At 39.5% G+C, this 137,049-nt stretch overlaps 4 protein-coding genes across 17 annotated transcripts; 2 read left to right on the top strand and 2 right to left on the bottom strand.

The window, feature by feature from the left end:
• Positions 1 to 18,965: 18,965 nt before the first annotated feature.
• Positions 18,966 to 25,570, top strand: ATP4B (ATPase H+/K+ transporting subunit beta; the record flags this gene model as incomplete). The annotated part of the gene is made up of 7 exons (XM_084226825.1): positions 18,966 to 19,077; positions 20,495 to 20,623; positions 21,797 to 21,910; positions 22,720 to 22,919; positions 24,581 to 24,637; positions 25,143 to 25,238; positions 25,412 to 25,570. 7 exons carry the CDS (start codon positions 18,966 to 18,968, stop codon positions 25,568 to 25,570), a joined length of 867 nt encoding a protein of 288 aa, XP_084082951.1.
• A 9,413-nt stretch (positions 25,571 to 34,983) lies between these two features.
• TFDP1 (transcription factor Dp-1) lies at positions 34,984 to 72,814 on the bottom strand. Of its 5 annotated transcripts, none has more exons than XM_084226775.1 (12): positions 72,726 to 72,814; positions 71,202 to 71,283; positions 58,492 to 58,558; positions 48,057 to 48,163; positions 45,273 to 45,394; positions 43,692 to 43,857; positions 43,352 to 43,498; positions 41,280 to 41,348; positions 39,822 to 39,973; positions 39,101 to 39,267; positions 38,457 to 38,538; positions 34,984 to 36,232 (listed from the first exon to the last, which is right to left on the bottom strand). In XM_084226775.1, exons 2-12 carry the CDS (start codon positions 71,211 to 71,213, stop codon positions 36,085 to 36,087), a joined length of 1,239 nt encoding a protein of 412 aa, XP_084082901.1. In that variant the 5' UTR covers positions 71,214 to 71,283; positions 72,726 to 72,814; the 3' UTR covers positions 34,984 to 36,084. The 5 variants fall into 5 exon arrangements, with proteins under 5 accessions (XP_084082901.1, XP_084082898.1, XP_084082902.1 ...); XM_084226772.1 differs by lacking the exon at positions 72,726 to 72,814 and adding an exon at positions 72,068 to 72,207; XM_084226776.1 differs by lacking the exon at positions 72,726 to 72,814 and adding an exon at positions 72,068 to 72,207 and having other exon boundaries at positions 43,352 to 43,495.
• Positions 72,815 to 77,777: 4,963 nt separating this feature from the next.
• TMCO3 (transmembrane and coiled-coil domains 3) lies at positions 77,778 to 110,915 on the bottom strand. Of its 3 annotated transcripts, XM_084201115.1 has the most exons (13): positions 110,779 to 110,915; positions 107,642 to 108,184; positions 102,982 to 103,161; positions 101,147 to 101,338; positions 100,548 to 100,676; positions 97,593 to 97,685; positions 96,243 to 96,429; positions 95,185 to 95,302; positions 94,396 to 94,591; positions 88,154 to 88,304; positions 81,792 to 81,871; positions 81,152 to 81,301; positions 77,778 to 79,513 (listed from the first exon to the last, which is right to left on the bottom strand). In XM_084201115.1, the coding sequence occupies exons 2-13, from the start codon at positions 108,086 to 108,088 to the stop codon at positions 79,400 to 79,402; spliced, it is 2,037 nt and encodes a 678-aa protein (XP_084057241.1). In that variant the 5' UTR covers positions 108,089 to 108,184; positions 110,779 to 110,915; the 3' UTR covers positions 77,778 to 79,399. The 3 variants fall into 3 exon arrangements, 2 of the variants coding, with proteins under 2 accessions (XP_084057241.1, XP_084057242.1); XR_014615971.1 differs by lacking the exons at positions 77,778 to 79,513; positions 88,154 to 88,304 and having other exon boundaries at positions 81,163 to 81,301; XM_084201116.1 differs by lacking the exons at positions 77,778 to 79,513; positions 81,152 to 81,301; positions 81,792 to 81,871; positions 88,154 to 88,304 and adding an exon at positions 93,579 to 93,848.
• Positions 110,916 to 111,107: 192 nt separating this feature from the next.
• DCUN1D2 (defective in cullin neddylation 1 domain containing 2) lies at positions 111,108 to 136,423 on the top strand. Of its 8 annotated transcripts, none has more exons than XM_084201118.1 (7): positions 111,108 to 111,245; positions 113,274 to 113,845; positions 116,913 to 117,081; positions 119,555 to 119,685; positions 130,641 to 130,723; positions 131,958 to 132,054; positions 132,712 to 136,423. In XM_084201118.1, exons 2-7 carry the CDS (start codon positions 113,671 to 113,673, stop codon positions 132,789 to 132,791), a joined length of 735 nt encoding a protein of 244 aa, XP_084057244.1. In that variant the 5' UTR covers positions 111,108 to 111,245; positions 113,274 to 113,670; the 3' UTR covers positions 132,792 to 136,423. The 8 variants fall into 8 exon arrangements, with proteins under 8 accessions (XP_084057244.1, XP_084057243.1, XP_084057248.1 ...); XM_084201117.1 differs by having other exon boundaries at positions 111,172 to 111,245; positions 113,629 to 113,845; XM_084201122.1 differs by having other exon boundaries at positions 111,182 to 111,245; positions 113,449 to 113,845.
• The last annotated feature ends 626 nt before the right edge of the window (positions 136,424 to 137,049 follow it).

Genomic DNA, 137,049 nt, shown 5'->3' with positions numbered 1-137,049 from the left:
GTTGGGCTGCCCAAGATAGAAAGGGGACTAAACCTAATTTAAAATATGTCTTTCTGCATTTGAATAGCCAGATCTCAAACATACTGTGTTTGGCCTTCATTTTAAATAATACTTACGCAAAGGTCCAAATTAGATGCGATCACAGCTGTCAATATATACCAGCTTATTTCAAATGTAACAGGTTCTTAGTGCTTTGTCCTTTCATAAAACTTTCAAATGGGCCTTCATTTCACTGTCAAATTTAGATTTAGGTTCTTTCAAGTGAAAGGCATTCTTCTCTCAGCACAACTCCTTTAGAACAACCAAGTTTACTGATTCACTTGGCTCTTGTCCCTGGAGGGCTTCCTGATCATAGGTTGAAGATGCACATTTCCAATGTCACTTTTTAGTGATTCAAGAGCATATATGTCCTAAACCAAGTCTGCTTTTATTTTTCATTTCCTTTGCATCCAAATTCCTGCTAAGTGTGATGGCATGCATCAGGGGAGTGGCATAAGTTCCAAGGGCTCTCTATTCTGACAGTACACTAAGGATAATTCAAGATTTTAATTCTGGCCCTCTCTCTATACTAGAGCTTTTATACATGATGTCAGTATTTGGCACACTTCAGATTAGCAAAATGAAATGAGATAAGCCTAAAGCTTTGGAAAACAGGACTTCACACAGGTCAGAACAAAACAGGGGAGGTATTGATGGTGTTCAGGGTCAGACTGAACACAGGTCTCCTGAATGCACTCAGACACATCTGAAACACCAACAGACGTCACTCATAAACTGTGCCATTACTGTGAAAGTTATTTAATATCAGCACATGGGAAAACCTCTCTGCAAGCTGCAGGCAATTATTTCCTCAATCTTATACTTACCTTCTTATGAGAAGATATCTGAGGGCGACAGGACAATGGTTTGTGCTCACCTTTAACAGCAGGCACACACTGATCCAGGTCCTCAGTAACCTTTGGCTGTGGTGAGATACAGAAATACAACAGCTTCTCTCTCCTGGAGGCCTTCAGAACATGTCTCTGGCACAAGCATCTCTGGGCAGAAACTCAGCCCCATTTTCATTCATTTGTAGTACAAGAGAGGAGAAATATTAGAGTATGTCCAGAGGAGGGTGACCAAGAGTGGTGAAAGGCCCTGAGTGCCAGACTCAGGAGGAGTGGCTGAGGTCACTTGGTTTGTTCAGCTGGGAGAAGACAAGGCTGAGGGGTGACCTTGTCACAGTCCAAAACTTCTTTAAGGGCATCAGCAGAGGAGGAGGTGCTGATCTCCTCTTTCTGCTGCTCAACTATAGGACACAAGGAGATGGAATGAAGCTGTTGGGAAGTTCAGATTAAGAGAAGGTTTTTCTTTGTGAGGGTGGTCAGGCCCTGGAACAGGCTCCCCAGCACAGCAGTTAGAACAATGCCCATCAGAGGCCAAGCAACATCTGGGTGATGCACTTAGTCACATGGCGTGGTTTTAGGTAGTCCTGCAAGGAGCAGGGAGCTGCAGTTAGTGATCCTTATGGGTCCCTTCCAGCTTGAGATGTTTCTATGTTACATCTGAAACAGTGACTGCAAAATCCAACCTGCAAAGATAAATTCCTTCTGCTCCTTTGGCCATTTTAAGTTGGTCTTGAATACTCAGTATGAAATGCCAAAGTCTTTTAGGGTGAGGAGAATCAGCTTAAGGATTGGAACTGAAACTACACTGGGGGGTATAAACCACTCTACATGGTCCCTCCTCGGCGTGCTCGACATTTGAAAAGCCATGGGGGAAGGTCTAACTCCATATACTCTGCACAAAAGTCCCTGAACTGCCTCTCTGTCAGAGGTCTGAATTAAATTTGGGCAGAATTTGAAACATCTTCAGCTCATGGGGAAACATCAGGTTTTCTACAGTTTGAACTAGAGTTTAAATTGTATGTGTGCATCAGATTCCTCACTTGTATCATGCATGTATTTGTTATCTAAGATAAACACAAGGCCTTTCCAGCTCACTCAATGGAAAAAAAAACATTTAATTTGAAAAATTACATTCAAGAAATATGAACTATAGGAATAAAACAAAAGATGAGACCAAGGTTCCTGCTATAATGCAAACAGCTTTTGGAAGAAGTCAAATAAAAATATAAAACATTTGGATTTATTTATGTAGTTCTTTCTGAACATAAGCATTCAATACTTTTAATTACTACAGAATCCTTATAAATCTAGAGGACTTCCATACATTTTAACAAAACTGTCTTCATCAGTCTGGAAGATTATGACTACCTGTTGGCAGCAATTCTTATTCTAACCCAGCCTTCAGAGAATTTAATTATGAGCAAATTCTTTATGTGCATGCATTTGGGTGTTCAGCTCTGCCTTGGACATCTGTGTCTTCCTTTTTATCACCCTTTCAATTATAGTGGACATAAATAAAAGCGTGAAGCATTTAACATGAAAAATTTTCCTTCCTAGAATATTTTGTTACATTTTTTACTTCTTACTTAGACTTTTTTATCTTTTTTATCTTTTATCAGTTTTTATCTAGAAGCTGCTCGTTGATTTATAAGACACAATTTTCTTATTCTATTAAAAATGTTCTACTACACCACATCCTGAATTTCCCCTACCAAGCAAGGATGCCAGGTTTTTGATCCAAATATTACCTTTTCATCTATTTATATATGACAGCTCTTTGTGGAAATTTCTTTTCACATTGAATTACATAGAATTCATACATTCACATAGAATTAATCTGCTGTTTATTTGCTGTACATGCAGCACCCAATATGTACTGATTCCTTGTGTGAGGAGAAAAGGACCAGGGTCTGCTTTAGAAAGCCTAAACCTGAGGAGAAACACAAATAGAAAGAAAGGAAATGGGACATGAAAATCTTAACTTGCTGCTGCTCACTCAAGAGGTTTAAATTTTGATTTTTTCATTTGGAAATGTGGCTGAAGCAGTCATGCTGCCTGTGAGTGCATTTTGGGAGATGTTTCACTAAAAATTTTTGAACCCTGGCCAAAGAGGGATGCCCAGACTTCAGCTCAGAGCACATGACACAAGTGGATGAACACCCTCTGAGATATTTAGGGTGCTCCTATGTGAGGGCAGGAACAGACATGAGGGACCAAGTGTCAAAAGGGACAAGAGGCCAAGACAAGACCTTGGCAGGGAAGGAGAATGCTAGAGGAATGATTTAGGAAGAGGAGGGTAGGAGACCGGTGATAAATTCTCTGCTGTTTTAACTCCTCAAATAGCAACTGTGCTTTCAGCAAGACATAAATTGACCCCAAACTTACAGTGATTTTGCAAGTAAAAGATAACTTTTTAATTAATTGCACAGTGAATGAGAGAGAAATAAGCACTTCTTTCTATAATGATGATGTGTATTTGGTAGTGCTCTCATGCTATCTAAATAAAGGAAAGGCAGAGTGTTGTGGTGCTCTGGCAGTGCTACTGGAATTGGATTATCTCCCTTCCTCCACTGGGCATCACAGAACAGTCACTCTTAATTGTACCTTGCATCTGATTATTAGCTGATCAGGATCATGCTCCACCACTTCCCTTATCTGCTTTTCATCTTCTGCATTGCTTCTCTGCAATTGCAACTGACCTGCCTCAAGGCCCCAAATTATTTCCTATTTTCTTTGAGTGCAACAGATTGTTTGGGGGATTTTGGTGGCCCCACTCATCACAGTGCTGCTCAGCTCTTTCCTGAAACTGCCTTTGTTGCAATCCAGCACTGGCCAAGAGCAGAAGCAGTTCCTACAGGCACTGGTGGATGAGGTTTCTGAACTACCTTCATGTGGTGGCAGTCTTCAAATAGCTGGGCAAGCCCAACAGCAAAGTTACTGTGAGCTACAGAACGGGAATCATTGCCCTGCCTGTCCTCAACAGGGCAAATACAAAAATATGGTGGTGGCTGCCAGCCCACAGATGCTAGGTGAAGCAATGATTTTGAATCGTGGTCCAGAGGCTCTGGCACAGTGTAAGCAGTGCATGCCACAGGTTATGAAATGCATTCTTAAGAAATGCTTCATATATGCAGTTATTGTCTTCTGAAAACCCTCCACACAGCCAGACAGGAATCGCCTTAACATCATTGAAATAAATACTTTTCTCTTTTAAAATCCTAGGAGACAGACGGCTCTTCTTGCCAGAAAAATCATTAGGCCATCACTTGGAGTCTGGAGCAGAATAAAGGAATAAATGAAAGAGATAATAAATCCCTCTATTCATATTACAGATCATGAAAGGGGAAAAACTGGCAAGCATCTGCCATGTAAGAAACTGCTCTGGAAGCTGGGAAACAAGCAAGAAAGACTGGAGCAAGACTTCTCCAGAGGAGCAAAAATACCTCAGATCCCTAAGTACTACAAGTATGCTACACAAATAGATAGCAAATACTCAGTGGAAATAAAATTAATATTGCTGATTAGATCAATAAATACCCTGTGGCAGCCAGCTTTGAGTTGCAGTGCTGAGTACAGCAAGGCCAGAAATTTCAGACAGAGAAACTGAATACCAAGTCTGCATTGCTGCTATCAATTACTTTGCTTTCATTTATAAATAATGCTGGCTTGCTTAGGTTGCCAGTTAGGAGCTTTAAGACTATCTGGGGTGATATCTCATGCCTTTAAAAAACCTGAGTTTAATACATTATATGCTCTAAAGGGCATCACTGAAGAAAGAGGCTCCAAGGCCTCAAAGCAAGAATCAGCTGCATGGAAAAAATTAGTCTTCATCCTGTATCAGAAGAAACCTGAGATCTTCTGCCCTTTTTCCTGGGTGAAAACAGAGATACCTACTTCCCAGAATGTCAGCCACTGAGAAGTTGAGCTCACCTGCAGAAATGCTCTGGTCTTTTGTGTTGGAACCCAGGAAATTCGTCTGGCTGCCCTGGAGGACTCCAACCCCTGCCCAGGGGGCTCAGAGACCTTGGGACAGAGCCCAAGACCCCTGTGCCTTTGATTTAGCCCTTGGAAAAAACAATTACCAAATTTATATGAAGAATTAAAAGTCAAAAGAGTTTAAGTAGAATAATAGTTAGTTTGTCACGGGGTGAAAAATAGATTTTTTGGGGGTTTTTAGAATGGGGGCTCGGGGTCCCAAGATGGAGGAATTTGGGCGTGCCCTGTCCTCCTTCTTTCTTCTTCCTAGCCCCCATCTTCTGGGTGATGTTGGCATTTTTAGATTAGTTTAGAGTAGAAGCTCACTGTCTAACATAGGTGATAGGTATTGGAATGCTATTGTAAATATTGTACATGTAGATTTTAGTATAAAAAGATAACACCGCCCAGAGGCAGCCAGAGTGTGTCTGTATGTCCTGCTGAGCAGACCTTAGCAGGCCAGGAGGGAGAATTTTATAGATAAGAAACAATAAACAACCTTGAGACCAAGAACTGAAGAGCTCTGACTCCTTCTTTGAACACTGGGCTGGGAAAAGAGACTTCCTAATGTATCTCAGGGTCACTCTGGCCAGCAGAGATTCCAAGCGGTTTGGACCCTGGTTGCAGACTCACACTGACAGAACTGAGAAAGCAAACTGTCCTGGTTTAGGGCAAATTTGGGAGAAAACCTCCAAAAGGGGGCCCCTCCAGAAAGCAAACCCCCAGCCGGTTTGGGAAGGATTCCTTGGAGAGAATTGGAAAGAACCTGTTTATTTAACAGGCACAGCACCCCAGCACACAGAATGAGCAATACCAGATGACAGCACTCTTTCACCGCTCTGAGAAAGATGACAAATTCAGAAAGTCTCTCTGGGGGTGGTCACTCTCAGTCCCTCTGGTGCTGGGGCAGCTGCTGCAGCCACAGGGTGAAAACTCTCCGTGTGTTCCAGGTCCCAGTCCAGAGCAGGTTCAAGTAGGTCCAAAAAGGAAAGGAGAAACAGTCCAGGAAGAAATCTGGACTGTTTAGCTAAACTAACTAATGAGCAGGGGCAAAAAGCAAGGGCAAGCAGAAGCAAAGCAGAAGCAAGAGCAAAGCCAAAAGCCAGGCAAAAAGCAGAAGCAGCACTATGCACTGTCCTGTCTGTGTGTCCTGCCAGCCGTGGGGGAGCGGCTGATAAGAAACCAAAACAAAACATTCACTTTTCAGAGCCAGTCTTAGCGCAATGGGGATACAAGCATCATAACATCACCCTAGGACACAAACCCATGCATTCTAAGAGGAGACATCCCCCTGAGAGGAGCCCTCAGGGGTAGGACTGTATGGGACACCAGCCCCTACACAGGCACACCCACACTATGCAGGGATCCAGGGCTGCTGGGCTTGGGTTAGGTGAGGTAAATAACGTAGAGGGATTTACATGTGCAGCTACAAATGAAACTCCTCCATGCAGCTGATTTGCCTGTTGAAACCTGGGAGAGATTTGGCCCCTTTGAAATTGAGGTCCCACTAAATAATATGCCTACCATTCTTTTGCACTCCAAAACTGACATCAGAGACACCAAAGACACAGGTTTTTTAAGTCTCTATGTTATGAATAATTTTTTGGCCCTTTACTTTTGCAGGTTATTAGCTGGTATTCAGATAACATATTTGTTCACAAAACATCTGAAGGTCTAGCCTAGTGTGATAACTGTCTTCAATGCAGGGGTGTTCTTCCACTCCTTTAAGTGGAAGCTGCCTGGGAAGGCTCTGTTTTTAACCAGAGGTTTCTTAAACTAGTTTATTTTTCTCCTTTTTGGTCTCTCTGGGGGATTTTTATCCTTGATTCTCCTGAAGCTGGAACTTATGCAGTTGTGCTGCCTATCAATCCCCTGTAAGAGCACTTGAAGCCAGTGGCCAAACATAATCAGACTTTGCAGAAGGCTGGCAATCTCAAGGATAACTTATCTGGGGGGAAAGCAACTGGACAATAAAGGGAGAGGGAGTAAATGCATTCACTGCAGAAGGGTTTCAAGGAGAGGTCAATCACACTGGGAAGCACCAGAGATGTTATACAGGGAGAGAAACACGGGAAACAGCCACTGCTGACTCTGCTCATCATGGAGCAGCTTGTCTGAAGAGTGTTAGCTCCAAAAACCCAGATGGACCATTCACACAGACAGCATCAAGTCTGCACGTAGATGAACTTCCTGTCCAGCCTTCCAGTCAGTTCACAAACAGATGGGTGTCCTGGAGCAGTTCAGTCCAACTAAGTTTTCTTTTATCTACAAAATCAGTTTTGATCTTCTGTGAACAACTTTAATAGACAGCGTTCAGAAGGCAGCCCTGGCACTGATCCCTACAAGAATCAATTGCTGAGATCTTACAACCAAGCACTTCCAGAAAAGAGATAGCTAGTAAAAAGTAAGTCAGTTTCCTTCCACTCTTGTTATGGATTGTGTTTCTCAGTTTATCCCACTATACAGAAGAGGATGGCTTTTGTTCTCTACACAGTCCATATAGTATATGTTGAGGAAAAGTGGAGACATAATGGGTGTTTTCCTGAATGGAAAGCAAATATGCTGATTTGTGACACAATATTTTATCAATGTCCTGAAAAATTGTAACTCATCTAGAGAAATTATGGAGGTATAGGAAGGGAGAGGTGAAGTTTCCCATCAGAGCCCAGCAAAGTGACACACAGCAGCTGGTAATACGTCCCAGGCATGTTAGTGCAGCTTGCAGGGGGCTCTCCTCCCAGCAGGAGAGAAGGCTTTACCCTCCCTTATAATGAAAGGACATCTGATAGCCCAGATTGCTCTGCTAGGCAATGTATCATTTATTTATTGGGATTTAATGGGATTGAATATCTGTCTGCCCCTCCTGGATGCATCCTGCTTTCTGCTCTGTACACGTCCAATAGGCACCAGTAATATTCCATTGAACAGACACATTGATTTTAGGGGCAGATGTTTCTAAAACTGGATACTCTGTGCTTCTCCCTACATCCAGAAAGCTACAGCAAAACTGGAAAAGATGTGAAGATGCTCCTGATGCACCAGTGCATCATCAGTGAGGATAATCAAAGGTAATGAAAGGCCTCTGAACCAGAAACCAATAAATCCAGGAGGGCTCTTCTGTTTGAAGAGAAGAGGAGAGGGGGTGGCTTGAGGGAGATCAATAAGAGCACGAATGGCAGTAAGAAAGCCAGCAGGGAACAGTTGCCAGCTGTCTCTTTTAATCCAAGCAGCTTAGGGCAGCAAGTGATCCTGTCAGGCAGGAGCTTCAAAGGAAGAAAAAATACCTATACACACAATATGCGGATCATTTGTGGGCTGCCTTGGCAGAGACCTTTTGTTTGTAGGCTCCAAGGTCACCTGGGCTCAGAAGGACACAGACCAGTTGAAAAGAGGGTTGTCACCACTGGTTCAGATGATGGGTGTCCATCTGGCTGCTTATCCCTTGGAGTCATTTGGGTCCACACCTTATGCCCAGACATTGCTGCCTCTCACCCCCAGCCCAGCCTGCAGGGGCTGCTTGAGCTTAGGGACTGAGCAACCAGCTCCATGGCTTCCAACCCCATGGCACACAGTGGGGCTTGATGAGGCCAGAGGGGTCCCCTCTGTTTCTTATTGGAAAGGTGGTCTCAGGATGCAGAGCAGTTCCCTGCCTGGGGGGTGTTGGAGCAAGAATCCCCACAAGGTTCAGCCGCTTGAGCTAGGGAAAAATCCACAGTGCTCTTATGAGATTTCCTGCAAACCATTGGTACAAAAAACCCCTAAAGGTAATTTGTATGCAAAGTATGTGTGCTGGGGAGACTGTCCCTTCATCCCAGCCTCCAAGCCCCGCTCCTGGCACCCAAAGGATATATGATCATGTTCAGCTCATTTGGCACTCCATGAGTGCTCTGGTGATACCTTATATGCCCTGCTCAGGTTGCTCCTCAAATAGTGGATTGGCATTATTTACTGATTGTATTGGTTTGGTTTGGCAACAGGAAAGTCTGTTCAGGATCAACCCTGAGAGCCAAAAGGGAGGGATGCTGAGAGGCTGTGCTTTCAGTACTGTCCCTGGAGAGCTCCTTGGCTCCATATGGCTTCACACTGCTGTTGCAGGCTAGAGAAAGCCACCCTGGTTACCCCTATTCCTTGCTGCACAACACACACCAAGAAACTCTACCCAGTCTTTGACAGTGAGCTCATAGCTTACAGTTTCAGAAGCTATCTACAGCTGAATGGAAAAACTGTGGATAAAGTTCCCAAGGAGGGCATAAGCACATAAAATGTTGATACTCAGTACTTCACACCTAGCTCCAGAGAAATTAAATTTCCCTAGCTTTAAGACAGTAAAGTCCCCTAAGTAGCAGTAAAAGCAGCTTCACTGTAACAAAAGGACAGTACAGTTTTTAATAACAATACAGATTTTTTTTCTATTAATCATGTCCTTTCTACACAGTGGCCAATAATTAAGAGTCACACACACCAGTATCAAAAATCTGGATTTCTTCTCCCTGCTCTGTGCTGAGATCACCTGTACAGGCAGGCCCTCACCTCCAGAATCAGGTCTGATTTTGCTGGTGGGTCCTCCCACAGCAGCTATTACTCCCATGTTGAAAAAAATTACCTGACAGGTTTCTCCAACTGCTGTTCTTCACCCTGAACCTTCTCACTAATGCTGTTGGTCTGGAAGTACAGTACCAGGCAACAGATGTGACGGTAGTTTACAACCTGCTATTTAATCCAGTCTCACTGTCTAGGAGGAAGGTATCCTATATATATATATACACATATATATGTACACTATATACAGCTATATTCACCAAGTTACCCCTTTTGGTCAGTGCAATTGCACATGTGCATCCCTAAAGCACACAGCTTGAAAGACAGCTTCTAGCAGCTGCCACACATGCTCAGCTCTCAGTCTCTATTGTGCAGGTATGGGGGGGATCAATATCAATGCTGTTCAGGATACTGAGTGAGAGTGAATATTGATTGTCCTGTCTGGCTGAAATGACATCGATTTATAAATGTATTTGCTGAAATGTTTAGGAAGGTCCAGACACATTGCATGCATTCCTTGTGGACATAAACAGAGAAGTGATGTCAGCCTAAATCCATAATCCCCCTCCCATACCTCCGGCAATACAGAATCCAAACAGCTAGACCTTTGGCATTTCAATGGAATGACACCACACAGGAATCAGCAGTGGGTGTGTATGTACACACACAGCTACCCTGTTTCTGTCCAGTATGTCCAGGGGGTGCAGCAGCTCTGGATGAGTGTTGGCATCTATAAGTGAGTCCTGCAGTGCACTGTTGGGGATATAAATAGATACCCAACTAGGAACATTCTGGATACTTCAAAAATTATTTTAGATTACTTTCTAAATAAGACAAAGTTTCAGTGAGCCCACATTTTTCAGGCACTTAGACAAGAAACACTTTCCATCATAAGCCTAGCAAGCATTTTCTCACTTGCTGAGCCCAGGCACATCCTCTGTGCAGGGCTTTTGGGTGGCAGCTTATGGGCAACGCTGCCCACTGAGCACAGGTGATGCACTTTGCCCTGTGGTCTGGGCTCTGACTGCCCCTGGAAGAGTTAATACGACTGAGATGGAAATCCCCAAAACCAGCAACCAACAGCACCGTGTGATGTGAAGATGGTTGCTGTGTCCAGGAACAAGGCCAGCTGCCCCTATCAGAACCACCCCAGTGGCAGCCGCACAAGGCACAGCTGGAGGCAGGCAAAGACCTGTGGGATATGTGGTGGGAGAGAACACTGGAAGAGCAGCAGGGTCACTGAGCAGCTGTAAAAGCAGCAGGGAGAGGCAAGGAAGTAGAAGATGAAATGCAGGAGAGAAACAGAGTAACAGAAAGAGAAGTGAAGAGAAAGCATGAGCAACCTCACCAGTCAGCCAAACTGCACTTTTTGCTATCCTCAAGGTGCACTGAAAACTTTCCTTCCTCTTTCAAAACTCATCAGCTTCATCCAGGTCTGTGCTGGAGCTTAGGGTCCATGAGGATATGTGTGAAATCAGAAATAACCCACATTTCCCCAGTTTTTGGCCACAAAGGTGTAACGTGACCATTGCGATCAGGGTGCCTCTTGCTGCAAGGGGGCCCTGGGGAAGTGTCCCTGTGGCTCTGGACTGAAGAACAGGCATGTGAGGAAATGCTGCAGCCCCCAGCAGTGCCCCTACAGCTCCAGTCAGGGCTGCAGGCCAGGTTGCTGCCCCAAAGGTCAGGGCAACATGCTTTCCATCTACTCAGCAGTGGCCAGATACTGCCTCCCTCAGTCCAGCAGCAGAAACACCTCTGTGTAAATAATCCAAGGTTAGGACAAGTGGCAATTATGTGCGTTGAGGTAAATGGAGTCACTGGGACATAAGAGGGCTTGGAAACAGTCTCAGGTGCAGTAGTTCTGGGAGACTAGAGGGGAGCAGCAAAATGCTGTGGAGTTTCAGACCCCACCATGCACTGCAGGAGCAGCTGACAGCCTTTGCACCCACCCAGCTGCATCCCGTGCACAGCCTTGGAGCCCAGCAGGCAAGCACAGTGCTATGTGTCCCCAAGAGTACCATGGCCTCAGGTCAGGTCCTGTGACCTCTTTCTGAAAGTCTCCATATCATGTCACCCATCCTCAGAACCACCTGCTAATGATTCATATATTGATAACTGCATTTTGCAATACTGGCATTTACATGACTTTAATGAGTCAAAAAGTAGCTGTTTACAGGGGCACAGAAATCAAAGGTCCCCCTGTACCCCTCTGCTTAAGAGGGTGCTGTGTCCTGGGGCCATGGGAAGGAATAGCCTGCTCAGCTCTGTTGGCCTGGTGCACTGAATGATGCTATTGTTGTCACAGCTGAAGAAGGGAGCTTGGAATTGAACTTTAGAACATTATGAAAATCTGGCCAGGGGGAAAGTAACATTAGATAAAATCTGCTTCTGGACATGTCTGTTTTAGGGCTGGAAAAAGCCTTTCTGGAATTATCAAACACAATCCTGTCCAAAATAAGTTTTTGATGAGTGTCATGAATGCCCACTGTGTCTGTGTCATCTCCCCATCCCCCATAAACCTGCCATTCTCTGTGTGCCTCTGGTTGATTGCAGTTTGCATAAACTACTTAAAAAGATAAATTAGGCTCCTTTGTTTAAAAGATGCCAATGAACAATTCTGCGATCTCTCTTTCTGAGAGCTGTCATTATGCAGATGTCTCTCACTTCACTGAATTCCTTCAGCAAGAGGAGTCCTACCCAGCAGGAGTGGAGGATGAGTGGTGGGGGGAGTGGGATCTTTACTGAACTCTGTGTCATGAGTCTCAAACAGGGTCTTTGAAGTCACTGGGGCAAATTGAAGGCTGGATCAGTTGTTTTTTCTCTTCAGTTGAGGGTTTCAGGTTCAAGTTTGGCTTTCTGGCAGTGCTGTACGTGTCAGATCAGAAGCAGGTTCACTGTTTTGTGAGGTAGTTGGTGATCTTTGCCATGCACCCTGCCAAATCCACCATTCTTAATACTTATTTCTAGGAAGTAATAAGTCTAGCTACACATTCACAGCAACTTATAAATGCAATGAATACATCTTTGAGCCAGTATTATAGCTTAGGAACAAAACAAGTTCTTTATAACAACTGGAACATATTTTGAGATCCAGGCCTGGCATTCACAAGTATCTCCACAATTTCTGCTTATAGCAGTAGTAAATTCTAAATAGTGGTGTTTCATAAGGGTGCCTTGGGTTCATAAGCATCATCATCCATTATGGATGCTGATCCCAGGCATTCAGACAATATAAAGATGTACTGATACTGAAATTCTAATGCATAATCATATTCTGAAATGTTCCAATCCCAGCAGGATGACAGCTAAACCCAAAAGTGCTGTAAATGCTCCTAACCTGTTTTAGTGAAACACTCAGTTTTATAGTAATTTTTCTATAATTTCTATAATATCTATATAACTGTTCTAATTTCTGGACTTCCTTTGAAATGTTAATTCATTTCACACAGCATTTGAATTAATAGTATCTCCATTTAAACTGTTCACCTTGTCTCTCTGAAGACCCATTTTTTAAAGTCCCGTAGCTAAGTAGCCAAAATAGAACTATTTCATCTTTAACCATGTACCTTTTTAATGCCAGGTTACTGTAGATAAGATTTTCTCAGAAGAAAGGGTAGCTTAGGCTGCTGGTTTAATGGCTGTACAAACAGGTACAACACAGAGATAAATTGATACTAAAATCTGCTTGTTCTCAGCCCTTGTCCTCAAATTTCTCTCACTTCCTTTTCTCTTGAGGATCTTAGCACTTACAATCACTCTATCAGGAGAAGTCTCCATCATCTTTTCCCACTTACCAACATTTACTGAAACCAGAGAAATATTTCTGCACCTGGATGAAGACTGAATGGATTATTTTTGCTGTTCCCTGAATGATTTAGGCACCATTTTAAAATGGCCCTTAGCATTAAAAATGCCCCTGTTCTGGAGAAGTGCAAAGTGAGATTGGCCATGGTCTCTAGAGCTGTGCAGCGATGTGCAGGTCACCACAGATGACCCTGGGGCTGATCCCCCTGCACTCCATCCTCCTGGGCAGCCCCCAAGGGATGCTGTGGTGGCTGCCCATGCCAGCACCCCACTGCTGCTACTGCTGCTTGTAGGGGTGCAGGACAGCACCACACAGCCCCAGTGCCACCCCTGCTGTAGTGAGAGGCAGTGAGAGTTGAGTCTCTGGGGAAAAAGAAGAATTTGGGGTCCTTTGTAGCATAGCACCATTCCATATGCTTTTTGATAGCTCAGAATACTTTGTTCAGCCAAGTATTCTTTTATGCAGTGACAGGAGCCTCATCAATAAAAACAGCATTGGTTTGTTGTAACAAAGCCAGGAGGACAGCTGAGCAGCTCCAGAGGGACAAGGACTGTAAAAGGATGTGTGCATGCTAAAGTGAGCTCATTAACAGCTGAACAGCCACTGTGATGGTACTGGAAGGTAATTCTATACTTTCTAGCCCTTGTTTCCTGATTTCAGCCTGGAAAAAACAAAAGAATATATATCTATGCATTAAAAAAAAAATCTGTTAAATATTTATATACTTGATAACTTGATTGTTATCTGTAGTGGAAATAAGGCCTGTGGGGATTTATCTCTTAACAAATATGGTATTAATCAGCCTAACATCAATGGAGGAATCAGCCATGTATATTTGAGGAAAATTTTTGATGAAGAGGGACATCTGTAAAAGCAGATTTTCCCAGTGGCATTTTAACACCCACAGCTTGAGACAATGCTTTCCACTGGTATTGATTTCCCACCTGGCTGGAGCTGACATTTCTCTGCTCAGTCTGATGCACAGTTGAGGTGCAAAGCAAGGCTCTGCAAACCTGCTGTGTGCAGGCAAACCCTGACGGCTCCAGGCTTCCCTGCCTGAGCTGGGCTCCCTGTGGTGCTGGGCAGGGCAGGAGCTTGCAGTGCCTGCTGGGGACCAGGCTCTGAATATGTGACCAAAAAACAGTTATCTTCTCACCAGGATCTGGAAAGGCTCCACCATGGTCAGGCAGCGTCCACTTTGGCTGACACCAGGTTACATCCTCTAAATAAAACTTAATAGTGCTGTGTCAAAAAAAAAAAAAAAAAAAAAAAAAAAAAAAAAAAAATCCATACATAATTTTGAGTGGCTCATGCTGAGACATGATGCTACCAAGCTGACAAAGCAGTATTTTTCTCTTTAGGCCAGATCCCAAAGCAAACTTAAGCCAGCGGGCACATTGCCGTGGATTTTAGAGGATTTGAGGTTGGTGAGGACACATCTTGAGCACCATTCAATTTTGGACACCTTCTTACCCTCAAGCCACACACCAGCTGGGAGGAGTTCAAAAGAAAATGTCAGTAACAGAGTTTAAGGTAACTGGCTTAGGAAGTAGGACTGAAGAGTTATTAAATTATTAATAGCTTGGCTAAGCAGTATCTCAACAGTCTTTGAAGGAGGGAGGCATAAAGGAAGGAGGAAAAGAGGGGAGGGGAGCCATCTCTCACAAGGTGACAGTGCCACAACAGCCATGGTGAGGTCAGGCTGGGAGAAGTCCAGGTGTGAAGGCTGAGCCAGCTGATGGATGTCTCTGGAAGTCCCTGCCTCTGGCTGTCCCTGCCACCCAAAACACCCCTGGACCCTAAGAAGCAGTGGATGGGAGAATGCAAAATCAAGGAAAAAGTGCAGAGGCTGAAAATATGTGTAGAGTTTTTATGTGTTATTCTTTCCTGTAACAGCTGGATTTGGAGTAATAATGATTAGACTCTTAAAATTTCGTATATGTTATCAATAAATTCTTGGTGAGCATCCCTTTTGTCCACAAACAAGATTTTGAGTGTAATAAGAGCTAGGGTGCAGCTTTGCAGATGGGCATTCAGCTGGGCACATGGCTTATTTTCTTGCAACACTGAAGAGTTCTGAAAGAGTTCTGAAACTCTGTGGCCTGTGATAGCCTGTGCAGACAAAGATACCCCTTCAGTGGATTCCCAGGAGGCAGAGGGTGAGCAGAGCCAGACTCATGGTGGGGTCTGCAGCCCTTGACAAACAAGAGCAGGACAAAAAAGCAGAGACCAGCCAAGCCCTGAAGAGAGGCTGCATGGCCTTTTCCACTGCCTGATCATGCTGTGCTATCATAAACCCAGCACAGCACTCTTGCAAATACCCCTCCTTGCTCTTACTGCTTTCTCTGAGGCTGAAAAGGGTGGGAGCATCAGTTCAGATCAGCTCCAAGATGTTTTCCCAGTTTTGCTTCCCTGAATTGCTCAGGCTGCAGATCAGATGTCTTTATTTCAGACACAAAATAATTGTGTTCCCTAGCTTGAAAAAATGCCAGTGTGTTTTCTTCTGTCAAACTGCAAAATACAGGAGAGAAGCAAATGAGAGGGATTATTAGTGAGACACAATGCAGCAAAGGAAAAAAACATAACACACACAAAAAAAAATCACACCTCAAACTCTATCTGAACCTAGATAGAAAGCCGGATGCAAAGAACATTCCTTCACTGTGCCACGCCGTCTGAGGGACTGGGATTCTCTTACATGCTAAATTTTTTATTTCAGAAAACTTTCAGGAGAAATTTTTGCCCTCTCCATGAGAAAGGCAGAGAAAGCCCGATTGGTCCAGCCACCCTCTGACTTTTTAATACAGAAGACAGACATGGGCCAAAGGTAAAGGCATAAATCTCATTTCTGCCATGGAAGGAAGATGAACTTCCAAGGCCAGCCTAGTGCACAACCCCCAGGTACATGAGCCCACGGATCCTCCCCACAGCTTGCTGTACCAGGATGGACTCTCCTCCCAGCTGAGGCAGTCTGTGCCGCACACTGGGGAGTCACCAAGGCCTCAGGGGATGCACAGCTCCTTCAGGAGACGGGCTGAACTCACGGTGCTTGGAGAGGCAGCGCCATGGATCCCCCCAGGCCAAGCCCACCACAGCGCCGGCAGGGAGGCTCCAGGCCTGTCCCTCCTGCTGCTCCCCCCACCTCCTGCACAGCCCCCACAAGAGGGAGGAGCCCCGAGGTGCCCTATCATGAGTAAACAAAGTCAATGTTTTGTTAACATTGACACCGAGTTCCCAGTCAGCGCTGGGTGAACTTAGAGCAGTTCAAGCGGTGTGGCATGTAAGGAGCCTGGGCTAAGGCCAGGCCTGGAGTGCCAGGGAGTGCTGGCACAAGGTCTGCTCAGGACAACATCTCCAAGGGATAACATCTCAGCCTGGGTCCAACCCTTTAGGCACAGTGCTGCAAAAGTGGCCTTCAAGCTTATTACTCATGTACAACAACAGAAAGAGGAAGGGGCTTCGCCTCCCTGCTCGTACGTGTCCCTCAGCTACCCCGGTCACAGCAGGGTGACCCTTGCAAACACGTTCTCCAGTGGTTTCTCTTGGAGCCTCTTGGTCTCCCTGAGCCCAGGCCTTGTCTTGCTGGTGCCTTGGTCAGCCAGAGAGAAAAAGTGCCATGGATCCTGCCAGCCTTGCCCACCACCGTGCGGGGCTGTGCAGGAGGGGAGGCCGGGCCAAGTCTCACCTGCAGCCATGTGCCACTCTGGGCTCCCGAGCAACCTTCCCTGTCTCCTGTGTGACCTTCCCTCTCTGCTGTCCTTCCCTTGGGTGGCCAGCCCAAGGTCAGTGGTGCAGGCATTAAAAACCAGCCAAGGAAAGCAAACATGAGTTCCTCTTCGAGCAGTTCAGGGTACATTAAACACAACAAAAGGCTCTGGGTCAAGGGATTGGCACTGCAATGGGACCGGGGCTGGCTGCCGTGGCCACAAAGCCAGGGCCTTGTGGCAGGGGTGGACACTGACGGACAGGCCTGCAGGGGCAGGTGAGGAAAGGGGGCACTGCATGAATCCTAAAGGGCTGTAAAGCAAGAATGAGCTTAGACCAGCCCTCCTGTGCGGCCATGAAGAGTTGCCCACTGGTCAGTAACAAGTGTCCTGACAAATTACTGCAGTGTCCAGGGGCCCTTCAATGTACAGGGCCCATGGAATAGCAATTGCTCCATCCTGCCTTGATGAACCACTTCAGGCAGGCAGAGTTCATTTTCACTCATGCACAAACTTTCCAGGAGAATCCCAGATTTGTCACAGCTGCACATGGACGCTGCCCATGGCTCAGTCATGCCAAGCATCTGGCAATTCACCAAGTTCCAAGTCAGCTTGTTTGTAAGGTGGTGGAAAATCCCCAGGTTCCCTAAGGGAAACTTCTACACTCAAAACTCTTGCACTTATGAAGGTTCTGCTCTTGATGGCCCTTTTCTCTTCATGGCCTTTGTTGCTGCAAGACAGAGGAGGGACAGGGGACAAGTCCATGAAGGAGACATGGCTTGGGAGCAGGCTGTCCACATACACAGCATGCAGCACACATGCCCAGTGTGCTGAGCCCCTCATTCTGCCACTTAGATCTCACTAAAGACATAATTAATATTTTTGCATGCATTCCCTGGTCTGTCCAGGTCTTGGAAGAGGGGAGGACAGCCCGTCAGGGGGTTTTGTGATATGAAACAGGGGAGACCTATTGCATGCTCAGGGACAAGGGGAAATGGCCCTAAGCTGAAGGAGAGCAGGTGCAGATGATCAGATGCTGGGAAGAAATTATTTGCTGTGAAGGTGGTGAGACAATGACACTGATTGCCCAGACAAGCTGTGGGTGCCCCATCCTTGGAAGTGTTCAAGGCCAGGTTGAATGGATGTCTGAGCAAGCTGGTCTAGTGGAAAGTGTCCCTGTCCGTGGCAGGGGGGTTGGAAGTAGGTAATCTTTATGGTCCCTTCCCACCCAAACCATCCTGTGATTCTGTGACTCTGGCTTGACTGAGCTGGGCTGTGTCCCAGTGTCAGTACAGGCCCCTCAAGGATGCCATTCCATACTGGTTGCAGCTGGATGTCCACGGGCTGAGTGCTGCACTGTGGTTCCAGCTGCCATCCAGTCGCCTTCTATCCCCCGGCTGCTGTGTCACCAGCTCTGCTGATGTCAAACTGGGTGATGTGGAATTGGAAAGCCTCCATGTTGGCCGACCAGTCCACTTGTCTCACAGATTGGTGGATGTGGTGCATCCTTAGTAAATCCCAATCATCTCCTTGTCTGCTTGCAAAGAGCTCCCAAAAGGAGTTGCATATTTAACAAGTAATTACTTATTTTCTAACCATCCACCCTGCAATATCCTATGTCCCAACACATTGTTGTAAGAGAACTGTATCTAGTACTTGCAAGTTACTCAGGAAAAAAAGAAAAAAAACAAACCAAGAGAGAAACAAGTTCTCCATTGCTTTATCTGTTCTGATAACAGCTATCACACAGGGTCTATCGCAAACCCTGCGGGCAATTGGCAAAATGCGTAACTCTGCTGACCTGCTAAGGCACTCAAGAGAAAGGAGAAGGGCATTTGATAGGAACAAACTTTCCCTTGCCAGCGCTATCAACACCCTTTATAAAGGTTGATAGTGGGGAGCAGGGGCTTTCATTGGTACAGGAAGCAATCTCGGTCACCTTCAGTGGAAAAGAAGGTATAAAACCCAAAGTCTTTTTCTTAGTCGACTGTCTGGGCACTGCTTGAATTTCTTAGTTTCCACGAAGGACCCATTTTTGGGAACTTTTCTGAGAAAATGGCAACTTTAAATGAGAAGAAGACCTGCAGCGAACGCATGGCAGATTTCCGTCGTTTTGTCTGGAATCCAGAAACAAAGCTCTTCATGGGAAGGTCCTTAATTAACTGGGGTATGTTTGCATGTGCAAGATTCTTCTCTTCCTCCTGGTATGCTTAAAAACTGGGGTGAGGGGATGTCATCCTAATGAGTGGGACACAATGTAAATGTGCTGAAGCCAGCAGTTCTCATATGTGCTTCTAAGCCACTTTTTGGGCAGCTCTGTGAGCTGGATCAAGTAGATCAAAACATTGATCCATGTAGTTCCTGAAAATATATGACTTCAAAGTGGTTTTGCACCAAATACTTCAAAAGGAGAAAAATTAACACATTAACAGGAAACTTAATAGTAGCTAGGGGTGATGGTTACAGGGCGGTTTTGACATTTTTAATGAAAAGGGTGTTCAGGTACATGGAGAAATTTGCTTAATTGTTGAGTTTGTCCAATTCTTTGGAAACAAGTTTTGTTTTGCTGAAATTCCTTTCTGAGTTATTGTCTGCTTAGTAGATCTTGTTTCTTATCACTGCATGCTAGCATTTATTTAATACCAACGTGTATTTCATACCAGCATGTATTTTAGACTAGGAAGTGTTTTAGCTGAGCCTCCCCTCCCACAGCCAAACCTGTGTCTACAATGCTGATCTGTATTATGATCTACACTCCGGGAAGGGTGGCCAGGACCATTGTAAGGAAGATCCACACTCTTTCCACAGACTGTAGGAGCAGCTGCAAGTTTCCAGATGATTTTTTCCTGCCTGTATGGAAGTTTATTGGCTACTCCTAAAACCCGAATTTGACAGATGATGCAACTGGAATGTGAGCCTTTCCAGTTGGTTGAGAAGAAGGTGCTACAAAGCACCTATGATTACAAGTAGAAGTTTCTAATAGCACCCCTCCAAAACAACCACTGGCTGCTTGTACAGCACCAGCCATGTGTAAGACATTTTATGCACACACAGACAGAAACACAACATTAACCTTCTATCATCTCACAGCAGAATAAAGTAGCAAGATGGCACATTTTGCTGTTGGTGATTTCAGCTGCATAAGGCAGTGAAATGATACAGGTGTAAAACCAGCATGCCTGAAGTGTTGTCATCTGTCACCCAAATAACACAAGGAGCAACTTGGGTTTGTTGAAGAAACACCTCACCATCTGTGTTGCTTAGTCCATAAGTAATAAGTAGATAAATGATCTTAATATGTGAAATTACTTCAAGATGCCACATGACCTTTAAGCTTTAAATAATCTGAGCTCAGCACCAACTCCTTCAAAAATCCTTGTAGAACTATACAATTTTTTTCTAGAAGAATATTTTTTGAGTGTAGAGAAAATACACCAAAGCACCTATTCCTTTACAGGAAGAACTTCTCTGGAGACAAGGGTGGAAAACAGACAGCAGCTGCTGCTAGGCTCATCCTGGCTGCAGAGAGAGCACTGCATGGCCTTGCTCAAAATTTGAAATTCTGCCCTTATTCTCTTCCACAGTGTGGATCAGCCTCTACTACGTGGCTTTCTACGTGGTGATGTCGGGGCTGTTTGCACTCTCCATTTATTGCTTAATGAGGACCATTAATCCCTACGAGCCGGATTACCAAGACCAGCTGAAATCCCCAGGTACTGCCAGCATCCCAAGGCAGCTGCACAGGGCTGGGCTGGGCTGACAGGCACTGGCAGAACCCAGGGCTGAGGGGAGGCCAACATGGAATACATCAGGTCAAGTCTGCCCAGACAATCCCTGCAAAGTTTAACCTCTGCCTGAAAACACTTTCAGGCTTTAAAAGAAAATCTGGCACATTCATTGACATATAGATACATGGATATACTTCTACATCCATATATTTATGAATATATAATATGAAAAATGAATATATATATATATATATATATATATTCATTTATTTCATCTTGCTATTGGGACGATCAGTGCCTGCCTGTAGCAGGTCACCTCCTTTCCCCAAGGGCAGGGGTCAGTCCCTGGGGAAGTCCTAGGTTCTCCTCCAAACTCCCAAGAACCACAGAGGGCTTTGGGGTGCCCAGCAAGATGCAGAGGTGATGGGGTGAGCAGCCTGGGGTGGGTATTTCCACACTTGCCACCACCACAGAAAGTCCCTGGGAGAGCAGGAATACTTTTCCAGCAAGATGTGCTGTGCCAGTAGTCAAGAAAGTAAAAATAAAAGGAAGATGTTGGATTAGGAATTCAGATTTGTGGGTCATGAAACGAGATAGGGGAGATGATCAGAGACTATCAGTGCACACTGCTAAAACTTCACACCCCAATGGCTTGTTTCCACAATGGGAGGGGAAAAAAATAGCCCTAAAAACTATTCTGTCAGATGCTTTGAGTTTTGAAGTTTCCACTCCCGTGTTTAGCAAGTTTGGTGTTTGCTGGGAAAATAATTCCTGTGACATATTATGCGTGACTTTTTCAAAAGCTGTTTCTCATGCTGCTGTAGGATCTGTTTCTTTAACCCAATGTGGCTGTTATGGCTAACAAGTCCTGGGGAAATGCTGGAATTTTACAAGCTGTTCTTCTAACAGCATGGATATATGTGAAAAGAAAATAATTCAGCAGCAGCAGCACAGGCTTTAGGATTTTGGTTGAACAACTCGCAGCTGAGGTGATTTCTGAACATGGTTAAACCCTCCCCAGAAAGGCTGGGGGACCTTATACACTTAAAATGAGTCTTGATGCAGCATAATTGCTGCTGTCAATTAAAATAAACAAATCTGTGCCTGGCACCTCTCCACCTCTCCTCTGCTTTGTCTTCCCCTTTCCTCCTTGTGAAGGTGTAACCTTACGGCCGGATGTTTACGGGGACAGAGGACTACGAATTTATTACAACGTATCGGACAACAAAACCTGGGAAGGTTTAGTGACAACTCTTCACACTTTTCTGTCAGGTAAAAATGAAGTTTTTGCACAATACTGAAAGAAAGCTGCTGCCTTATCTCCAATACTAGGTCAGAGTACCTTAAGTCAGTATTTCCATTTTACATTTGTCCTTCTCAAATCACAGATTCTGAGTGGAAAGTGCATCTTCTGAAAGGGATAAGCAAATCACCTCATGAATATATAAATCAAATGTATGTACACATCTGTTAAAATCCAGGCTCTGCTTTAGGGCTTTTACTTCATTTAATCCTAAACAGCCTTAATAAAATAGACCAATAGGAAGTCTGAAAGAAGAGGGAGGACAAAAGGTCTTTAAAATTAGTCTCATCTAAATTAATCTAATTAATTTGTCTATGACTACAAACATCAAAGTGCCATAATCTATCTCATAAAGCATGGTGTCTTCAGGGAATACAGTCAAAGTAGGTTATGTGCTCTATTTAACTGTTCATGTCTTAGCATGTTTATATTCCTATTGAGCCTTAATATTGTAATTCTTCATGTTTCTCACACACATATTGAGAAAAATTATATTTGAAATTGACTTTATGTGGCACTATCAACACAAGCTGCCAGATTTAACTCAATTTGATCTCTTTTATTTTGCTTTGCTTGGATATTCAAAAACAAAAACCAACACAATAAAACTGAACCATACCCCTAAACAGTTTAAACTTTCCTTGTTCCATCTACTCCCAGCCTCACTTGAAGTACAGTCTCCCACGACAGAATCTCCAGCCTGATGTTGTGATGTATAATTTGCATATGAAAAGCTTCAGAGGGGATTTTCTTTTTCTTTCTTCCTTCACACATCTAGCATATACACCAGCTGCTCAGCATCTGAACATCAACTGCACCAATAATACCTACTTCATCCAGGACACCTTTGATGGCCCAAATAAAACAAAACTTTCCTGCAAATTCACTTCAGACATGCTTCAAAACTGCTCCGGCATCACAGATCCAACTTTTGGATATCCAGAAGGAAAACCCTGTTTTATTATAAAAATGAACAGGGTAAGTACAAGGTCAAGGTGCTGAGCAGAAAAAAATTAAGAGTAGCTTGAGCCCCACCTGGGGAGCTGCTGTGTCTCTGCTGCCATGGGTTCTAAACTCTGCTTTCTACTGGGAACCAAAAATCACACACTGTTCCCTGACAGATCACTAGAGTTACCAGGGAAATCCTCTGACTTTTTCACCATTCCTACAAAAGTAAAATAGCATTGTGGTCTCTGAACTGAGCTTAGATTAGGTAAAGTTTAATTTAGTTTAGTTTAGTTGGTGCCTCTGCAGGGCTCTCATCCCACAAACTAGCTCAGAAGAGTTTCCTCCTGCAATACCTCAGCCCTGTGCCTTCAGCTGAGGCACCAGGATGTGACAGTAACTGATGTGGTTTCAGAGAGGTGATATCTTATTTCTCCAGGCGGCAAAAAAAATCTTCAGAAGAACCTATAAAACCAAAATTCAAACCTGGTGGATATTTTTCTCAGGGCAAACCACCAACACATTTTTTGGAGAGGAATAAAGGGAATTTTCAATGCTTTAATTTTTTTCAGGATGTAGACAAAGGCATAAGCACTTTATATTTCTTTTTGGATAAAATTCTGAGCCTTCTCATTCAGTTTTGGTAGAAACTGAAGAGTTCAAGTGCCCCTCCAGTTTCTGATAGACAAAACCACTGTATTTTTTGTTTGGTTTGCACCTTAGGCATTTCCAAAAATCTGTGCAAGTCCTAACTGAGAGGGAAGCTGTGCCCCTGACTATGGCTGGTGAAACAAGCACTTTCCAGAAGACGGGGTGCCATCCCCAGCAGGGAAAAGATGTGGACAGTGAGCAGGGGGCTTCCCCTCCTTTCACTTTTGCCTCTATGGGATGCAACCCCACTAGTTTTGTAGCATCAAACCAGCCCAAGGGCTTTTCTGCCAAAGCAAAGGTTTTCTAAGACAGATAAGATCAAAAGCATGGATATCCAGCTCTTCCTTAACTGACACACAATTACTGCTTTAAGAGACCCCTGGCTGCAAGGGCAGGTGGTATGGATGGGTAATGAGCTGGACCCAGAGGAGGTGCAGTGCTACTTGCTCTGGCCAGGCCAGATTTTATCAGCATGCTCATCCCAGGTAATGCCAAGTCCTGCTGCCTAAATATCCAGCCACAAGTTTCTCACCCATCTAAATTAGATTATTTGTTGGAGAGATGTCACAGACATGTTTTATGAAAAAGCCTTTCCTTAGGATTTTTCCTTAGGAGAAGCTGAGAGGCCTCAGGAACAAAATGTAAGCAATGATTATCTGCTGCTGTGGAATGCAACAGGTGGATCTGTGGTTGGTCTCATGTGGTTGTTTCTAATTAATGGCCAATCACAGTCCACCTGTCTCAGTCCAAGCTTTTGTTATTCATTCCTTTTCTATTCTTTAGTATAGTTTTAACATAATACATATAATAAAATAATAAATCAGCCTTCTGAACATAGAGTCAACTTTCTCGTCTCTTCCCTCATCCTGAGACCCCTGCGATCACCGTCACAGATGGTGACCCCGAGTGAGGAAAGAACCACCACAGGGAGTCTTACACAGGAACGTATTAAACATCAATTGATGCTCAGCTCTCAAATAATTGATTGCCCAGTTTTATCTCAAAACAATTTCCAAGATGACCAAATGTGCTTTCTTTTTCAGATTATCAAGTTTTACCCCGGCAATGGCACTGCACCAAGGGTGAACTGCTCATATGTGGTAAGGCTACGAGGGCTGGGTCTCACACTGCATTTCAAGCACTGCAGCTTTGAGAGCAAGCAAGTGCAGCAGTGACCAGAAAAAAAACCCTTGCAGCTCTGAAAATCAGATCTCAAATACTTGGAATATTCTCAGTTCTGTGCCAGTTCTTGCACCAGCTGACATTCAAGTTCGCTTTATTTTAAATCCCCTGAAAATCTGCATTTTCGGGCTGCAGAGAACATTTGCTGTTTGCTCTCAGCTCCCCTAGTGACGGTCGCACCTCAGCGCAGTCCCTCAGGCTCCCAGCAGCTCCACCTCACTGAATTCCCACCTGCTATCAGAGGACACTTGCCTGCTTTTTTTGGCAATAGTAACAGCGGGAGATTCCCACTTTTATTCGAAAAATAAGACTGGTGTTGCTAACAGCCCGCCGAACTTGAGCTTTAACACACACTTAGCAGCCCTGAAAGACTTGCCAATGATTCCCTCAGCACAGGGCTCCCTCCTCTCTCCTTTCACACAGGGTGAGGAGGAGTCTCGCCCGCTGGACGTGGACTACTACCCTGTGAATGGCACCTTCAACCTGCACTACTTCCCCTACTACGGGAAAAAGTCCCAGGTGGGTGCTTCTGCATTTACCTTTTCTTTCTCTTTATGTCAGGCGAAACATCTCTGCAATCCTATGAGAACTGGAGAGGCTATTTTCAAACTGGTGGTGTAAAATATTTTCAAACTGGTGGTGTAAAATTTAAGTATTTTCTTTTTTTTTTTTTTTTTAATTTCTCCTCCTAGCCCAGCTACAGCAATCCCTTGGTAGCTGTGAAATTTCTCAACATTACAAGGAATGTAGAATTTAAAATAGTGTGCAAAATCATTGGAGCTGGAATTACCTTCAACGTTCATGATCCGTACGAAGGCAAAGTGGAATTTAAACTGAAAATAGAAGACTGAGCAGCAACAGAGACACTTCTGGAAAATGTATGAACAGTAAACTTAACTATTATCACACTCATTGATATTTATTTTCTCGCTATGGTTCACATATAAATTGCAGTTCAAGGAGACATTTTATACTGCAAGATGGCCTATAGAGCTAAAAATCAAGATCCTCCTCTCAGTGTGTAAAGATGAAGATTATCTCAATGTACATAGCTTAATATTTCATGGCTACAGGATTCTGCTGCCTGCATGCAAATAATTGTACAAAATAAGTTTCCCCCAAAGGGTGCAGCTGTGCCTTTAAAGAATATAAGTATAGACTCAACCAACCATTTTCAATCACTTTTCAAACCATAATAAAAAATTGATGTACCATACTAAATCTTGGTTATTGAGAAATTAGATAGCTTGAAAAGGAAATCAATACTTGGAAATACTAGGAAGTAATTAAAATTTCAATCTCTCTTGCATAGGATGTATAAAAAAGTATTAAATTTATCTGTTTCCCAATGCATTGGCTTTTTTCACTGGTCAGCTGAGCCAGAATTTTTTAGTTGACAAATCAAAGACTGCAAAAGAAGTGAACTTGAAATCTGTCCTCTAGCCCACAGATTTCACTGTACCACTTACCTCTATGTATATAACCTAATAAAAATGACTGGTAAGACAGTAACATCAAGCTACATCGAGGAAACTGTTCATTTAACTAGAGGCTGTAATTTGTGGGGGTTTTGTTTGTTTGGTGTTTTGTTGTTGTTTAGTGTTTGTTGTTTTTGTAATGGTTTGTTTTATCCAGTAGAACAGCCCCGTGTTGTAATGATAAATTTTGGGTTACCTGGAGTAATCTGGAAGATGCTGAAATAACACTAAATCTTTAAATGAATCTAAACTTTGAGAAGTCTGACTGTATCACATATAATACAGAGAGACAGCATTGTTGTGTCTGTATAGTAGGTTTATGTTACCTGAAGTCCAGGATGCTCCAGCCAGAAAATAAACACTGCACATACACACCAGAAAAAAAAAACAAAACCAAAAAACCAACCAAAACCTTCAAGAGCAGAAATCATTTTACACTTGCACTGCCTGAACATTTCAGAAAATAAGAAGATGTAACAGGTCACCTCCTGTACCACAGCACCATTCAGCCAGCTTGTAGACAGAATCCAGTTGGAGGGGAATATTTCATCTCCAAAGCCACAAATTATATTTGATCCTTTCTTAGAAAAATTCTGCATTTCAAAAACAGTAAGAAAATGCTTCCTCATATAAAAACTTTTTTCCCCTCGCCTTTCCTGTTTCAATTTTTACAGTGTAGCTTTGCCTTTCTTCTAAGAGACAATAAAAATAAATTTTATATCCTTTCTGGAACACAGGTCCCCCCCCATGCATCTTTCCAAAATGACATGGAAAACAATAAAATACTTTTGATAACAAAATAGTAAGTCATGTTCAAGATTGGTTAAATGTTGTCTACAAACAGAACATTTACATATTTCCAAGAAAACCAAGAACTCTTCCCTTGATGCTCTAACAAGGGCATACTCTCTGCTTGGCTGTTTTTAGTATCTACAGCTGGCACCGAGCTGGTGAATGAAGTGGCACAAGCTCACAGTCCAGTCAGCCCTACAACCACAGCACAGGAATGTGCTGAACAAATTCCCTATGGATTGTGTGCCTGCAAAGTTACAGCTTCAGAACAAGAGTCTAGACCAGCTTCACAGGAAGTCCTGTGATGGGATAAATAGAGAAAGGAAGTGTTCTTGTGTTGACCAAATGATGATGCATTCTGACATCAAAAAAAGATCCACCAAATCTGGTTCTCTAAGTACAAAGATTGCCATGCTGAAGTTAAACGTTTCTTGAACTTCCAGCAATCTGAGATTATTCCCTTTCTTTACTGAAATTGGAAATAATAACAAAGAGCAAGGCTTGTGGCTAGTGTAGCTGAAGTAGAAAAGTGTAGTTAATATTAGCCTGCCCAAACCCCAAATGCAAGCACACTTTGACAGCAGAATGCCCATCATGCAAATATTTTGTAATACTAATTACTGCAGGCACAGCCCAACACTATGTACAAGCATGTCATCTAGTGGGCACAGCTGCACTTTAGGCACACAAATGACAGAAGTTAGGAGATACAGACCAAAATAAGCACAAGGGAAGGAAAACAGGCAGGGCACGCTGCCCAAGGCACAAGAAGCATGACTGGCAAAAGCTAAACAAGCTAAAAAGCAGCTGAATCCAGGGGAAGGAGGCTAAGAAGCAGGAAACACCAGCAATGAGAGGGAAGAAATTAAGAGAGAAAATTAAGAGATGAAATTCATTTCCTCTCTCTAAGAGCCCTCCAACCTCACCACCTTCACCCAGAGACAGAGAGAACCTCGGCCACCAGTGCCAGCTGTACAGCAGCAGCTGCAAGTTACAGTGCAGTCACAGTTAATTTAGTGTTAGAGACTGAGAAGCATTACAGACTAACAGTTGTATATACACAGCAATAATTATTGCTATACAGGAGCTAACATCAGCACAAAGTGTGTTAAGGAATTAATTTAAAAGCTTTGCTTTCAAATTTGAAACAAGGCACTTTTTATCAGTCTTTTGAGCACTTTCACTGCAAGAGTCCAATTCATTGAGAGAGAGATACAGATGCATTCAAAAACATATATAAATCTATACATTTGTAGATCTAGGTGTATGCAGATATACACACAGATTATACAAAAATTCAGCTGCAAGAGTAGTATTTGATTAGACCAAACAATATAAACGGGGAAAAAACCTCATCAGGCTACATGGGAAACTGAAGGAGCAGATTTAAGAATGAATTGCAAGCAAATGCAAATTCCTGAGTTTAGTTAGATGCAGATCAACTAGGGTGGGGATGGGTGGTTAGTCCATGCCTCGGGAGCAGTGGAGGGGCCAGGAAGGCAGAGACCACACAGTGACTCTCAGTGCTGTTTTTTTCCAACCAGCAACAGCAAGGTTAGCCAGGAGAAAAGGCATGAAGAAGGCAAAATAGGCCATGAAACCAATACATTAACACCATGAATTTTTATATCCAATAAGTTTTAGTTTCCAGACTTATCTACTAAAGGTGTTAAATAAAACTCTCCAAAATCAGGGTGAACAGAAACACAGCAGTTGCTTTGAGATGCACTTTCCACACCTCCTTCTTATAAATATTCATGGCAGTAGTAAATTATTGAAGTGTAAAATCCTAATGTCTGTTATTAAAATAATAAGTGGAGAAAAACACTGAATACAAGCACCTTGATGCTTAAAGGACTTAGTGCTATGGCTATGAAACTACAGCATCTTCAAAGCCTCCTCTACCTTTCAGAACTAGGTATTAATAATTGAGTCTTTGCTTAATGGTCTCATATGATGTCATTGCTTTTGCACTTGGGAATTCCTCCTCCCATTTCACAGAGCTGTTTTTAATCTCTTACCTGTAATAAAAGCCAAGCAGAAACTGATTCTGCAACAAATAAAGCTGTCTAACCATGTGCTACTTTCAGTAATTGGATGTAAAATAACAGCTACATCAATAATGCTTGCAGGAAGTATTTTCTGCTGTGCACCTAAACTCCCTCCACAAGCTTCATTTCTTTCAGGCACAAAAGCTCAAGCTACAACAAGAATATTTTGTTTAAAGTAAAATACATATGTGCATGAAGGAAAAGGTGCCCTTTTCTTCAATTTGATTAGAAAGACTCTTCTCAAGGGAGAGGAAGACTTTTCACTTTTCTTCAAGTGTTTTTTTACTAGAGCAATAACAATGGATGCACCAAACATCTCATTATTTTAAATAAGAGCATAAATTGGGCTGAAAATTCTTTTTTTAGGATCCTGCTACACCTCTGAGAAAGAAATGAATTTTGGAGAAACACCTGGCATAACACCATTCATTAATGTGTATATTTATGCATAGCCCTACTATTAGCAGTGTGCGAATGTCATCATTCCAATAAGAACACATTCCAGCAGTTTATTACTATCACCAACTAGCTAACTCACTTTAATTACTCAGATTTCAAGTTCCAGTTCTTAAATATCCCCCAGATATTTAGGAGCCTGTTGAAATGGTATCTTTTGTGTGACCTGACACAAATCCACCAATTTCTGCATTTCCCCCCTTTTCATTAAACAAGCCAAAATAAGACTTCCTTAAATCTCATGGTAATAGATCTTTAGGAATCAAATAACTGGGGGAAGGGCTTTTGTCCTGAGTATTTCCTGATTTTTCCAACATCCTTTTGAAATGATGATGCTAACAAGTATGCAGCTGCTCACTGCTGGTCTCACTGAATGCATCTGGATGTAACACCATTTTCCAATCCCTTATTAGTTTTATTATATTAGTTTTACCAACACATCCAAATTCAGATTAGCTAGTTCCTTACCGAACAGTGTAGGACACATATTGAGTTATAACCTACCTTGATGCCTTGGATAATTTTTAGGATCATACATTTCCAGCATAGTCTTTCCTCCTTTAAGTGTACCTTGAATTCTTTCTTCAGAAGATGTGGAGTTTAACCACAACATTCCTGGACATGACCTGCTTGCCAAACAATTCACATTAATCTCTCCTCTTCATTGTTTACTTCTTTTCTAACCAAAAATACTTCTGAGTATTTTTAATTTTTCTTCCGGGTTATTGAAGAAATTGTTAAACAGGAGTAAATCTTACTTGCTACAGCTGTTCAGTCAGTGATAATGCACAAAAATATTTCAGCAATACATAGTTCATAACCCCTTAACATACAATCTGGAGATATTGTAAAATGTATTTAAAATCAGAATGCAATGAAATTTAAAAGGTTTAAATATGCTGAAACATAGCCATTGTTTCCTTAATCAGCTAAACATTTGCAGTCTCCTCCCATATTCATTTGATATGACCTATTCTGTACTTTGTCATTAACAATCTTCCATGCTTCTAATTTTATTCTAGCTTTTTCTTTCAACAGTTTTCCTAATAAAAGTTTCAGGGCTGTTCTCAAGCTGTCTAGACCACACACATTTGGACAGGACTTCCTCACATCTTTGACACTTTTTACTTTTTCGCACCTCAAAAACTGGCACTCTAGCATTATTTCAGTTGTAAGAACTATTCCAAGGTTCATTAAAAATCAGCATCAGAAGTTGCCCAACTTTAATTACTGGAGCTGCCTGTTTTAAGAGTATGTGTTTAATGTTCTGCTTTATTTTTAATAAATTCTCTCAAGTTTACATGAATAACGAACAGGAATCTGCCTGAAGTCTGCAACCTTGCTGTCTTTTTAACATGCTACAATGCAGATGCACTGACCAGGTAGGGCTGATGAAACTGCACTATTTATAGAAATGTACCATGATATGTACACAGCAACCTGATAAAAGGAAATAAAAATATTCAGCCTAAGTTTGGCTTTCAACATGTTGAAAACATCCAAAAATTAAACAAAAGGTCACAGCAGAACAAAGAAAAGCATTTGTAATGGTATTACACAGGTGACTTTCAATTAACACCAGCCTCTCTTCTTCATTCTCTTGCACATCAGGACATTCTGCCTTTACCACAGCTAAGCTGTGCATCAATAATCATCACCATTTTCTCCAGTTGTTGTTTCACAAAGTGCTGACGTTCACTGAATGTGAGGACAGCAGGTCCCAGCTGAGTGAGAGGCTGATGGTGCCAGGTGAGAACCATCATCACGCCAGACAGGAATTTCCAGTGTCACCGAATGCCAGAAGTCAGAAACACCCATGCACTGCTGCTCGTTGCCCTTCCTCATTGTGCTCTCAGCATCAGTCTTAGAAACCTCATCTTGAAGTCATCTTCGCTTTTACCTGCACATTTACCACCTTTTCCATCAGTTTGGTACCTTTTGACAGCTTCTGAAGATGAGCTGAGCTTCCATTCATTTTCTGACGAGTCTGGCAAGACAGATGACCCTGTTCCCAACACTGACATTTTCTAACATGTCTTTTCTTTTCTTTCCCTCTCTGTTATGGGACCCATTAGGTAATTGAAGCTGGAAGGCATCTCAGGTTGTCCCCTGTCCAATCTCTGTTCAAAGCATGCTCAGCCATGAGGTCAGACTCTACACTGCTTAGGGCTTTTCTCCTGTCTGGTTTTGAAAACCCTAAGGATCGAGCCAGCCCAGCCTCTCTGGGCAGCCTGTTCCACAGCTTGACCATCCCAAGTTGCTCCTCATATTCAGCTGGAAACTCTCCCATTCCAGCTCATATGTGCTGTCTGTCCATCCTGTCCTCACACACCCCTGTGCACTGGCTCCACCTTTGCAAAAACCTTCCTGTAGCACTGCAAGGCTGCCATTAGGTCTCCCGAGGCTGCCTCTTCTCCAGGCTGAACAAGATGCTCTCTCTCCCTCATCCTCTCCTCATGCAGAAGCTGCTCCAGCCCACTGAACATTTTGGTAACCCACCAGAATCCATGAAAGCTCAAGGGCAAACCAAAGGTCAGGAAAAACCCTGGAAAAACCTTACATCCTAAAGTTAGAAAGTAACAACAGGAAAAGGCTGCTCTCAATGTGCTGGCTCATCTTTGCTTTTCCTGGTAAATGAATGACAATTAAGGCTTCAACAATAAAGTGTGTGTAACAGCAGCCTCATGTGTCTGGAAGGAGACAGGGCTGAGAAATGGTGACAAGCTGTTAACTCTATGTAGTCGTAAAGACAAATGGCCTACTACACTTCTCATAAGCAGCCAAGAGAAAGGAAATCCCTACAGTAAACAATTATCTATCTGGGAAAAACTGGATATGCTGCCCTTTGTACTGGTGATCATTCCAGTAGTGTTACATCATGCTGGTTGGTTTTGGTTTTTTGGTGTTTTTTTTAACTTTTGCCCTTTCTACCATTAAAGCAGCATCCAATTTTCAGATTTCTCATTTATATGAAGATTTTACAACCTATGTATTCACTGATTAAGAAATGAGGAGATTTGTGACAGTACATCCTTTCATTAAATATTCATCCTTTAATTCAAATAAATAAATGGACATCTGTCAAGGGTCAGTACTCTATCAGCTACATTTACTTTTTCTTTCTCTGCAACAGCTGTCACCTTTCATTGAAAGAAGGTTCAAGTAAAAAACCAAAACCCATCAGTTTCTGAAGTTGTAACTGCTTCTCTTTGGGTAAGACAAATTCCTATGGGAAAAGCAAAGCAGATTATTTGTGAAACAGTTCAAGAAATCCTTAACTTGTTACACATGCCAAAACAGACAGTCTTCCACAGCACAGGAACACTTCAGAAAGCACAAAAGTTGCACACTCCTCCCAGGACTTATCTGCAGGACCATTTCAGAGGCATAAATACACACTTTGCAACTCTTCCTCTTTTCTTCTTCACATCACAAAAAAGTGCTGGCTAAGTAAAGGAATTAAAAGCACATTCCTTTCCTGCCACGTTTTACCCCAAACTGAGCCCTTATAACAATTCTCATTCCCTTTACCATCATTTAATCTTTATTAAACCAAACTCTAGTTTTTATCTCCTTACAGTACTTTCTCCCAGAGATTTCCTCAACAATTTCCTGTCACAATTTCCTGTTATGTTCTGTTCCTGCTCTTAATCGTCATTTTCCATCTGTACATGTACACTTTTTTCAGAGATTAGAACCATACAGTTAAAGTTATCTTTTACTTTGCAGTTCCTTTCATGCTATGCCTGACATTATTAAATACTTATACTCTCTACCTTTCTTTTTCTAAAATAAGTTTCTTCTACTACTCCTTTTTGTAGTCTTTGACTAGTCTTCTTTTGTTTTCTCATTCTTTCCAACTTACGCCTTCTTCTCTTATTATGTTCCTCTGCAAAGACTCTGCTATAATCTGTTCTTTATTTACTCTTCCCTGCACGTACTTCTCCACATTTCCTTTCCTCATCTCAATCTGGCCCTTCACCATTGGTCTCTTTTGTCTTTCTTTTTTATTCCTCTTTCACCTGAACACTGTAACCAAGTGACTACTCCAAATCAAGCAACTATTTTAAAAGTCTATAGACTTTCTCTCGTTATTGATTGTTGCCTTTACTAGAAAGCTCTCCCAAAACAAAAGCTATACAGAATTGTAGAATTGTTTAGAAGAAAATCTTTAAGATCATCAAGTTCAACCAGAAATATAATAAAAAATAATTTCCCCAAATGCACCCCAATTATTAAATTATCAAATTCCATTTCAGATTCATCACCAAGCAAAAGAAATAAAAGAGAAAAGTAACATCTTAAAGATGTATGTTTTGTCACATTTTCACTCCCAGCGTGACCTTATCTGAGGACTATTCCACCAATAAGAACCAAAAGAAAACTTCAGATTCTTTCAGCCTTCTTTCCTTAACATCCCTCTACTCACTCTTTGCTGATAAATCTTGGATCATACACTAGAGAATGCAAGGGAAAACTGAAATAATTGAAGTTCCTCTGCAAACTGAACTGCCTTTCAACATCGAAGACAATTTGAATCGACTGTATCATCCACAACACGAACCCTGTGTTTAGCATTAGCACTGCAGAGAATTGCCTCTTCACTGAGAAGCAAAACATCCAATTAGCCTCCTCTCCCCCAAATTTTTCCCCAGTCCCACAAAGTAATTTGTTTCATTCACTCATGTTACAAGGTCTGATACAATTTGAACACCTTCAGCGTGTATCAGCTGTTCTGTGTTAATAACACATATCCCACACAGATTTGTCTATGCATAATCTCTTCAAGGAAAAAAAAAAAAAAAAGATGTAACGCACTCCACATTTACCACAGGCTCTAAGTGCATCCAGGAGCCCCTACCACAGTCAGCACAGTTATTAATACTTTGCAGGGACTCTGGACTTTGTGGAAGTATTAAATCCTGACTGTGACAGCAGCCTGCAGTGACTGAGCCAGCTCAGTACGCTCTTGCAGGTGAGAGCAGAGGATGTGATCTGACAAAACGGTTTAAAAAGGAAGTAAATGAAAAGTAGATTAAAACCCTAAAACATAGGAATATATGACAGAAAGTTAGGACTGTGAATATGGGATGAAAAGTTAGGACATTAGGCATGGGATTTTAAACAGAAGCTAGATGGGAGTACTAAGATCAACCTGTCATGCTGAGGAGCCACACAGATGAAATAAGGAGGTGTGAAAGAAGAGAATATACTGGGTAAGTCATTGCCTTTTGCATCGTGAGTTATCATGAGCTCTAAGGGCAAATTACTAAATCAAAGCAAAAACTCTGGGCCCTCTGTAGCACAGATGCAGCATCCCGAGACAGCTAATTCTAGGTCTTGTGACGAGAAGTGAAATGTTCTAAAATAATCCTAGAATTAGAAAAACCACAGAGCTTGTTAAAAATGCCCATGCGCGTTTTATTAATAAAAACTAACAGTGCCAAGGTTAAACAAGTCAAACAATTATAGTCTCTTTATATTTCATAAAATATTACAGAAAAGTTTATTTGTGTTTCAATAAAAAGACTACTGTCTTAGAATAGGCAGCTGACAGTATTTGTGCAGTTAATTGTTTGTGAATAAATTTAAAAAGACTACCACCTGCCCTGAAATTCCTTTTATAAAAATGAACTATTAAAAATGATTGACAAATTTTGAGTTAAAAAACTTAAAACATTCTCTATATTTAATTTCAACTTTATAATAGATTACAGGAAGATGCTTATGAAACAAATACAAACATTTGTTTCAGTACATGTCTTTATATGATAGACTTATAAGTATGTAAACAACTATATAATAAAAAGTTTCCAAAGACTGCCTGTAAGAAATCAGGCAAATTTTACCATAAGCAATAAATCATTCCAAACCTTCAAGACATTTTATATAGCTGCACCAACTGGCAGTAAACATTTGCCAAAAACTTTGTAATTCTTATGTCCCAACATACAGTGAAAAGTATATAAACTTGATGGAATCATAATGTTAGATATAATTTAAGGGAAAATAAGTTCACAACAACATTCCTGGAATTTAACATGTAAAAAAGTAGGACGTATCTTTCTTGTTTGGTTCTTTGGACACTGCATGATTAACAAATAAACACTACTACATTAGCTCACTATCCCTCAAAAAGTGGCATAATCAAAATACACTCCAAATAAATTGCCATTCAGTGTATTCATTTTCCACAGAAGGACAGCATTTTATTTCTCAATGATGTGTCTACATTTTCTTTAGCAAACTTTGAAAGAACATTTGGGGCAAAATTCTTTTTCCTTCAAGTAAAAAAGAAATCCCAAACAAAAAACAACCAACAAACCAAAAACCCCTAAAACAAGAGTAAATAAAGGCTCTGCATTAACACACTGGTATCAAAAACACACATCCACACCACATTTAAAAATATCCTACATAAAACAATCCTTGTTTGCTTATCAGAGGTGCAATTTCTAAACTCAGAACTGCTTACCAATATTCTCCTTGGGGGATGGGGCAAAGTAATTTGAGACACTTCTCCCTAGAACAATTCATTCCTGAAGCCTGCTGAATTTTAACAAAAAAATAGTCTACAAGCAAAGGGCATCAGTCGTCATCATCATTTTCATTAAAATCATCATCATCATCATCGTCATCCCCAACATAAGAAACTGGTGTTTCAACTCTGGAGCCACTATACTGAGATCCATTGGAACTTGTAGCCAACATTCCATCTCCACCATTGGAAAAGTCACTGGGGGGAAAAAAAAAAAAAAATCCAGTTGCCATTGCTTCATAATTTCTCCCACATCTAGTCCGTTCCTTTAATGAATCTGCCACTGCCACTTTATGAACTGTTTTTAGTGTATGTCCAAGCTGTGTCCAAAAAGATGAACCAGTCTCAAGTAATTTTGAAGTGGTTCTTATTAGGTTTCTTCCTTTAGTTTTTAATATAAAGATTAAATTTTCTCACAGGCACTTTATAAATATGTTTTTCAGTTTTCTTCTAAAGTACGTTTAATGTTAAGGCTACAAAGCTAAGCTCTTCAGTATTTTTGTGTAGCACCGAACGCTCGCAAGTGAATCATGTCTTTCAGAGTCACTCATCTTGATTCAAAGACCTGGAAAATTGAGGAATTAATAGCTCTTCCTTAACTCCTTGATACTTCATAGAAAACTGTCATTTACTCTCTTTTTAATTTGAAACTGTTTTCTTCTCATTATGCATTATTTTGCTTTAATAGAGCCAGAAAATTCCTGCCTCCATTATGAATTGCTACTCTGCCAATATATTTAATTGTTGACTTTCTAAATAGTTTAGTAAACTATTAAACTTAGCCACAAATTCATGACAAAATGGAGTTTTTTTTAATTTGCAAAAAATATCTCCCTTATAAGTATCAAAGGAATAAAGTATCTCTCTTGAAAGACACTCATCATTTAAAAACTGCTTTCAAAAATATGTTTGCTAGTATTTTTTAAATTACTGATTTTTTGCTACTGATTTTTTTAATTAGCTGATGAGGGTAATGCATACATTCAATCATGCATGCTTGTTGCTGTATGGAGCCAATTCAATGGTCTATCATCACACAGAATGAAACTGCCAGGGTACACCCTATACGCTCACAGGAAAAAATATATCCAGTAAGACACTTTCAAGCATTTCTGCTGTTTTGCACACTTACTCAGCAGCAAGATACTAAGATATCTGTCAGATGACCTACAACAGGTCTGCATAATTATCTGCAAAAGCAGTTTCAAAAGCAAAGAAAACAAAACAAAACAAAGAGATTATTCTTGTGCTTTTGCAAACTACAAACTACTTTTGAAAGTACAAACCCAAAATCCATTCTCCTCTCTTTTAGATAAAAACAACTATATTTCATAACCCGAGTATCCTAGTAAGTAAGGCAAAGAAACTGGGATGAAGGTATTGGTAGCAGCATCTTCAGACTTCTGCAAACTTTCTTTAGAGACCTTTTTAAATAAATGCACAGCCTTTATTTGCCTTGGCAGCACAGCTTGTCTTGCCATGAATGTTCATTGCTATTGCCATGAATATTCATATATATCCTATAATTAAATATAATTTGACACTGCCCTTTTCCAAACTCCTAAGGAATGGAAATGTTAGAAGTTCTTGTACTCTCACCAAGATAATGAACCCCAGTCAGCCTCTGGTTCTCTATTGGTCTCTGGCTAACAGTGGCCTATTCAAATTTCAAAGTCTTAAAAACACATGGTGCTCTTTTTCACTACCCTATGCTCATTACCACAGAAGGAAACTTACTGAAAACAGAGATTTTTAGGTACTGTTCAGCATCTCTAAAGATATTTTGGCAGAATTCTCACTCAAGCTTCAGTTCCCTTGCACAAAACATGCAGAACTTAATTCAAGCATTTGTTACGAATGTCAAGCGTTTCAATGATCATAGAATCAATTAGGTTAGAAAAGACCTCAGAGATCACAGAATCCAACTGCTGAATATTTTATTAATTTTACAACCTTATGGAGCTCACAGAAGGACATATTTTTGACTAATACAGTAATAAGAAACTAGTGAGTAGCAAAGTTGGTTTATCAGGCTACCAGCTTCTGTGACTGCTGTTTAAAACCCAAAGGTCAAAATCTTTTTTTAAAGTTAGACACTAAATGATCAAGAAGTAATCTTTCCAATACTTATCATTAGAGAAGTATCTCTTTTCTTGTCACAAACTCTAAACTAGAAAAACCCAAACAAACAAACAAACAACACATTCAAGAATAACACCACTCTGACACCTTTCCATTATACAGGAAAGGATTTCCTTAATGACACTGCTAAAAACCACCACAGAAGTGATGTCTGAGAATAAATTTAAAACACATATCCACAGCACATTTAATCAAAACAGAACTTGTTTCATGAAGCATTTAATATCCAATTTCTTTGATGACCACAGATTTTAAAAACTAACTGAAAATTTCATCTCACCTGGCTGAAAATCTTGTGCCGTTTGACGCAGAACCTGATGAAGATGTGACATATACACTGCTGATTGATCCCTGAGCCATTTCTGTAAAACAAACAACATGCTTTTCAGGAATCCTTCCAAACACACCCATCTAATTCAGTGGAAATGCTTCATTAAAGTCCAGAAAAGGAGTCTTGCAGCCCAAACAACAAAACATATTTATGTACTATATCCAAAACAGCATAATTAAAAAAAAAGATTAGTGTAAGAAACAATAAAATTTCAAAATACATTTTAAAAACCCATTTGTTTTGAGGTGAGCAAGACAGATGATTTTAGTATTCATCATATGCTTGCACTTTACTACCTTTTGCCTTTGCAAGTGAATCAAGGATAAATACTGTTCTCTTAAAAGAATTACACACTGCAAAGATCTACTTGTATGGCTTGATGCAAAATGTTTTGCAAAGAGCAACATTCCACCCTTTATGAATCACTATGTTATTTGCTCCCTAAGATACACTAAAAAGCAGACAAATTTCAGAACTTGACAGAAATCTTAAACACAAATCAGTGGAAATTATCTGATCTAAGGTATTTTCATGTGTTTTCTTAGATCCTATATTAAGGAGGAAAAAAATCAACTCTTTTTGGAGTAACTAACCTGTCACATATGGTTCCAGAGCTTTAGGAACCAAACTCCTTGCAATTTTTAGGTCCTCTGCTGAACAGCTTCCAGATTCTAGCCCACAAGCCATTCCCATTCGTTTTAGTACTTCTATATCATCATGAATTTCAAAAGTATTGTCAAAATTAAATAGATATTCAAACCTGGAGAGGAAAAAATGTCTCAATTAACTTCAACAACTTTAACTACCTTTCCATTTTCAGGCATTGCAGCATTTCAAAAGCTTTACACACAGTGTTAAGTGTGCTAGTGACCCATCACATTAAGCAATTGAATTTTTCAAGATTTATGTATTTGCTCATGACTGTTTACATTCAGTTTTTATTTAGCTGATGAAAAACACAGCTTTTTGAAGCAAAAGTGGAGAACAGCAGTCCTGAAAGCAAAATCCATTTTCAATTCCACTGGCTGCACTCCATGGTGTTAAAGGAAAACACTGTGTGGTTGAGTATGGCATAAAATGTCAAGAGAGATGCCTAGTATCACTAGATAGCAAGTCTTAAACAAGTTATTAAATGTGAATCAATTAGTCTGTTTATTAAAAGAGTATATAAAACAGCTGTCTGAAGTGCATGTTCTCAATATACAAAAGGCACAAGTAAAGTAAGTTTGTATTTAATCTTTAACAAATCTACATGAACATTTATACGAACTCAGAGCTCTACCAAAGGCCAAATGGCAAACTCTGTTAGCTTACTTGTCATTTGAAATACTGCAGTCGATCACTGTCTTCTTGCTGGTGTTCACAATGATAAAAGGCAAATGGATGACAGAATTGGAAGGGGGAGGTCGGTTTGCCTGCTGCTCTGCGTGACGGTTTCGCTGGACGAGGTTCTTAAAGGCAATTTGCTAGAAAAAGCAACAGTGATATCAAAGCATGAATGAAGCTTTTAGGATCACGTTAACAAAACTCCTAAGGATTCCAGCAATGGTTGCAGCAAGTAGATGCAGAAAAGGACAAAGTGTTTAGCATATTTCTGCATGTTAAGGTGCAAGAAGAGTCACAGATCACAGTCTTGCCTTTTTTAGGCAATGCAGTACAACTATACCGAGGGGAAAAAAAAAGCATATTCTACTAACTACACCAGCACAGCTCCTTGGCAGAATGGAGAGAGAACAATGACTGGAAAAATAAACTTTCCCAGAGCATCCTATCTCCTCTCCATTTACGCCTCCCTACTAGCTGCTCACTCTGAAAAATGTTAATACTGAAATTAATTATATGCAAAAAAAGTTAATGTTTGGGATTTGAATATCTGGCATTGGGTTTCTAAATTACCCATTTAAGATTAGTGACTTTAGCATCTTACCAAAATTGCTTTTTACAATGGAATGTTCCTATTTTTAAAACTAGCAATTTGAATAATTAAAAACCATAAAACTCAAGTTATAAATCATACAGTAAGCTACTGAACAAAGAAAAATATTCTTCTGGTCACAAAATCAAATTAAATAAACGATAATTAAGACCAAAATCCAAAGCCAACACAGAGACTGATTAACAATCAGGCAGCTGTCCCACAGCTGTCTGTACTTTCATTCTGCATCCCTGAGATTCTCATTCCTACTGTGCAGGCAACACAGCTACTCAGGAATACATTTCTGTGGACCAGCAGCACAGTGAATTGGGGAATACACTATTGCTTCCCCAAGTGTAGTAAGGGAAATCTGGGAAGGAGTTCAGCCACTGTTTCACAGTGGTCCAGCCACTTCCACACCAGTGGCAGCAAGTCTCCAGCAAGGCACAATGCAGAGCACTATGACAGACAACTTCTACAGTCACATAATTTTATCTACGGATGCTATCACAGAAGAAAATTCTAGATGCCTGTATCCAGTTTGGTTCCTGAACTGAAGTGGAAAATTCAGAGGGTATGGTATGAAATACTTCTCCCATCAACATAAACCTTGTTTAAACATACTTGAAACTCCAAATGAATTCATCATAACTGATGGAAGGTTGATGGCATCCCCAATAGCAATGGCCAACAGCACGGTCCCAGCTAAACTATAATGTTAAATAAAGCTGCATACACCTTATCCTGAAATTCACCTCTAGTCTTCCCAGAAGTTCCCATCCCTCAGACTGGGATAAAACAAGAGGAATACAAATATAAGTTACCTTGCCCTATAGACAAGAGTACCTTGACTGTACCTGTAGAATGAGTTCTTGTAGCTGAGACTGTTTCTGCTTTATTCTTTCAATTCTTCTCTGTTTCTCCACCTTAAGATACATAGAAAAGACTGGTCAGTTTGTTGTTTTTAAGTAGCATTTTATGCCAACATTTTCTCCCTTTAAAATCATTTCAATACCAGAGCAGTGGAGGCAGGAAATATAGCAATCAATCATTAAGGTTCTACACATAATCTAGAGGCTTAACTATCATGACAAATTAGTACTACCTATGGAAAGTAACAAAAAGCAGAATTAGAACCCTGAGGAATAAAATAAAACAACCTATGAAGAAGATAAAAACATCTTTGCAAACAGAAGTTATGCCTCAAAGGGTTACTGGAATTCTCTCAAAGAGACAAAGACAGACAAGAACAATCTATTTGACATAAAGTTTATTGATATTGGAGGAACTGGAGAAGATCATCAAAGATGGTTAAAGACATGAAGCTGCTATGGAGCCCAGGGTTAAGACCTCACAGTATTTAATATGTACTAAATAATAACAAAAGAGGTAAGAGACTAAAAGCTAGGAAATACAGAGCTTTCTTAGTGGAAGAAGCTCCCCAGCAGATTCCCATGGGGATTAAACTGACAGACTGTTACTCTAACAACAGACAATCAGATTAAGGTGACAAGGTGACAGAATCTGCTGGCAATGCTGGGTTATCTGGCATAGTAAAAAGAGAGTTTGTCATAAAGCAAACTCAAAGTGTCTTATAGCATTTTGTGATTACATCACCTAAATTATTTCTGGTAAATATTGTGTGATATGTGTGAGAAAACAATCTAATCCATGCATACTTTAGAAATAAAATGACATTCAGTAGAGATCTAAAATTGCAGAGTCTGCAAAATCCATCAGCTCACTATATTGTGACAGCCAAAAATTTGAATTATTAGGCAAGAAACAGAGTACCAAACAGGAATTATCAGTACATTACTCTATGAAGCAGAATGTTTACGTCTTGAATTCTGATGTTCTGATGGTTCTATTTCAAGACAAGCATATGAAAGAACAATCAGGATCACCAGTGATACAAAAGAGGAGAATAATGAATAAATTAGGATTGCACTGAAAGGAGAATGAAATAATGGGGGAGAACATGAGAGATCCCAATGAAACAATGAACAGGATAGAGAAAGTGAATAAGGAATAACTAGGTCATCATCACTTCCAATTTAAAAAAATATTCAACAGATATCAACATATCAAGATGTTCAAAACCAAACAAAAGGTACTTCATAAGAAGCTTCTCATGCACCTGAAACTCACTGCCACAAAATTAATTTAAAAAATTAAATGAAAAATCAATTATCAGTATCGAACAAAAATTAGAATTATCCCTTTGTAGATAATTTGTTCCACTTTCCCCCTAACTTTGGCACCTTCTCACTGATTTTTTTTTTGTCCTGCTGAAGGAGTTTAGACTTATTGAGAATAAATACAATGTCTCATTCCATTCAGATGAAGTGAATTTACTTCAGTAAACCTCAGTAACTTCATTATTCTGCAAATCTCAGGACAGTAAAAAATCCTGTCAGAACTTATGAATCTCTTTCAGTATAAAGCATTTCACTTCCTCCCCATGACATGCAATAAGAAAGTCTGACATACTCATTTAAAAGAATTGTCACAAAAAGGTAAGACCTGCAGCAATGGAGAGGTCTATATGTACTGACGTACATGCAACATCTATCATCACAGATCTACTGTCTGTTTGGCATCTGGAGAAAAATCTTCCCAACTCCTGAATACCACTGTTGCAATGTTGGAAACACACATTACTTTTTTACTACCTTTCACTCAGAACCACTTCACATGTACTTTTAAAAGCTGTATTTTTGACATAGAAGAATTAAACAAAGACTCATTTGAACAATCTGGAAGCTGAAGAGTGGGTGATCAGTATATAAAAAATAAAATAAAAAGAGTCCAAAGAGGATGATGTAGCTACCTCAGAAGATCATAGGCACACACTGTGTCAGAACATATTAAAGCTGTAAACAGCTACTCGAACACAAAGCCATTGTGAAGCTCCAAATGCATATACCTCCAAATTCTGACATTCCTGAGCCGAGTTAGTAGGTAGACCAATCCACTTGATTTCCTTTTTCTCCTTAGAGATAATGTTCATGGCCATAAGGACATTTAAGGCATCATAGACACGTCGTCTAATATTCTTCTGGTCATAAGCCTGCTGTAGACATAGTGCGTTAATCAAAAATATACATGTGTCAAAAACATTTGAAAATAAACATATTACAGCAAACGGGTAAAACTCAGTTAATATCTGAACTGTTTCATTTATCAGTAGGAAAAACAGAAAAATCTCAAGAGAAATTTCTCTTCCCCCATTCAGTTCACATGTAATTGACTTCCCATATACTTACTGATTCATTTGGTGAAATGTGATTATCAGTGGTAGTGAATTCTGCAACCAACTCGTCTGCCACCTCATTGTATGAGGTGGTTCCTTTTCTCTGTACCTTCTCACAAACCTTCATAGAGAAATGACGTAAACCCTTGCCATTCTTCTCGCCTTTTTTGTTCCGCTTCCTAAATATACGTATAATATATATTTTAAGAAGATTTAAACTTTGGAATATTTGATGTCTCTTTTTCAAATACAGGCACACTGCTGTCAAAAACCCAAGCCTTCCCTTTTCTTCCGTTTCTTATCCCTTATCAACCTTCTCTCCTACATTTTTCCCCCTACATTTTACAATATTTATAAACAATTCCAGTATCTTGATGCTGAAACACAATATAAATTTATTCCTTTGCCAACTTTTCTAGCTTCAGTAGAATCACAAAATCATAGAATAGTTTGGGTTGGAAGCAATCTTTAAAGGTCATCTAGTCCAACCCCCCTGCACTGAGCCAGGGTATCTTCAACTCAGTGAGGCTGCCCAAAGCTCTATCCAACCTGGCCTGAATTCTTTCCAGTAGCAGACAATAAATTAACAACAGGGATATTACTTGAAGAAGTCAATAATGAAAACCTTCCAAACTTCAGGACAAGAAGAGATAAGGGGATAAATACTAAAACATGAAAACTGAATCAGAGGAGAGAATTTTTTTTTGTCCTTTTAAAAAATTTTTATTTTTAAGTAGCACACAGATTGAGCATTTTCTATGTAATGTGATACTGATACTGACTGAACAGACAAAGTCTGGTATTGGTTGAACTCACTAAACATTACACTATTACTATAACACAGATTTGAAGTTATACAGTATATGAAATTGCTATTAGAACTTTAAAGTTACAAGATACAAGCAGGATAACAAAGTTTTCTGCTTTTCGAAGTTTTTAAATAAAAATTTCCTTGTAACCAGAGGAAAAATACAAGTATCAACAAAATTTGTTTCAGCAAGGGGAAGTCTCAATTCTTACATCTCATTTCACTGTATAATTCCAAAGTAGAAATCTATTTATGTGTAACAGGCCACCAATAATAAATTTAGTCTTAAAGCAACTACATTTAACAAAATGCCCTTAAAAACAAGCTTGCATGAAAAAAACACACCAAAAGAATGCATTCCTTGTATTTAATACTTTTTCTCAAAAAGGACTACATTCTTATTTCAAATTACACTCTGGGATATCCTTGTTCAATCAGAAATACACCGTATTTTTCTAAAAATACACCAGCATAAGAGAAATCAGAGAATCACATCAGACAAATTCCTGTGTCTTTTTGGACGTAAATTCTCTAAATGTAAGTAATGTCAGAATATCTACCAGAGCTTACAGAAGATATTCTGCATTCTTTTACAAGAAATGAAGAGGCACTCACGGTGTGACTTACTCCCTATTTTAGTACAACAGACTTCAGTGATGAAGTGCTCTTGATGAAAAGGAAAAGACTTTGGCACACTGCTAGCCTGAGGAGTACATACACTATAACAACACTTAAAACAAAAGTTCCAGCACTTTATTAATCCTTTCTAGCTTTCATTTTGCTCACCCAGCAGACCAAGGTGAAGAATCTCCAGTCTGGTTCTGTGATGCAAAATGTGTGTTAGGTGTGTGTGGACTTCCTACCAGGATGGTATTTTGCGCTGAAGGTCTCTGAGGTGTACCGATAACCTACAGTGAAGATAAAATCATTTGGAAAATGGTAAGAATTCCAAGACATTTTAAGTGACACAACTGAAATGATCCAAACTCTAGCACTTTACATATTTCTCTTAGATGCATCTAATTTATACACACTAGTATAAAAACCTTCAGACTACAGTTAATATAGTTAGAGCACACCCTAAGTTATGAGCATTTATATTTTAATCTCCTTCAATCAGGTTTTCATGCTTGCTGGATCTCTTGACACTGTTCAACACTAACTTAGATGAGATCAAACACACACACAGACACTCTCTCTCCCTCCAAGGAAAACAGAGGGGAAAAAATGAGAGAAAAAAACCCCCTACTCTACCAAATTATGTATAAGGATGCTGCAGTAAATTACAGTTAAAATATGAATGTAAAAAAATCTGAAAATCAGTAAAACCAGAGAGAAAATGCAGAGCTTTTGCAAGAACCCTCTCTCCTGATGTAAGCCTCTATCACTAGAGTCAAAACTACTATGTTAGAGGTGAGAAAGAATAAGGGTGAACTTTCCTCCTCACTGCAGTGACATCAAATTAGGCAAACCCATTCCACTGCAAACATGTTGAGAGCACACACTTGGCTAAGCAGTCTTCCAGCCTCCATGTGAACTGTCCTGAAGACGTGGTAGTTTGACCATAAGTAGTAATACATACATTAGCACAAAGAACTGTGCCCTCCTACCTCTGAAACCAGCTAAACAAAACACCCACTTTTGCAGGTGATGATTCTATCTCTGAATTGTTTAAAATGCAACTTTTTAGAAAATATGGATTTAGGGGAAAAAATGATATTCTATAGATTACTCTTTTGTAGAAAGATATACTACTTTTTTGGGGTACATTTACCTCCCAGTGGAAACAGCTGGTTGCATCCCTGACATCATGTAAATGAAACAAAACATCCAAGAACCCTAAACCCATAACCACCCACAAGCTTGACATACATTCCTGCAGCTACATTCTATCTGAGCAGCAAAACTCAATTTTTCTTCCTCCGGCCAACTTCAACAGTTTAGTCTCAACCAGAGTAAAAAACAAAAACTGAAAATGAAACATTTCATGTGTGAAAGTTACAGAGATCATGCCAAAGGCATCCTAGTGACTGCAGGATGTCCGTGATTTCAGCTGTCTGGAAAGACAAACGGCTGTATTTTTTCCCAAATATTCTCTTTATATTATGCCACCTCTCTGAGCAGTTAAGGTATTAATTTGTTACATCCATTTCTGACAGCTAGAATATCTTAGGTACTCCTTTCCAGGAGCATTGTACCATACAGAAATGTTTCTGTCTCTTATGAAAAGCCAAATAATCTTCTCTACTGCTTTTGATAAACAAAACTTATGATTGTAGGAAATGGCATGAGGGTGAGGAACAGGACACATGTGGACCTGCACACTTTATCCCCATAAAAAAAGTACTATCTGTTCTGATACCAACTGGTCTGGCTCACCAAATGTCTCCAAAGAGTGTGAAAACCACCCATGTGCTATTCAAGTAACTAGACTGTATGGGGATGTGAAGAAAGCTGTAAGCTGGTTTCTACTCCCTAGAAAGCATTGGCAGAAGACTGCAAGAGATGATTTAACACCTTGCTTGCAGAGAGTCCTGCTGTCCAATTCCCTGCCTAATTCCACAAGCAGCCCCACCACTGTACCTCTAGAATTTGTATCACTCTGCAATAAGATGAAAGCCAAGCCAGAACAGGGGCAGGGTTGAGGAGGAGAAGATTTACAGCTGGAGAAAAAACAAACTGGCAGCAGCAAACCCTGAACCTCTACTCCACTCAGGACAGTCCCAAAATATTCAACTCTACAAAGGAAGAAATGAAGTATGTACAAATTCACAGGTTCATTTCTAGAGTGGGACAGAGAAGTCTGATTAACACCTACTCTACATTCAAAATCTACTACACTGCTTTCATATGAAGAAGAACCCCAAATATAAGAAACTCTAGTTCAGGTGTTTACATGTTACAGTTGCTTTCCAGAAGATTGAGACCAATTCTAGTCAGATCACTGAATTATAATTTTGATTACTGAAAGAATTACTATAATCTATGTATTATCTACTGCATTATAAGATTCCTTAAAACATCTAATTTCATACATCTCACACAAAGCTCAAAATAAGTATTTCAGCAAAAGAATATTTAAATTAAGCACTAAAATATAGTTATGCTTTCAATTTTATTCCACCTAGCTCACATCTCTGTAAAAATGTGGTTATGGACTTTATTTACATTTCTCTATACCAGATTTCAGAGCAGAATCTGAAAGAGACACTGATTTTAAATGGCAAGACTAACAAAATATAAAGCCACCTGAACAGCGAGGTAACTTCATGTTGATTTGAGAGTCACCTTTGAACTTCTTTACAAAATACATATTTTTTTAACCTAAGTCTACTAAAATTAGAAACAAACTTAGATTATCTGCCCATGATGAGCAATACAGACTACCAGGCTATTTCAGATTTGCTGTATGTGAAACAATAGGACAAGCAATAAAAACAAATAAATAACCAAACAAACAAAATACACAAACAAAACCCCAAAACAAACAAAAAACCCCAAGAACCCAAAAAACCCCACATCCCACAAACAAAGAAACAAACCAAAAAAACCCCCACAAAGTCTCCTTACCACTTGTTGTGCAATGTTGACATTAGACTGTCCAAATGTTTTTGGCAGGAGCTGTTTTCCAATTGTATTTACTGTAGAAGGATGAACAGCCAATAGAGAAACAACCCCTAAAACAAATACAAGAAGAGAGCTTCAGGTCAGCACACTATTATTTTAGCAAATACTCTCATCTATACTACCAATGCATATGAATGGAAACTAGCCCTGAAACACGTGGTCTCAATATAAAGGCAGCATTTACACATTTGAAGCATAAAAAGAAATTAAAATTCACAGTATGTTCTCTCAAACTTTCTTCTAAGAAATTTTACAGGTCACTGCTTTAATATGAGTATGTTTTAATTCCTTGTATTCCAATTTTTCTCTTAAAGCAGAGTAATAGAGGCAACCAGCATTTAACAAAAAGCATAATCCTCTCTTCTTCTACTCTTACGCTTTGTGGCTATTGAAATAATTTTCAGTATCACCTGACAAACATGCCCAATGCCATAGCATATGGCATTGCCTTCTGAGATATGCTGATCTACAGCAGATAAAATTTGGCTGGAAGAGGCCTTTCCAAGAGAATATTCTCAATTTTCCTCTAAGTGTCCCCTCCCAACTGAAGGCAGGGAATTAAGAATCCATTATTTCAGAAAAATACATGCAATCTCCATTATTTCCATCCCAAGAATCCATTATTTCAGAAAAATACATGCAACTCAGCAGACCAACCCTGGGGGAAAGGTTGTTCTCTCTCTCCCTATTCATAACCTATATATAATCAGCACTGGTAGGTAAAGCAAGTCCTAAGCCATGTAAAAGATAAATCAACTGCAAAAAAAACAACCCAGGTATCCACTAGCAGTTTGATGTTCCATGATATAGCTGAGAGGAAAGAACCCCAAACCCACCTATTTAAAACAAACAAAAAACTCCACAACCAACAAAACAGAGCAAAAAGAAGCCACAAAGACTGACTACAGTAAGAAAATGATGAACAAACCAGTCTTAAAATACTAGAGACTTTTTTTTGCCAAATCAATTGTCAGGTTTGGCAGTTGTTTCTCTCAGGTGACTTTTAAAGAGGCCAATGGGGTCAGAAGGACTTGGTAAAATTCTCATTCCTCTCTCTTCTTCCCATTGTCCAATACAGAAGCAGTAAATAAGCATTTTTACAAGGGTTGTATCAGGAGGGCTGTAACTGGCCCTTGATGCCTATCATCCCTTTTTACACATTCAGGAAGTCTACACGAAGTTGAGGACAATTCAAATCTTCTTTAAGCCCTTGCTTTCCAGAAGGCTTAGATTTCCCAGCTGCTATTACTACACCATGTCAAAGTGATACTTCATGTAAGAATTTACTCTCAGTGATCAATCTATTCCCAAACTGGATGCAGCAGGATGCCCTTCTTCCACTGCTAACCAGCTTCCCAGGGCTCTTTCAGAAAGTCATCAGCTACCCACTTTGTACTCTAAGTCTGTTACACCTTCCTGTCCCTCCAAGTACACTCATCACTATCATGACCGGAATTGTGCTTGTTCTTCCTCTCTGTGGAATACAATAAATCAATATAAACTACCCTGGCTAGTAATGCCTGAGTAGCTTCTTCTCAACTTCCTGGAGGTTTTTTTTTAAACTTCTCCTCACTGCTTTAAAAAATTCAGTGCAATCTGAAGACTGTATTTCCGGTATAAAAAACTGCTTTCCAAGGTTAAGACACCTCATCTGCTTGATCATCTTAGAATCACAGAATATTCTGAGTTGGAAGGGACTCACAAGGATCATCAATTCCAATTCTTGAGTGAATGGCCAATACAGGAATCAAACCCCATCCCTGGCATTATGAGCACCATTCTTTAACCAACCCTCCCTTACCTCTCATGGTCATTGTTGCCCATGTTTTCTAGTTCTCCTGCCCTTTCTTTTGCAGATGACAGGTATCCATCCACCACCAAGTGATGCAGGATGCTGTTTATAGCTCGTTTACTATTTTATTCCCTGCTCCTTTCCAAGTAATTCTCAAAATTCACCACCAAACACTGATACCACATTTTCATTAATATAACCTACGATGAGTTCAAGACCTTTCTTCAGAGTTAATAGCTCACTTGAGACACTCATTGTACCAAGTTAAGTTTTCACCAATTATTAACCAATGGGAGGACCATCCCATTCTATCATACCTTAGCTTAACAGGCTGATTAAGGACATTGATAATAATTTTTTTTATTATTATTTTAATAAATCCAAGGGCATAATTCTGATTAGATAATCCTTATCCACATGGTTGTTGACTCTTTCAAAGCATGACTTTGAAAAGAAGTAACTGCAGACCCTGCCTTTTCCCCTCCCTCTAGAGAAGCCCTGTTGAAGGCCACTATCACATCTGTCCACACATGTATTGCTTCTCTGTTAGGTGCTCAACCGGACTGCCACAGAAGTCTGACTTACTCATCTGCCATTACTTGAGCCCTTCACAAATCAGTGCAGGCTATGCTGCCCTCCTTCCTTCTGGTACTGAATCAGTTATACACTACTGAGTTACAGGGACAGAAGCACCATTGCTAGCTCCTTTCAGAATTCAAAGGTAGACAGCTTTCTACAATAAGTGCTACCATTCACATGATGAGTTTTTTCCTATGACAACTTCCAAATATTACTTCAGCAGGACAACTTCATAAAGAGCCTCTAATCTTCAGATTCACTCAAGAGACTTAATTATTCTGGTATGTTTAAAAATAAAATAATTCTTTATCTTATCATGTTGTTCATTTAAAAAATGTTACGCAGTCAACGAAGACAAAAATGTTGTGCCAATGTAAGTTGACACAAGAGCAGAGGCTGGGGTCAGTGTTTAGGAAGCAGATGCTCAGGGAAGCATCAGGGGCCTGGGCAGACAATCAGCTGTGCGTGACCCAGAGGTGCTCCCCTATGCTAACAAAAACTTAAACATATCCTGGGCTGCATTTGGAAGCATACAGCAATAAGTGATTATTCCTTTTCTTTCAGCACTCCTTACATTGTCCCTGGGTAACTCTGTTCAGTTTTGGGGCCCAAGCTGCAAGAGAGGCACTGGCAAACAGGAGAGAGTGCAGCAGGAAGAGACCAGTGTGCCCCAGGTACTGGACTATGTCCTGCACAAGGAGAAGCTCAGGGAGCTTGGTGCATTCAGCTTCTGGAAGAGGGCAAAGTGGAGCAAGGAGTATTATATGCAGAAATCACCACCTTCAACTATTAAAGGGAAGTTTAGAGATGACAGAGGACACAACAAAAGGAAAAGAGGGAACAGTCACAAGTTGTTGTATGGCAAATTATAGCCAGGGAAATTGCCAACGGCAGTGCACAGCAACAGGCTGCATAGGAGATTCCTTGGTAACACACAGCAAAATTCAAGAACTGAAGGCTCTGTGCATCAAAGCTAATCCTGCTTTGAAGGTAAGGTTTATTAGATGGTTTCCAGCCTTCTGTTATTAATAATTTTATTTTCTGAACAGAAATAGCTACCTTGCAACTAAAACATCATCCATGGGAAGGAAAGAGCACACACCGTTTCTTTAAATTTTTTAATTACGCTAACATTTCCTGTAGTGCTGTGCCAGAGCTAATTCGTGCAACTGAGCCAACCTGGCTCTGAACAGAAACTACAAGGTTCATCTTTCTGTACAGCACAAACTGACTGGCAAGGAAACATAAATGTAAGTGAAAGAATAGTAACACAAGCATCACCGTTCAAAGCAAAGTCAAAGTCAACTTATAAAAGCTATCATGAGTATAACTGCTCAATTATACAGAAAACAAAACTTTTAAGAGGATATTTTCAATGTCTCTGTCCAAGTGCATTCTATTTTCTCATTTGCCTCACATGCAAACATTTTACTCATATTCATCTGCATTTTCAAAGGCTCATAATATGTGGGAGGTTTTTGTTTGTTAAATACAAGCAGAAGTAATTTTGTCAACTTAGATTTGCAAGTGACTGACAGCTCAGTTTCTCAAACAAATCTTACTACTAATTTCCTAATTACTGTTACTCAGCAATCACTGTAATCCCTATAATCCTGTATTTTGTAGACAATATACAGTGTACATAACAGCATGTAAAAATTAAAACCACAAGTTTGCCCACAGTTTTACTGGCATCAACTGTTCTTCCTTTCCAAAACAAATTATTAATACTGCTAGTGCTGACACATCTTTTTTTCTCCCTTAAAGACTTTGAGAACCACAAGAAAATACCATTTAGAGCAGAAAAAAAGCAATATATACAGAAGGATATAACTACTACTACTACTTACACTCTCACTATCACAAATGTTTGGAAAACTACTTTTAGTAACTTATAAGCAATCATTAAACCTAAAGGGAAGTAGAACTTCATCACTATGATGTTCCAGAATACCTCCAAATACAAGATAATGATGCAGGTGGAATCAAGGAGTAATGGCATAAAAACTTTGCAGATCAAAAGAAGCAGCACTAACAAAACCTGTCATTTACCTGTCTACAAACAAGTAACTGCTCTCTTTGGTTACTGGTTAACTGGACCTTTGCTTGCACATAAAAACAAACCACAGAGTTTTACCAAAAGAAGGAATCCTTGCAGAATTTTGACAGTTTAAAGGACAGGTGATGCAGTTAATTAAGAACATTTTAAAAATCTTAAGATGACACAGAAAAAAGACACAGTATCAAAGAAACGAGTGCCCTCTGCAGACAGCAGGTAGATCTCCTGAAAAGCTGACTGCTCCAGTTTCTTGTAACAGTAGTGACTTTGAATTTGGTGTTCAGGACAGAAATGATGGGCTAAAGCACTTCCTGCCTCAGGAGCAAAAAATGTCATTCATTCTAGATACTCTACCATTTTCTGAAGTAATTTGCCTTTATGTTTTCTTTACTTGAGAAAAAGAGAGCAGTCAACAGAAAAGCAACTCAGTTCCCTCATAATGCAGTCTCTAACAAACGAAGTTCTGTCATACAACAGAGGTGACAATTATATCCTGGGAGCTGATTCCTCACGTCACTCCTGTGCATTGAAGTTGTTAACGTCTCTGCCAGGAACATCACAGATATTTCACATTATTTTATTAGTTAGGTATATGCTAATTTTCAGAAAACACAAAATTCTTTTTAAGGGTCCCTGTGCGACAGCACACAAATGATTGTCTCCAGTTGTGTGCCAAGTCAAGTAAAAGCACCTCTACTTACAGAACACACGATCGTGTTAGGTCAACAAACATGCTTATACAGCAATTCTGAGCTTTTGTACAGGCTCCATGTCTCCCAGAGTGTAGCACTCACTCACAACTCAGACTTCTACGTGATTCTTACCATCTTTACATATGACTAGTAATAGTTCAGCTATTACAAACCAGTTTTTCCAAGTCTGTGTTGAAATAAACTGGGCTTTACTTTTAGAGTTTCCAAAATTCCATTTCTACTTCCAGAAATAGTTTTATTTCCTTAGCTTCACTCTAGATAATATTAATTGGATTTACCTCAGCTGCAGTAAGACAGATTTTATAACCAATTTCAAGCATCTGTTTGCTGAAGCATAATTCACAGAGTTCTGAAACTAATCTCTTGTTTTATTCCAGAGGAACAATTCCAGTCACTGTTAAAAATCAAGAAGTATGAATTTTCAAGTAAAAATAATAATAATAGCATTATTCTGCAAGTTCTTGTCATATAAATAAAAAGAACAAAACAAATCTTATAGTTAGGCAGTATTGAAATACGAGTCTAAACACACCTTAAAAGGTTACATGTCTGACTTTGACTTTTTCAAATCTGAAATGCAACTATAATTAGCCTATAAAATGTGAAACCTTTTTTTAAAGTGTAAGCAGTGAAAGGAGCTAGAGACACCTTACAAGCATTTTCTGGTTACATACCAATAATGCCACCTACTGGTATAGAGAAGATCCAACTTTTCTTTCTGAGTAACTTAGTTAAACTAAGAGCTTCAATTTCAATACAATATTAAATCCACTGGTTACCTTTTCCCTCTGACTCATCTGAAGCAAATAATTTCTTTCATCCAAATTTCTCCACAAGTGAGGAGCATGATTAGACTTGAATAGTGCTCTATTTAATACTTAAATATCAACACTCATTTGAATATGACAAGGACCAGAATGTAACAGTTTTCTTCAAAATGTAACCTCCAGAAACAGCAAAATTTCTCAGTTTCTAAAATTCATTGCCAAACAACCAATAGAAAACACAAACTCATAAGGAAGCTCAACTACTTTAGTCCCTATTAAAAATTCTTTCTATCCTTCCTATATGTATTTGCTAACTCTCAAAATTAATTAGCCAGTTGGAAACCACCTTCCTGGTTACCAAGAAAAACAAACCTTTCACAGTAATACTGGTTTTTCAGGGCTATATGGAGTGTTACACTCCAGCAACAGAAATACACAGGGGTATCAGAAAACATGGGCAAATTTACAGGCAACTTCTTCTGGAGCCTGCACAAGCACTGGAGGAAACACAAACTGCCATCTCATTTCTACCACAAATAGGTTGATACCTCTTACTTCACTCACTAGAGATGGTTTTGAATAAATTTTTAGAGCATTTTCTAGAAAGGTATTTTATGTGCATGACTAATTTATTCAAAATTGCATGCATTACTCATAAACAAACCTTTGTGGGGTTGTTGTTTGGGATTTTGGGGCTTGTTGTGTTTTTGTTTGGGGTTTTTTACTGTTTTTTCCTCTTAAAACAAATAAAGTCTGTCTCTGCTTTAAAACACAAATCCTAATCTGGAGTTCATGGCTGAGACCAGTCTTTCTGAGATCAGTCTCCATGAGATAGTGGAAGCATGTGCCCATTTGCTAAAGCAAAAAGGTTGTCTACACTGGTAGCCTGTTTCTGTCAGCAGACATTATTGACCAGTCAGGGAATGAGTGTATGGATAAGACTTGCATGCAGAGATTACTCTGTAACATACCCTCTCTATTCCAAATCTTTAGGACTTCTTGAGCAAGAGGTTGTTCAGCATAACTGTTCAGCAATATGGCGATGTCCCCTCTTTATTATTCATCTAAGAAACAACAGCAACATAACCCCACCACCAAAACTGAAGTCTGAAAAGAATTTATCCAGTTACCATATTTCTGCCAGTAGAGATTAAAAATTTACAGAAGCTCATTCACAGCCCATTTTGAAAGCACTGCAACAAATCTCTTCAATTTGTGAGAATTTTTGCATCATAACTGGTTCTGGCCAGAAGAATCAATCTTTGCTTACCTCTCATACTTGAGTCACATACCTACCACTGAGTCACAAACCTTACAGACTGCTGACGACGATGTTACAGAACTGTTTCAGTAACAATATTCTGCTCTTTCTCTTTAATCCTGTTTTTGCAAGCATGTCCTTATGACCCAGCACACAAGTAATTTGTTGTCCTCTACCATCCCCCTAAAACCTTTATTCCTCGGACAGCTGAACTCCTCCTCCTTTCACATCTGGCTAGCAACAAGTAGAAACTGAAGCAAGTAACAGATTTCTTGTTGGATTTTCTTCTCAATTCGCTGAGTTTCAAAGTTGGACTTTTCCAAAACTATGATGGAATACACCCTCTGGTATTATAATCCAATGACTTTGAGTGCTGTAGGAGCAATAAGAAGAATGAACTTCAAAAAGTAGCCAGGCTCCTGCATTCTCCCTCAAGAGCCTGCCCCATTACTGTTGTCAAGGGCAGCAGATTGGGCTAAACAAACCACTCATCTGACACAGTAGGGAGATTCGACCCCACAACCAATATCAATCATGCAATATACTCTCCATCTCTTCTTGTGATTGACTCACAACTTCTAGAAAAGAAATACAAAGAAAAATACAAAATTTCTTTCCTTAAAAGAAATACAAATTCAAAGGGGAAGATGAAGACAAAAACAAAACAAAAAACCCAAAGAAACAAACAAAAGCACCAAATAAAAACTTTTAATGATGACCACCAGATAAGAACACAAAGATTTTTTTCACTAACCACCTTCAACTCCCCCGAAAAAGTATACCAGATACACTTCTGCTAGCCTATGGAAAGCTTACTCCATGATTGCTCTAGACTGAATCCTTTCCATCATGAAATTAAGAGAAATTTTGCACAGATTTTAAGAAATAGCAGAGGACAGCACATTGTTGCTATAATGGCATACAATGCAGACGGCTAGTTTTACAGAGAGCATAGTACTTTTCTTTGTTGTTTAAATACTGCACAAAACCCTCTAAAATTATAAAAAGTGGCAAAGGAAAAAAGTACTACTTTAGTGAATAAATTCTGATACATATCTGAGTACTTTAGTGACAAATATTTGCAAATTTAAGCTCTGATTAAGACTACAGAGCCTGCACATGAAACACAGACAAGCTAGGGACAAAATCCACAAACTGATGAAGCTAAGAGAAATAGCTGTTTCTTCTCAATATTAAGTTACTATTAACTTCACAGAACTCCCCTAAAAGCAATGAGCTGCAGAAATGGGCTGGGGATAGTTCAGTTTGCTGCATTATACATTGAGAGTAGAGAGCTCCACCCTCAAACTGGACAAATTGCAGAGCTATAATAAACTATTTAATAATGTGAATTTATTTACAAAATTCTATAAGCAATAAAATGCCCTCCAATTTGAGGAGTTCTACTTAAAGAGCTATGTAATACTGGAAGAGTCATATTTCCAGTTCTTGCTGTCTAGACTGCACTGTTTTGACTAGGTCTCCACTGACTGCAATAGGGTCTAGATGCCTACGTGGGTGTAAAATGTACCCTCCTAAAGTACCTGCCCTGCAAAAAAATCACTTTTACTGCCCACAGGATTAGGACATACAGTACAGCTGTTAAGGATCAGGTACCTACTTGCACACTTGTCTAGCTCAGGGGGGTGTGACTGTGTTTACAGAAATACACCTCTGCCAGTTAATACATGTCTTTACTCAACCCTTAGTGCCCCCTCCACCAAATGCAGAACAGGACAGATTAGTGGGATACCCCCCCCCCCTTCTGTAAAGCAATGTATATTTTAGACAGGGAAAGGTCCAAGACAGTGTCTAGGTAGATGCCAGTAAAATACCTGCTGTACTTAGTGGTGGTGACAGAAGCTAAATGGTTTCCTGGAATGGTATACAAAATATTAGAGCAGTAATACTAAAGGAGTTCACCTGAACTGGACTACAGGTTAATCTGGGAGTACTGGAGTATTCCAACAATGCTTAAAGCCAGTAGGTTAGTCAACAGTAAGGTTTACAGACAGTAAGCAGACGACTGTGCTAATATAAATTTCACCTTACTTCATAGAGCCTATCAAAGGACACCATCTGTCACACACAAGAATAAAGCAGACTGTCATTATTTGGAAGCAACAACAAAGGGAAATGGCCATCTCACTAAAAGATATTGTGAGGTGCTTATGAACCAAACATGATGTTGCGCAGAAAAATTAGTGATCTCTCCATACAAAAATGACTGAGAATCACACATACTGTTTTAGTCACTTGTATTCAAGAAAGTTGATGAAGGCAATCAAACAGGCTCAAAGGATACAGTAAGGAAAACACAGGGGACAAAGAGCACATCTGATGAGCAATCTAGGAAACAGTGGCTAGCTGGCTGTCAAACTACTAGACTGTTAAGATACTCAGTTGTTATTTGCAAAGAATATACTTCAGCGGAATTAGAGCAGAGTTCTACAGTCTCACTTTGCAAACAGCCCTCCTGTAAGAATACATGAAATGTAGTCTTCAAACATAGCATAATCACTTTACAGAAGAGGTTACATGGCACAGCTGTCCAGAACTGCAGGTGGCTGGAACTCAGCGTGGCTTCTGGTTTTTCCCCCAACTATGCTAACTGGGAAAGTGCAGCTCCTAACACCCCAAATGCTTAGGCACTCTCAGTTCTTAAGTTCACGTATCAAATTCAAGTTCAAATTTATATCTTGTGTTTTATTAAGTTGCTTAATGACACTACAGTATCATACATGCACAGGCATTATCTGCAAGACCAAAACAGTTCTGTTCACAATATATTTTGAGATAAGCTTGCAGGAGAGTGGATGCACTATCATAAAAACTGTCATAAGCCATTTTAAACTTCTACCCGCCTGCATTTTTTTTCCATTTTCTAAAACACAGTACCCCAAAGATGCTTCAGAACATCCTGGTCTTTATTCTTCAGCACAACCTACACTAAGGAGAGCACATGTAGGACAAACCACCACTGAACTGCACCTGTAGTTTTAGGACAATTATAAACCACAGCAAACCTACAGTTTGCTTACTGTAACTTAAGAACTTAAGAAAAACTTTATAACTTAAGAAAAACTTTACATATAACTTAAGAAAAACTTTACAAAAACTATGCTAAGAAAGCAGTTTAATGCCAGTAAAATGCATAGCAACTAAAAATCAAGAAATGGAGAGTCTTACTAAGAATTGTGTTCTTACCTTTTCCAGGACTTAGGTTTTGGTCTATAAACACCTTAAGCTCTCCATTGGCTTCAATTAGTCCAGCCTGTTAAAGAAAGCAACTTTTATTAATTTTACAAACACAGACAGCCTTTTATTGGTAAAGATGAACGGTATCTTACCAGTAGCCTCTACTGCTACCATTCTCATTTTGTCACAAACCTGCCATTATGAACTGTTTGGGGTATAGCACTTGTAAAACTTTAAAGTCTTGATTTTATAAATGCCATATTCTTTAAGAACAAACAGAAAGTAAGTTTACACCTACTTTGCTATTTGTGTCCTAAGCTCTTACAGTGTGTATGCACTGTTTTAACAGACAACTGCAACTACACCTTTCTCTCTGTAGATACTACTCACCTAATACACAAGGTAAAAATATTACAGCAAAAACAGCACAGGCAGTGGAGAGTGCCTGGGCCATTTTAATCAGAAAAAATATCATTAATAATAAATATTGAGCCTTTCAATTACTATTTTTTTAAAGATCAGAACACAAACCTCTAAAATGAAAAAGCTATAGGGTGATATAAAGTTTAAAAAGTCATCACCATCCTCTGAGAAGCCTCACAGCAGTGATTACTTTCAAAATACTATTAACTGAATGGAGGACAGGATGCAGTAATTTCTTTGTACCTGCAGACAGAACAGTTCTGAAAAAACATTTAATGAACACAGGACACACTGTTTCCATTTAGAAACAACAGCAAGAAAGTCAATACCTGTACTTAAGCACAGTGTAGCATATGGAGTTCCAGGGCTGAAAAGTCCGGAGCTGCATTTTGCACACTGCGGGTTACTGGCATCCCTGAGCAAGGATGGAGGGCTTTGCTGACAGCCGAAGCAGCAAAACCTTCCCCATTCCAAACAAGTCTACCTGAAGAGCCCGGCTTGAGATCTGCCAGCGGTTTGGGAAAACAAGGAAGCCACTAGGTGATGCTGTGGAGCCACTATTATCCAGGTATATCAGACCAAGGATTTCTTACCAAAGACAGGGAACTTTAAGAAACTTTCTCTCCTCAGTGAATGGGGAGAGAAAATGATGGAACATAGGAGACGAGCTGGAATAAAGGCATAAAGAGCAGTGCTGCTGCCTGTAATGGCATGGCAGCAACGAGGACCTGGATGCATAGAGAAACGGTAAGTGGGCAGAGAGTAGAAGTGATGGATAGAATGAAAAGTCTGTGGCAGTTCTGTCCTCCATTCCCCCCTCCTAAAAAGTAACACAACAGCATAGTTCTAGAGAGGCCCAAACAACTTTTCAGTTGTTCCAGAACACTGCCTGTCCTCCTTGCCCACAGCAGGGATTTCTAAGACCCACTTGAACAAAGGATGGTTTTACCACCCTGTTCCCAGGCACCAGAACTCTTTATAAGCCTCACTCTTTATCATGCTTAACCACCTAATTCAGAAAGGCAACAGACTACATCACACACCTCCAAAGTAAAAGGTATACTCATCAACATGAGACCAGCACTGTGTACAAAGATGTTGTTAGGGCTACAATATGGCAGCATGACATTCCAGAACACTGGAACTCCATGGGAAAACATGAAGGAAGATTTTTGGCTGTTACCTTTACTCCCATTCTATCTAAATTTCGAAACAGAAGTGTTAAACCACACAGGAAGTGCAGTCTCATTGTCATAATTTCTTTCAATGCAGTACTTGAGTTTGTATTCCACAGCAGAAAGAGGCTTGCACTCAGGACACCTGCAAATTCTTTTTTCCATGAGAATAAATAATGATTATAAATGAGACTGGAAAAGCATTTAATATATTGTGGTTTTCATCAGAAAGCCACCACGAAAATGGCTATTTTAATCTGTAATGTCTTTCTTTTAAGCATACGAATTTAATAATTTTGAATTATTAAATCCATTTCTTGGTTTAATATGCAAAGGCAAACACCTGCACCAAGTGCATGTCAGTTACAGTGATATTCCAAACCCAAATATTTAAGCAGTGATATTCAACTAATTTAAGTATTAATGCAAATCACTATTTCAGTAATTGAAAAATTAGGCAATTCAGTAATCAACTACTTATTGGTTCCTTCCATTTTCTATTTTTTTCAAATTAGAATGTCTCCAGTACAATCTTTTTGATTCATTTTAAGTAAATAAACCAACATCATAGTATAAAATAATCTCATAAGCTTCAAGTCTTTTTCTGCATAATGAAAACATGCAGTGAAAAAATATTACCCAAAACAATATGCAACTCCAAAGACCGTAATTTAATCTAGCATTACAAAGGTTCAGGTTAATGATACATGCCCTATACCATGCTTTTGTGAAACTGAAAGCACAAAGTCACTGAAAAACTAGAAAACATTTGGGAAAAAACACCACACTTAATCAATGAAAGAAAACAAACTGGGAACATTCAGAGAAAAGCAATCACTGGATAACAAGCAGGATCTCCTCAGGTATCACAATTCTAATGAGCAATACAGAAGTAACAGTTTCACCACCTTTCTACCAGTGTCTTAGTAAAGGTTCACCTCTAGCAGTTAAAATGGCACATATTCAACTCATTTGTAAGCATTTACCCAGAAAGACCCCAGAAAGCTATTTGGAAAGAAAACCATGTATCCCACAGCAAAACAGAACCCCCAGCTGCTATTATTCATAGTGAAAATTCTGTTATTCCACCCCCAGTATGTTGTTCACACTGCTGAACACACTTTTCAGTTTTGCTAAGGTGAGCAAAACTTATAGCTGGTTGAAGGGACAAGTTTTGATCAAAGAAAACTGAAAAGCAAAACTTCCATCCAATACAGAATTCTGGTGTCTCTGTTCTGAAATGGAAACACTACACAAAACATCTCTCAGTATGAGTTTTGAGGACATTCTCCCTGTTTTTCAAGCCAGGTTATTTTGGAGGAAGCACCAGGATTACTCCTCTAGGACCAATGTAGTATAGCACCCAAAAGAAAGAAAAAAGACAAAAATGTGACTATGGCTCCCATTCCATATGTTATAGCTGCAGACTCACAATGAACCAAAAAAAAAAAAGAAAAACCCAAAACACCACCAAAACCAACACCCTCCCTCCCCCACAAAAACACCCACCCAGGAAAAAGTATAGGATTTTCCCCAATGGAAAGATAACTTTCTGTCAGGAAGGGTTTAGACATCAAGGAAATTCTACTTACTGATGAAAAAATACACCTAGATTTCAGGCCTTATCAAGCTACTTGTAACAAGGTATTTGGATTTTTACTATTTTCCCATGTATTCTTTTTGTATTCCACAGTTTCTTCTTATCTTCTCATGATTCTCAATCTCAAGATGCATTACATCCTTTGATGGTGATCCTGGGGCTGCTTGAAATAATAATGCTCTTTATATCTGATTTTGAAAGCTTAATAAGTGTGTTCAACTTCACAATTCAGCAAAGTTGTCCTCTTTGAAGACATATGTTGGCTATGTCTACTTCTCTACAGCTACAAAAAGAAACCCCTGAAACCCTAAACAGACAGCAGATACAGATACAGCCTTCATCCTTCACACACTACAACAAAGCCAACACTGATTTTAAAAATAGTTTTTGACATCCAACACAGCATCTAAGCTATAATAACTTAGTGTCTTTCCACAGAGCACCAGAAAGGAAGGTAAAGCCCACTGGCCAAATCAGTAGATCTGGTAATTTGAATTGCAGAAACTGTGGTGGAGTGGAGATCCCAACCATCACCGAGGTTTGGTCTCAGCTCATTGTTTAGAGCACCTAAGGAAAAGAAATTAACTGAAAAACTAAACATAAAAAAAAATCAACTAAGGTTAGGTTTAGCCTGCTATGAGATCATCGGCAGTCCTAAGGACTGGGAAGTCTATTTCTGTTTTGTTTACCAGTGAAAACTGAAAAGCACTACAAGTGCCCTCAGCCTGAAAATCAGTAAACTGGGAACTTTTTGTTGAGACTGAAGTTAAACTGAAACAAAATTTTTTGAAGATGCAGAGAATTTCAGTTATTAAAAAATCCCTAAAGATTATGAGAGAATAATTTAGTATCTTACTAACAAGCTACTATTTGCACTCTCTGAAGTTATGCACTAGAAAATCAACATCCTTACAACAAAAATATAACTTCTTCCACAGCTTTCTAGCCTTGCAATTCAATTTGTTAATAAAAACTGGCATCAAATTATTCACTGACCCTTTAAACTAAACAGGAAAATATGCAAGGTGAATTTGGACTAAAGGACAAAGAACCCATAAAAGCAAGAAGTTTATCTGACAAAACCAAGACTGAACAAGTACATGGGCTATATATATCAGATTTAACCTGAGAGGCACATAGCCCCACACTACTTCAAATAAGTATGGGGAAGAGAAGGGTGCTTTTGTGCCACAGAAATCCCCCTTCTACTTTGCTTCTAAGTAATGAGCCCATTTTAAGAACACTACCTGAAAAAGTGCTGGAAGAAGAGCAAAAAGGGTAGAGATGCATGGAAACAGAGGTACCTGCTACAGGGTTGATTCTCAGAACAGGAATTTTCAGTTGTTAACAGCAGATCCAGCCCACAGAGCATGGAGGCACAGGACTTTCACAAAGAGATACAGGTGCCAAAGATACAAGAATGGTTAAAGAACGGGATTCGGAATGGGACAGTCTGAAAATGAGACAATTTTGGGACTGGCTGGAAAAGACACAAAAAATGAGCTAGAAAATCAGATGGAAGATGGCAGAATTGGAGTGGAGGTAGAGAAACTATGAGTCACTGAAAAAGTACAGGCAATGCAACTGATGGGAACCTAAGAGAGCTTTAATGGAACAATGAGATCAAATCCTGTGAGAAGAAGGGAAGAACATGGGAAGTGGGAAATGAACACAACCTGAACTACAACTGAAAGGGGAAATAAGTTGGAACTCGGACAGAGAAGTTCAAAACAAATTAGGAAAGAAGCAGCGACGACAGAACCAGAAAATGGAGGAATTGTGAAAGAAAAGCATTTCCACCCAGAGCTTGTTGAGGCATTTGGTGCTGTTGGGTTGATGGTTGGACTTCTTGATCTTGGAGGTCTTTTCCAACCATAACAGTTCCACAATTTCATGACCAAGATGATACCTCTGCTGTCTACAGGCATTTGCAAAGCCAAGTAGCAAACAACCACCCACGTGTGCAAAACTGCAACTAACTCCATCCATGATGATCCCTAGTCATTTTAAAGGCAACATGTCCAAAGGCTCCATTTTGCCATGCCATTTTACTGTGGGCCACTTTATTGACAATGCAGGGTTCCTTTTTTTGTTTGCCTCATTTCAGTATCAGGAAGCAACAGAAAAAAAGCAAAGTTACAAAGTAAAGTGGAATAAAGCTTATAAGCAGAAATAAACAACCTTATTTTAACACTGCTTAAACAACCTTTATTCTTCTTTCATCCCTATCCATATGCAAATGTCATTTATAAGAAGATGATAATGAACTACTTTCCCCATTGTTCCTCATCTCATGCAGGGACCAGAGCAAACATGCTCTGGGAATGAACTATTAAGCAACTGCAAAAGATTATGATGAGATATCCATTTCATTTTTTTGCAAAAATTAAAGGGCAATCAAGATATTAAGTAGAGGAATATTGTAGAAAAGGGCAAAAAGTTCTTAAATTTAAAACATTTGCATTTCAATTTGAAAATGAAGCCAGTGAGAACTATTCTTTACTGTATAAATTGCATAAAAATGTTTGAACTTGGGCTACAGGAGTCTAATTGTTCAAAATTCTCAGATGTGTTGTTTTACTGTGTTTTAGTAGCCTTTTTCTGGAACAGAGATAATCATATCACATCCTCAGATCATGGCAGTATCTTCAAGATTAATGTGTCTGCCAACCACTCAGCAATGGGCTACGCTATAGAAATGAGCTTTCCAAAGACTATTTTGGCATTTTTAGCACCTTAACTAACAAGGCATAGCCAAAGCACTAAAACAAAGGTCTGGATACCACAGATTTGTGAAGGCAAAAAGCTAAATACAAGTGAGAAGTTCAGTCAAGCATTGTCAATACAGGCTCTGCTGATACTGTGGGAAAGCTAGACACTAAGCAATACACCCAAGATCTCCTTTATTGCAGAATATGTCAAGACCATCAGCTTCTTGGCTTTTCTTTCTGACAAGAGCAACACATCCAGAATGCAGCACAAGAACTCACTTTGAAGACAAGTCAAATGGTGGTCCTGTCTAATCAGCCAACAGATCAAAAACACCTCAAGAGTGAAAAGTCACTCCATGGTGTTGCTTCTTACAGTTATTCAATTGCTCAAGTGATAAAATCTTTGCAAAATTTAAAGCTGATGTCCCCAAAACTAACCATGAAGCTGTAAGAACAAAGCAGAATTGAATGTGAGACTCCTAGCAGCGAGTATGACATCAAAGCACTGTTTTTCCACTTTTACCACATAAATTAGCCAGAAAATAAAATCATCATTAGCATCCTCCTGGACTAAATAATCACATGTGGAGGTACCAGCAGCAGCCACTTCCACAACTACATCCTGCAAGCATTCTAGGTTTGACCCTAAGAGACTGTTGTTTTCACAGCCAAACCAAGACTTCAGAGCATCTTCTTCATCAACACCTGAACCACAGCTGAAATCAACACGTAACATTACACAGGACCCCACCAGAACCATTTGCCTCACCAACCTCCTCATCAGTGTATTACAAGGCTAGAGTAGCCCACAGTGCAACTTTCAACCAAGCCTGTGTAACCAATAATGCAATACTGGAACTCTCAGCAAACATAATGTAACACAAGACAAGTAGCCAGAAGCATTTTTTGGGGAACATGGACCACTGTCCGTCCTTAAAGTCAAAGTCTCTGCTACCTGAGAACTGTTTCAATATAGACAACATTTAGCAAAGATTGATTCACTCCTCTTCCCACTCCTAATTAGCCATAATAAATCTCCATTAATAGATAATCACACAATCAAATGCAAACATTAAAAACAACTGATCCCCAGTGTAACTTAACTTCTAAAATCTGCATTTTTGTTGAGCCTGTTGCCACCATAGTGTAGTTATTCAGTAAAATACTGCAACATACCTATATAAAGCCACTACCATTAACTGGCACATACAATTAATAAAGTTTAACACTTACAGGCTACAAGAAAATGCTTCATTTAGGCAAATAAATTGGCAAGGTGACAGGCAACTTCTGAGCTGCTATTTCCTGATTTTATAATACAAACCAACATAGGAAAAAACCAGCTCTGACTGCATGCCTGGAATGTATAAAAGAGAGCTTAAAGATCACTTTCCTTTTGCCTTCTTTGAAAAGGCAAATTAAAAAAATTAGCAACGTTCAAAATCCCGAACAGAGATGCCTTTTTGGATGACCTAATTTCGTAATATTATTTGATCACTAGTTTGCAAACTTCTGGACATGTTAGAACTCACTAAAGACAAACAGAAGTAGATCAAGCTACTGAACTAAAATGATATCAAAGAAGGTGCATGACCATTTGAGATTCCTCAAAGACTTAACTTCTCTAGTCTGCCTCAATGAAATTTCCAGTACATAACCCAAAAATAAAGATAAAAGAAGAAATGCATGCTGGTATTTTAAGAAAAGTCTGAAAAATATTTTTAAGATTTCTCATTACTTTCTAGGGATTGAAAATGCATCATGTAAAAAAGGTCCAAAATAAAGTGGTTTTCCTAGTTCCATTGGGTTCTTGTTTTCAATCCATCCCAAACTACTTTTTTTGACTTGCTCAAGTTTGATGTAGAAACATCACATGGAAGTTATTAAAAAGTACAACTTCTGCGGCAAAAAATTAATACAAAAGCACAGATTTTGATTTTCCACAAAAACAGCAGCCCTATTAACCTATCCAGTAAAACTGGGTGAAGAAACCAGCTCACTGTGGGTGTTTAAAGATATTCTTTGAGGAAAATATTTAACAATACTGTGAAATAAATCCATTAGATTCAACTACATACCAGAATGCATTCTGAGTACTCAACTAGAATAAACCACCAGAATTAATTCCCACATCTGTACATCTCTTAAACAGTAATGTTAGATCAGGTGACAAACTTATTGCACTTTTTATGGTGTGTCCTCTTATTTCCAGATGCTCATGGAGCTTCCTTTGCAAAACTGGATATATGTGCCATATCTACTACTCAGTAAGATTCATGAAAGTACCATAAAAAACTAAAAAGACACAGCAATTTTTATGCAAACTAGGGATCAAGAGAAAAATCCCTCATAAAATAATTCAAGTAGAAGATGACAGTAGAACATAATTTTTAAGAATAAATTTTAAAAATCTAATTTTAGAACAAGCGGTTCCAAAGCCAACACCACTGTCAATTACCAATGAAACAGTAACTCAAGAACAATTCTCAAGAAAGGTATTTTAGTCTGTGAGAAGTTCTGAAGGCTAACAGTGGTACGTCAGTTTCAAAAGTTTTTTTAAGTTTTTTCCCCAACTTCAGGTTCTCTGTGCACAATTCACAATTTAGGTTTTACATGGCTTGAAGCAGTCCATCCACTAATGGTGAACAACAGAAACAATCACTAACAAGAGGATTAGATAAGAATATCTCATTTATATGACTCACCTATTCTGATAAGTGCAATTTTGGAGATCAGAAGGAACTGTACTCATTCCTTTTATCCAGCCCCTTTCTCTTCAATATTCACTCTAACAGCATGCATTAGACTATCCTCAACAACAGATCCAGTTCCTGCAAGTGGTTGTATTAAGAGTACAGAAATTCAGCAGAAAATAAACTCTGCTGTTCCTGCTTTTTTCCTCCTATGTAACACTGAGTCTTGGAGAAAAGTTCCACAAGCTCCTCTTTCCTTATGGCTCCTTGAGAGGCCTCAACAGTCCAGCACTGACAGAAGTAATAGAGGGGAGAAACATGATCACCACAAGTTGGATCTTCAGCCACACTACAGAAGCTGGTACTTAAATAGTGGAAGGTACATTAACCAACGCTACCAAAAAAAGTATTTATCATCTTAATTTACAGATAATTCTCAGCATATAACTGAATATAAAAGTGGCCAGCAAGCAGTGTGGAAGCTGGAAAAAAAATTAATGTATCAAATTTGCTTTCTTGCTACAGTAATTCCTTCTACTTCATTCAATGCAGCATCCTGGCTAGTTTTAGGCATGCCAAGGGTGGACGGGTGACCACTGCACACAGGGAACTGCTTTCCCCCCAGTTATTACCCCCATGAATCCAGTAAGGAGAACAAGTAGACTAAGGACCTTGACTGTTCATTTGGCTCCTTCAGCTCCTGCCTGGAAGGTGCCACATTTGTAAGTAGTGGAAGAGTTCACAGGAAATGAGGCAAACTCAGAGCAACACTGATTAACCAGAAAGAGGAGCTCTGGCTAAGATGAAGTTTCTGGAGACTGTCCATATGGCAATGACCAAGAAACTTCCCACACAGTGCAAATGTAGGTGTAAAACTGTACCAAAAACTACTGACCTCAACTTGTCATCCAGATTCTGAAAAGCAATGCAATGATCCCACTCTCAAGGTATCTAAGTCCTTGAGATACAGCAATTGCTGTTCTCCTGTCCACACCGATTTTTTTTTTTTTTTCTAATTACACAAAATGTAAAGTCTTTCTAGGAAATAAAAGGTCCTGAATTGAACTGAATTCTAACAGAATCTGTCTGATTCTGTTAGAATTGCTTCTCAGCTTCACTGGTGCTCATAAACTCAAAAAATAGCTATGCTTTTTATTACCAGATCACACTGGAAAATGAGTGCTTCTTTTTTTTGCCCTTTATCTTTAGTGCACTTCAGATCCCCTACCCAAAACATAAACTAATATACCCATGGATACTTTAACCCTCACAAGCTAGTATTTCTTTTTACATTACCATTTTTGAAGTTATCCAGCTATAACATTGTGATTATGCACTTAAACTCCACCTGCAGGCTCTTAATTAAGGTGCTATGTATGAATGAACCCTTTCCCCCCCCCCCCCCCATAGCTTCCTGACAACTGCTGAGGAAATCAAAGTATTTTGCATAAAACCCCAAAATATAAATGAAAAAAAAATTAAAATCAGTGTTTTGCTTCTTATTTTCTCTTGATTTTATGCTCTTAAAAGCCTTAGAGAGATACATTTTAAAGTAATACATCACAGAATTTAGACCTGGACCATATAGTTCATAAACATTATTTTGCCAGCTTACCTGATCACTACTTATGCAATTCTTTAATACTTCATAAAAACATTTCACTGGGTTTGCTAGTATTCTCCATCACATTCCCCAGTTTGTTCAATTATCAAGTAAAGTCTCAGTCTGCCAACTCTGACCAGTATTCAACTTTTCTAGCAGGTCTTATCAAATTATAATTTTTAAAAAGAGGCATCAGAAGAACTGGACAGGAACAATAAAAGGAAAAGTGCCCTCCTGCAGCAGGCAGGAAGAAGCATAAAGTAGGAGTGTGCTCTGTGGTGGAACACTGTCTCCACACCTTCCCTGGCGCAGGGCTCCCTGCCCCACTGTCAGCAGGGCGCACTGGGCGGCAGCACAGCACACCAGCGGGATGCACACCTCGCCTGCACTCCCAGGCTGGAGCACTCTGAACATGCCTGGCCATGGAAATGCCACCTGAAGCCCAGATTTAGGATTGTAGCAGCATAGCCCTTCCCACATCCATCTCAGCCATCTCAGCTCTGCTGAGAAAAAGGGAAGGAAGGGGCAGGAGCAATCATCAACTATGCCATCTTCTTCAGCACTACATCCCACAGACAGTTAGAGCACTTGATGGGTGACATGGCAGAACCACAAGCCATTAATCACAGCAATATTTTCATATCAGAATGTTTACATTTACAGCAACACAGGTTTTCAGACACTCAGTGCCCAGAAATTTAGTGATACTGTCTGTATCATGCTTAATTCCATTATTCTGCTTGAAAAAGAACTTGGACTTGGAACAAAAATATGGAAATAAATCTCTTCCCTTCTGAAAATTAAAATAAGTGTTATACCAATTAACATCTCTATGTTATAGCATTAAACCACAATTCATAGGGCTCACATACAGACCTAGAAATTTAAAACTTTCCAACACTCACTACACATTTTAGGTGTCATGTAATGGTGGGTACAGTCTGCAAAAAGGTAAGCAGTTCATATTTCTTCCCTGAGGCAGGTTTGAAGTATATGTAGATGTTTTTAAGAACAGGTTAGACAATATTCAGTTAAGATTTCATACCCTTTCTAGCTACCCAGCTCCAGTGCTCAAGTACACTTAAAATTTTACCTAAAACCTGACCTAGATTTTCATTCTTCCAAATTATTTTTATTACTTCTTTAATAAATATATTGAAAGCAATTTCTTTTCGAGTCTGTAGCACCTTCTCCCATTTCTTAAGTTTACTATGAAGTAGGTTATTCCTTCCTTTCTTCCTTAATTACTCCCTTTCCTAGAATAAACTAGATCTTTCAAAAACAAGGTTTGTTCTTAAAAGTCTCATTCTCACTTAGAACTAGCAGGACATTGATCTGTATTTCCAGGCGCTAGCAACTCTTCACTTACTTGATCTCTCTCTCAAAAGCTAATATTAAACAAATGCACTTTGGTATCTCATTTACTTTGAACTGGTTCAATTTCATCTCCTAGTCTAACACTCCACTTTCGTTTTCTTCCCGCTTATACAGCCTATCATTCCCTGAACTCTGCTATCTGTAATGTACTTGGCCACCCTTATCTCTTCCAGGCAAGCTTGGAGTGACTACGTATGTCTGGTTGCTTCTCCACACATTAAGATGTTTTTCAGCTGAACTACTAAAATTCCCTACAAGATTATTTTTTAAACCAATCACTCCTTCATGGAAACCCCCGCTAATTGAAGGCTGCAATATTCCACATTAGGCTGTAACCTGCTAACTAACCAGTGAGTTGTATCACTTTTCTTCAGCTTGCATGCTGTTGTTTTTTTAGGGGTTTTGGGGTTTTTTGAAGGGGGAGATATGGTCTAATTTGAATACAGACTAGTATATTGTCTTATTTTCAATAAGATGACATAAAAGCCCAATTATATTAGGTATAAACAATGACTGACATCTTAAAGGCAGAATAAACTGAATTTCTTTAAATGAGTACTGGAAGGGGTGAAGAGCAAACATGCTCCATGAGGCAGATCACAGAATCGAAGCTACAAACCTCAATGACAGCAGTAATGGAAATCTATGGTGAAAGTTCCCAAAGCCAGTTTCCACAGACACTAAAGAGCATCTTTTGGTAGACAGAGATAAACAGTGAACGCATATGGAGAACGAACCATCTTCCCTCACTGATGCCTTCTTGAACTCAAGGAAGGCAATGTTAGTTTACAATGGTAGTCAACGACAGCCCTGCCATCTGAACAACACGTGCTGGGTTTTTTTCAATCCAATCCAAACCCAAGCTCTTTTAGTGCTCAATATGAATGCACATAATGACAACGGCCCAAGTACTGTTATTAGCATAGGGAATTCTCAAGATTAATCACTCTGAAAAAATGGCAGCAGATCTGAAGCTGGTTTATGCTGTCTACAGGAAAACAGCCTAGGCTTGATGCACAGCGTAGATAAAGTTCCACATATTCATTAATGCCAGCTATTATAAAGCATGACCCCATTTGCTTTTGTTAATAAAAACATTCTATGCTTCCACATTTTATGCACTACAAATATACTTACATCTTTTGCCATGTTACCAAAGACTAAAAACCAGTCGTCTTAAAATCTTGATGGCTGCAGGACACAGGGACAATGCTATTTTCTGAAAAGCAGAAAGCAAAGACAGCACCAGCTATAAAAAAATTAAAGGAGGGAAAGTTTTTACAATTGAAATTATAGAATACTACCAAGTACAATTTAGGTTTCTTTTAAAAAAAACCCACGTTTTTAAAAAGGGAAAAGTTTCCCATCATCACCTTTTCGTCCCTTGAGCCCCACGCTCACGTGTGGGGGGCACTCCTTTCCCGACGGCGGGGGAGAGCCGTGCCCGGGCAGAGAGAGCCCTTCCCCCAGCCCGTGCCCGATCCCACGCGAGGCCGGTCCCTGTCCAGCTGCGCCCCTTCCAACACCGAGCGCCGGGCGCGGGCAGCGATCACGGCCTCCTCCTCCTCCCCACCCCCATTTCCAGCAGCAGGCACAAGTAGGCCCCAGGGGCAGCTCCCCCCGGGGCCTTCCAGCCCCGTTTTTCTCCTCCTCCTCGCAGGCGGACGGGCCGCGGCCGCACCGGGCGGCACAGACCGGCGGCCGCCCCTGCGCCTCGGGCACCCCGCGCCCGCCCGCGCCCCCCGACCGGGGCCTCACCGCCCGGGCAGAGCCCTGAGCCCCGCGCCGCCTCCCCCCGGCAGCGAGGGGCCGCGCTAATCGCCTCGGCGGCGGCGGGGGCGCGGGCAAGGGGGGACGCGCCCGGCGGCACCGCCGGCGGCCGCGGGGGGAAGGGGCAGCGGGCGGAGTGTGGGTCCGCGCCGTCCCCATCCCCATCGTGCCCGACCCGCCGCCGTCCCACGCAAGCCCCGGTGCTCCCATCCTCGGGCGCGGGCTGCCCGCACCTGAGCGGCCGAAGGCAGAGAGAGCCGGCTCCATCCCCCGCCGCCGCCCCGAGACAGGGACCCGGAGCGCGGAGCGGGAGCACCCCCCGCCCGCCGCCGCCGCGCTGCTGCCGCCGCTTCTGCTGCTGCCGCTGCGGAGGCGCCCGACTGCACATGTGCGGCGGCTGCGCGGGCCTGGCGGGAGGGGGCAGGGGCGGGGGGAGGCGGCGGGACACCGACATCGGCAGCCCGGGAACAGGGGAGGGAAGCAAGGAGGGAGGAGAGGGCACCGGCAGGGACCGCCTTTTCCCCCCGCGCTCCGGGGGAGGGGGTGCAGGGAGAAGAGGCGGCGGGGCAAGAGGGTCTCCCCCGGCGGGCTGTCACTTCCCAGCGCGCCTCTACCCCCCACCGGCCGCCAGCCCGCCGGGCTCCCGACCGCCCGCCCCCGCACGCCACGGCCCCGCACGCCGCGGCCCCGCACACCTGCCCAGCGCCGCTGCCGCCGAGGGGCTGCCGGCGGGAATGGGGGCGATGCGGGTAAACGAGGGGGGACGAGCGAGCGCAGCCATCCCCCCCCACCCTCCCACGGACCCTGCGCGCGCGACCTCGCCACTCTTCCCCCGTCTCTTCTTTTTTCCTTTTTTTAAAATAAAATTTAAAAAAAAAAATTGAAACTTACACTTTTGTGCGTCCCCCTGACGCTGCGCGCTGACGTCACGGGCGCGGCGCGCCTCGCACGGGCACACGCGGAGCGGCCAAGCCAACCCGCCCGCCCGCCGCTCCAAGGCGCGGAGGGAGCCGGGCATGGAGCATGCGCGGGATTTTCGCGCCTTCTTCCGACTCCCCGCCCGCCCCGCGGTGCCGAGCGGTGCCCGCGGGCGCGGCCGCGCTGCCGGCGCGGAGCGGGACCCGGCGGGGCAGGGCCGTGCGGTTTTGTTGCCACAACATCCTGCTGCCGGTGCTTCCTCATCGCCTTCTGTCCGGCCGTTACTCGAGCAAAGTTTCGCTTGCAGCGATCGTTGCTAAAATTAGGGATTTTGTGGTAATCCAAGCGAAAGTTTTCCTTCGGGCGGTTGCAGCTCTTAACCTCGCGCCCAAAACTAAAGCACCTCGGGGCGCTGCAGCCTCTGCTTGCAATGACGACCGCAGGAACAGAGCATGTTAGCGAGGGTTATGTGATGTAATTACATCGTTGTCCTGTAAGTTTTGGGGAAAAAAAAACAGCCCCAAAACCTGCAGCGTTGCTGGGCGGCTACAAAGGCAGAGCCGTTATAGTGGAAATTGCAGGACAGCAAGGAAAGCTCCGGAGTCGTGTTGCTCATAGGGGTGGATGCAAGGCTGTTCGATGGGGAGGAAGCTATACACAGTTCTGCACGCAAGACCAAGCCTGCACGGTACAGGGTTGCTCATAACGCGACGAAGAGGGGAGCAGGAAGTAAAAGGCTCGTTCTTTCGCTAAATTCATGCTGCTTCTTGGGAACGAAGACTAGTTGGGAATAAAACACACGACCACAGAGCCGCTACACTGCAGCAGCAGACAGACCCAGCAGAGGGAATGCTGGGGAAGATGCATTTCACGAGTCCACGAGATTCGCATTCACTTTTACACCTCTGTTGTTGGGGGTTTTTTTAAAGACGTTGAATTGTTGTGCTTTACAGTAGTAATGAAACACTACGTTCATTTTCCTGATAAATAGCAATCTTTGGAGTTTTTTATGAACAATGCCTCCCACCCTCTCGCCGTCCCCCGTCTCCCCCCCCCCCCCCCCGTGCTGCTCTAGGGTTATAACCCCATTTCTTTATTCCTCTTGATTAAGCTTGACGGCAGTGGCCATCGAAGAAAGAAGGGGACAATTGTGTTTGTAGCATTACAACTTTTCAGAAAGTAGCCAAAATTTTCACACACAAAACCCATAAACCAACTCCCGAAAAAATTTGCTTCCTGTAAGACATCTCCAGTTGATAGTGCTCTCCACCCTCCAGGTCATATATACTGTGCCTAAGGGTTCAAACCGTCTGTGTATCTCACGTCCCTACCCACCCACCTCCCGCTCTTTTGTTTTACATTAATTCCTGTAGGAAAAACACTTGCGAGTCAACAGAACAAGCACAAACAAGGAGTGTCCTAGTTTGCTAGAATTTATTTTGATACATACTAACTGCCCAAACACGCCCAACTCTTGGGTAGTGGGGTTTTTTTTTTCCTTCAGCCGAGGGTTGTTCACAACTATTTTGAAATGTTTGTACCAGTGAAAAAACTTTCAACACTTCTCTAATCTCTGAGAACCTTTTGCAGGTATTTTGGAGCTTTAGGATTTCGTTTGTGATAGTAGTGGTGGCAGGCTATTCCACTTTACAGATTTCTAGGGAGTGCCTCTCCCTTTTAAGGGTGCACGAAAAGCAGAACAGATCATAACTTTAAACAGCATCAGTGGGGCAGGAGTGCATGACAGACGCGAGGAAATTGTCTCAAGAGGTCATCGAGTCTATAGGCAGAAAGCTTCAAGAGATGCCAGAGGAAATGGCCGGGAACGGGAGCCATGCAATCTGAACACTGTGATCTGTGCAAACTCATGACTTAATTAGACTAATGTCACCTGACCACCTTGTCAGCATCTGGCCTCCTCGGGAGGTACCATCTCCCAACTCTCAAATTTCCACTCTATTTTAGGAAATAAAAAATACAGCTTGGTACCGTAACTGAAAATTTTACTACTCTCTGATCTAGGTTTTTCCCACGAGGCAGGAACAGTTATCCCTAAGTCACTCTTGTCACAACGTTGTCCAGTTTGTTGTCTCCAGCCAGATTTTCCTAGTCCCACTGTCTTCCAAGTGTCAGTAAGTCCAACCCGGCAGTGGTAATCACTCAGCAGAGGCGGTGGGAGAACCCAAGCAGCAAATCTCCTGGGCTACTGAGTGAAGTTGGTAGAGGCATGCCTTTCCCTTCTGCCCTTAGGGGTTGAGTGGGTTACACACCTCCGAGCTCCAAAGACATCTCGCTGTTCTTCCTTCTCCCTGCAGTAGTTGTGTCGGCTCCCTCGTTGTCAGGTCATCAGCACAGGATGTCTGATACTTTGCTGCTCCTTACAAGCTATTGCATTTCCCACAAAATAGCAATGCTGTTAGTGTGGCTTGCCTCTTGTCATTCAGGGATCCCGTTTCCTCCACCTTTGGCATTGCCCACATGCTGGAACACTGCCAGGAGTGGTTACTGAGCAGAACTATGGATTCCTTCCCTAGACAAACCCCAGGAGTGCTTTTGTGGTTAGATTGTTCCTGGGTTCGTTCCAACAGGCAAGACCACACTAGATTTCTCACCCTCCCCATCAAGCATCATTGTACAGCAATATTCTGTCATACAAGGCACCCCCACATATTTCTGCCTGCAAAGCTGAGGATGTCCAATCATAAAACAAGGGAAGTACAAGGCTTTGTGAGGATGCTTTTCCTCATATTCGAGAATGATAGGAAGTATAAATTCTTACAGCCTTTAAAAGGCTATGTAGTGCCATGGACTTAGTCCACCATCAACACATTCTTGAGCCATCCTAGACCTGACCTACATCAGTCAGAATTTCAGGAAACTATTTCACAGCTCCCACAAATACTTTCCTACTGACAAACTGAAGCCACCTGCTCTGTATGGGAAAAGCCACAAGTAGGGTGGTCGTGGGTCCATACATACCAATCTGACCCCAGGGCCAGGGAAATGGCTCACAAAGCATGGCCCACACTACCAGCTTTTAAACTACTTTGGTTCCTTTATCGTCACAGAATTATCAAGGATAGCAATTAAGGGGTAACACACAAGAACTCAAATTTTCAGAAAGCCATGCAAATAAGCACAGCTAAATCCACCCACAAAATAAATAAAACAACCCCTCCCCTCAAAAAACCCCTTCAATCTCAACCCCAAAATAGGTTAGCTGAATGAGTTGCAAGTCAAACATAAAGCAGACCTCCCTTTTCACTCCCTTAAGTTCAGCTTGACCATAGGAATATCCTCTCATCACTTAATGAGGCTTCTGCTCTGTATCAGCTTTTCTGTATTAAAATGATATTGCTCAATGAAGGAGATTCCAACAAGCTGGAACAAGAATTTCCAGAAAAAGACCTTGGTTTTTCAAGAAATCTTCAACAAATCAGTAGATTTTCCTTGCAGGGCTTCTGGAACTCTGCTTTAATTTTATCTGCTTGACACAGAAAGAGAATATTCCACAGTACAAGCATAAGGTTTCTGAAAAGCTGCAATTATATCTAAGTGGGCTGGTTATGCAATATTCTCCCCATTTTTCATACAGGAATGAGTGATCATTCAGGAATAAGGTCTGTTGTTTCTGTCCTAAGATCATATCATGAGACTACCCCTTTTGGACATGAAATTATGCATGGAGCCATTATTTGCATTTCACAAAATATTTACAGTATCTCAATATACCTCCAGATTTCTATGAGGCAATCTCAAATGTCTCATTGCAAACAAACTTACCATATGTCTGTTAAGATTACTAATTTGCACTTATATCTAATATTGAACCAGGCAATCCAAATCTGTGTCAACAAAGAGGCACAGAACACTGATGCTCACACTAGCCTATTTCTCTTCACCCAATTCTCCTGAAGCCTAGCCAAGTTGTCCTGGTTTTGGCCAGGACAGAGCTTTTTTCACAGTAGGCATGAGGAGGTGAAACCTGGAGTGGTGTGGCCATGTTATTCTATACTATCCCACCTCATTGCCAGAGGCAGTGAAAAGGGGCTCCTTCTCTTACTTTCAGGAAGAAATTGGTGGGGAACTATTGTTGTCTGTGGGTCCTCTTTGTACAATTTTGTTATTAATATTGTTGCTGTTACTGTTTGTTTTCTTATGTCATTGCTGTTTCCAGTAAATGGTGCTTATCTCAACCCACAATCTTTGCCTTTTGTGCTTCCAGCTGGGGATAGAGGGGAAACAACTGACAGTGTGGTGGTGGTGAGAGCACTAAATTGGGGAATACCATTCCTAAACCATGACAAAGTTTATTTGGGAGAGGACTGAGAGATGAGGCAACCAGTAAGGTATCTAGATGCTTGCTTTCCTTTTTTGAACATGGTACCAAACGAGCTTTTCACCCAAATCTTTTAGAAGATATTAAAGAAAATATTTTCTTTCTTTTAAGAGACACAAGCCATCAGTATTTCCTAGTCTCTTTCCTGACTTTTAAAGAGAACTAAAACTACCCACAGCAATTTATTTAGATAAAAGTTTGACTCCTTATAGGTGCAATACATCATATAATTGCTTCAAGGGCTAAGTGACATAATGGAAACCATACAAAGGTCTCTACCATGACCTATCATACATTTTTTCCCCTGAAACAGGTGGCAAACTACATGTGAAATAAGCATCTTTCAAAGCCAAAATGAAGCATTTAGGAGAGATGCTTGTATTTCACACAGAAACAATGAACTAGGTGAGGGGACAGATTGGATAGGACAGTTAAGAAACAAATTATTTCAGTGAGGTGTCTGGAAAAGAGTAAAAGGTCTGAGCTAGTAGACTGTTAAATGGAACCATAAAACCTGGACTGCTCCTCTATTTTGAATAAAAATATTGAAATATTGCAAAAAATCAGTTTTGAGTTTCTTTTCTGTTATAGATTAATTTTATTTAAGAATTAGAGCAGCTTTTTGTTCTGCATTTGTCTGTTTTGTGACAACTTTTGAAACCATGTAAGGGGAGGTGGATTTGCCATATATTCCTCCAATCTTTATGAAGCATTAGTGCCTAGAGGGAAAGCCCCGAATCTAGTGAGCAAGAACTCAAATATGATGATCTCTCCCCTGTCCCACCAGTACATACACACTCCAGAGTAATCCAAGTTTCATCTGGACAAGCCCAGCAGATGTCAGAGAAAACACTGAAGAAACTGAGGTTGCTACAGGGGAAAGAGGTACAGAGCACAAAGATCCATCCAAAGCTTTGTGTTGCTACTTGGAGGACAATTTTCATTTTAATTGACAATTTAAACCTCGTAACATGCATTTTTCTAACCATTTTGTGGGTATCAATGTTATTTCAGATGACACTGCAATACTGACCTGAAGTGTTCATGTATCTTAAATAGTATGGGTTTTAGCAGATGAACATCAAGATGATTCTTAAATGCTTTGTCACAGAGTAGACTATAGCCTATGAGCCTTACTCTATGACACTTAAATAATGGGCTTTTACAAGACCTATCTCTCTACATACAACATTTTAAAGAAAAACCACATTTAAGATCACATTCAAAACACTGTGTTCTAAAATATCATGGTATTTTAAAAAGACTAACAATTTATTCAATGCAAATGTAACTTAAAAGGTCATGGGGTTGCAAATACACATCCAGTCTGTCATTTCCAGTTTTCTGCAAGTTAATTTACTTAAAATAATTTCAAATCTAGAGTAGTGTCAACTAAGGTCCAACCTCCAAGGTTACAGAAGTAGTATTTTTCACATCTAATTGAAATTAACTTCCCAGTTTTACTACATTTAGTTTTTATTTAAAAGAAAACACCCCTGTAAACCATTACTGTAGCAGCAGTTAGCAACAAGAATGGGTAACAACTGTCAGTCTGCAAACATAAATTATGCCCTTTCTTACTGTCAATTTTTAGTCAAATATGTAAATAAATACAAGAGCTAACATAAAATATACCACTATAAGAAAATACATTGTATGCTGCAATTTGGAATAAAATATCATGCAGTACTGGCTGCATGAACTGGAATATGTAATTAACTGCTTGGAACTGATTGGTAAACAGTTAAACCTTTTCTTTGTGCAGAGGATCACTCTTTTATTCACCATTAGAAATTTGGTTTGTAGTTAATTTTATACTGCTATATTAAAATCATAAATGTGAAAATGACTTAAGTCATTTAGTGACAGAAGATACCATAGGCACCATAATATATATATATATATATATCTTTTTTTCCTTTTTGAACAAAATCTGGTGATGAACCAGCATTAACAGGATGAAAATTAAAAGGCACGTTCAGGCAAAAAAAACCCCAACATATTTTGCATGACACTATATTAAAAAAAAATAATTTATGCTCTGAATAACAGATTGGATCAGAAACAAATGTTCTAGTAGATTCCAATCAGTCAAAGAAAATTTTGTAAAAGGTGTGCAATTCATATGCCACAATTATTTTTTAGTATTGAATTTTGTTTTAAGGTCAGTATAAGGCTTACAACCAAGTGCTTATTAAGAGGACTGACTACTCAACAGGTCTTGTTTTCTGAGTGCATAGAAATACAATGAGCAATGAAGATGTTTTCCTTGCAAGAGGACATATCCTTCATTTTGTGCAAATCTTGATCAAGTACTTGAGCGTCTTTCAGGTCTCGGAACACATTTCATAATTGCAGCTCTCCACAGGGCAGGGGCAAGTAAAAGGCTTAGAGTAGTCACACTCAGAATAAGAAGATAGACCTGCAAAAGGCAAATAAAAGCCATTACTTCTCTTGGTTACATGGCAGTACAAAGAAGTATCTAGAAGTTTGAAGAGATTAGCCTCTTCTAGACCATGTTTTCAAGAGACTTCACCTGTCTTCCTAAGCAACTTTGCATACTGCTACAAAAGCAAACAATACATGCTCAAACTATCTAATTACCTGTTTACCTGGTGTGAAGTAGTTGCAAAAACATAATTATGAGCTTATAGAAAAATAATTCTTTTTATGTGATCAATTTTGAAAATTCAGTATTTGTTAAAAAGTCAAAGGCCAATTATCACTTCATTTAAAAACCAAAACAAAATTCCCCAAACAAACAAACCAAATCAAAAAGACCCCCAATCAATCAAGCAAATAAACCCCCCCCCGCCCCACTCTAAACTATTCTGGTTTAACAATATAATGGCAAAGTTCACTGCTAGTTCACTTATCAACAGAAAAAAACAAACATAAATCCCTTTAAGTCATCCTGTACATCTTAGTTTGAATAAGTCTTAGGAAACAGTGGCAGGAAGTAGTTTTGAGGTCTCAAGGAAAAGAATGAGTTTAGGAAATTTTAGAGGTATACAAACCAATACATTAGATAATCATGTGAGAGGAGAAAAAAATGAAAGTCTAAAAGCCTCCAAGCTCAGTGGGTGGCCCCCTAAACTGGTTCTGTGATCACACAGAGATATCTTGAAACTCTATGCAAACATGCAATATTTGTAACTCTTAATTATATGAAGGAGTGAACATGAAAGTGAATCATCTTTACCTACAAGTGAACATCATTGTGTAAGTTTCTCACATGTGTTTTATCTGGAATTGGTTCCAACACTATGCAGTCCACTTGCTCAATGAAAATGAAAACCTCAGAGCACCAGGAAAGCAATTTTGTGAGAAGAAGCACAGTGGATAAAGCAGCTACTAGAAAGCAGTACTAGAAAGTGAGGTCAGTTCCTGTATCTCTATAACCATAATTTATCTAATTTCATAAAACAGACTTCAAAAAAAGTAACATTCTCACAGGTTCAGTATAAAACTTAGTTTAAGGTTATTTTCCTGGGGGACTTTTTTCATGACTACCAAAAACATTGGTTGTTTTTTCTGTGGAGGATTTAAAATGAACAAGCTTTACAGGTTAAAGTGATTACAAGTGTATTTGCTTGTTTAAATGTTAAGGCAATTTTCACAATAGCTGCTCTCCAGTTTTTATTTACTGGTATTTCTTTCTTCAAATCCTGTGGTCTCTCTGTATTGTACACTTCTGTACCTCTTTCAATAGCTGTATCAAGATTTTAAAAGCAAAGACTTCTCAGTCTTTATGACTTGGGTGCTATCTGCAATTCACTGTTCACATAATTAAGTTGTAAGTGAAAGACGTCAAGGTAAAGCATTTATAACTAAGTTATTTAAAATACTACGGTATAATACGAAGCAAGTGAGAACCAGCACTAAGAACCCTGTCAGGGACATACAAGTATCCATTTCTATGGGTTGATTCTACTTTTTTTAACAGTAGAGAGGTGCCACAAAATTGGAGTGTATTGGTATTTCAAATACTGGGATTTTGTATTACAGTGTAAGCTATTCAGGTGCAAAAAATGAAGTTAATAACTACAGAACAGCTTACCTCCCGAGATATGATCCCTGCTCTGCGTGCTCTACTTCCCAGAACAAAAGAGAATTCACTGACTTGTGCCAGTCCTGCTGAGACAATCCACTTGATATATTGGCTGGTCTTTGGAAGAATCAAAGAAAGGACAAGCACTGCCAAGACAAACTTTAAAAACAGTTTTTTGAGTTATTGGGGGTTTGTTTTGTTTGTGCAGTAAATAAAATAGTACAATCTCTGTAAGATACATAGCATCAAATAGAATAATTTTGAGCATAACATAAAATAATGGACTTCCAAGTGTGTCTTCTGTATTAATATCAAAAGAGACAAATTTACATTGCACAGTAAAAAGTAGCATCTTCTTTACTACAATAAAACACTTGATAACTGTTACAAATCCCAAGGTGGAGAAATAGCTGCTTTGCCATGTGCAATTTACTTTAAACATTAAGTAAATTTGTTTTTAAATACATGGAGAATATTGTATCAAACTGTATTCTAATCAGTGAGCTTCTTCCAAATATATATTTACAGTAATATTCTCTGTTATATCAAATGTTTAGTTCTTGCATAAATTGTCTTTAGGGCATGCAGTACAAAGATTACTTAGATTAATGAAGATGAAAATATTTTTAAAAAGTGTAAAAGAACATACCTTCATTATGACGACAGACAATGTAAGGAATAGCAGCACTGTGAGTTCATATATTACAAAAGTGGGAAAAACATGAAGTCCTAGAAGGAAAGAAAACATTGCACAGTTTGAGGCCAATATCTTACTATGGTAATTTTTTGGGTTAATAATATATTTAATTGGAAGATTGTATTCTCAAAACAAATCAAACAAAAAAAGCCTTAACTCACCTACCAACCACTTGATCACTAAAGCCCTAACTATCTACTTGATCACAAAAGCATTTCCCATGATATCCAGCCCTTTTTTTTACTTTGGGGAGGTTTAACACAGGCAATATTTCCAACTGAATTAAGTTGCATATGACTAATGCACAAGCACTTTAATTTCTAAAGCTTTCTGTCTTCCACACCAGTCAACAATACAAAATCTGAACTGAAAAACACATCTAATGAAAGCTATAAAAATCCTGCAAAAGAAGAATTCTGTTGTTATGCACAGTCATTCTAACATTTTGCTGGTCATTTAACTTTTTTTTTTAACATGGTAATGGACTATCACAGTGGGAGGAACATGATACTCAGTATGTGCATAGACTATAGCTACAACAGAAATCCAAAGTGTTTTCATTCTATGACCTTCACTTCCAAACTCTGAAAGTCACCTGAACTTCAAAAGTCACTCAGACTGGAATCAGGTAAGGCCATAATCCCTTGAGCACAGTCTAACAATTAAGGAATTATAGAAAAACCCATTGCTATGATGTTGATGGTGTTTCTTTTGTTGGAGTAGATTGTCTTTGGGTTTTTTGCAATATTTGGTCATTTTAATTTGGTAATTAAAGGTAACAAGAACCACAAAGAACTCAGAAACATAAAACTAAATCCTGCAAATATTAAACATTAGAAAAAGAACTATTTGTTGGAGAAGCTCTAGAGTCACCAAGGAATAATCTTACAGCTAAGTCCATTGTTATCTCCTGAAGCATGCAGAACTCCTGCAGGCAAACATAACTGCGTTTCTTTGGAAGCTTGTTCCTTTTTCATAAAAGCTTCTAAAAAGTGAAATCAAAATAATCGTGATGTTCCTGACAAATTCATAGTTGTTGGCATTTCTCCAACCCGGTTGTTTTTGATGAAGGACAAAAATTTGGCTTTCTAAAGCATAAGGCATGTAAATCAATGCTCTAAATAACTTCTTATTTTAATGCGGGACAAGGTTCCACTAATTTTCCCTCTCTATAGTGCTGCAGACCCAGATGAGCTGTGGAGAACCAAAAGTTGTCATCTCTTCCAGACTTACAAAAACTTCACATGGTTTTGTCTGCATGCACATTCAATGGAAACCTTCTTCAATTACATCAGAGATCTTTACACAAGTGCCACCCAGTCGGCACGCACACACCCTGTTTTATTTCTTAATTTCTTTCCAACTACTGAAGCACAAATGCAGAAGACTATCAAAGTAAGAGGAGAGACAGCAGAATAAGAGATGAAAACCACACCAAAAAAATAAATCCACATATATGCACAGATGCATGTGGAAGCAGCTTCACTGCAATATCATGTGCACAGTGCTCCTTCACCTTTAGGCCGACCTCAGAAAATACATGAAAAGCAATTAGAGAAATACAGCCCATAGCAATGGCATGTTTGATAAGAGGGACAATTCTGCCAGATCTAGAACTGAAGGTTTCCAAGAAAGGCTATAAATAAAGCCTAGTGCTCTCATCACTAATATGTGTTCAGTTCTGGAGCACACAGGCAGTCTGAAGTCCATTTGAACAGCTGCCCAGTGTGGAGATTATTGCCATATTCCAAAGAGCTGAAGCACAAACTACAGCAGATTTCTATACCAATTTTTTGGAGAACAGTGTCTGCAAGGTGAAAACAAGCCTAAACCTGTCACATATGCTATTATGAGCAGACAAATCAACATGCCAGAAACCAGACATTTCTTTTTAAATCCCATCACATGGTATTTTTATGGTCAGTACAGACCTTTGCTCCATTCCTAGATGAAAACCCAGGATAAGGCCAGAAGTGCTATCAGACTCCTAAACAAGCACCTGGCACCTTTCTGACAACACAAACACCATCAGAAAGATTTATTTCATAAGCAGAAGGTGCATAAATATGGCCAATTATTGCAATGGTTTTGATAAGACTTCAACTAAGCTCAGCAGTAATTCTGAAATCATTCTCTGACATGGAAGGAACACTTCAAATAACTCAAAAACTTCAGCAGTGTCATCAGCACATGTCAAATTGGCTAGTAGTCAACAGCTAGGATAACACTCTTACAGAATTGGCCACAAGCTATCAGATCTTCAGCTCCAAGCAGTGTTGGCAAAGAGCTGGAACAGAGGCTTTGGGGTGCATCACTGTCAAGCCAAAAAGCACAGTTCACTCACAGAAGCTGGTATGTATTCTGTGGACAATTACAGGCAAGACTTTACACCATCTTTTAAAAAATATTTTTTTCTTAACAAGTAAACTCCCTCTTTCCTCAATTAGGCAGATTCTACCAATCTGATGGATAGCTTCTAAACAGCATGTGAAGCTCCAGATGTCTTGACCGCATCCTGGTTAGATCCAACACCAAAAAGGCAATCTTGGAGATCCTTGATGGCAAACAAAAGTACTAAAATCAGAACTCTGAGGGTCACAGTGGAGCCAGTAGAATGAATTCTGACATAGGAAGAATTCCTCTGTCTTGAGGAAGACAGGACATCGCTCAGAAAAATCACGTTAGCTATGCATTGAGATGCTGTGTCTACTAAGAGTCCTAAGATCATAGCCTGCAAATGCAATAAATACTACAGCCCTGGCTAGATCATTAAGCAGCAGAAGGGAAAACCAATCTTCTTAATCTTTCTCCAAAGGGGAAAGTCCTTTTGACTCTAATGTCAGTTCTGAGAGCATGAAACCTCCAAGTTTCATTGTGCTCCATGCTTTGTTTTGAAAAACAAAGCAGTAGAGCTGGATGGATTAGGAGAAGGCGATGCATGCCACCTAACAAATTCCAGTTGGGATCTTCCTTTGATTATCTCAGATTCAACAGAAGAGTAAAGAGGCTCATTGGACAATCCTTGTGTGCATGTTCGTTCTGGATAGCGGTGGTGCAGGCAGTGTCAGCATCACCCATCTTCTGAAGAAAAAGACTGAGCTGTTAAAGGGTTTTCAGCATCTTGCATTCAAGGTCCAACATGGACCACAGGAGTCGCGTGGAAGGGAAACGTGGAACCACATCTGTACAGCACATTGAGAACGCACAACTCGTCAGTCAGTGCAAGTGATCTGTTACCTCAGCAGTGGCAGAGAGGGTCTTTATGCAGTTTCAAACTTTACACTCCACATGCAGAAATTGAACTTTCTTAAAACAATCAAACAGTCTATGAAAGATGCCTTCCATCTTTCCAAAAAGTAATTAAAAAAAATCAAATGAGGTAAAAAAAAAAAATCTATGGGTAAAGATCTGTGCACTAGGTACAAAAACTGAAATGAGAAGGAAAGTGCCCAAAATGTGGCTCTAAGGGATTGGTCACAATGTTCTACATCAAAACTACCAGTAAGGACAGAGACTAACAGTAACTCTCTAACCTCAGGAGGTGGCATAAAGAGTGCCAGGAACCTTGAAGAGTACCCAGAGGCCTAAGTGAATGTACAGATAGAGAACAACTCAAAGTGCAGCTGTTAATGCCTAACTGCAAAGGTGCATTATTCCCACAAATGCACCCAAGCGCAAATTTGAAAGCACCACCATTGCACAGGTCAAGCTAAGGGCAGGTCCACTGCTATGGATATTACATGAACAAGTAATATTCAGCTCAGCTTTAAGGCACCAGAAGGATTTCTGTAGCAAGAACAGAAAAGCAGGCATTTAAGACAAGCAAAACAGGAATGAACTTTTCCAAATGAAATACTTAAAGTCACTTTCCATTTAAGATAATTTTTTCCATTTGTGTCTTTATTCTAAAGGGACCAGAAATTATACTACTGCAGTGGTGTTCCTCAGGAGCTCAAGTGTTTCTGCTCTCTATAAGGTGCTTGCTGCATACAGTAACAAGCAAACATCTCTTTAGGCAGAGGGGAAGAATCTTTCCCTGTGGCTTTTACATAATTTCACAGAGTAAATCTCTATATATTTATATATACATATAATTTGCATGTGTACATATGTAAGTAAAGAGCAAGCAAGAAGTCTTTAAAAAGAAATCTAGTAAGAAGAAAAATTAAGGAATACTTTTTGTTCTATTCAGGTTTGCTTTAAAAAAATCACATCACTCCTTTTAAAACCTACCTCTTTGCCACAGAATTTCCTGTTAAGCACAAAATTTAAAAATAACTGAAAGTAAAGGGGGGAGCAGCAGCTAATTTTTATTTGGGGAGGAAGGGGATTTTGTTTGAGGGTGGCAAGTTTTTAAGGTCTGGGTCTTTTTTTTTTTGTCAGTTTTGGAGGGGTTTTTGTTGTTGCTTGGTTGTTTTTTTTTAACAAGCAAACATTATCACATTTTGTCAGATGCCTGTAACATAGTTCTGATTTTTTTAGCTAATCTTCTTCTGAGGCAGCAATAATACCCATTTTCTGTAAAATTACACCAATTTGTTATGCAATTTTATTTCCTGCCCTTCTTGCAATTATAATGGCAAAATTTGTTAAAAAGATTTTTTAAAAAATTCTGTTGCAGAATGACTAAAATAATTTCCTTAGAGTACAATATAGGCTGTGTGGAGTGCTGCTAGCACGCCAACTGAGGTCTTGCTATTTTCTTTTACTCTAGTAAAGTCTTATCTCTACTCTTAATTTATGCAGCCAAAAGAGTGTAGGACAATATTTTTGTTCAGTCTCTTGTAAAATTAACTTTGGGTTTATAATCGCTTGTCATGCTTTGTACTCCTGATAACACTATCCATTCCATCACCATCTCTACTGAAACACATAAACAACTTACATCTGTAAGCATTTAGCAATTACTCATGCAAACTTGTCAGTTATATGGGCCCAAGTTTCATCAGAGCTCATCACTTTCCTTCCATTATTAAAAAATAAGTTACTCAAATAAACATATTTATCACTAAGTAATCTGATTTAACACCAGAAACTATTATCATGGGCTGGATTAAAAAAATTGAAAATAAAATTAAGAGTGGCAAGCATAACTATTTTGTTTTTGTTGTGACAGCCACCAGTTTTAGTTTCTGTTATGAAACAATGAGTATCAAACAGGTACATAAGGAAAAAGCATTAAAATTATGCTGATGATGGGACTTCACTGTTATCTGAATAAATATGTGGAGATAAAAAGAGCAATAAAAAACTTAAAATAACAGCAGAAGAAAAACTAAGGGTGGTGTTGAAAAATCCAAGTCAAAGCCTAGGACTTTGTGGGTAAAACATGTGTTGAAGGAGGTTGGATTGGTGCACCAGGCCACATCCAAACCCCCTCTTAGACCCTGCAATGTCCCCAGCACAGGGACATACATCTCCTGTACAATCCAGGGAGAGGCAAGGGCTTTCCCAGGGCCTGTCTCCTCACCCACTGTAGCCGAGCACCTCAGTCCTGTGTTCCAGCTTCCCTCAGACAGAGCGTATTGGGGCATGCACAGACAGCTAGAGAATGGAGCAGCTCAAAAGGAGGTTACTGATTTACTGTAAGTATTCTGAGTTAACTCTTTTTGGATATCAAGCATAATGAGTTACTCCCTCCTCTTATACCTCAATGCTGCATTTCAGCTGGCATTCAAGCAGTGTCTGAGATACATCTTCTTTCAATTATTTTTTCCCTGCATTGAGAACATGCAGATCACACCCTCCCAACTAAATTTCTAAAGAAACAAGCTATACAAAATTACGATATTATGACATTCTGCTTCTATAGAAAACCAAGTCACAAAAATCTGAAATCTACTGTATCAATTGACTCAAATAGTTCTACAATTTTAGTATAAATTACATATACAGCCGCTGGAAAGACAAAAGAACATTCAAAAAAACCCCAACGAATCAACAACCAAACCAAGGTCTTTCTATCTTAATATATTTAGTTACATGTTTTAAATAGGGTGATTTCAGAATTAACATTGAAAAACTGACACTAAACCAAGACTTGGAAGTACAACATTGAAATGACTTCTGAAACTGAATGCTACATTTAGAAGTAGTAACAACCAATGTTGTGGTCAATTAACAGTATTGTAACAAAATAAAATCTATCTCCTCCCCTCACATTACAGACACCATTTTTTTCTCCTCACCCACATTGTAAGCAATGTTTTTATACATTATACATATTGTATATATTTTATGTAGTATAGATTTAATATTATTTACTATTACATATAAATATCAAATATTTTAAAGTAAGGTTTCTTGGAAGTTACCTATAGATGCAAAGAAAATGATGGCAAGAAAGTCACGTATTGGTTCAATACAGCACATAATCTCCTCAGTAACCATGTGACCCTGAGAAGAGATCAGAGCTCCAGCTAAGAAGCATCCCAGCTCCATTGAAACATCCAACAGCTCTGTGATCTGTTAAGGAATAACAGAGAATCTACTGCTGAGTGACTTTATATACCATTTCACAGTGAAACTATAAAACTTTACATTATACCAAATGCAGGAAATTACTATGTCTTTATGCAAGTTCAACAACAAACAGAATGCAGTGTACGTATTCAATGTTCTGCAGTATTGTATTTTTACTGAAGACTCACAAATCTAGTTTCTCCCTTTATGTTACCTCCTTTCCCACAAAAACAAAAATAAATTTTTTAATCTACATTGCAATGCTTTGTGTGACCCTTATGGACAGCATCTGATTTCACAAGTCAGAGAGAGACTACGACAGCTTTGGAGTCAGGATTACATAATACATTGAGGCTGTGAAATAAAGCAGTAAGATCAAGGTATTTTCCAGCTGTCAAACATGGGGAAAAAATAAAAATCTAAGTTTATATTTGGGAGAAGAGTCTCAATCTAGCAGAAGTCCCTGGCATAAATTACATTTTCTTATTGTAAATTTGATTCAAATGCACCTGTGTGCTTTACTGAATAAGGATTCGTTTAAGTGTGAAAAGTAAACTGCTGAAATGAAGCACAATGACTACTTGAAAGAATTCAGACTGCTTCATTCTTTTTTAATATTTTAATGCAATACTAGAAGAAGAGATGAAACATGTAAAGAGACTAAACAAAACGCAAAGCAACTGCTTAAGGCAATGCCTGGAACACAAAAAAAAAGCAAACTGCACCTCTAATGTATGATATGATATGATATGGTATAAAGTCTATTTTAAAATAATTACTTCAAAATCACGCAGCTGCAGATGGTCATCTTGCTGAGAAAGGACAATGTTATTAATATTAATAGAACATTTAAACCAATGAATTATTTTTATTCTAATTTAGATTAAGCAAGAATACACTATAGTACATTTATGGATACCATTCATCATAGCTTGAATGGTGTCCACTCCTCCAATGGAGGAGTGCAAAAGACACAGGTAAGTCTCCACACTATGCATAAGATGGCACCTAAAATAACCCCGAGACCTTTGTGCATTGAAGTAATAATGTCTGAATGCTCATCACATAAGTGCATTTGTGATAACACTCTGTAATTAATTCCAAAATATTTGAGGTGATAAATTGGTTCTGTCAACAAATATAATTAGTTGCTGATCATGCAAAGCAAACAAGGTAATGTAATTCTCATTTTAAAACAAAAGGAATTTCATGGCTTTTTAGAACTATTTGAAATTTTAAGAGGGAAGAAGGCAATATATACATGAAGGACTTTAAAGTCATCAAGAGATGAATAAAATTAAGGAAACAGTTATGAATAGGAAACACTTAAGTTCATTTCAATCATACATTAGTTGTTTTAAAAGTCACATTCTCTTTTGCATGATTAAGATCCAATACAGCCTATTCAAATAAAGTTGGAATTATTTTTACTACTCAGCTATAACCTTCCCATACTTAAGTGCTACCAACTGCAACAGAGCTCTACATCAAAACTTTTATAGCTAGTATTTTAAACATTCCCTTGGACAGGATTAGGTTACCATAAAGGAAGACATGCAGCATATCTTGTACCAGAATTGCACAATACTGCACTGTTGTAAGAATCATTCTTCAAGCAAGGAGCAATTTGAGTGTGAAAGAAACATGTTTAGTCAGAAAGCATCAGACATAACTGGAGCAAACTGCATGTCTAACTGGGAATTTGTTCCCACAGCATAAAAACTGAATTACATTCCTTCAGTTTATGGCAAGTCAAGTATAAGCTCAAGGGCCTAGAAAAAAATAGGCAAGTTTTACTGTTTCTTGTCTAGTCTCTGGGTACCACCCAACTTCAGCTCTACAAAATCCATAGGTCACTCTACATACAGAAAAGTGTCAAGTGTATCAGAGAGCAAGAAAAGAAGCAAAAATTACATCATCTTAACACTCTCGCCCCTCCTCCAATTTTTTCTTCAGATTTACAGAATCAACTGGTTGGAAAACATCTTTGAGATCATCGAGTCCAACCTTTTATATGTAACTTCGTACAGAGATTCCTTTTACAATTCCCATCTTGGTCTCCAGTTGTCCCACAGTATTAGTGGGCACATTTCCTCAGCTAAACTGTAGCATCAAGGTTTATTATATATAATGTATGGGCACATACTGGAGAGGGCTTGTTTTACTGGCAGGAAGGCATTCACAGCAGAGTTTTTTACATAAGCAAAACCTGGAGAGTATTGAGCATTTAGTATTCCTTCTCTGCTTGCATCATTTCTAATGTTCAGCCTTTACTAAACAGGGCTTTAGCCATTACTAATGCCTGGGCTTTGCACTGTCCTCTTCTCAACTCTTACGTTACAGGAAGCTTTTTCAGACAAAATTACATTAAAAACTTTGTCAATTCACATGCTTTTCTCAGCACAACTAAGTTTTCAGTTGTATTCAAGAGTCCGAACTTACTCCAATTCAGAAAGGATTGGTTTGCTTTCACTAGAATAATGGATTTTTATATTCAAATCTTCCACTACATCAATAAATAAATAAACATTACTGCTGTAACATGTTCTGGGTGAATTTCAACCATCTGTTCAGCAGTTGTTTTGCTTATATTCTCCAATGATGTCTATCTTATAGCTACTCTTTAATCATCACAGAAGTTTAATGAATATGGTAAGCCAGTAAAATTAAATAAAATTTTGGTGGAAATAGAGAATTTCAAGCTTTAGTAACTTAGATCTGCTCAAGAGTAAAGAAGTGAATTTTAAGATTGCATTACAAGAAAGTGAATGTGTAATGGAAACTGAAACAATTTTAAGTGAACTTCGTAAAAACTCTATCTTAATTGTGTTTATGAAATAATTAACTAAATTATTTGAGATTTCAGTTCTTCCTTAATCTTCTTTTAATTTATAGAAAAGAGTTCATAAGCAGTTTATAAGCCATTGAGAAGTGCTTCAGGCAAGCAAAGAACAATACTCCAATACTAGTAATGATATCCATAAGACACTGCAGAAAAACCTTATACATTTTCATATGTAAAGTATTGCAATAACATCACTGTATTTTCTTTTTGGTATATAAAGCAAACTGGCAATTTGCCTCCACTTGCTGCCAGCATCCCAGATCAACCATCAGGCAGCGAAACTAGAAGTCACTTTTCCCCCACACGTATGGACCGTGCTATAAACATGTAAATCTAACTGCTGTCCTTCTTGTCAGGTCAGGTTCTATATTTTTCCATTTCCCTTATAACATTCCACAATTTCAGTTATAAAAAAACAATGAAACTGACTGCTGTTGTTCCACAGGTTTCCAATACAGCACTTCATTATCAGGACAGTGTTTAAAACAATTTTCCTTGTAATGTTTCTGTACATATAGAACATGAAAAAGCAACACTACACCACTGAATGCTTAGGCTGACATATTCTACAGCTCATCCTGGTAAATACCTTGACTTACAACTACCAGTTTGGCCATTGATCCTGAATGGTCATGTTTAAAACCGTAAGTTAGATTTGTTCCTTATGTTGCAATTCAGGAGAAGAGCTCACCAATTCAAACAAGCAAACAAACACACAATCAAACCTCTACCTGCATTACTCAATGCTTGAAAAGGAGTTGCTGAGAAGTACAATAATGATCTACTGCACCTTTGTTACTGAAGACAAGGTACATGATTCAAAGATGCACAACTTTGTCTCAGTATCATCCACACTATTACAGGATTGGCACTTGACACAATCCCCACCTCCCAGCCCTGATCTGCCTAACTAGTTGAAGGATAAAAGGGAGGGGAAGTTCAATTATTTCTGAGAATACTGGGAATAGAAAGGGTATATTAAGCTCCAAGTCTTATTAAAATATCTGCAGGTGTAACAAGTTGCAGTGTTATCTAAGTGACTCAAGCTCAGAAATGCTCAAAAGTCCCAACCATACTCAAAGCTCCTCAACTGACATGATAATCCTTATATGAAAATTGCTTACTCACACTGCAGTATAGGAACCTCTTCTGTCTCAACTCCCCTCTTTCCTCCCCCACACAATTTGCCCTTATCAGCAGGGAAATGGCAATTCTTGTTTAATTAATCATCTGAGACTTTTCAAACTCAGAAATCAAGCAAAATAAACCAACTTTATATACAATGAGCATTACATGTGCTGGTGTTACACATTAATCCAAATACTGAATAAGCTAAGCTGGACCCCAGAAACCCAGCCAACACTGAAGCATGTAATAAGTTACTATATGCATGGGGCAGGAACACCTTATCATTCCTAGTCTCTTTTTTGTGTATTGGAAAGAATGTGTCCTGCAAAGTAACACAGAATGCTAAACAGTGAGTTAAATTATTTTATTTAAAAATGTATCTCAAATTTTCTAAATGGAGCCACAGAGTTGTCTTTGATTAAGGATGCTAAAATAGGCACTCTCTTATTGCTCCTCTACATATTCAAAAGCTTTTTTAGAATTATACCAGTACAGAAAATTCTGCACTTCCAGATTAATTACACAAGCTCCTTCAATATTTAGGCTTGGCTTTCCAAGGAGAATGATCTTTGCAGAATCCATGAGAGTTTAATTGTTTTCCTACCTGGCATCCAAAAACTTTAAATTAACCTTTCCAAAGATATGCAACACTTTTAGCTTAGATTGCAATCACTCATCCCATGTTTGTATTCCTGACAAAGTACAGCATTTAGATGCTGTAAGATTGGTTTTCCAGAAGATTTGTTTGTTCACCTATTCAACTCAACAAGCAAACATTTTTTTACTTCTTAATTTTTTTTTTGAAGTTTATGTGTCCAAAACTATAACTTGTACCATTACTATAATGAATTTATAAATGTCAGTGAATATCAAGCAACTGGTTCACTGAAGTTACTTGCAGCATCCTTTGTAGCATTCCCTTTGATAAATTATTCATGAGCTTTAAAAGGAAAGAATTTTGAAAATGCTGAAGAAGCCTTCTGGGTTTGCAGTATAAATTTGCAACAAACTCAAACATATTCCCCCCCACCACGCTTGTGTATGCACATGTATTGTGTAAAGTCACATAGACAAACTCCTTGTGTTTTTGAAATGCAACTTGGATATAAGAAGCTCAATTTTATGTAGGCCATGGTTTTAATTAAGGAAAATTGCTTCTAGATACCATAATATTTTACACAACTTCAGTGGTTTCTTTGCTGGTTTTTATTAAAGTTGTTCTACAAGTGTAATGTTTTCTTGTTAAAAAGTAAAAGGTGAAACTAGTTTTGTTTCTTCTCTTATTAGAGGACACATTTGAAATATGAATAGCTGTTTAGAGCAGTTGAAGTCACTAACTAAAGCAATGGTCTCACAAACTTCTTTTCAACCTTCTTCCTGAAGAAAGTCAGGTTTTCCTGTTGGATTGTATTAACTAAGCTAACACCCCTAGAAAACAGGCACAGGAACTTTTTGGCTTAATTATTCTTGGGGGATGTAACAATCTGCACATTCAGGATAATGGAGTGTCAAACCCACAACATTATCAAGCAAGTGTCACATTCTGCTCTCCAGCAGTAGAGTTTTTCAGAAGGCTGAAACATAAGATAGAAACAAAAAAGGAGAATTCAGGGGAAATTTAACTACACCCAAGAGAGTTAATCAAACTCTATAAACCTTAAGGCATTTCTCTACTTTCTTAACTTCATCCCAAAATGTGTCTCTCACACAAAAAGAAAATTATTTTATAGTAACAACCATGTTGAGAATTTGCTATTGAGAAGAAATTTGTGAGCAAATGTCACAAATGTCATTATCAGTATCTCAAAACCCATCCTGAAAGATTTTCAAATGCATGAAGTAGCCTACAATTAAAACTCAGATCATGATTCCTAAACTGGCCAAACTAAAAGCTAACAGCAGAATTTCAGCTGATTCACATTCAAATTGTATCTCTTCTTACTCATCTGTGCTATAATGCAGAAATCATCTGCACATTTGGGGGTTGTTTTAAAACAATTTAAAACCAGACAATTGCAGAGACACATGTATATGCAATAACACTAAGTGTGATGGTTTTTGTGATACTGATGAAGTAAGCTACCACATGTATAAAAATGTTTTATCAATTTAAAAGATTACCATTAACATAAGGAAGGTGAATGCAGTTATTCCTAGAATGAGGATTTCTTTATTCCCTTTGCTTTCTGTGTGCAACTTGCGGTAATACGGTCCTATGAGATAAGTCTTTATAACAAGACATAGAAGGAAAACAGCAGCCAGAGAAAACAGAATTTGCCCAATCAGGATCAGTATTCTCAGAATTTCCTTGAAAATGCTGGAAGAGAAGAACAAACAAAAAGTATATTTTAGGGGTTCTCATACTTCCCAACCAGTTCCCCGTAAATGAAAATACCTAATTCCATAAATACTCAAATCAGGAAGGTATTTAGATACATTAGTAAACAAGATTAAGACTAAATCTGCAGAGTGCCCAGAAACCTCTTTTATAGTCTAGAATTTGCTTCCATGTTGACTCAGAAAGATTTTCATTGACTAATCTACAAGGTAAGCCATTAGGCACAATAATACTATCGCTTAGTCTTTAACAAAAACATGCCCTGCAGGAATAGAGTAAGTGAAGAAATTAACTTGATTTTTTTACAGTAACAAACTTTTCACTCAAAATTTTAATTACCACACAGGATTAAAGCAGCTATAGCAAAGAGATTATTTTCATACAACTACATTCATATGACTACTACAGGTTTCTACTTCACAACAAGCAGGAGCAGTAAAGGAAATCTCACTGAACAGAGTGCCTATTTTCTATGGAACTGACATTAACTGCAGTACTTTCACATTCATTTTGGCAATCTACATACTAATTGCAAGGGGTAGAGGGAAGATCCATACAATGATTTTTTTTACCTGGAATATGTGCTCACTCCTGCTTGAATAAGTGTAGGCATGACAGCTATAAATAAACCAAGCTGCACATCCTGCATCACCAACATGCCAAGCAGTACGCTGCTGTAGTCAATATCCCCTGTACACCAGCAAAGTGGTCATGGAAACAGTCATCAGAAACTATGAATGCTTGCAAACACTCAAATCTAGAAAAGGCTTAATCAAATGGAAGCCAAATATAGCTCTAAATGGGCTGAAGGTCATTCAAAGCAGTTTACGGCCTGTTTTTCTCCATTAGTAGGTAAATTAAAATGTATCTATAAAGACATATTAAAATACGAACAAAACATTAATATGAAATTTCTATTACACCATAAAAATATAGACTTTGCTTAGCAGTTAAGCACTAGTTACATATTGAATGAAATTCCTCTACTGAGAGTATACAGGCTTTATTCTGAAGACACACATTCGAGCTAGCATGTGTAAAATAAACACCTTGAATTCTGGCATTAGAATGAATATTCTAGAGGGCGAGGAGTACTTTAACACAATTTGTATGAGGGAGTGGAAGAAAGCACAATGTCAAAACTTTTGAAAGGAAACATTTAGAAGTATTTGAGAAGCTAGAAATATGGCCCTTGAAAGTCCTTATCTGAAAAGCTGTTAGCTGTGAAAGACCATCAGAACTGGTTTCTGTTTCCTGAAGAAGGATATGAATTTTTTAAATTAACCTTTCTGCCCTGATGACAGGTAGCAGTGGGCTAATCTGGTAAGCTCTTAAAAAGTTCAAGGATCCCAGACACTCAGTAAAGTCAGTTCTCAATGGAGAGTACTACAATGGTTGTACTATGCTGTTTTTGCCCAAAGAGGACTGGCTACGAGCAAATCAAGTACACTTCCTAGCAAGAATACACACAACACTGGCCAGTGTTAAATAAGGATGGTTGTTTGTAAACCAGGCTTAAGAGTGGGTTTTGTTTTCCGTTTTTAACTAGCTTATCTTGTAATATTACAAAGTCAACTTCTTTCAAATTTTATTAGATACTACAGTAGTCCATATTTAAAGTCATATTTACCTTCTTTATCTCCTCGAACACTACCTGCAAGAAATCTGGACACCAGTGGTGTGCTTGACAAAGACAAACAAGTGGAGATGAAGACACTCTGTGTTGGTCTAATTTGGAGCAAATGCCCCCATAGTAAACCAAAGGCAATCATCAGAACTGTCATGTAGCAGGGTCCTTGCAAAGATATTTTCCATACCTTGAGAAGAAAACAAGTTCTTATGACACTTTTCTCACTGCTAAGTTACAAGGTTTTTTATTGCAAATAAGCAGGTTAAGATGTGTGATTTGGGGCTGTAGTACTGGGACACAGAGTAATGGACTGTCACGCTATATCAACTAAAATACCCAACTTACTACACTGAGTAGATGTTCTCCCCCAAAAGACTCCCTGCCAGAAACCAGGTGACTTTCCCAAAGCTCACAGACAAATTATGGACCAAATGGTCCAGTATGGGTTGAAATACATTAAAATTATCAAATTAAAGATCAGTTATTTGATGTGATTCTAAGACAAGGAAAAAATCGGTGTGGCAAAATCAGTCACCAATACCAGTAACCCACCCCAAACCAGTGCAGAAGCAAACCTGAAGCAGCAGTTTATCTACTACAGTTTAGGAACCCTTGAATTACTGCTTGTTATCTTGGACTTGAGATGGACTAGAAACAGCAGACTAAGCTAAATGGTCATTAATTGTAACATATTTCAGTTAAAGCTTTTCTAGTATCATAAACTCACAGCCATCAGTTTAGGAACAGATCACAGTGCAATTCTTTACATAAATACAGTCTTCACATATTTGTAGCCATATCTTCCACTATTAAAAATATAGCTGGTTTAAAACTTTTTCTTTTTAAATTAAGACCAAAAGAAACTCGTTGTCTTTGCTGAATTCTGATGGCCATGTAATTTAATACTCTGGATTGTGTTAACATACTTGCTTAATCAGTTTATTAGGCAGTAGACTATGTATTATCAATTCAGTAGGGTGTACTTAAACTTTTGGATTTTTTTAAATCAGGAATGGCAAACATCACTGACACTCCATAACAAGAACTGCACATTACTGCATGTTAAAATAAAGCAGAAATGGACTGTAGAACTGTGAGAGATTTTTCTAGTAATCAAACTGTTTTACTAAAATAGGGAGTAAATGTAAGTTTTTTTGAGACATTGAATAAAAAATGCATTCTGTTCTTGCCAAAGGCCAGAAGCAAATGTCACATTTGTCTTTTCAAATATTTACAAAGCTACACCAGTGTATTGTAGGGACTGTGTAAAAATCTAAAATATAACTGAAATCTGCAATTTCAGTAACTAGCAATTAAATCCCTTAACACAGAGCTATTATTAAAAAATACCTTTCTTAATCTTTCAGGAGAAAATTCCAGACCAACTAGAAAGAGAGTGAAGAATACACCAAACTCTCCTAACGTCTCCACCTGTACAATAGACTTAGGAAAAAAAAGAAAAAAGATCAGTGCACAGCAGTCAACTTATAACACAAAATTATAAATATACTACAAAACAAATTGGTTCTCATTACATTTCCACAGGTAGTCCACTTGCTGTTCATATGACACCAGAAGTTCCCAGAGCACCTGTGGAGTGCAATTATTTTTCCCATCACCTGGCTGACACTAGGCAGTAATTTCGTGGGTGAGTGCTGGTCACCCAATGTGCACACGTGAGTTGATCTTGGTAAGTGTTGAGGAATACATCTGATCCAGGTAGCTTGTCTGGCAAGCTGCAGATTGAGATGGAGACTGAACTCTCAGTGGGAGCCTGCAACAAGGGTCAGTGAACTACCAACCTTTGGGATAACCAAGGGCATGAAGATGAAGAAGGCAGAGAGACTTGTGAATGGTCAAACTGGAAAGTTTCCTTAACAGTAAGCTCGCTGATTGAAAAAAAATAGGCTATGCTTTATGTATGTACTATTAAATCTCCAAGGCTTGCATTCCACAAGCCACTTCTTGCTAGTTATTTTATTGGTCTATTGGTATAATCTTTCTGCTAGACTGTGGCTGCTGTGGTTCTCCACCCTACAGACTCTACACGTCCATCTCAGACCAGCACAATTACCAGCCTTTGTGCTACAGAGAAAAGGATCCAACAGCAAGAAAAATGGTGGCCTTCCTCATCACAACTGAAAAATGGGGATATTTCTGGCTGGCAACTGGTGCACCCTCAGGGTCCTCAGTCCATTTTGTTCAATAGATACATACATGATCAATGACCAGAATGCAGGAGGTGAACACACCACTCACAAGTTTGCTGCTGGTAACAGACTGGGAGGTGCTGTTGACTCTTCTAAGGAAGAAGATGCCTTGCAGAGGGATGTGGATACACTGGAGCATTAGGCAATGATTAATGGGAGGAAATTATTTAACAATTCAAAATGCTGGATTCTGATGCCCCTGGGATGGGGTAATGCCAGGCACAAGTATGCATTAGGAGAGGAGTGGCTGAAGAGCAGCCCTGCAGAGAGGGATCTGGGGGTGCTGGTGATCAGCAGTTCAGTGTGACTCAGCAGAGAGCAAAGCCCATCCTGGGGTGCATCAAACAGAGCATCACCAGTCACTCAAAATTATCCTGCTGTATTCCATGTTGGTGTGGCTTCACCTGGAGCACTCTGTGCAGTTCTGGGCCCCACCATGGAAGGAGGATGTGAAGGCTCTTGAATGCATCCAGAAGAGGACAATGCATTCTCTACAGCCTCCTGAGGAGGGGAAGTGGACAGGGAGGTGCTGAGCTCTTCTCACTGGTATGCACTGACAGGATGAGTGGAAGTGGTTCAAAGCTGCCCAAGGAGAGGTTCAGACTGGACTTTAGGAGGCATTTCTTTTCTCAGAGGGTGGTGAAACCCTGGAACATGCTTCCTTAAAGAGCTGATTGATGCTCCAAGCTTGTCAGTGTTTAAGAGACATTTGGACAACACCCTTAACAATATGCTTTACCTTTTGGTGAGCCCTGAAGTGTTCAGGCAGTTGACTGGAATAGTCAATTCTATTCTAAAATCCCAGTATTTCTTTTCTATGTATTTACAGGCCAAAGTAGAAGAAAACAAGGTTTATCACCAATTACAGAAGTGGGGGTGGAAGCCATCTTTTCTGCCAGCTTAGAATCTGCCTGCCTTCTCAGCTTGTCAGGCATTCAACTTTTTTAGGAAATGAAGAAGAGACCAAACACAAGAGAACCAGTGAACAAGAGTATTATCCAGGTGAATGACGTTTAATCACAGCTTCCCAAGGAAAAGGCAAGTCACTTAAACTGTCCTTAAGAAATTTCTTTCATATCTGTTGTGGCCACATCATCTTTTTCAATGTAAGTGTCCTGAAAATTTGTTGTTGGGTCTCTTTCTCATGCCAAGCTTACAATCTTGTTTCTCAGTCTAAGTGATCAAACTTTCCAGACATTCTCAACCCAGAAATTACATACAAAACAGAGGTAGAGATTATTTAATCTCTTCCAATACAAGATCAACAAAATGCCACAATTTCTACTAATCCCTACTTTTGAGCTCAACAATCATTTTCAACAGAAGCCCACGTAGGGCAGAGCAGATGCTGCAAAGACAGTAAATTCCAAGTGGTTTCATGGATATCAATGCAATAGACACATGCAACTTAAGCAGACATTACTGTGCAGCCCTAGCACGTGTTCTGTTTTGCCTGCTGGCTAAACAATCTGTTAATGCACACCAGAGCACTTAATCAAAACATGTCCAGCCAACCCCAGCTCACGGTTCCACAGGAGCCACTAATCAGGGTACACGTGATGGAGCTAAAAAGGTTCAAAAAACCTCAGGAATGTGGACAGGGTACTGGGAAAGGAATAGGGGGACTAGGGTGGATGAAAGCACTACAGAGGTGCAAAATAACTCTCTACAAAGCCAAGCTATGTTCCTTGGGGAACTATTTGTTTTAAATGCTTCCTCCACTTTTAACACTGACTTTTTGCAAGTTTCTGTATATTTTATGTCATTTAAATAATTTAGCTCCCCATTGTGATGCTTTATAATTAAAATCAAAAAGAAAGAAAAAAAAAACCAAAAACACCTGGCATAAAACTTCCACAACACACAACCTTCAGTTTTCACTTTCAACAACTGTCATAATTTCATAAGAGAAAAAGAGATTGAAAACAAAATTATTCAAAGACATAAAATTGGAAGCTCTCCTCTTGTAAAGGTTCAGGTTTGGGGATATCTTTTTTTTTTTAACACATTGAGGCTGGCAATACCATATCCTTTTAAAACTACTTTTAAAGATTTCAATGAATTAAATCAGTGAAGAACTAACTTGCACACTTACCTTGATACTATTTAGTCCTGAGGGTCCTAAGAGTACTCCACAGATGATATATCCAAACATGGTTGGCAATCCTATTGTTGTGCACAGCCAGCCACATGGCAAAGACAACATTCCTATTGTCACAATATCCTAAATATGTAAGATTTACAAAGGCATTAATATAAAGGACACATAAATTTGGGATGAAAATTAAGACTATTGTCTTTCAGAAGATAAATAACACTGTAAAATTAAATGTAGACTACTTTGCATGAAAAGAAAACAAAACTGTAAATTAACCTCAGTGCTGTTGCAGGTGTAAGCACAGCAGTTTTTCAGATGAAGCAGATGAGGTACTGACCTTTAGTACCTGGGGGACTTTAAATCAATTTACAAATATTTTAAATATATTATAGAAAGTAGGCATTATCCTGGGTGGAATGACACCTTGCATTAAAACATGGTGAAAGAGAACTGTTTTGGGTTTTATAATTAATGCTGGGGTAACTTCAGACAGACAAATGCTGAAACTATGCTCACTCCAACCAAGTAGTACTGACATGCAAACTTGTGGGACTAAATCCAAAAGTGAATGACAAGAATGTCTCCAAAATTATTACCTTTATGAAATGATGATCAGCACGAGGAATGGTTGAGTCTCTGGGTTTAGTAAGGATATACTGATTGTTCTGAGAATCAATAAGCATACTAAGTCCTAAGTCATCTTCTACTTCTCTTTTTGAAGCATTTCTTTTGGAGTTGGCTTCATCTTCTTCCACCCTTAAAACAGCTTCAAAGTTTACACCTCTTACCTTTTTAAAAAAGAAAACATAATAATCAAACAAACAAAAAAAGGGGAGTCCATTAAGCATATCATAATAACAGAAGAACTATTAGTTGTGCTTGAAGTTTCTACAGAACTTGTTGACACCAACTAAAAATACTGCAGGTTTCTTCTCTAAAAATCTTTCCATCTCTTTATCAAAACTTGATGTCTTTAAAAGTAACATTTTCTTACCTTGAACAAAACCAATTGGAGATTACAAAGTGATATTCAGTTCACAAAAATCTGAACTGAAGACTGTATTCCAAGTTAAGAAAAGGTCACTATCCTGTAAATATGAAGGAGATATTATAAGAACTGTTTCTACCTTGTTATTTTCAGGATTTTATTTCTCAGAACAGCAATTCTTGAACACAGGTTGTAGTGCAGATTTTTTTTTACCTGCTACACTTCACTATTTGGCTATAGTTTAATAGAAGCATCTTTATCAGAATATTGATTACTGCATTACTGCTTCTCTAGTCTAAAATTCCACTGTTTTAGTTTAAAAAATTGATCCTTGCAATGATGGAGAAGCATATAGACCTCAAGGCTGCACTTCATGATTTCTTCCAGGGCCGGAGCCACAAGCAGCAGAGCAGGGAGACGCCGGGAGAAGGAGGCGGGGCTGGCGCCTTGCCAGTTCCAGGTGCCGCAGGAGAGCGCCCGCTCCGGCGCCGCCGGGGCCGCTCTACCCGGGCGGGACAGCAGAGGGCGCTCCCCCGGCCCGGCCCCGCCGCCGCCAGGTGCGGTTCCCACGGGCACAGCCGCTCGCATCTGCCGCGCACCAAATAAAAAAGCTGCTTCCACTTCCTCTCGGTTCGAGCTCAACTACAAAAAAAACCAAACAAAACCACACACGGCTTGGCTCTCTGCTACAGAGAAACTGGTTTTGCCTCCTCAGCAGAACTCAAGAGCTATGCTCACCTCGGGAGTCAACCTGGAAATCAACAAAAACTTCCCAAGAGCAGAAGCCAAATAAACTGTAACCCGTGTTTATGCAAACAGGGTCAATTTAGGGAGTCTATCTGAGGATGGAAAAATGGGACACTAGAACAAATTGACATATTCCTGGCTCTAGAGACATTTGGCCTTACCTGAAGGACACTGTCCCATCATGCAACATAAAAACAAGGATCAGTGTAGGTAGGCCAAGTTACAAAATACAGAGGAAGTCAGACATGGAAGAATGTAACATCACAAACCCATTTCAGGTCTTTCCTTTGAAAAACATATCTTTTCCCAGACTGTGAAAACCAACAGCAAGGATTCTTGCTCTCTGGTAACTTTCTCAAGAAAATTAAAAAGTGGAGACAATGCTGAACATGGTAACTCCATATCCTGCCATGTCCAGCCATCACAGTCCCCATCACCACAGAGATGCCGTATCTCTAATGGGCTGTACCACTCAGATGTACTACACTTGGGCCTGTCAAAGTGGCAGCTGCAGGGAGGACTTTCAAATCAAAACCACAGAAATCACTAGCAAAAAGGAGCAATTACTCTTGTTTGCTCACACTTTAACAATCACTAAAATACTAACAACTATATAGCACAAGAGAAACACACAGGGCAAACATCAACTACAAATAAATGCACTCCAATGAAATGACAGTCTAAAGCATCGCTTACAGATTTGTTGTCATCAAAGGCATGCTCTTCTATTTCCTCTTCCAATCTATCAGCTGCCTTCCTGACATCTTCCAGAATTTCATCAAGCATCGACAGGCTTTTGTTTTGGTGCTGCATGTTCTTAAGGGCTTCAACCTGGTGTTTCTCAGCTGCTAGGAGTTCAACATATTCCATTTCTTCCTGTTGAATTTTACAACACACAGATAGTGTTGGCAGGCCTTTGAGCAGAAAAAACGTTTGAGACAAACGTGTGCTCCTTTTGACACAAAACATTTTATCAGTGGAATTGCAAAAGCAGTATAAACATCATGAAGATATTTTAAAAGATTGCTTTTAAGAAAATTCATTGGGTAAGTGGACAAGAAAACAAAACAACCAAACAAAATATCCACCGATAGCCTTTTCTATTACATTAAACAGCAAACCTGCCCCAAGGTTATGATCCAAAAAACACAAGAAAGGATTTACTTTGAGAAACTCTAGGAAACATTTCAGAGCCATTAAAGTTCAGAACTTCATGCTTTTGAAAGGAAGCATAACACCTTGAAAGCATAGCTATACTATCTACAACAAACAAACAAATTAGATGTAAAGCACAATGAATCTTAACTTTATAAGCCCTTTTATAAACATAGGAAGAGGTCTGTTTACGGTTTTCAAAAATTACAGTAACTGTGGAAACAGGAAGAAAAAAAGAGTTGGGATAGAGATGAGCAGCCAATCACTCTAACCAAGCTTCCTGTTCATGTTTCCCAAAAAGCACTTTTCCTATCAGAATTAAAACATGTGACTTTTCACCCTATTTCAGTTTGGGCCTCTTATCAACTTGCACTGACAACTTCTGAAATTACTACATTTCTGAAGTAAAGAGAAAAAATATGCTGATTATGGTTTCATATGGTGTGAAAAGATTTCAGTAATTTCCCTGATAAAGTCATGATGTTTCAGGTTCAAAAAGATAACTAAAAAGCTTAATTTACTAACAACTGGGCCTAACACCTTTTACATAGTTACCATGACAGTAACCAAACAGAATACTTTGTGTATTGACAGAGAACAACTTGAAGGTTTTGGGGGAAAAAGATTCTTTCCTTTACATGCCTCTATTCTTTAAAAGACTGTTGAAAGAAAAGCTATGAAGAAACACACACTCCTTCCTTTCAGTTAGATTCAGGATGCTGGGAATACTTGGATGAGAGAGATCCTTCTGCTCTTTTAAAGAGCCAATATTATTAAAAAGAAAAAAAAAAAAACAACAGGCAAAAAAATGCAAGTAATCTATAAGTCTGACTCAATTCTTAGGAAACACAAGTTGCTGCCTCCAGATGCCTTGCCCCTGCCATGCCAGTTAGAAATCTGAGAACACAGATCTCCCATAGGTTGTTTGTTTTATTTGCCTACCCTCTATAGATATCTTCAATAATCTGAGCTTATTAAATGGTCCTAAACACCTATGCTTAAATAACTGGAGTGTGTCCTCCCCCACACATTTGCAGATGGACATTTCCCCCCTTGGAACATGCAAGAACATGCACAAAATTCAGTCAATTCCTTGATGCCAAAAGAAGAATATGTTCAGTACAACCAGTAACAGTAGCCGAACCCTTCTGAAATCCTGACAGCCGGATGAATGCCTCTGATTGTGAGGAAACCACAGTACTGGTGTCTCCTGGTGTTTAGAACTATCATAGTTACGCCCTCATGGTGAAAGTTACCCAGAGCCCAAAATAACCAGAGCTGGGAAGAAACATAACTATTAATGTGTTTGGCCCAATGTCAACAATTAGTTCTTATGCAACACGTAAGTAGGAGACACAGTCATTCTCATACAGCCTCAAGGAAAAACATTTCCTATCTGTTGCTCTCTGCTAGCAGACATAGCTCGAAAGATGTAAGAAACAGCCCCCATATGAGCTGCAGATTCTCTGCTAATTCAGCAACAACTTAGAACACAAGGTGAAATTGATAATGGTTAGATTCTTTCCCCTCAAAAATGGAAGAGGTTTTGGGTGCAAGGAGCCCATCTCAGCCCTTTCCATCAGCCAAGACAAATAGGCGGAACAGAGCTAAAGGCAAACTACATTAAAAAATAATGTCTAATTTCAAAGAAGTTATTCCCTGAATAGCAAGGTAGAAAAGCTTTAAAAAAATAAGAGTTTAGCAGCAAGTTTCTTCAATTAATGAAGATTAAGGTTTTTGTAGTCTATTAAAGTGTCATCTGTTTCCACCAAGAGACAAATGTGACAGCAGTAGACTGGAACAACCACAGGCAATGGTGTCCATAAAAAGAATGAGTTAATTCAAACAACCTGCTACAAGCTAAGCAGGAGTGCATCATAGCACAAACACTGTTCTGCAACTCAGGCTGGGATTGGAGACACTTGATCATGATGATAACAAGCAACCTCTTAAGCAAAGTAATATAGATAAGGATTGTGTACTTAATAGGAACACCTGAAAACAAATGAGCAAAATGAAGATTAAGACTTTGGGGCAAGGCAGAGTTGCTGTTGCTCTCTACTATGTATTCAGAGACAAAAGCACATGCAGAAGAGACTGCATCTTTGCAATACTTGCAAGTCAATTTTTGCCACCCATTTTTTGTCTGATTAGAAGGCATCCAAGAAATTAGAAGCTAATTAAAAAGTAGGTAAGATTTTGTTGCTTTTTCCTGAACTTCCAAACAGGATCCCGGAACAAAAGAAGGCAGAAACCATCTTCACTGCTTCTTTCTTACTTCTCCCTGCCCCACACTGTGAATGATCCCACTACATCTTTTCACAGCAGCAGAACCAGCAAGAAATGCATCAGACATACAAACATATCCCAGCACTAACGACTTACAAGCATTTCTACTCAACAGAAATAAAATAAAGGGAAGAGTCCAGCACCCCCTACAGTCATTTGTATTTTCCATTCACACAGTGTTTAAAAAATAGATGTTCTATGAGTATTCCAATAAAAGAATCATTACAGTAAAATGAAAATGGGACAAAGTTGGGCCTAATGTGTGTCTTACGAACTAAGAACAAGTCCAAATCCCATGCAATTTTCATCTTTTTGGCATGCATTTTTCCATACCTTCTGCTTCCCTTTATACAACAATTCTAAGGTTAGGACCACAAATACTCTGTTTAAATAACCACATGCATGGCATAAGAAGGAAAGTGCAAAAGATTGCTCACTCAAGTAAATATTTTGAAAGTACAAAAAAAGCCTGCATGATCTACTTCAGCAAAAGTAAACTTTTGACAGGACACACCTCTAAAATACATCACTGTACACAAAGGCCTCCTTCTAGAAGATGCACCATTCTCAAGTTCAAGGATAAATTACTTCATTATTTTACAGTAACATTACTAAGAATTAGGTAAATGGGAAAGAAGGTTCTGGAATGTCTCACTGCTGCTCTGAGAAAGAAAAAAGGTGGAAAACCAAGTAAAGCTCATGATAATTTCTATGACATTTTTATGCAGCAGACACTGCCACTACCATAAAGTATCACTATACAAGTCATATAAAAAAGTTCATTGGAATACATCTAGATCCAAATCATTCCCTATTCAAATTTGTTGTAATTCCATCTTCATTTCCACTGCACAGAATCACTCCAGCCTGCCAAGTTTACATCCTAATTTCTACTTCCACCAGCCTATCTTGGCACAATTCACTGGACAACTTTACTGCACATAATTTCTTTCCAACTTCACCTGTCAAGGTCTGCACATTTCTTAGCACAAATGCCCTTCAGAGACTCTCACAACTCAAATGCTAAATGCTAATCACATTTTTATCCCTTCTCTTGCTCCCTTAGGCAAGGGCCTCTTCTTTTGGAAGACAGAAAACAAAGAAAATTCTTAATATACTCCTCCAGTGGTTGAGGAGTAGAGAAAGGAAAAGAGCAATTGAAATACCAAATACATTAAATTGCATTTTCTCTCAATGGGAGACTTTCAGTACACAATCTGAGTACTACCAAATCCAGAAGACAGTGGCAGATTGTGCTCAACCTAATGGGACATGGGAACTCAAACTTTCCATGAAGTATCTGTGTTCAACTGTTACTCATCTGTGTTTTTTCTTGGCAAAGTTATTTCAGCTGACTTTCTTGGAAGCACTGCATTTCAAACCTGCACTTCTTAGGCTAGGAGTGCAATACTGAGTTTAAAAATCTAGTCACCTACTGTTTTGCACATCCGTTTTACTCATATCTTTACAAACATGAAAATGAAAGGCAGCAAGTCATTCTGTTTGAACTGCGGACTTTGAGCAATTCTCATTTAAAATGGGAAAAAAACTTAGTATTTCACCATTTGATGGCATTATTTCCACTCAGCTAATGCCACTGGCTTGTCTAGTGCAACTGTGCTGTGTGCACTGATTCACTCTTTTATTCCTCTCCCTTTAACATTATATTTGCCATAGGCCTTATGATTATGCTTAGCTTTGAGATAAGAACTATTGACTGCTAATAAGTTTTAAGCTCTACACCAGAATTACTTGTAAATTTACTAATGAAAAAAAAATACTTCATTAAACAGTAAACGCTGCAAGTTTTATGTAGATATCTTTTTTATTAAAACAGACTGAAACTGTGCCATAAAAAAGTTAAAATCACGAGTTGTATGAACACTCTAGTAACAAACATGGGGAAACTGACCTTAATTGCAGCTTCTCTCAAGGCCTCCAGTCTCTGTCTACTGCTTTCTTTCATATTTACAACATCTTTGTAGTCACCCTGTAGAGCTCTCTGGAGGCCATGGATTGCCTGAAAGACTGAGTTTTCACTTTCATTTAGCTCCTTTTGGAAAATTTCAAAGGTGTGCACCTGAAAAAGTTTCTCTTCATCAGACAGTCCTGCATCCTTCTCAACTGCTCTTATGGCATTTTTTAGTTTGTTGAGAACAACATTCTTTTGGCGAAGAAGACCAGACAGTTTTCTGCAGCTCTCCAACACCCACTGCTTCCTCTGAGTGATACCAGCCCCTTTCCCACGGTGCAGCTTTATTGCATGCTTCACTACATCTTCACGTTCTGCAGGGTTTGCTAACGGGCCACAAGGCAGCGAAACCAACGTCCACAGGGAAATAAATCCAGTCGCCTTCATCCTTCACTTTTTATTCCTCTTGGGAGAAACTGATAATCCACAGCTGCTCAAAGCTTTCTGCTACATGGTTTCTGCATCTCCAGCATGCACACCAGGCTGCAAGATAATTGGGCCATTAGATCACACAAACATAGAAAATAAATCCAAGACTGCCCCTTGCACCACAAGCTTTAACAGAACACATATAGTCTTCTTCACTCAACGTTTATGAAAACCAAGAAATAGTCCAAGGTTACTGACAGATTTTTGTTTTTCCCTGGACTATTTCCTACATAACATCTTGTTTTAAAAGCAGTGACTGGAAAGCTTAGTCACTTCACATGGTATTCATCTGCAATTCTTACATAAAAGAAAAGCCTTTAAAAATATCAGGCCATGATGTCATAGGCTGCATTTCAACTCAGCACTATAACTCATTATTCTTAGCTGTCAGTAAATCTCCTGTCTCTTCTAAAATCTATCCTCAAACATTGTATCATGATAATTTGTTATTTATAAAGTCTCAGAAGCATTAACAAATTCAATTACACACATTCAACAAAACATAAAAATAAAAAACCTAACTGAATCAAATTACATTATAAATCATAATTGTGGAAGAAAGAACAGTAAAACTTCCTGAACTTCTAAGTACTACTAGTTTGGATCAACAAACCTCCTTCACCTGAAAGGCTGCAAGGCCCTGAGGTATTTTACTTCTAAACCTATTAGGGATCTTCAAGATTTTAAAGTAAATTACAAAAACACTAACTCAATTCATTCATAAGTTCATTTCCCAGCAACTACTTGAAAATCTATACTTAAACTGCTGTATTTAATTTTAACACCAAGCAGGACAGAATTTAAAAACTAATTTCCTTCCCTCAGAACCTAGAAGGAAGTACTGACATTATTGCAGAAATTAACAGTAATAGTTTCTTTTAAAAAAATCCAAGCAAACATAAAAACCCTCAAAAAAAACCCCTCAAAGAACAAAGTTACACATGCCAATATATAAAATCCTGTACTTGGCATTCTAAAAACTCACATCACACACAACATGGTAACAGATCATCAATACAGCAGGTATTTCCCTAAAAATTTAGTTAGTCTTGATCACTGGGCCAGCAGCCTTAATCAAGAACTTACACGTGGACACAGGCATCCGGAAGCAGTCTGCCTAAGAGAGAATCTTGTTTTCCTACAAGGCAGTAGCAGTCACAGTCACAGTCCCAGCTATCCAAGCCAGCCTTCGTCAATACATGGAATGAGCTCTGAGCAACCTGGTCTAGTAGAAGATGTCCCTGCCCACGGCAGAGGGGTTGGAGCCATTGGTCTTTACAGTCCCTTCCAAGCCAGGCCATTCTGTGATTCCATGGGAAGGGAACATGGCAAGCATAGTCATGCAATGCCTTCATTTGATAAAACCCCTCCCATCTCTGTTTCAGAGAGAAATGAGAAAATCTGTCTGTGGGTTGGTTTATTTCTTTTTTCAATACATGAAATGCAAACCAAAGTACTGAGTTACTATCAGCTGACCGTGGGCTAGGGTTTAATAACACAAAGAGCTAAAACATTTAAAATTAAGAGCTGAAAGTGCAAAGTAGCAAAAGCATATCCCATCACTATAATGTCAATAAAATAATAAATACAAATATTTCGGAATTTCGATAAAGCTGTGGGGCCTTCCTACTTTTAAGGAATCAGGAAAGTAACAATCCTCACAGTCTGGCAAAGTTCTAGAGTGAAATATAAGGAACTATTTCTTTATATATACAAACTAATGCTCTTCCTGTTTAGTAGGCTTGGGACAGAGATTTTGCTAAATATATATTACAAACTATTTCTGCAAGAAAAGAGAAGAAAACACCCAGTGTATATCCAAGGTGAGTAAAAGACTCTGTTGCATGTCTTATGTGGTACATCAAACCACATAACTAAATTTTGAGCAAAGATTTACACCAGCAAAGTTCACGCCTTGTTGCGCTGTGCAAACTTAGCACTGCGGTTTACCCACGGGGACAGTTTTGCTTGTGTGCTTTTTACTTGGCTGGCAAAAACTGTTTACAGGAGCGACACCTGGGGCAGCGCTCAAAAGCTCGTATGGGAATAAAGATCTCACGCACCAAAATAAATGATGTGATGCTGAGCACAAAAAAAAAAAACCCAAAAAACAACAAAAAAATCCCCAAACCAAGGTAAAAAAACTAACACTCCTTTCCATTCTCCACCAGTAAGTATAAAATCAGAGGGAGAGTCCTTATTTAAACAGCGTTTGCTTCCTGCTGGATTGCAGCTGATCTTCCCCCTTTTTCCTTCCTGAACACGACACTGTAGCACCAGATTTCATCAAGCTGGTAGTACCGGACCCTGCCTCCAGACCGCTCTTGCGTGAACCTCTGTGGGTTCGCCTCCACTCGCCCCCTTTCCCAATGCCAGCTCCTCCCCAGGAGCAGCAGGCCAGCCGGGGCCGGGGCCGGGGCCGTGCCCGCCCGGCACCTCCGCCCCGGTGCGCTCGCACCTGAGCGCGACGGCAGCTCCAGGGCCGCTCCCTGCGGCAGGCCGGGCGGACAAGGGGAGAACAGAAGGAGATAAGCGAGCGCGGGGGCGACCGGCCCGGCTCCCTCTCCCTCATGGCGGCCGAGGGACGGGCGGAGGGACGGGGGAAGAGAGGCGGCCGCCCCACCCGGTGCTTCGACAGCAACGCTCACCTGAGGGACGGAGGAAGGCCCGCAGCGGCGGGGCGGGAAGGGCGGGATCGCGGGGCGGTGAGCACGGCTGTCAGTGGGCGGCGGCCGCTGGCGGAGGGCACCGAGGAGCCCCGTCCTTGCGGCCGCCCCTCGCCCCGCGCCGGTGCTCGAGCGCCGGGGCGGCGCCTTGGAGCGCAGCTGGGCGGGACCTGAGCTCCGAGCGCCGCCTCGCGGCGGGAAACGTCACCGCGGCTTCTCGCCGCACGCCGGGAGTTGTAGTCGGAGCCGCGGCCCCGCAGCTGCCCCAGCGCCGCGGCCGCCGCTCCCCCCGGCAGCGCTGCGGGCTCCGCACCGCGACCCCGCGCTCCGCCTCTGCGGCCCGTGCCCGGAGCGCTCCCCGGCGGGAGGCGGCGCGGGCGGGCCGGTGCGCGCCTGCGCGGGAGGCGGCGCCGGGCGGTGAAGTTGGTGGGAGCGCCGGTGATAAAATGGTAGGTTGTGCGAGCCCAGGGGGGAGGGGAGGCGGCGAAACCGTGGAGGGGGGGCTTCGAACAAGCCCTAGGCACCCCCCGGGCTGGCGAGCCGAGCGCCCCCGCACCTCCCGCCGCGACGAGTCCCGTCGCCCTGCCCGGGGAGGCGCCAGGCATGGGGGGGGGGGGACGAGCGGCGCGGGGACACGGGGTCGCGCACCCCCCGTGCGGAGTCGCTCTCCCGCCGCCTCCTCCGCCGGGCCAGGAGCGGGGAAGGTCACCGGGGGCGGCGGGGGAAGGGAGGGCGCCGGGCCCCGCCGCGGGTATTTCGAGTGTAGGCAGCCGGCGCAGCGCGTACCTTTCCCTTTTTTGGGATTGGGGCTGGCGGGGCAGGTCACCGGAGCTGCGAGTCCCTCGCTCCCACCGGCCCCTTGCCCGCCGCGGGACGCGGCAGGTGCAGCTGGAGGCGGTGGGAAAGGTGCGGTACAAATCCCCTTGCTGGGTCGGGGTGGTGGGGTCGGCCGGGGCTGTTTTGGGAAGGAAGGGCTCTCCTGGTGCCTCTGCAGCAGCTTCAGCGCTTCCCTGGGGTGTGCCGTACGGTGTCATGAGAGCTGGGAGAGGGCTCCAGAAACGTGGCTGGGCTGTGCCTGGATGCGAGGTGCGCATCCTTGTTCGGGTGCCATCAGCGAGGGGTCATGCTGGGGACGGGCGCTCCGGAGCCGCCTCGGCCCCGGGAAGGTGCGCGGGTGCCGCTCCCGCTGCAGGGCACCGGCCGCGGATGAGCGCTACGAACCGTGCTACGTGGCAGGGTAGGGGGCTGGAGAGCCGTGTGTGCTTCTTATCGCTTCGAATAATTCAGTGTTTCATTTCGCTGGAAAATATCCGTAAATGGCTGGCGTTAGCTAGGCTTGAAAGAGGACATGGGGATTGCTCTGGCGTTGTTGGCAGAGCCCTCTGTTTTGAAGTGATTATCGCTAAGTTTGTTGCCCAGAAGAAGTTTATGTAACTGAGGGAGATCTAGGTGTAGAGACTCTCTTAGCTAGACCTTCACGAAAATTTGGCTGGAGCTTGTAGCCAAAGGATTATTAGTTATTTACTTACCAAAGTATTAGTAGTTATATTTTGCACGTTTTTCTTCCCACTGTACATATTTCATGTGTAAAAAGAAACCTGGCATGTTTCTTCTTATATTAGATTGAAAAATCCTGTAGCAAAGACCAAAATCCTTATCTTGTTTACATGATGTGTTTCTTGTCTCAGGACCATCTATAGTCGAGTCCGTATGGGGACAAGAGATAAAAAGTAAGCTGAAAGATGGTCCCATGTTTACTCCTCACTGGATTAGAATTCAGTTCTCTTTTAAGAGACATATAAATTTTCCATTATACCTGGCTATTTAAGCTGTAGTGGGGAATTTATATATATTTCTCAGCTTAACATGTGTTAAGTATGGTTTAACAAAATTCCAAAGTACAGAATATAATAAAAAACAGAGTTTGACTTAAGCGATCTCCTTCTGCTTCCAACTTCATGTAAAGAATAATGTTGAAATATGTTACTAGCAAATTTTCTCCCTATAAAATGCCCATTCCTACCTCTTGGGTGTTCCAGAAGTTTATGGATACTGTCTCCATGTGGTTGCTTTAATTGAGAGAAACATCACATTAATTCCTGTAGACCACTGCAACAGGCTTTTTTGTTGCTTAATTATACTTTGAAAAATATGTTTATACTACTAACACATTAAAGTTTTAGATCACGTTTACAGCAATCTTATCGTTTCATTGTAGCATTCAGCAATCTCCGATATGTCCATTTAATCTATTTTATTTTTGCCTTATGTCTTCTGTTGGCAGTGTTTTGTAACATAATTATATGAGAAATGCTTCTGCCTTTTTCAGCTGATGACTGATTAAACTTTGTATTGTTAATTGTTGCTAAGAAAATATTAGGAAAACTCTTGAGTATTTTTTCTCCATGTATGGACTTAAACAGAATTTGAGAATCTGTAAGTTGCACCTTTTAATTTCTCTTTTTTATAACCACTAGGCATATCTTTCAGAAGATAACCATATTGTAATATGACGAAACTTGTGTTTACTGCTGTTACAGAACAGAAAAAACGTCAGCATATGTGAGCAATAAAGCAGAAATACAAGTTTGTTACTTACAGAATATGTGCTGCTAAAAATGTATATATAGATGCTGTCATTTCAATTTTCAGAAGAAAATGCTGTCTATTTAACTGCAGAAGAACAAGGCTTTGTCTTCCTGTAATTCTGAAGTGAAAGTTGTCATCAACAAGAAAACTAAAACCTTTAAAAGATAGGCATTAGTAGTAGAATGCTGAAACAAACTTCTGGATTAGCTTCATTGGCTTTCCTGCTTCTTTTGCATCCCAAAGCATAAACTTAAATCGTCCCAGAAGGACAAGGTCCGCCAGTTTATGGCATTTACCCAGGCTGGTGAAAGGACTGCTATATACTGCTTAACACAGAATGAATGGAAACTAGAAGTGGCAACAGACAACTACTTCCAGAATCCAGACTTGTACTACAAAGAATCCATGAAAAATTCAGTAGATAAGAAGAAATTAGAACAACTATATAATCGATACAAAGGTAAGGTTTCGTTTTCTGGTCAGTCTTTGGTTGGTCAGCTTGGGGTTTTTGTTTTGTTGTTGTGGATTTTGTTTTGGTTTCTTCTAAATTATATTGTGTGAGTACTTTTTTGCTTTGCCCTCTACCATTTTTGAGGAGTTTTAAGTAAAGCTGGCTTGCTTTTGCTTCTCACTGTGTGTTCATAGTAATAAGATAAGAGGGGAAAAAAGGTTTTATGTGCTCTTAATGATCTGTACACAACTTCAGTGGAGATTTCTGCAGACTTTAAAAGTAGGAAATTAAACTTCCAGTGCGGAAAAAGTGCAAGCTGTCAATATTGTAGCAAAGTTTATTATACAATTTACATGATTTTTTTGCCAGTAGCCTCTCTTAAATGTGTATGATGGTCTTTCCATGGCAAAATAATACATATTGTTCTTATGCCAATATTTGGGGGAATTAATTCTGTTCAGAGACAGTAATATTTCTATATATTAAAAGCAAAAATGTTTCAGATAATGTTACAGCTAGGAGTGTGACAAAACAGTCAAATAAAAAAACTCCAAAACTAGATACTACAGCCTTGATTAATTCCTTCATGATGGCATATGACAGCAAAAGTGATGTGCCTTTTCAGAGAGGTGTGGAGGGAAAACCACAGGAAAGTGGACTAAAGGCAAAGTTGTTTCTTTTCCAAGTTTCATTTTATGTCATTGTTAAAAAGAATAACAACAACAAAAAAGGCATTTAAATATAATAAAGTATGTGTTCTGGGTGACAGTGCTTGCTGAGCTGTGGCACCTGACATAAGTGCATTGTTCGTGTTGGAGCAGTGCAGGCTGCAATTATTGCTAGATCCTGTTGAAATCCATACAGCTCATGTTTGAAGACATGAACTCTTAACCACTACTCAACTATGATTTTATGTACTTTTCTAATTGAAATATATGGCATGTTTTGTGTACACTTGATCTTTTTTTATGTTACTGTTTCTACCATTTTTGTTCTTCTTTGCAAAATTGGTTCTATTTTAAGTGTAGGGATTCTTTAATACTTCATTATTGTGTGGTAATGAATTATGTAGGGACAGAGAGGCTAAAATGCTATAGCATTTCTTTGTGAAAACAAAAACCCAGAGACAAAACTCAGAGAACCATGTTTTGGTTTATATATGCCTATGTGAATGTTTTTACATATATAGCATATGCATACATCTGAATCTTTTGTTTGCTCCTTGAATGTCAGTCTTGGAGATTGCTGGGTCAAAACTATATATTCAAATTCATAAATGCTGTAAAGACTATCTGAAATGGAAGAAGATTGTCACAAATGTTATTTGTTATTTATAAAGTACTAGCAGTGGCAGAATGCACCATCTGACTTTGGTGAAAGCAAGTCTAGCCAGGTTATGTCAGTGTTTTAGTTAGCAGCACACCTTTGCAGTTCTGGCACTTAAAAACTGAAGGTGTAAACGTTAAAAACTTTCACAAGATTTGACAGAAGACTATAAAAGTCTTAGTTAAGCACCTTACCTTGATTCATATCAGGCTTAAACCTGGGTCACTGGCCCCTGAACAGTAAGGGATTCCTTTGTTCTACAAAGCCTATAGAATAGTGCACTATACTTGAAATCTGAAATGTCTTTTTCTGTGCTGTTTTCTCTTCGTTTTCCTACCTGTTTATTGAGCAACTCTGTCAAAACAACCATTGCATTTTTGTTACTAGTTGCCTGGATGATGTGAAATATGATAGGGATGAAAAGTCCTTGTTGAAATCCACCAGAATTTTTCCACTGATTTCAAGACTGTGCATATCTTGCCTTCAGTTCTTTGATTACTCCCCAAATAAACAAGAAATATGTTTTACGTGTTTTAGAAGTAGTTGAATAGATATATTTACTTGTTATTTGGGATCAAAGGTCCCTGAATTATACCAAGGGTGTAATTCTTGGGTGTTCATAGTAATAAGATAAACGTGAGTCTGTTTGCCAAATTAACTTCCTCTCTGGAATTTGCAATTCCTTTCACTGTAGTATTGGCTGGATAAGTAAAAGAGATCTTAGCTTAAGAATTAAAATAAAATTCAGAAGGGTTTATCTAGGCTTGATTTTTTTAAAATCAGCTTCTTGGATCAGGACTTAAAAATGGCATGGTTGAAAATGGTAGCAGTTTAAGAAGTTAGTATTAAATCTACTCAAGAGATGCTTCTTTTACACAGCCCAACTTATGATATAGAAATGTCTTCCTCTTAAAGGTGGGAAGGACAGTTTTGTGGTTTGTAGTCTCAAGCTTTGCAAACTAGAGGTTTGGGTTTGTTTTCTTTTGTTTTTAATTGATTTTTGCTTCTCCAGTTATCTAAGTTTATGTGCAGGTGGTTGTTTGTTTGGGGGCTTTTTCGAGAGAGAATTTTGTTACAGAATTACTATAAGGCGTCTACCAACATTCAGAAAGGTACTACTGGGGAAATACTATGTTTCACTTTTACTAAATTGTATTAATTAGCTTAAGACTCTGTTATGCTAAGGCATTGTTTGAACGATGTTTTGGTGATTTCCCTGACTTTTAATTAAACCCCCAAAATGTGGTCTTTAAGTAGATATAGTAGATACCCATATGTCACTATCAGAAAAAAAAATCTAGGGTCTAATGTGGTAGGGGTGTTTTTGTTGGGCTTGATTTTGGGTTGATTTGGGTTTTTTTTTTTAAGCTTAATGCACACTGACCAATATAAATATGTTGTACATTTTGATGTGTTTTATCACCCTTACTGTTTCTAAATGTAGGCAGCATCTTCTGAGTTAACTCAAATCTTTTATAGGGGATTGTGGAGGGAAAACAAAATTATTTAGTTGATGTCAGCAGGTAAGTTCAGGAAAAGTTGCAAACCAATTTCTCTGGAAGTTTACAGAATACTTAGTCTGTTTACTGATTCTCTTTTAAAAATATCTAGACTTCAAGTGAAAATATATGTGAAGGTTATGAAAAAATGAATACCTGTATTGTGACAGCACATCAGAGCTGTCAGATGATTATTTGTTAATATGTTTTATAAATAATTATAATTCTCCTATTTGTATTTTGAACTGCAGACCCACAAGATGAAAATAAAATTGGTATTGATGGGATTCAGCAGTTCTGTGATGATTTAAGCCTGGACCCAGCCAGTATCAGTGTTCTGGTTGTGGCATGGAAATTCAGGGCAGCCACACAATGTGAATTCAGTAAAAAGGAATTTATTGATGGCATGACAGAGTTGGGGTAAGTATCCATTTCTGCATAGTTTATAATGTAGGGCCCGAACTGTGTTTCTGTTCAAAACATTTTTCACTTAAATTGTGTGAAGCTCTAAAAAGCTGTTGGGGCTGGTGCCAAGCTTAACAGCTGCAAAATGCCTGTAGTGTCTTGTCTTCTTTGAATTGGTGCTTTACTGCAAAGCCTTAATGACCACAGTAGGGGCGAAGCAAAACAATTTCTACCTGTACAGCAAAGGAGTCAGATGGTTCATCTGTCTTTTTATGTAGTTCATAGTGAGCATATGCATATTTGTGTTAAGGACTTGAGTTGGACCTCCTGCTGTTAAAAACTGAAAGTCACTGGAGGTGTATGAAAGGTAAAAAATGTCAGTCTTGAAGCAGGAAAGAAATAGGAAAACAGAAAAGAGCCTTTAATTCTTCCCCTTGCTACCAACAAATGGACCCATCTTTCTTTTTGTCCATATTACTACCTATACTTTCCTCTCTTTCATACTAGATACTTCATTTGTACAAAATATCCATGAGGAATTGAAATAAAAATGAGGATATTGGTAGTAGAAGAGATTGGTCCAACTGTGATGTCACTGATAAAAAAATTCCTTTCTGGGTTATGGAGCTGTTCTGGATAATAAGCTTTGAACATTGCCTCTGCTTAGCAATAAAGTCAAGCATATATCATAGTAAAGTAATATTTTTTCCTTACAAGAGGAGCAGCATTTCTAATATTTAGAGATATCAAATTATTCTTTTTCAACAGATTGCATTAAATGGGTGAATAAGTACAGTTTTTTACTTGTTCCTCTTTTTTTGTAGATAAACAATTTAATTTGATCTTAGAATGGCACCTTAAACAATGCATTTCTAAGACAGACCGACTTTTAGGAAATGTGGTGGTTGTTTCTTGAGCAGAAATTGTAGCAGTCTGATGTTTCTGACCTCATCAGTTATTGATTTCTTTTTAAGCTTTCCTTTTTAGGAATTGTGATGAAATAACTTCTGATACTATCTGAAGCTCACTGCTTTATTTTGTCCAACTGGGTAGCTCTGGGTAGAAATTACAAGAATAATGGACAGAAATTAAGGGCTCATGCTATTATATTAAAGGTTGCCAGCATTTTAATTTTTTTTTTTCATAGAAGTGATTAAAAAGTTTTTGCTAAACCACCTGTTCTTGGAACAACAGCTGTTCTTAGGAGCATAATATGGTTTGCCACAGCATTTGTGAGAATTTGGAATGATTTTGTTACGTACTTGGAGGCACAGTGTCTGTGCTTTTTAGCAATGAAGACAAGTGAGCAGTCAAATGGAAAGACATTCCCTGAGGCTTAGATCACATAGCATCTGTAGGATGCCTATGAGTAGGTATATTTATTGTCTAGATCAAATCCCTAGAAGAAGCTCCCAAACTGAGCTTCTCAGTTGAAGACTCTTGGCAGAATTCTTTCTTTTCTCTGCCAGGTACTGCTGGAGACCAGAGAGGTACTTATTTTTATCTGTACCATGCAAGACAGTTAAAACTGCATTTGTGCTTCATGGATGTTGTTATAGTTACCCATCCTTTAATAGAATTATTCTTGAATCTTTAGAATACAAACATTTAACTATGGGGAACTTTCAAATACACAGTGTTAGTTGTGTTACTGCTTCTTTTGAAACCCTTCTGCTTCACTTTGAGTTTCTAGGTACAATTCAAGATATTGGTTATGTCCTTGTAAAGCTTTAGTATTCATTTGATGCCTTGTGCAGAAAAATGCAGAAGCATTTTCCCTTTTAAAAGTGTGACTTCTCAGCTCAGGTGTTTTCACTGAAAATGCATTGCTGGTGTTATTCAGGGATGTGTTTCTGTTAGAATTTCAGTAACTTGATTCTGTCTTAGCTTACCTGTGCCAGGCTGTTCAATAGTTTGCCAGCCTTCAGGCTATCATTCAAGGCTTATTTTGTTTCTCAGTTTTATTCTCAATTGTTCTATGATGGGGAGAGAATGACTGCAAATAATACTTCATTTAGTTGGGAAGTCATCAAATGTTAAGATGAACTGTAAAAAATGTAGTGTGAAGCTCTTTTTTCAGGAGAGTAGGGAATAAGCATTGTCTGTCTAGATTAAAGAAAACCACACACTTGTGTTACAGCATCTGTCTCAGGGGAAGGAATAGCAGAGTTCAGTGAGGGTTGGGTGTTCATTAAGAACAGAATATCATCTGTTCAGAATTTCATCAAGAGATGGAAAAGTAGTTAAACCACTGAATCCTGTTTGCATTGTGTCGCTAAATGGATGCCTGTATGCAATGTTCCACTTAAAATTCTTTTTTAAAGGCAAATGAGCATTTCTATTTTTCAGAATGCTATCCACAAAGATAATAACTTTTGTCTTAACCGCTGTTTTGTTTTTCTCTTAAACTAAGCCATAAAAAGGGGAGAGGGGGGGAAGTAGGAAGAAATTTTAAATATATGCAAATAATGTAATCTCTTTTGAACAGGTGTGACACCACAGAAAAGCTAAAAGCTCTATTGCCAAGGCTGGAACAAGAGCTAAAGGATCCAGCAAAGTTCAAAGATTTTTATCAGTTTACTTTTAACTTTGCTAAAAATCCTGGACAAAAAGGTCTAGGTAAGTAGAAGAAAAGAGAAAATGTCTGCAGTCAGTGAAGTCTTCCAAATGTTTCCAGTACTACAGTATTCTCATTGACAATTGTATAGTAAACTCTTTATTGATTTCTTTTACTGACTTCTCTTTCCCATCTTCTTTCATTTAATCTCTTATTCACATGCCCTTGGTACAGATAATTTAATGGGGTTCTCTGCCAGTATTGACATTCTCTCACCTCTTGTCAAATGAAGTTCCTGCAGTTCTTTGAGACCTGTCAAATTTTATATTTTTAAATACTGCACTAGTGAGCTCAGTGTGTTAAGAACTACTGAAACAAGATGTCCATATCAGCTCAGGAAGAGGGAGAAAATTGGGCAAAAGTTACTGTTCTCCTTAAAATCTTTAGTTTTAGCTCAGTTTTTATGTAAAGTTTAGAGAAAAAGGGTATCATGGACTTGATTTAAAACTAGTGAGTAAAAATAGATGTAGTTTATATAGCATTAAACTATTATTCTTCATAAAGTTTCAGCTTTATCCCAATCCATGCCTTGTATTGCTGGAGTAAAACTGATACATCATTTAAATTCAATTTTTTTCTTCAAATCAAAAATATCTAGTTTGTGAATAGATGAAGTCCACTCTTTTCAAATTTATGTCCACTTTCAGAAGATCCTGTGTAGGAAGGAATTAATGTTCTGTACATAGAATAGCACTGTTCCACCATCCCTGTTCTTTGTGCCATGTGTGAGAGGAAGTGGTTTGTTGGGTTTTTTAGGGTTTTGGGGTTTTTTCTTTTTTTAGCAAAGCCACTTTAAATTTGTGTCTGAGTTACTTGGAAAGTTGATAAATGTTTTTCTCAAGAACTGTTAGGAGAGCAGAATATCAATTTAGACTTCAACCAGGTGTGTCTGTTCCACATTCTTGACTTTGGATAATCTCTCTTCTCTTTCCTGGTGTCTCCTTTTTCTTTTTTTAATTATTTTTTTTTAGCTATGGACAACTTTTAGCCAGTCTATATTTTTCTTCATTTTTTTCAGCTGTTCTATTTTTCATTCCATCTTCACTCTCTCATGGCTCACATGCCACTTTTGCTGACATGAAAATGAAGAAGTCTTGTAGTGGCTCTGTGAGGTTGGCTAGGATTCTGTCCCTTAGCTAGTCTTTCTTAACAAAGCTCAGTACTTCCAAATTGCAGGAAAGGTAAGTCAGTGACAGCTGAAGTTGGAATTTATGGAATACCTAAAGAAGTATTACAGATAGCTTCCTGTTTTAATTGGGTCATTCCAACATGACACTCATGAACTTATATTTCAAAAGCTTTTCACCTAAGCCTGTATGAGTAGTGGATGAGGGGAAGCAGCACAATCCAGATTTGGAACTGAAGGTACTGGTTATTTGACATGAAGAGGAAACTGATTTGTTTTCCAGTACTTCTTTTTATTCACTATTGGGGGTCCTTTCATTTATAAGTCTGTCTTCTCTGTTGTGTAAGAAAGATGGTTTTTTGCCAGAAAGTTCCAAAGTTCCTTCTTGCACTAAGAGTTGATCTATTAGCAGGAGAAAGTAAGAAGTGCAAAAACTGAAGTAAAACTTAAACTGTGGAATGAGTTGGTGGGTATTGTTGCTGATTTCAGTTTTCAGGAATTTTAGTGATTTCAATAATATGTAGAGTCTCTTAATTTCTACTACTTAGTTCTTACATGGCAGTATATTGGTGGCAGCTTTCATCAGACTTTCTCTGGTTTTCCTAAGATGATTCTAGATAGTAAAGAAATAAAAGCAGATGCCACTTTTCTGACTTCAGTGGAGATACACCACATTTCTTGGATCACAATAGGTTGAGTAGAGAGAGACTATTGAGTAAACATATGGACTAATGTCACATTTTTGAGTGATTGAGGCCAATGGTAGCTTACCCAAATAAAAATTAGCCCTGTATACGTTTAGAGTGGGAATCTTTACAGGGATTATCCATCATAGTGGAGCAAAGAGGTGAAGGAAAAAAGTAAATTTACAGGTAGGTGTTTGTAATAGCCACAGAAGGAAGCAGTATCTTGTAACCAAGGAAGAAAATCCCACCAGTTATTTTACTGGGGTGCTTGGATGAGCTTAGAATTGTAGTTGCTTCAGCTACATTTAATACAGGTTTAGGTTTTTGGGTTTTTTTTATTTCACATGCTCTTCTCTGTATGATTTTACATATTTTCTCCTGGAATGAGAAGCTGTCCATCCCTGCTCCCTGTCTCCAGGGTTGTTTGGTACTTGTGTCCAATGACTGTGTGCCCTAGTGTCAAGGAGATGTGGGAACTTGTATCAGCCACATACAAAGTCCCTTTCTGTCCTATTCACTTTGGAGCCTTTACTTTGATGAAGTCCAGATAGTTAAACAGAATGAATAATTAGATTTGTTACCATCTGAGCTGGTAGGAATCTGTGCCTAGCTCTGTCTAGGTCATCTTACAGTGATGACCTCTCCTTCTTCCCCACATGCATGTTAGATGGCATTCAGTCAATATAGGATGATGCTTAGCTCCTGCCCAAGCTGCTTGTCTTAAAGTCTTTCTGGTGAATTGTAACTTGGAGGAGACTGAGAGGTCTGTAAGTTTGTAAAGGATAAACGTGAATGGTTTCAATTAATGGAGTGGAAATAATCTAGGAATTCTTTCCGAAATTTCAGTTGCAGACTATTTTAATGTGATTTTTCTAGGGTCTGAAGTATTCAGTGCTTTTTCTCATTAGGCTGGTAATTGGTTAGGGGACTGATCTGTAGGCTAAAAGAATATTGTTTGATTCTTGGATATACACATAAACTATAAATGTGACTATTTGAAAACTAACCAAGTTTGACATAGTGCCAGTGACAAATGAGTAATTCATATTCTTAGCAGATTGTTGATAAAAACCTTTTATAAAAGAATATGTGATTAAACTCCTACTGTTGGGTCCTTCAGGCTAAGTGCTAGGGCATTTTTTTTTTTTTTTTTCAAGAAATAACTCTTGAGACTAGAGCTTCCCAGAAAATTGTCTGTGATAGGCAGACTGACTTACACTATTATTTTTAATGTTTTTTTCTTGCTTGTTACCTTAGCATATTGAAACCATAAGAAATGAGTGAAATATCTTTAAAATGTTTAAGCAGCAATGCTTTGGTTATGAGTCATGTTCACTGCTTCGTCATTTCAGATTTTTTAAAAAATCCATATCTGCTGTTTTAAGAAGTGATATGCAACAGTTATTACTTTATTTATTGTCCCCTCTCCTCTGAAAAACACCAGGAAATAGTGATTTATGGGTTCTTTTTTAATATGCTAGGTGGTCTTTAGATTTGAAAGGTAGAGAAATACTTACATAGTGTATTCTCTTCTGTTAGACAGGGTCAGCATCTACCAAAACCAATTCTTGCACACACTTTTCTAATCAAATATTTTGTGGTATGCTACAATATATACTAAATTGCCTTTTCAGTTTCAATAGGTATTAATAAGATTTAGGGTTTGATTTGTACTGGTCCTCTGGCTGAACAAGTTTGAGAGCCATTGCCATCACAAAATATAATCTTAAATTTTTGATGGCAGGTTTCATACATCTTTGTCCATGTATGCTTAAACCTATTGTTAGATTTTTTTTTTTCTAGCATATAAGTTAAATCTCTGTTTCTGAATTTTCCAGTTTAATGCTTTAACCAGCCAAAGTAAATATGCAGAAGACATTTTGTTAGAGTGAGTAATGACTTCTTATATAGTTGGTGTTATGTTATGTATGTGCCTTCATTTAGTTTCTGGACTGAGTAAAACCAACTACCCTGATAAATTTTATCTCCTAGCTCTCTGATACTGGAATTTTTTCTTCCAGCTCTCATCTCCTTTACAATCAAATTGACCTAATTTTCTCTTGTCATGTAGTAGCTAAACAAGCCAGATAACCATCCATGTGTCTTAAGTATTTTACTTCTTGTTTTGCATCCTTTTGAGTTTGCTGAATTTTGACACTGTCTGCAGCTTGCAGTCCGTTTTACAATTGGGTTTCTGCAGCACTGCAATGTACCCAGTTGAGTCTGATCTTTCTCAGCTGATATTTCTGCAGTTGATTACTCCCATTAGCACTATGACTTTGCACTTCTCTTTAATGAAATCTTTCTTACTTACTTCCACATGATTTTCCAATTTGTCCAAATAATTTTGAATCCTAATCCTGTCTTCTGTCATGTTAGACTTTTTTCAGGTTTTGTCTTAAGTTGCAAATTTAACAGAAGTTTTCTTTGTTATCATCTGAGTTACTTAAGTGTTGGGCAGTGTTAGATTCAGGACTGACCTGCTTGGATGAGTTACTTTCTCCCAGTTTGGCAGGGAATACCTGAGGTTCTTCCAGAACTTCTTTGACCCCTATGAAGTTTCAAACATGGTAGGAGTTTGAGATTGCTTCAGCATTCTGAGGTGAATTTCACTGTAACTGACTTCATTTTGGGCAGCAGTGCTTGAAGACGGAATTTCTAGAAGTTTTTTTTCTGAAATAACTGTCAGTTTTCATTGGATCTTTTTTTGCTTGGAGCATAGCTTGGAAAAAATCTCCTGAGTGTCCCATACTTTCTGGAGTTATTAGCAGCAGGACACAGTATCTTTTATCACACCAGCTGCCATTTGTAAGATGGGGAGTGGGAAGGCACAGAAGCCTTTCTTAGAAGTTTTTTGGTGATAGAAGAGTTTTGATGATACCTGACACAGCTGTCTTCATAATTCAGAGGGGATTTTGCTCTAGGAAAGTGGTCTTGGAGAGTAGGAGTGTGCGTGTAGTTCTGTGTTTTATCTATTTTTGGACTAGCCTATCTTCCGTTGCTTTTTAATTTTTTTTTTCTCCACTTCCCCTCAAAACCAGTGCAAGAAATTCTGCCATTATGTAATTAGATGGGAAGAAATGCTCTCCAATAAACTAAGTTACATCTGTTCTGTCATGCCCTAAAATAGACACAGAATTCAGTACACCGATACTCATTCCTAGAAATAGGACTGCCTTTTATAGGAGTCTCTTTTCCACAGTTCATGTGGTGACAGTAGGGAATTTTTATTTCTCCTTGTATCTGCAGGACTTCTGTTGCTGTGGTCTCCTCCAACTCCAGTGTTTGCATTTACTTGTGTTAGCTCAGTATTGCCCGGTGGAATGCTCCAGCCTGGGCACGTGCTCTGGCAGTAGTAGCAGTGCCCCAGGGTGATATCTTGTGTAAGGAGTGAGATGCAGGAGGCAAAAGCTCAGTGTATAGGATCTGCCATGATGATCTTGAAGCAGAAAATGATGTCCTGATGAATGTTACCAAGCACCCAATGAGTGTCTTTCAAATACATCTGAATATATTTGATCATTATCCAAGAAGACAATGGATGCCTGTAACTGTTAAAACTGTGACTCTGTAAGTGGTGGACAGAATTAAGGAAAAAAGCCAGCCATCTTTCAGCACAGCAGTTCTATCTCAATGGCTGCATGTTGGACCTGGAGTACATAATACTTAGATATATTAAACTTGATTTGCATTTTGTCTTTATATTCTGAAGGTGCAGTTTATCAAGTTATCTGGTTTGCCAAGAGACTTTAAAAATAATTGTTATGGATAAGTATGATTCTGTCCTTAATCTGCTTTCTCATGTTCTTACTACTGTATATAGTGCAATAAATCTTAAATTTTTGCATAGTGTAAATTCAGAGAGGTTTATCTTGCATTCTACTCCCAAGGTTCAGCTTTTCTACTGTAGTCTGAGTGAAATTTTGTATCCTAGCTCTTGTTGGTAAGTGTATTAAAGAATAGGATTTTAGGTCTTTTGTCATGTCTGCAGAGCAGTTCAGATTTCTAAGGGCACTTTCTAAACAAGGCCATAGCTCTTTTTCTTTTTGGTTGTTTGGTTTTTGAACCTGATACTTGCTTTGATTCTCTTACCGGGTCTCCCCTTGAGCCCCAAAAAGACATGCTCAGGAGTTTGTTACAGTTTGTTTCAGCCCCAGGGAGGAGCTTAATGCATTCTTTCATGGTCTTCACCTTCCAACAAGGAAACAAAAAGCCAATTGGGTCCTTCATCACTTCTTTGTGATCCCTTCATCTGCCTGCTGGCTCAAAAGGTTGTGCTTCCTTCTCTCTGCCAGTTTCCTGGGATCAAGCAAGAGATGAAAGATGAGGAGGGCATTCAGACTTGAATCAGATATTACCTCAAGACCAGAAGAATGACTATCTTTGCATCCGGTATGTGGACTTCAAGGAGGTTTCCTCTCCTATAAGCAGATGAGTATAATGTACTCTTTTTAATTGAAGCAACATCAGCTTGGCTTTTATCATAGCAGTGTCTCAAGATTCTTTGAAGAGATCTTTAGACATTAGGGAAGGCTATTTTTTCTTTCTGTTCTGTTTTCTTTTTTTACTCCTGCTCTCCCCCCAAGCTAGTTATCGAGATGTCCTCCCCTTTCAATGAAGAATTGGATTGATAGGCAATTTGTAGGAGTGCATGGAAGAAGTTGAGTGAGGTCTATAAATAAATTTTATTTCTTTTGTAAGGGGTCTGTAAATGCTGTATTTTAGGTGTTCCAGTGACCTTGCTTTGTGTGCATGGTTCTTGCTTTATTTTTGTTCACATTTTCCATGTTGAAAATGCCAGCAGTTTAAGGGAAACTTAGTATAGAAGAGGTGTTTTGATCAGTAAAAGTGTGGCATAACTGCCAGTTCTACTAATGCCTCATTGATTCTCTTACTCATGTTTGGGAAATGAATATCCAGTCAACTTTAGGTCTTCTGTTGTCATTTATCTGAGTGGTACATGGAGAGATTTGCAGAGAAGCAAAAGGATTTTTGAACAGGCTATAATCAGGTTCATTAGGCTGCACTCAAACTGGTGTTCTGACAATCATCTCCTAAGTCTAACTTGCATTCCAAAGCAGTTCATCTGTTTTTGTGCTTAAGGTGATAAACAGATAAACAAGAAAGGTTCTGCATGGAATCAGGCTGCTTCAGTGTGGCAGATGCTGAGACAGAGGCAATGAGCACAGCCAGACCCTGCTGGGCTCCTGCAGTGCTCCTCTGAAATCCCTGTGCTGAGCTTTACCATTCCTCCTGTCCACCACAGGCACTTCAACCTGACACTGCATTATCTGTCCCCTAACACACGGCACTGGGAAGCTCCTTGCTGATGTCTTTGCAGGGATGAGTGGATCCAGCACAGCTAGATCCCGTTTAGCCATCATCTGTATTTGTATCACCCCCCCTTCACTTGTTCTTTCCCCTTCTGCCTATCTTCTGTGGGGGAGCTTCCAGTTGCAACTACAGCCTGTTTTGCTCTGAGCTTTTGCCAATTCAATGAAGTGTTTTTAGGTTTAATCCTCATGGTATATTCTTGCTATTTTGCTGATTAGGAAGGAAGAAACTAATTCTTGTGTCTGTGTTCTTAGCAATTTGGAGGCCAAAGAAGACTCTTAAAAATCATTCAGAAATGAAGAAACAAGGAATTTATTAAATCACTGAATCTTGCAAGTATTCACTTGATGCTTATTGGTCAGGCAGGTATAATAGTCCTGTTGTTGAGACAGATTGACACCAGCTTCCATTGTTCTTACCTGTGCATCAGTTCCAGCACAGTCTTGAAAAGCTATACTAGTAATTCGGGTGAAATAGTGATAATATTCCCTCCATTTCAAACATGAGTGCACGAACAGGTCTTGCTGGTAGGGCAGACTCAGAGCTAGAAAGCTCTGTTTGGCAGAGGATGACAAATGAGTGCTGCAGTCCCAGAGGGTGGTTTTTGGCACAGCAGGTGTAAATCAGCTGCATTTCATGTTCCTCAGAAATCCTGCTCTCCAGCCAATTCCTGCTGTCTGTTGATTTCACTTTTTGTTTTCACACTTCCTTAATTTCTAGTGTGCAATGACTTCATTGCCCTGGTCCAGAATCATAGCATGAAGAACTTAATTTGATTCTTATTTTTTTCTTGCAGCAATCTAATAATTTTTTTTCTTTCTTAACAAGATTTGGTCAAATCTTAAAAGCAGACACAGGCTGTATTTTTCCTTCTGCATTAATTGTGCTGTTTGTTATCACTGTTCTGTTCAATCAGGATAGAAGAGGCTAAGGTTTTTTTAAAAGCCAGTTTAGAATGAGGTTGTAATGTTTGAGGATAGATCATGCTGCATGCAAAATACTATTTCTGATGGAGAAAAGCTGATAGTTTAAGGGTCTGTATGACATACAACTCTCACTAGGTGTCAATACTAAAAATATTTTTGGGTTGAAAGCTCAAACTATATAATGTACAGTGTATGGTGTGGTATTTTTATGATGTTCTTCAACCTTTTAGCAATTACATACTTTGGATATGAAAATGGATGTTAGCAATGCAGTCTCTTTTAAACTGATCCTTTCCTAGGTGTTTTCAGAGATCCATGCATCTGTCTTCTGTTTATTAAGGTTACATTATTGGTCTATGATGTGGGTAGCATATATTTTGGTATAAAAAACCCAGCATATTTTGTCGTTGTAGTTTGATGCTTATTGTAATGATGCCTTTGTATCTATACAGCATTGAAAGAGGTATTCCTAAGACTGCCTGAGGAATTTTTGCCTTGCAAAAGCATCTTCCCATGGGGAGGCAGAACCCTAATGGCATAAGGGCTTTTCTCTTTTTTCAGTATCTATCAGTGCAGCACTAATTGTAGCAGATCCACAGCAGTACTGTTTATTGATACTACTGTCAGCATGCTAATGTAGACTTTGAACTCTCTAAATAGGTCTTCCCTTTAAAGCAGAAAAATCCTCTTTTTCTGTTCTCCAATGCCAGACTTTTCCACTTAGGTAGGGAATTATCTTCAAACAGAAGTGTAGGCATATCCCCTGAGATAGTGGCAAACCTGAAGGCCTAGTTTGCTCATGTACTTTAAGGCTGCATAAACTGGCACTTTCACTACCAAACGTGATAGTCCCATCTATCACTACCCTTCTGTTCAGATAACACTTGTGTTAGTTGATGGTTTTCTGGGATTACACTGAACCAGATGAGAAAGATGGACTTTTTTTTCCCCCTTTAGCAAATTTTACTGAAATGAGAACTTTCCTTGGTGTGCCTACTGGGAAGAGCAGCTCCAGTGTGGACCTGTTTCATCCACTACAGAGCAGCATCATCAGTGGGATATGCATTTTTCATATGTTATAGCAAATAACTTCTGTATCTTTGTGCAGGAGAATTCATTGGCAGACACGTGTACACGGTGTCCCTTGAGTGTCAGCTTAAGACAGTATTTCACATGCATTGTTTTAAACACAATTTTGCAATAATCACCTTAACATAATACTAACTTTGATTAAAACCAAGGAAGTGTTCTCTCTTCTTTCCCTTTTACCTCTTCTTTTGCGGTACCTTTAATCATCTTTGTTTCCCTACCTGTACTTTCTTCCTTTTTCCAAGGAATATTTCCATCAGAAGTATAAACTTTTCAACTATTTAAGGTGTTGTTTCTTCAAAGTGCATTTTGCTTAAAGTTGTCACATGAAAGATTTGCAAGGTTTGCTTGGAGAGGTTGAGTCTTCATAAAGAAGCCTGAGTGAGTGGGATCAAAGCCAGTTACTTCACAGTGAAGTTTAGAAACTATTAGGCTTCTCCTTTTTCATTCTTTTTGCTTTTAATTTGGGACAGATAACAATAATTAATCTGCATATCTAAGCAGCAAGTAATGCTATTAATTACTCTCTTCCTCATATTTTTTGTGAAAAATGAGTGTGGTGGCATAGACAGGAAGAGCTGAAGGAAGTTTATTAGAGCATAATTCAAGTTCTGTACTGAAGAGCCCTGATCACAGTAGGACAAACACTGGCAGCACTGTCCCTGTGTAGATAGGTAGAGGCAGATTGCATTTCTCTGCATCTTAACTGCTGCACTTCATCCAGGGCCCAGCCCTGTCTGAAACAGGGACTCTAGGGGCAAGGCTGTGTTAAAACCTGGAACCCATCTTTCAGATGTGAAGCTTGATTTCAGATGACATTGTCCTTTGGTTTGTAGTGTGACATGTACAATTTCAAAAACCATTCTTCTTGTAGGTGCAGGTTGAGCTTCTGTTTTATGTGTTATCACAGTACTTTCTCTTAAGCTTCATGTTCTGTTTACACTTTGTTTATACTGAAAGCACAAGCTGAAATACTCCTGTGGTTTCAGAAAGGCTCTGCCTTATTTTATGGTTGCCCAGTAGTTATCATGTACTTAGGGCAAGCACCAAAGCCATTAGGTATTGTGAGCTGCTGAGGATGAAAACAGGCCTTCAGGGAAACATCCTTTCTACCCTTAAGCTGCATCTAATGTTGCTTCTGCCTTTCTGCTGGAATATGTGGCAGTGCTGCATCTTCCTTGAAGCCTGCTCTCAGATCACTGGTCACGATGCAGAATAAGGCTGATTTTTTGGACTTGTATTTTCAGTGCTGGGTGTAGGTGTTTGTCCACTGAATGATGCCAGAATTATTGCTGTAAGGAATAATACCACAGATAAATGGCTTTTTTCATCCCCTTATGTCCTTAAATTCCCTTCAAAGTCAAGTGTGTCCAAAATGTGATAAATTAATAGGCGTTGAGATCTGTGGATTTAAATGTTTGGTTTTATCAATATTTGCTATGTTTGTGCATGTGTGTATACATTTTTCTTTTTTAATTTGCAGAGATTTATCATTAAGTGTTCTCTTTCTGTAGATTGAAAGTAGCTTTAATCTGGCATTGGTGACAAAAAATATTTTAGTTTTATTGACTTTGATGTTCAATACAAAATCTATACTGTTACTGTTTGTCTTCTACCTTTTGAGTCAGGGAGAGTAGAAAACAATTCCTTCTAGTTTTTTTTTTTTTTTAGTGATTTTGAAAGAGTGTTATTTAGTTGTTTTATAATATACTAGATGTAGTATTAATAGTTTAACCAGAAAGGGTTTATTGCTTATAGTGTACTGCAATATTTACGTGTTGCTTTATCTCTTGCAGATCTCGAAATGGCGATTGCGTACTGGAATTTAGTCTTGTCAGGAAGGTTTAAATTTTTAGATCTCTGGAATAAATTTTTGTTGGTAAGTATGTATTTTATTCCTTACTGCCTATCTTATTCCACAGTAGTCTGGCTTTTGTTGGCTGTGTGCTTCCAATAACAAAAAGATGGGATATCTCTATACTTCCTTCCTACTTTTACCTTTTTGAAAACTGATATAAAATACTCTCAAATCAAGCCAAATTAAATCTTCTCTTTATGGCTTTCTAATTTAGAATAATGCAAAAAGATGCAGCAAAGTGATGGAGTGTTCTGCTTGCTTATTCCTGTATCCTCCTACTTAGGAAAGTTTCTGCATGAAAGGAGGCCATGATTGTAGATGGAACTGGTGCTGCTGATTCTCAAGACAGCTGTGATTATTGCCAACCATGTATTTTACCATGCTCTGCCTTTTGTACTACTAATGCATAAATTCGGTTCTTTTTAAACCAGAATTTAACATTAAGAGACTTTCCATTTTCCACAACATTTTTTGCCTGAGTAATTAGGTTGATTAATTTTTTTAGCTAATAGTAGTGAACTGATCTTGACAGTTTCCTTATTACTAGTGCAGTTCTGTGGGCAGTGAAGTAAAGATGCATAAGTTAAACCTTAGAAATTCAAAAATATTCTTGTAAAAGACCTGATTCACTCATCCATGTTTCTACATTTGCATGTCTATATAATTACAGAAAATGAAGTTACATAATATAGAATTTATCTTGATTGTCTTCATTTTATCTTTTTATCTGTAGTTTAGGAGAAATAAAAAGTCTTTCTGCATTTTTGTCCCTCAGTGCTTAGTAGGGATGGTGTACACTTTCTGAAATATTTTTCTGTAGTTTTTTCTAAATTTTTTGGTATTATATTTATTTGAATCATTGAATAATGTACCAATTTCATCAAGAGGGCTTCTGAAACCATTTCAGGTTTTAATTGCCTGAGTACACTTTAAGACATCCAAATTCAGATCTATAGATGCAACTGAAGAAAAATCTGCAAGTTACAGCCTGGTGTTCAAGTGTGTTACTTTAGAAGAAATGTTTAACCTGAATGTTTAGTTGAGAAGAAATACTTAAATTAAAAGATTTCAACCTAAGAAAAAAGCAAGCAGGAAGTCTTTCAGATGGATTTATTTTTGGTTTTGGTTTTTTTTTAAGATAAAGAAGGTGAAGGAATGTTTGAAATAGGTGTATTTCTGTACATTTTAATATAAAATACTGCTATGGAATTTGAAAGTAGTTTGGACTGAACAGTACTGTTATTCCTCTGTACAGGAACATCATAAAAGATCAATTCCAAAAGATACTTGGAATCTTTTGTTAGATTTTGGAAATATGATTGCAGATGATATGTCCAACTATGATGAAGAAGGTAAGCAGTACCTGAATATCTTCAAAAATTGGTATAGCAGAATTAAAATACTGCTATAAATGAACAAGAGAACATGTTGTTACCTCGTGTCCTAATTTGTTTACCCTTAAAGTTTCAGCTGCCAATACAGTGTCATACTTACTGCCAAAATAGTAGTGATAAGAAGGTTGACTGGTTTGCTGTAATTTGAAAACAGGGGTAAAAATGCAGTCACACCATGATAGAGCACATTATTTGAATGTGTTGTGCTACAGACCTCTGAAACAACGTTTTGTACAAAATTTTTGTTATCCTAAATGCAGTTTACTCTGTTACTAATTCTGTTTTGGAATGTGTGCAGAAATAAGTCCTAAGATATGAATGGCTATAATAAGAATGCCATGGTTTTGCTATCAGCTAATGTTTATAGTTGTAGTGTGGAGTTCGGTGTTTTAAATACATTTTGGTTGTCTTAAGAACTATTGCTGAAAGAAGAGATGCAAATGTGGAATTTATTAGTTAGGTGTTTTTTTCAAGTATTTTATCATGTTGTGCCTGTTAAAGCGAGACAAAGCCAGAAATGTCAACATGAGCTTCTAATCCTTTGTATTTGTAGATTACACCAGTTTACTGCTGGTAATGGTTGGCTAATTTCTCAATTGCTTGATTTCTCTGTAGGAGCATGGCCTGTTCTAATAGATGATTTTGTGGAATATGCACGACCAGTAGTCACAGGAGGAAAACATAAAACTTCCTAACGCCAGATTGGTTGATCTGGACTAAATGAACTGCAGTGGGTAATGAAGATTTGTTAGCTGATACCTGCACGTTGGTGCTGGTTTCAGTGGCTGTGATGACATTCTGCAGACAAAACTGCAATTCCTCCTTTCTGCCTGAAGGAAATGCTGACGGACGTGTGGACACTTCAAGAACAAACTCAGAAGATCCAAGCTGTTTGTAGCCTATTGGCTTCAATTATTGTACTGGTTGTATCATATAGGATGTAGATTTTGCATGATTTTGTACTTTGGAGAAGTTTAACTAGAGGCCATTTTATTAAAGTTTTGACAGCACAGCATGCCATTCAGTTCATAATCCAAAGTGAACACCAGCAGTTACATAAATAAAAATGTATTATATTGTACTTATATTAAAAGCAGTATTTGTGGTATATAAATTAAATACATAAATAAAACTTATGTAGTATGTTGTATTTTTATAAAAGTTAGTTCTGTGGATCTGTCTTAATACAGAATTGTAAAAAAATCCCCAAACAAAGGAACGTATGCTTTTTTTGTTTTTAACTTATTGCCAAAATGTTAAATTTGTATTTTCACATCTTAGATGTATACAGTGATTACATCCAGCCTTTTGCTCTCTCCCAATGAATTTGACTTTCTCATTTTTCTTCTTGAAGTGCTTGGACATGGAACAATAGCATTGCTGAGGACAGGCTGCTGCTCTATGCTGTGTTGCAACTCTAGCTTTTTTTAGTAACCATTTTAAAGCAGACATTAAACAACCAAAGATGCTTTTATAATTCATGTTTAGTTATCATAATTCAGTTAGTCTTCAATTGTGTTTTATTTATTTTTAATAATGAACTGGTGGAATATGGATTTTATTTGTAGCTTGAAACATATCATAAATTCTAGCTAAATGCAACATAGTTGTGAATTCATTTCCTGGCACTTCTCACAAAAAATAGATGTAAGCCCAAAGACTTAACTACTTGGCTTCCATGGTGGAGAAATAGTTAGGGGTAAGGAGACTTTATGTTAGTGATTACAAGTCTTCATGCCTGTGAATGTGTTGTGCATTCAATTAAATTTAAGGGGATTAAAAAGCAAATTAATGCCGTTTCAGTGATCTCAAGGCTGGTGAAATTGCACCAGTTTTCACCAAATCTAAATTTTAGTTCAGTCACTTGTTTCTCCCCTTTTGCCAGCCACTGATTATGAAGTGCACAGTGGTCTCAGTCTTCTGTTTCTCATCAGTGTCTTCTGATGTCTAAGCACAAAAGTTTTACCAGAAACTATTCAGCGTGTCTTCGCACAGGGCTCTTGCAAATGCTACCTCATCAAAATGAGTTTGTCATAGCCACTGTAAAAGTCTGTTAAAATGAAGAGTTGCTAGAGAGTATGTACAGTTCTGATCAATATATTTTCTGTATTTAAGGCTGAATAGATATAAGAATTTTGGAGAAAATAGTGCATTAAGTTATATAAATTATATCTGTTTGGATCGTTGAAGTGTTGCATGACAGCAGACTCTTTTATTTTATAGTTGCCAGGGTATAAAAGCTTACAGTATTCTCTTAAACTCTAATATTTAGAGTTTCATACAAGCATTATGTCAACACAACATGCAAGGACAAGTGTACATGCTGCATACAGAGACTGCCTTCCACTTGCTAGAATTTCAGTTGTGCATGGCATTTAAAAAGCAAGACGAGGGAAAATTGGAACAAATTAGTGATTTTTCTCTTAGTAAGAGCCTTGCAAGTGAGTTACAAATGCCCTGTGAGTGATTTGTTATGAATGTTTGTCTCTTTTTGTGAGTGTCAGCCCTGGCCAAACAGCCACCAGGTGTCAGCGTCTGAGCCCGCTGCTGCCTGGCACTCCTGTGCACAGTTCCCACTGAGGTTCTGCCAATTGCTGCTTTCTGACTGCATCCTTTTGGAAGGGCATTTGTGTAACTCCAAGTATTCTACAGAAGTCAGCAGAGAGCTAGAAGCAGTTATACTCTTTTTACTGCTTTTTGATTTATCTACGCCTCCTCCCCAAAAGAAGCCATTCCTATATCTGTCCCACAGGCTTTGCAGAATATGTAACATCTTACAGCATCGAGTGCGTTTATCTAGCCAGAAGCAATGGAATGCTTGTCACTCGCACAACTGCCATTTAAAATATATAGATAGAATATAACTGACCAGAAGTAGCTTAATCTGTTGGTATGTGATGTAACTGAAGTTTCATAGCACTAGAGCTTGTGAAACATTTGCTCGTGATGAGAGCTCCCTCAAATCATTCTGATGAACCTTCTACCTTTTAGAATAAATAGAGCATAAAAAATGCATGTGGGTTGAAGGTTTTTTTCCTTGTTAATCAGAGCAAGAAGGAAGGGATGCTTAGCCCAGGATCCAGTGTGTGTGTATATATACACACGCACACTTACTCTTAAATCTCATTCCTGGGGCAATCCTTCATGGGTGACAGTGGAAGACTGGGCAAAATACTCCAGAGATAGTAGCTGATCCTTGTGAGCCAGGTTTTGAGGTTTGCTACGCTTTTTCTTTTCTTCTTCCTGGTCCTCTACCCATTTTAAACCACATGTGATTTTTACATTCCTGTATGAAGTAACACCTTCACACTTGAACAGTCATAAAAAATGCAAATAAACTGCTTTCACCTTACAAGTTTCTTATATATTTTAATCATTTGCTGTTGTCCGCAGTTTCACTTTACAGGGTACTCTGACTTCCATTTTAAGTAAGCTGATACAGTGGTAACACCTAGGCTGCTCAATTTATAATCCTCAATGGTACAGATGTCTTCAAGTTGTTCAGTGCATACAGTATTACTTCACAGATATGCTGTATGTATTTTTAAACTTGGTGCCAAGTTGTTTGGTTTGAAACTGAGCCATAGGATTTGTACTTGCCAATTCTAAATTTAAACGTAATTTATCATGTGTGTCATGCCAAGGAGAGCAAACCTGCAGGCATCTGCTCATTCAATGCACCTGGGAGATTTGCTGCTGAGTAAGCTGTACATGTGTATATTTTTTGGCACTGGAAAAAGGAATAAATGGACTGTTAAAGGACTGAAGTCAGTCATGTGAGACGTCTGTATGGTTCTTGTCAGTTTTCTGCTTTGGAAATCTTGGTCTAGTGGGGTTTTTTTGTTGTTTTCTGGTTCCTTTATTAGGTTCTTGTGTTACTACTACACAAGCCAGAAGGGGGCAAGGATGCAACTCATTAATTTTTAAATGTCCTTAATAAATATTTGGTTTGGTCATCTGTGTCACCTCACCGTTAAGCTTTTAAGGGGCTTGACATGTTTAGCTGCAGTACTGTATTCACTGCATGTATCTGCTGGTCACCAGACACTCCACAATTTGTGTCATTCGTTTGTGCTGGCAGTGGGAGCTGTAATTGCAGGAAAGTGTTGCTCAGTCCTGGCTCTGAGCTGTGTTGGAGAAGCAGCATACTCAGAAATCTGTGCAAAGACCAGAGTTATGTATTCACCTATTGTTAATTCTCTTCTGAAAGTTCAAGTCAAAATAAATAAGTTGTCCTCTATCTTCAGCCAGCTGCCATCCTTCTCCAGTGCTTTCACCAACCACGGGCTGCTTTGGTGTTGCACAAGTTTTGTCTTTTCCTGTGACAGTGAAGCTGCAGACGCTGATAGTTGAACCATGGCAAGCCTGTTTTCTTTACAACGTCAGCACCAGTAACTTCCCTCAGCTGATGCCAGGAGCATCTCACTCAACCAAAAGGCACAGCCCTTCTGAAAAAGTGTCATATTTTTACAACCACAAACCTGTTCAGCAAAACATGTTTTCTGAACTTTTTGTTATCTGCAGTGTGCTGGGTAGAACTAGGTGACACACCTCTAAAATTAACTTTTTTTTCTAATCTGTTGACAGAGGGGTCTGCAACTGCAGCTGCCTCTACAACCACATGCAGAACATACTCTATTTCAGACAAGTGGGTGCAATGTTCACCTCTTCATGAGACGTGCTGGGGAAATTCAGGGGCATTCACATTTTGATTGGGTATTGGGATACTTCCCCGTGTTGGTGCACATATTTGACCAATTCCCATGGTGGGTTTTTTGTGCCTCCTTTTCCCAGCAGTTAACTATTCTATTGTTTGGCAAACCCTATAGGTTTCATGTCATGATTTCAGCTTTCTGTCAAGACAGTAAAGAACTCCATTCTGTGGTGTGAAAGGATCTTTTTCCTTCAAGGCAGTGGTGTAAAGCTGGATGGAAATGATCCATCTTCATTGTT

Source organism: Fringilla coelebs (genome assembly GCF_963513975.1).
Source record: "Fringilla coelebs genome assembly, chromosome: 2".
Lineage (NCBI taxonomy): Eukaryota > Metazoa > Chordata > Aves > Passeriformes > Fringillidae > Fringilla > Fringilla coelebs.
Note: the sequence above shows the minus strand (reverse complement) of the source record. Positions and strands in the feature narration are given on the sequence as shown.

What these genes read in the sequence shown, in the direction of transcription:
- TFDP1 (XM_084226775.1), bottom strand. An exon ending in AGGAATGTCAGAATTTGGAG is followed by an intron (nt 41,349 to 43,351) that starts GTATATGCATTT and finishes ATGTATCTTAAG; the next exon opens with GTGGAGAAACAGAGAAGAAT. An exon ending in GGCACAAGATTTTCAGCCAG is followed by an intron (nt 36,233 to 38,456) that starts GTGAGATGAAAT and finishes TTTTCCCCCCAG; the next exon opens with TGACTTTTCCAATGGTGGAG.
- TMCO3 (XM_084201115.1), bottom strand. Translation starts at nt 108,088, where the DNA reads ATGAAGGCGACTGGATTTATTTCCCTGTGGACGTTGGTTTCGCTGCCT. An exon ending in GGAGTGAGCACATATTCCAG is followed by an intron (nt 94,592 to 95,184) that starts GTAAAAAAAATC and finishes CTTCTCTTCCAG; the next exon opens with CATTTTCAAGGAAATTCTGA. An exon ending in CAGGGATCATATCTCGGGAG is followed by an intron (nt 79,514 to 81,151) that starts GTAAGCTGTTCT and finishes TGCCTTTTGCAG; the next exon opens with GTCTATCTTCTTATTCTGAG.
- DCUN1D2 (XM_084201117.1), top strand. An exon ending in GATGGCATGACAGAGTTGGG is followed by an intron (nt 117,082 to 119,554) that starts GTAAGTATCCAT and finishes TCTTTTGAACAG; the next exon opens with GTGTGACACCACAGAAAAGC. An exon ending in GTCCAACTATGATGAAGAAG is followed by an intron (nt 132,055 to 132,711) that starts GTAAGCAGTACC and finishes ATTTCTCTGTAG; the next exon opens with GAGCATGGCCTGTTCTAATA.